Source organism: Mytilus trossulus, chromosome 13 (assembly GCF_036588685.1).
Source record: "Mytilus trossulus isolate FHL-02 chromosome 13, PNRI_Mtr1.1.1.hap1, whole genome shotgun sequence".
Taxonomy (NCBI): domain Eukaryota; kingdom Metazoa; phylum Mollusca; class Bivalvia; order Mytilida; family Mytilidae; genus Mytilus; species Mytilus trossulus.
The window spans coordinates 29,840,912-29,979,622 of NC_086385.1; the positions used below are offsets into that span (position 1 = coordinate 29,840,912).

At 32.1% G+C, this 138,711-nt stretch overlaps 3 protein-coding genes across 19 annotated transcripts; 2 read left to right on the plus strand and 1 right to left on the minus strand.

The window, feature by feature from the left end:
• The first annotated feature begins 4,076 nt into the window (after nt 1-4,076).
• Nucleotides 4,077-4,929, plus strand: LOC134694229 (craniofacial development protein 2-like). Its single transcript, XM_063555228.1, has 2 exons — nt 4,077-4,211; nt 4,411-4,929. The coding sequence occupies exons 1-2, from the start codon at nt 4,077-4,079 to the stop codon at nt 4,927-4,929; spliced, it is 654 nt and encodes a 217-aa protein (XP_063411298.1).
• Nucleotides 4,930-13,755: 8,826 nt separating this feature from the next.
• LOC134694860 (thioredoxin domain-containing protein 6-like) lies at nt 13,756-71,273 on the minus strand. 17 transcript variants are annotated; one of them, XM_063555941.1, is made up of 34 exons: nt 71,156-71,273; nt 67,002-67,116; nt 66,230-66,333; nt 63,702-63,773; nt 63,241-63,357; nt 61,780-61,855; nt 59,690-59,722; nt 58,744-58,806; nt 56,938-57,017; nt 56,078-56,170; nt 55,506-55,660; nt 53,282-53,356; nt 51,216-51,328; nt 50,565-50,709; nt 49,953-50,060; nt 49,057-49,202; nt 47,947-48,091; nt 46,568-46,675; nt 45,758-45,888; nt 40,169-40,204; nt 38,695-38,730; nt 37,637-37,708; nt 35,420-35,452; nt 34,633-34,659; nt 33,959-33,988; nt 24,474-24,515; nt 21,001-21,036; nt 20,482-20,616; nt 17,576-17,602; nt 16,768-16,809; nt 16,293-16,355; nt 15,457-15,495; nt 14,556-14,598; nt 13,756-13,950 (listed from the first exon to the last, which is right to left on the minus strand). In XM_063555941.1, exons 2-33 carry the CDS (start codon nt 67,093-67,095, stop codon nt 14,585-14,587), a joined length of 2,490 nt encoding a protein of 829 aa, XP_063412011.1. In that variant the 5' UTR covers nt 67,096-67,116; nt 71,156-71,273; the 3' UTR covers nt 13,756-13,950; nt 14,556-14,584. The 17 variants fall into 17 exon arrangements, with proteins under 17 accessions (XP_063412011.1, XP_063412012.1, XP_063412015.1 ...); XM_063555942.1 differs by lacking the exon at nt 66,230-66,333 and adding an exon at nt 65,390-65,493 and having other exon boundaries at nt 71,156-71,268; XM_063555945.1 differs by having other exon boundaries at nt 45,794-45,888; nt 71,156-71,268.
• A 9,900-nt stretch (nt 71,274-81,173) lies between these two features.
• LOC134695422 (vesicle-fusing ATPase 2-like) lies at nt 81,174-107,005 on the plus strand. Its single transcript, XM_063556672.1, has 21 exons — nt 81,174-81,287; nt 87,848-87,939; nt 88,744-88,843; nt 89,827-89,945; nt 90,668-90,813; nt 91,124-91,173; nt 91,567-91,655; nt 92,106-92,248; nt 93,988-94,054; nt 94,940-95,072; nt 95,622-95,696; nt 96,060-96,150; nt 97,234-97,308; nt 97,905-98,188; nt 98,889-99,045; nt 100,418-100,551; nt 101,767-101,833; nt 102,563-102,642; nt 103,411-103,607; nt 104,598-104,649; nt 105,250-107,005. Exons 1-21 carry the CDS (start codon nt 81,279-81,281, stop codon nt 105,316-105,318), a joined length of 2,229 nt encoding a protein of 742 aa, XP_063412742.1. The 5' UTR covers nt 81,174-81,278; the 3' UTR covers nt 105,319-107,005.
• Nucleotides 107,006-138,711: the final 31,706 nt, after the last annotated feature.

Genomic DNA, 138,711 nt, shown 5'->3' on the forward strand with positions numbered 1-138,711 from the left:
CTTCAGGTTAAAGTTTTTTGCCGAGGTAGTTTTTGATGAAGTTGAAGTCCAATCAACCTGAAAATTAGTATGCATGTTCTCCATGATATGATCTTTCTAATTTTAAGTTTTGATCCCAATTTCACGGTCCACTGAATATAGAAAATGATAGTGCAAAGTTCAGGTTAAAGTTTTTGGTCAAGGTAGTTTTTGATGAAGTTGAAGTCTCATCAACTTGAAACTTAGTACACATGTTCCTTATGATATGATTTTTCCAATTTTTATTCCCAATAAAACTTTAAATCCCAATTTCACGGTCCACTAAACATGGAAAATGATAGTGCAAGTGGGGCATCTGTGTACTATGGACACATTCTTGTTGAGAAATATTTTTTTTCAAATTTTATTACCAATCTAGTTGGTCATTTTAGGCCTAGCCATAATTTGAAAAAAAAGGGATGTTAAGTTATATATATTCTGATAGGTCCACTTAAAGTCATAAGAAACGAGTTACCGGTGAAAAATAATGTTCTTCCAATTCATAAACCAATGCATACAAACATCATAAACTTAGTCTTATGTGCACGAATTTATCATTTTTTTTTGTGTAAATTTCATATAATCATCATTTTTTTTCAATCGGTCAGTGTTGTGAAAATAAGGCAGGTAATTAAAGTTTGTGTTTTGATACCAAAGTTTTAATGGTTGTCACCTGTTTGTCAACAATCGACAAAAAATCAACAAAGAAGCACGGAAATTGAGCACGTGCTTAACATGTAAATTCAGATAATAGTTTATTTTAAGGACATCCATGTGTATTGTGATCACCCGATTTTTACGAGATGGGTCACACTGAGGTCAATTTGCATACAGAAAATATGTCGGGGGAATTGCTTCTTGGAAGGTGTATGGAAATATATTATGATCTATATGTCAGTCCCACAGATTTTATTTGACCATGACCTCAATTTCACGGTTCATTGCACATTGTTAAGTTTTTGTGTTTTGGTCTATTTTTCTTAACTATAAGTAATAGGTCAACTATATTTGTTGTATAAAAGCATTGTTTGCTCTACATGTCTGCCTGGCATGGTTCATCTGACCTTGACCTCATTTTCATGGTTTATTGGTCTTTGTTTAGCTATCTTGGTTAATGTTAAGTTTATGTGACAGTTGTATTACCAATGTTATTTAAACTGATCGGGCGGAGCTTACGTTTTTATTTGCATAAGGACAATCTATGTGAAGATGTGTGTGATAAGGATGATAACGGTTATAATTATTACTGATTTCTAATCACCTATCAGTGTCATCAAAAGAATTTACAAAACAATGACTGGACACTTCATTTTTGAGTTTATCCTTAAACCCCTAACTATAAATGGACTGGTTTATTATGAGCGAACCGGTTAAACTCCGCCCAGTCAAGTGAAATAAATTGAGTAATAATAAAGCTTTATACTTAGGACTATTAACAGAATATCAATGATTAGTAAAGAAGACGAGACATTTCAGCATGTGCACTCTTGTTGTGTTTTGGTCTGTTTTTCTCATACTTTATGCAATAGGTCTACTATATTTGTTGTATGGAACAGTTGTAAGGTGTACATGTCTAGCAGGCAGATGTCATCTGACCTTGACCTCATTTTCATGTTTCAGTGGTAATTTTTTTTTTTTTTTTTTTAAAGTTTTGGTCTTTTTATCTAATATTATATGCCAAAGGTCAACTATATTTGGTGAATGGAAATAAATTATGATCAATATGCCAGTCCCGCAGGTTTTATTTGACCATGACCTCAATTTCACAGTTCATTGCACAGTGTAAAATTTTTGTGTTTTGGTCTATTTTTCTTAAACTATAAGTAATAGGTCAACTATATTTGTTGTATGGAAGCATTGTTACATGTAGCTGTACATTTCTGCCTGGCATGGTTAATCTGACCTTGACCTCATTTTCAGGGTTCATTGGTCTTTGTTTAACTATCTTGGTTATTGTTAAGATTACGGTATGTGACAGTTGTAATAAAGCTTTATACTTGGGACTCAACATAATATCAATGATAAGTAAAGAAGGTGAGACATTTCAGTGTGTGCACTCTTGTTTTTACCATGCCTGTAGATGCATTTACTTATGGTTTTTGTCGAGCATTCAATCAACTCTTGTAAAAGAAAGCAAAACATAGCAATCCTACATTTCTTCTATAAATAGTGTGGACAAAGTTTTTTCAAATTTAACTATTCTGGATTTGTACCAAACTTGGACAGAAGCTTGTTTATGATCATCCGATTAGTATCAAGAATTTAATTTTGTAAAAAAAAATCCATTTTTTCCATATTTTATTTATTTATAAATGGACTTTATGATATGTTTAGCCTTGACCTCATTTTCATGGTTCAGTGACTATACTTGAAAAAAAATTGTTGTAATTTTAATTTCTCTCTTATTATTAGTTTTGGTGGTCAAGTCCATATCTTAGATACTATAAGCAAATCAAAGCAATAGATCTAGTATATTTGGTGTATGGAATGATTATAAGGTGTACATGTCTTGTTGGCAGGTGTCATCTGACCTGGACCTCATTTTCATGGGTCAGTGGTCAAAGTTAAGTTTTAGTGTTTTTCTTCAACAATAAGCAATAGGTCAACTATATTTATTGTATGGAAGAATTGCAAGCTGAACATGTGTGCTTGACATAGTTAATCTGACCTTGACCTTATTTTCATAGTTCATAGGTCAATGTTAAGTTTTCTTGGTTCAGTATGTTTCTTAGAAACTATAAGCAATAGTTCAACTATATTTAGTGTGTTGAATGATTGTAAGGTATACGGTGTACATGCATTTTGTGTTTGGTTTATGTGATAGTTGTAGTAAAGCTTTATATTTAGGACTATCAACATAATATCAATAAGTAGTAAAGAAGGTGAAACATTTCAGTGTGTGCAGTGTATACCAGGAAACATTACATTCACTCTGGTCCAAGTTTTCAAAATTTTAATAACTATCCTGGATTTGTTCCAAACATGGACAGAAGCTAGCTTGTTATACGATCAAAAGCTAGTATTTAGTCTAAGGAAATTTTGTTAATGTTTTCCCTGTTTATGGTATTTAACTTATAAATGAACTTTGTTTTTCTGCTAGTGCTTATCATACAGCCTTCAACAATGAGGAAACCCATACTGTTATAATTAGTTATCAAAGGTTCCAGGATTATAGTTTCGGCCAGATGTGGGTTTCGTCTACATAAGACTCATCAGTGACGCTCAAATCAAAATATTGATAAAGCCAAACAAATACAATGTTGAAAAGCATTGAGGATCCTAAATTCCAAAAAGTTGTGCCAAATACAGCTTATATAAAAGATCTTGACAATTCAATTAAAAACACTCAAGGCCTCATTTTTCACATGTATAAACCTGCTGCAAGTACTTCTAAATACTGTAAACCAACTTATTTTCACAATCGATTTATTTTCCCGAGGAGAAAAAAAAAACGCTAACATAAATTGTTGCAAATAAGTAAATCTTTGTAAACCTATATCAAGTAAATAAAAAAAATTGTGAATTTTTAAAGCCGCGAAATGGACTAGAATTGATAAAATGCGAAATACAGTATCTGCAAAAATAAGTTGGTTTACAGTATATATAAAAAAGATGTGGTATGATTGCCAAACAATACAAACTAGAAAACAAATGGCCTAATTTATGTTCAAAAAATGGAACGAAAAACAAAAATTTAACACATAATCAATGACAACCATGCCCTGGCTCTCATAAACCTTGCCCCAGCTATTGGTTAAATGCCCCACTGCCTTGTGGGTGACTTGGGAATAGTCGAAGGCTATGGAAGTTAATTCAAACAGAAAATCCGGGTAGATGGAACTCGTTAGCAACAGCAATCGTCTAAGGGATGGAAAACCCCTACAGAACAACCTGACCCTTCACGTAGAAGGTTTAGCTTAGGGCCAACACCCCTAACTTGTAAAATATATATCGTTACAGAAACGACTACAGAAGAAAACCCTCTTACTCGTCAACGGCTTGAGATAGAGGTAAACACAAAATCAAAACCACGAGGACAACATATGACGCGAAGGCAGATGAAGTTGTTCTCACCTAAGTATCCAACTAAAATTGGGACTTGGAATGTACGAACACTGTATCAAAGTGGAAAGAGCTTGCAGACAGCCAAAGAAATGGACAGATACAGTATTGAAATTTTAGGACTCCGTGAAGTAAGATGGAATACATCTGGCATGACAACGTTAAACACTGGTCATACCATCATCCACTCTGGTAACAAAAACGCCACTGACACTCATGACAAAGGTGTTGGATTTATGCTTACTAAAAAGTCAAAGCAGTCTCTCTTAGAATGGAATCCTGTGTCTTCTAGAATAATCATGCACTGCCAGGTTTGACACAAAATTTCAGAAAACAACCATAATCCAGGTTTACTCGCCAACAAATAATGCAGATGAAGAAGAGAAAGATGACTTTTACAACTCTCTGCAGACCACTGTAAATTCTGTGCCTAAACGAGACATCCTCATGCTACTAGGAGACCTCAATGCAAAAGTGGGTAAGGACAGGACAGGGAGAGAAAGAGAAATGGGACCAAATGGAATCGGTGAAATGAACGAGAACGGTGAAATATTTGCTGATTTTTGTGCTGTAAACAGTCTAGTAATATGTGGTACACTCTTCCCCCATAAAAACTGCCACAAAATTACTTGGGTTTCGCCGAATGAAGTGACAGAAAATCAGATAGACCATATTGCTATATCCCAAAGATGGAGGTCATCTCTACAAGATGTACGAAACAAGAGAGGAGCAGATATAGCATCAGATCACCACCTAATCATTGCAAAGATACAACTAAAACTACTTTCAACAAAAAAAGCAAAATCCAGGAGGAAGAAATTTAATGTTGATCTTTTCAAAGACCCTTAAGTTGTTCAAGACTCCCACATTCTGCTGCAAAACAAATTTGGTGTACTTGAAAATCTACATGATGAAGAAACTAGCATCAACACAGCATGGGAAATGACCAGAGATTCTATTGTTCAAGCATGTGAAGAACCTGTCGACTATCTCCAACAAAACCGCAAGCAATGGATGTCAGAAAATACCTGGAAAATTGTCAACGAAAGAAGACAAGTGAAAGAAAAAGTTCTAACTGCTATAACTAGACAGCAGAAAAAGCAGACACAAGAACAGTACAGCAATAAAGATAAAGAGGTGAAGAAAAGTTGCAAACAAGATAAAAGGAACTTTGTAGAACAACTAGCCAAAGAAGCAGAAGCCGCCTGTAGCAAGGGAGACACCAAAACCCTATACAATATTACAAAGCAATTAAGCGGTAAACCACCAACTTCAGATACACCTATCAAAGATAAAAACAACAATACCCTCACTAAACTGGAAGATCAACTTGAAAGGTGGAAAGAACATTTCGAGCAGGTTCTCAACAGATCCACCTGAATTACAAAATGGTCCAATATTAAACATCAAAACCAGCAAAATAACAAAAACTGAAATCAACAAAGCTATCAAAAGTCTAAAAAAAAATGGAAAAGCAGGCGGCATTGATAACATACCACCAGAAGCTATAAAAGTCTTGGATGATACATCTGTCCTTAGCCTGTTACCACTTCTAAATAAGATCTGGGAAGAAGAAGAAATACCAGATGATTGGAGTAAAGGACTTTTGGTAAAAATCCCTAAGAAAGGTAACAAGTCACTTTCCAAAAAACTGGAGAGGTATCATTTTATTGTCCATACCTAGTAAACTGCTCTGCAGCACCATCCTTAGCAGAATGAAAAATAGAATGGCAGACGACACTTTACCTAAATTTTGTAGATTTCCAGAGAGCTTTTGATAGCATTGACCATCGGTTTTATGGGACATTCTGGCACACTATGGAATCCGGCAAAATGATAAAACTGCTTTACGACCAATTTTCCTGTCAAGTTATACATGGTGGAACTATGACCGAATCATTCCCTGTTACAACTGGGGTACGTCAAGGTTGTATTCTCTCTCCTCTCCTTTTCCTAATAGTAGTTGACTGGGTTGGTAAATCAGCCTACAAAGATCCAAAAGGCATTGGATGGACCCTTAAACACGACTTGAAGATCTCGAATTTGCTGATGACATCTGTGCACTATCCCATCGCTTTCAAGATGCACAACATCAGACCAAAAGTCTTGAAACAGTAGCAAATCAAACAGGCCTATACATCAACGCACAGAAAACTAAATCAATGAGGCTAAATACAAACCAGCAAGATTGTCTTAAGATCGACGACTCTACTGTTGAAGATGTTCAACAATTCACCTATCTTGGAAGAATTGTCAGTACAATAGGAGGCACAGACGAAGACATATCGGCAAGAAAGAAAAAAGCACAACAGGTATTTTCCATGCTTAAACCTGTTTGGAGGAGTAATGCTTTAAGAACTAGCACTAAGTTAAGGATATTTACCACCAATGTCAAATCTGTACTCTTATACGGATCAGAAACCTGGAGAGAAACAGCTGCATCCATCAAATCTATCCAGACTTTTGTCAATAAATGTTTGAGAAACATCCTCAACATCAGATGGCCAAACAAATTATCCAACAATGAGCTATGGAGAAGAACCAAACAACAGCCAACAACCCAAACCATAAGAGCAAGAAAGTGGAAGTGGATCGGGCATACCCTAAGAAAGAAAGACACGCACATTACCAAGCAAGCCCTAGAATGGAACCCCCAAGGACATCGAAAAAGGGGAAGGCCAAAAAACACCTGGCGCAGGGGACTAACAACCGAGCTGAGTAAAATTGGGATGACCTGGAAAGAAACAAAACGAATAGCCATGGACAGGAAGAAATGGAGAGAAACTGTAGTCGCCCTATGTCCCCCTTGGGACGAAGTGGATTAAGTCAAGTAAGTCAATGACAACCACTGAATTACAGGCTCCTGGCTTGGGACAGCCATAATTCACTTGTTGCTATTTAAAACTTGAAAAAACTTGACCAATAAATCATGAAAAATGAAGCTAATATCTCGGATATAATGTTTATACAATATCTTTTAACCAAACACATAATCAAACCTATGAAATGTTTAAGGCATTGTCAGTTGAACATGAAAATTTCAAGATCATTGATGTCACATGTGAAGCAGGATCTGCCTACTGTTTCAGAGCTCCTGAGATTTCCCCCAGTTTTTGATGGTGTTTTGTGTTGCTAAGTCTTTAGTTTTCTATATTGTGTCTAGTGTACATTTTTTTGTCATTTTCTTTTATCCCCATGGCTTTATTAGTTAATTTTTTATCTATGATTATAGAAAAAGAAGATGTGGTATGATTACCAATTAGTCGACTCTTCACAAGAGACCAAAATAACACAGAAATAAATAACTGTATGTCACCGTAGTGACTACGGCCTTCAACAATGAGCAAAACCCATACTGCATAGTCAGCTATAAAAGACCCCAAAATGACAATGTAAAACAAGTCTAAACGAGAAAACTAACGATCTTAAATGTATTTACAAAAGTTTAATGAAAAATAAATATATAACACACAAACAAACGACAACCACTAAATTAAAAGACTCATGACTAGGGACAGGCACAACTAGCTGTTCCTCTGGTATCTTAAACATTCTTACAATCCTGGTACTTTTGATAACTTTTTATCCTCTTTTACAACTTGTTGTTTAGCAACATACTAAATATACATCTACATGTAGGTTTTTCTTTCTCATAAGTGGTTGAATTATGCCATAAAAATAGCTTTTATTGAGCTGTCACTTAACAATGAAAATGAGATAAAGAACAACTGATTTATACAACCTCGGGTCTGTGCGAGAGCGAGGGAGGATGAACAGCCCATAGGACAGGATCAGGAAACGACTATGGAACCGACAAGAACAATGAATCAGAACAACGGATGTAAATGTTTTTTTGTGGTAAAGTCTGCAAGAATTCTAGAGGTTTGATGATCCATCAAAGCAGAATGAAATATTTGCAACCCCATCAGAGAGATCTGGTCAGACGGAGGAGGAGACCATCCAGGAAGCAAACCATAGTGATGATAGCCTCCCTGTGACCCAGGGTGAGGATGAGCACGAGGAACAGCCTACAGAGGTAGAACAACTTGACGAGACAGAAGAGATAGAGAGGATAGAACCAACAGTCCATAGAGAAGACGGGATAGAAACAACAGTCCGTAGAGAAGACAGGATAGAACCAACAACCCGTAGAGAAGAGAATGAGCCACGCAAAGAGAAGATCAAATGGCCAACGAATGCAGACAAAGCAGCTTGGAGAGCTCTTGACGAAGATTTGGAAAACATCTTAGAGGCAACATTAGCAGGCAGTATAGACAGAAAGATAACAGCAATGATGTCCATTATTTACAGCGTAGGAAAGGACAGATTTGGAGTGGTACCACAAGGGAAACAACCAACAAAACAAGGCCATAGTAACCGGAGACAGAAGAAGATCAAGGAATTGAGAGGAGATTTGAGAAGGTTAAAGAAAGGGTACAACGTCGCCAATGAGAATGAAAGGTTACCATTACAGCAGTTAAGAAAGGAAACAAACTAGGGAGAAACTTAAGACACTTACAAGAGCAGAAACTCATAGAAGAGATAGAAAGAAAAAGGCAAAGGAGAGAGCAACATTTACAGCAAACCCATTTCAGTTTATGAAGCGATTATTTGGAGCGAGAGGATCTGGTAAACTGGAAAACTCGAGGGAAGAAGTGGAAGAACATCTCAGTCAGACCCACAGTGATGAGAGACGAGGAGAAGACCTGGAAGAATGTGAGAAATTGTTAACACCAGAGGAGCCAAAAGAACAGTTTGATGAGTCAGACCTGAAGTTCCAAGCAGTGCAGGTCGTAGTGAGAAAGGCAAGAGCAGGGTCAGGTCCCAGACTGATCAGAAGGTTGTGGAAGCTATTAAAAGTAATTTGGAGAAGGAGAAAAATGACAGAGTCATGGTACATGTACAAGGCAGAAGGATGTTTTATACCAAAAGAAGAGAACTCCAGGAAAGTTGAACAGTTTAGAACCATCTCCCTATTGAACATTGAGGGGAAGATATTTCTGGCAGTGTTAGCAAGGAGAACGACGAGGTACCTGCTTGGCAACGAATATATAGACATTGCATTCCAGAAAGGAGGCATGCCTGAAGTATCTGGTTGCATCGAACACACCAGCGTTATTACACTGATTTTAAGAGCAGCAAAGGAGAAGAAAAAAAACTTCGCAGTGTTTTGGCTAGATCTAGCTAATGCTTATGGGTCCATACCTCACAAACTAGTAGACCTGACATTGGAGAGGCATCATGTTCCACCAACTATCAGAACTATGCTGCGAGAGTATTTTGACAAGATTGAAATGAGGTTCACAGCTGGAGACTTCACCACAGCTTGGCAGATACTTGAAGTTGGAATAATAACGGGGTGTACAGTATCAGTAGTCCTGTTTGCAGCAGCAATGAAGTTAATTGTAAAATCCGTAGAAAAACCAAGTAGATGACCATAAGTGTCATCAGGGGTCAGGCAACCACCAGTAAGAGCTTTTATGGATGATATGACAGTGACAGCAAAAACAGTCATAGAGGGAAGATGGACTTTAGAGGAATTGGAAAGGATGATTAAGTGGGCCAGAATGAAGTTCAAACCAACTAAATCTAGAAGTTTGATAGTGTGGAAAGGCAAAGCGCAAGATGAGACATTTGAGTTAGCAGGTGAAAAGATACCAATAGTTGGAGAGAAACCAGTGAAATGACTAGGTAAAAAGTTTGATGCAACACTAGCAGATATGGTAAACATGGGTGAAGTTCAAGTGCAATTGGTAGAATGGCTGTCGGACGAAGATAGACAAAAGTGGGCTCCCAGGAAGATATAAGGCCTGGATATATCAACATGGGGTCTTACCAAGGATATTGTGGCCATTACTAGTTTATGAGTTCCCATTGTCCAAAGTGGAGGCCTTAGAGAGAAAGATCAGTGCATGCCTAAGAAGATGGTTGGGTGTGCCAAGGAGTTTAAGCAGCATTGAGTTGTACAGCACAGGAACAAAGCTACAAATACCAATGAAGGCATTGACAGAAGAGTATAAAGTTACAAAGACAAGACAGGTTATGACGTTTAGAGACAGCAAAGATGCTTAAGTGAGAGGAGCCAAAGTAAAGATCAGGACAGGAAGAATATGGAAAGCGGAGGAAGCAGTTAAGGAAGCTGAGACCAGACTAAAGCACAGTGTCAACGTTGGTGTAACAGCAGTTGGTAGACAGGGATTTGGTATGACGACAGAACCAAGGTTGGATACATCAAATGAGAAGGGACGGAGGGAACTGGTGCAACAGGAAATACGACAGATGGAAGAAGAGAGTAGGAATGTTAAGGCAGTAGGAATGAAACAGCAGGGTAGTTGGTTGAATTGGCAAGGAGCTAGAAGCAGGGCTTTGACCTGGAGCGAGATTTGGAGTATGGAGGGATACAGATTGAGTTTTATCCTAAGATCAGTGTATGATGTTTTACCAAGCCCATCAAACCTCTATACCTGGGGGTTGATAGAAGACCCAACATGCACCTTATGCAAAGAAAATCCAGCATCTCTACAGCATGTGTTGTCAGCATGTCCAGTCGCATTGAAAGATGGGAGATATACATGGAGACATGACAGTGTATTGAAAACTATAGCAGCGAAGTTGGATACCACCAGGAGAAAGAAGAGAAAGATGCAGAAGAACATCACATTTGTAAATTTTGTGAGGGCTGGAGAAAAGAAAGACAACCAGGCAAAAGGTTTAGGGATACTTGGAACAGCATCAGACTGGCAGATGACAGCAGACATACATCAACGCATGAGTTTCCCAGCAGAAATAGCAGTAACATCGGTAAGACCAGATATAGTCATTTGGTCACAGGGAACTAGGCAGGCGGTCTTGCTGGAACTGACAGTCCCATGGGAAGACAGAATAGAGGAAGCTTATGAAAGAAAGATGGCAAAATACCAGCAGCTAGTAGATGATTGCAAACAGCGGGGATGGAGGACGTGGTGTTTGGCAATAGAAGTCGGATGCAGGGGCTTTGCAGGACAGTCAATGTGGCGGGCACTTATGACCTTGGGAGTGGTAGGAGCAGAGAGGAAGAAACTGATTACAGAAGTGTGTAGAGAAGCAGAAGTGGCATCACAGTGGATTTGGAGGAAAAGAGACGAAGTGTGGAAAAGTGAAAAGTGATAGAACAATGAACAGTTATTGTGTAGATAATGGACAGATATAGATACTAGTATACAGAACAGCATTCAGTTACAAAAGAACAGCAATGACATCAGCTGAGACATCGGAGCCGTGTAGGCCATCCAGTTCCAGGTTCAGATTCACCTGAGCCGGCGCACCTCTGGAGGTTGTTGTGGAATAGCGCCGAAACAGCCAAGGAAGGAGGACCCCACCTGATGATGGAATTAGATCAGCATTCCTTTGATGTTTACAAGGTAAGATAGAAACCAAAACTCATAAAAAATATACAATGTAATAAGTTACAGACCTAATTCCTGAAATACAAAGCTTTCTACGATCAGTTTTAATAGGATGAGTTTATCTCTCGGTTTATCTATTTCTCACATGTTGTTTTTAAACCCTAAGTTGTAGTATAAATAACCTTGTCATAGATTTTGAAAAGAATAAATTGAATGAAGATTATGTGACAACTTTTAACGTATAATGTGTTCCCCCTAGCAGAAGCTCCACTGGAAATTTAGTTATAAACAATGTTGTAATTAGATATAGGAAGATGTGGTGTGAGTGCTAATGAGACAACTCTCCATCCAAATAACAATTTAAAAAGTAAACCATTATAGGTTAAAGTACGGCCTTCAATACGGAGCCTTGGTTCACACCGAACAACAAGCTATAAAGGGCCCCAAAATTACTAGTGTAAAACCATTCAAACGGGAAAACCAACGGTCTAATCTATATAAACAAAACGAGAAACACGTATATATTACATAAACAAACGACAACTACTGTATATCAGATTCCTGACTTCAGACAGCAGCGGCGGGATTAAACGTTTTAAGGAATAAAACCTGGTAATACCTATTCCTCTTGGAACAAATATTCTATACCATTTATTCCGTTTGGAACATATATTGTAATATAATATTTATTCATGCGGAAATAATATTCCAGAGTATTTTTTTCTTTAGGAAGGAATTTATATTCTGTGACAACACTACTAATTCAAGTGAGCCTGAAGGTTGGTACTTGTTGAAACATTTAAACTACCTGTCAAAAGTCTGGAACCTGTTACTTAGACCTACAATGGTTTACTTTTTACTTACTTTGACTTTGATAGATAGTCGTCTCATTGGCACTCATACAGCACCTTATATCTTCATACCAGTCAAGTAACAAAGATAAACTCTTTTTTTAAAAGGTCCTAAGTACCTAAAGATAGACTGATGCATATCCAGCAAAAACAACAAGGATGTGTCCCCAGAACACTTTTTCTGTGTGTAGTGAACCATGAAAATGGGGGAAAATCTCTAATTTGGCTTAAAAATTAGAAAGATTATATCATAAGGAATATGTTAATTTAATTTAATTTAAACATATTTATTTAGAGTGGATTGGGAAACAAGTTTTGCAACTTATATTAATCCCTTTCCACTTTGCGGATGCGAGTGCTGCCTTGTAGCGGCATTAGCCTACTCTTTTTCGAAATCTACAAGGGTGTCTTTAACGTGCAAGAGATATGGCTCTCTCTTAACACGGGTCGGCCATTTATCATCCCCTTCCGACGGACTATCATCGTTTCCTTAAGACGATACTCGCAAATGGTGTCAAGGGAATATGTGTACTAAGTTTCAAATTGATTGGACTTCAACTTCATCAAAAACTTTAACCTATAGTGGGACAGACGGACAAAGGAATGAAGGAACAGACCAGAAAACATAATGGCCATAAATGGGACAAAAGATGAAACAATATTAAAGGTTGCCAAAAATGCATTTATTACTCATAAAATATCACAATTAAATATGTAAAGTTAATAAAATCAACAAAAGTATATCAACATTCAATAATAAAATAAATAATTCTGTAATTCACAACAGTTCTAAAACAGCAGTATTACACCTTATTGGAAAAGAACCATTAATATTTTTGTTAAGAACCGGTAAGCATTTTCTGACAGCAGACAGTATGAAAGTGATGAATCATTACAATGTTACACTTGAAAGGTTTAATTGAAGCAAATTTGATAAACAATAATTTTCATCAGTCAAAAGCAGATTTTCAAAATTTTTTATTTTACTCCAAAATATTCAGAGGCAGACATAGAGTTGGCCAAAATTTTTGATAGGAATTCCAAAAATTGAGTTTTATCTATTAAGCTTTCGCTGGCTTTTCTAAATATAGAATTTGAGAAATAAAATGATTGTTTTCATTAATTACAAGAAAAAGGAAACCCTCTTGTCCCTAATATTAAGAGGATTTTTTTTTGGAAGCTTCAATGAACAAGTTAAACGATACATATTTAGTTTCCAATATATTGCTTAAGAAATAGCAGTATTCAGCAATCTTGTTTAATAGAATTAAACGAAATGTCATATATTAAATATTTCATCACAAACTGAAATATTTCTACATGTACCATATTTGCTCGAAGAAATGAAAGTACAGTTCTCAGAATATTTAAACTTTGTATCTGCTAATAAGTTAAAAAGTCAAGAATATGATTATTTTAAAATAACAAATCCAAAATCCAAAATAACAAATCCAAAATCATCAAAAGATTTTGCAATTAATGCCAATACGTGTGGAATGTCCGTGTAGATAACACCATCACAAAGTTTGTATTGAAAACAACAACAAAAACTATCAATGCTTTCCATCTAGTCCATTTATAAATAGGCACAGGGACAAAGGCAGTTATTATCACAGAAAGTCCTGTTCAGATCTCTGAAATAGAAAAATATTGTTAATACCAAACAATTACTGAAACATTTATTATTACTTTTTTGGAATTCATGCTCTTCAACTTTGTACTTGTTTAGCTTTTAAACTGTTGATATGAGGGTCACTGTCTTATATAGACGAAAGGTGTGTCTGGCGTATTAAATTATAATCCTGGTACCTTTGATTACTATTTTATTGCTGTTTTAAAGTAAAATGCATGGGAGTCACATTTTTAAGATAAAACCACCTTTAATATAAAAAAATTTCCCTTTACTTTTTTATTTTATTTTTAAAAAAAATATAATTTTGCAACTAATTTTAATGTCTCCAATCTTCCACCAAGTCTTAAGTTTCAAACAATCCTGAATTATTTTGATTTAAGCTCAAGATTATAAAACAACTCATATTAAATGCTCATTCAAGACAAACAAATCAATGTGCTTCAATTATACAACATCCAGTCTAGGTGAGTACAATGTAAGGATAATATACTCCCATAATCTTGGTAATAAATACTGCACATTTTACTGTATTTTCAGAAATAATGGCTAGCTTTTTCCTACTAACTTGATTTCTCAGTCCCTGAGTATAAATATTTGTTACCTTACCTTGGTTATTAAATCCATTCATGTTTTCATTAATCCCCACCTTCTGAAATAAAATAAGATATTTTATAAAAACTGGATTATAATTGTCAACATGGCTGATAAACATGAACAATTAAGTGCATACCATTTACTTTTATTTGGAGTAATAATTTCATTTTCATATTTATACAGATATTGATTTCAATTTTGTTGCATCTTTTTAATAGAAAGTTCTTGCATAATTAAATTTTAAAAACCTCCCTCAAACATTCCCTTTGAAAAAATAACACAAGAACCACATATTTCAACTGAGAGTATTTATCATAAGTATATTCATTAAGGTTTTAACAATTCCCAAGTATTTATACATCTCTGGCTTTTAAGGTGGTACCTAACACTACAGGGAGATAACTCTGTAAAATCTAAACGTTTTAATTACGTTGTGTTACAGGAATATTAAGCTTTTCGGTGATCAAAATCAATGTTTGTCAAACTGCTATATAACTAGTGTAACTTTTCTGATGAACTGGTTGGTTCAAATTAAATGATGTTTTTATATTTTTGTCAAAGGGTCAAAGTAAATAATTTATCAAAATTTTAGGAAAATTAAACTTGCCAAATTAATTTAAGTGAAGGTGCTGGATACCACCTTAAATATTTGGACTTGAACATTTCTAACGAAGGTATTTAAATCAATAAAATCATTTGGAGTTTCAAACAATTTAAGTAGACCATAGAATGCTGAGATAGTTCTCTAAAGAAATATTTATTATATTTCAATTCAGCAAAAGACAATAAGCGGTGGACGATCGAGACATTTTCATGCTTCAGTGATTCCCTATATAATCAACCAAATTTTCCACACAAAACAAATTCAAATATCTGAACTTGTTTTGAACAAATTTTCTAATCATTTACATACCCGGCTTTGTTTCTTCCTTTTTCTCTTCTTCTTTTGATTCTATGAGGAAGGGAAAAAAAAAATATGTTAAAAACAGAAGTTTCAGATCTTCGATGCATTAAAGTGATATGAAGGTGACTGGTGAAAAATAATGTATATCCAATTCTTCAACCAATGCATGTATATATCATAAAGTTAGTCCTCTATGCACAATTTTATTAGTTAACAAAGGTAATAATCTCAACCTCATTGTTCTGTTTTCCTCAATCAATAGTGCAATTAGCGTGATTATGAGATTGATTTGTCATTCTACAAGCGAACACTAGCATATTTCATTTAAGAGTTTTGTGCACATACTTGCAGCAACCAAAAGCCTTTTTAAGGCTACTGCAGAATTCTTGAAAAGAAATCTTTTGGTTGACAGTCCAAAAAATTCAGGGGAGAACATGGATATATACTTATTTTTAGGTTTGAATAGTAAACCTTTTTAGTGCAGAGTTCTTGAAATGAAACTTGTTTACTGGATATTTTGGTTGAGTCAAGAAATTTGTCATTTGGGGAGAACAGACATATACTTATTTTTAGTGTTTGGTCCCCTAAAAACCACTTTTAAAGGCAAGTGCAGGATGCTTGAAAAGAATTTTTATTTAATGGATCTTTTGATTGACAGTTCGAAAGTCTGTTGGTCTAAATAAATGATTTTTTTTAAAGTTCACTAGCTTCTGTCAGACATTTGAACTGTCATGGTTACAAAAATTGTAAAAAATTTAAAATCTTTATCAAATAATTTGGACTGACACTTCACAAGAACTCTGTTAGAGTGTCTCCACCCCCAAAAGTGCATCCCATAACCTCACCCTCAGTGGTTTGTGTGTCAGGTGCTTTTTCCTCTGATTGTGTTTCTTCTTTTTTCTCTTCACCTTCAAAATTGTACATAAACTTTATTAGCTTGCAGTGATGATAAAAATGGTTCTGAAGATTAAGTTTACTGAAACTAATTTAAAGCTATATGTCCTGACCAAACAAATAGGTTATTTGTAAGACAGGATTGCTTCTGATTTTTTTTAAAAAGAAAACTGAATTATGCTTTATTCCTCAGGTTTTGCTTCTTTTTTTTTTCTTTCTAAATCTGGCATTTTCAAATATAAAGATAATCCTACATTTACAAATGGACCTTAAAACAATGAAAACATATAAAAAAAATTAAACTAATTAAAAAAGATATACAATTCTATTTTTCGTAAGTTTAAAATATCTTCTAAAAAATAAATATTACAATAGTCAGATTTAGATATTCCAAAATTCAAGGTTTATAAAATTTGCAACCCTCACCCTGTGCAGTGCTTTCTTCTGTCTTTTGTTCTGTTTCTTCACCTATAGTGAAAGAAATTGTGACCAATGATATAATGATGAAATACAAACATTTATTATATACTTAGTAGTAAAAACAGATAAATGGTAGGTGTAATACAATCATTGGCAAGCTTGCTGTATCCGCCACCCGTGATGATATCGATATCAGCACAGTTGCAAAAGCTTTATCACACCTTTATTCAGTATGACGTCACGTCATCGACTGCAGTCACTCTTGCAAAGACTTTCCAAATCCCTAATCTGTATGACATCATTTTAAACCTCCTTATCTGTATGACGTCATGTTACATAAAAAACATCTACTTGAGGTATATGTATATGATAAAGTGTATATGTTATGGCTTTTTCAATATCACGGCTGCAATATTGAAAAAGCCATATGATATTCTCTATTTATAGAGAAAGTGTCATATACTTAACAGTTACAGTATCAAATATACTTGAGTTTGTATAAAGGGCATTGAAGTTATTCTTGCTTGCTTCAATAAATTGACCATAGGCAATCAACATTCAATTTTAAGAATAATTGATATACCCTCAAGTTTGTTATATAAGGAATGTCCATTGGGCTTAGGGTAAAATGGATAGAGCACAATTTTAAAGATAACTTTTGTAAATAATCTCTTTTTTTTTCACTCAATCAGATGCAATGAATCTATTATCCAGTTATATCCTAAATTTTGCAGTAAAACAATTTAAATACAATGAAGTCACCCTTTTTAAAAAGATTGGTGTAAAAGACAGAAAACTGTAAATAAATCCTTACTTGGTTTTTCTTCTGTTTTACTTTCTTCTGAAAAATTCAAAAAAATATAACTAATACCAAAAAAGAAAGTTAATAAAAACTTGATCAACCTTTATACTTTTTCATCGCTTATTGTCTGATAGTTGGCCAGTACAGACATTATCTGGAAAGTTGAAAGCTGTAGTGCATATTTAAATATGAACAATCTCATGCATAGCTTGAGATAGAAAAAATCCAACTTAAATAATAAGAAGAACTTTTTTCAGATTTCATTTATTTAAAGTTGAAACAGTATAAATAAAATTACAACTATCATGATCAAAAATTCAAATTTACTATCTAATTAGTATATTACACAAGACTTGTTCTAATTCACAGATTCAATAATTTAAATCTTACATCCACTTATGAAATGTTTTTCCCTCAAGATTCTTTTGTAGTAAGAAATCAGAATGCAAGTTAGTATATTTTATGTAATTCTAGAACCTGGTTCTATTTGTTAACTGTTGAAACCTCATAATAAAACATACGCTTTGTTGGGAGAAGTAAATTCAGGAATATTAGTAGAACCATAGTTATGATATTAGAGTAACCAAAACCAAAGCAGCCCTAGTTTTTATTGCACTCAAGTTAGTCAGTACATAATTTAAACCTTCAATTGGATAGAATCCTAGAAATTTTTACAGCCTATTGCATTAAAGTGTAGGTAAAGGTAATATCTTTGGTTAGCTTGCTTGATAGCTGAACCGTAAAGTCATTATTAGGTAAGGTAAGAGTACACTAGTCCAACAAACAACCAATCTATCTGTCTGTAGGACTATACTTTGAAAGGAGGGTAGTTTACCTTAACTTAAAAATGACTTCACGGTTCAGCTAGCAAGCAAGCTTAAACTAAAGATATTACCTTTACCTACACAGTCGATGCAATCAGCTGTAAAATTATATAATAAGAAGATGTGATACTATTGCTCAAAAGACAGTCATTCATTAGAGAACAAATGATGTGGATGTAAGCAATTAAATGTCACACTACAGCCTTTGACAATGAGCAAAATCTGTACCATTTTTGTAAGCTATTAAAGGTCCTGAGATGATTAAAATGTAGAACAAAAAATGATCAACCACCTGATTAATGATTAAACCATAAAATTTCAAAATAAAAACAAACCCAAATATGACAGACAGCTCAGCCAACATCAACCATTGAATGGTTCAAATCTTCAGAATGAAACGAACAAAATGGGCAGGGTGAACCCAATTTGTTAGAGACCTCAACCTTAACTTAAAACAAAATTCAGATTGGAATTTTGCTCAGTTTATATTTGATAATATGGATCCTTGTCCAGTAAAAAAAAATCAGAAGTTATTATTTTTCAGGCAGCTTAGGGGTTGTGGTCAGGAATCCAGCCATGACATTTTTTGTTTATAAACGATGACTCTTCTAAGTGACAATGGATGAGGGAGGGTAGGAGAGGTCCTGATCCTAAATTCCCAGGCTTAAAAACATGAAATCCCAAAATCCTTGGCTTTAAAACAAAAAATCCTGAGGTCCAGAAATTCAAAAACAAGAATTCCCAGATCCCAAAAGGATCAATCCCAAAATCCCACGCTTAAAAACATCTAATCCCTGAGTCCCGATAAAGGTCCTATCCCCCCTCATGGATTGGGAAAGATACATTTGTAATAATCTTATGCAACCAATTTTCTTCCTTCACTACAAAAAGTGTTCAAAATTGTGTGTTTTTTCACCTACACAGCAGCACATCTAACATTGACCTGTGTGGAGATTCAACCCTGTTGGTGAAATAACCAACACCTCAAATATTTAGAAAGCTGACACACCTCTCCAAATTTCATCGAGTGGTCTATAACCTGCAAAAATGTGAGAACTTTAAATGAAGAATTAAAAAAAAGAATCTTATGAAGGTTGAGGTCATTTAAAAAAAAAACACTTTGCCCCCTCCCCCTTTTTCTCTCCAGCAACTGCTTGCAGAAGGTTGAGGTTAGCATTAGTGACAGAAAATCATTGTTATAAGCAAATGGAATTATAAGGCTGAAAGGAAAATGTTAGCAAGGAAATGTCTGTCAAATAAATATAAGATTCAAGCTAGTGTAACTAAAATTCTAATATCATTCAACTGTTGTTAAAAATAATTAACAGAGCTCAATTACCAATTTAAAACAGAATGTCTTAAGCATTTATTGACAAAAGTAATAGCAGTCATTCTTTACTACCATCTCATAAAAATAATTTCAAAAAGTTTTCTTTATAAATATGTGTCATTGCTATTTATAATTTTATGTATTGTTGCTCTACTTTTAAGTAACATGAAGTTCATACAGTGAACTGTAAATTTCATATCAAATCTCTGCAATTGATATTAAAAACTTTTTTATTAATACTGTAAATTCAGAAATTATTGTGATGTTATATTATTGCAAAAAATGCAACAGGGTTAAATAAAATCGCAAAAATTTTGAACTCGCATTTTAAAATTTTTCTAAATGTTGCAAAAATAAAAATTGCAGTTTTGTCAAAAAAGACAAAATAGTAAAAATAAATGCACACAATAATTTCTGAATTTACAGCAATCAGAACTTCAGTTACACATTACAGATTGCTGGATAGATATTAAGCTGTAAAATAAATGCTTTAAATAAGGCAAGTTCAAGCTGATATTTTTTTTCATTAACACATGTATGTTAAATTCCAAAAGTTATTTTAAATCATCATAAGCTTGAACTTTTGCTAAATAAATATTACTATTGAAATAAACTATACTGTTCCTGATCATTCAATTAACTTCAGCTTAATTTTTATTCAGCTACAAAAGAATTTCTTACAGAAATAATTAGCAAGCAAGGTAACAGGATAAATGGATTATTTTCTGGTTAGGAAAACAAGTTATACAGGAGGTTTGACAAACCTTGCTGTTGTTCCTCAGGCTTAGCCTCAGTTTCTGACTGAGGCTGAGCCTCACTTTCAGAGGGCTTAGCCTCTGTTTCAGATGGCTTAGCCTCTGTTTCAGATGGCTTTGGTGAAGGGGCTTTTGTTTCTTCTTCTGTAAATCATATATCATATATTCAATCTTTCTTATTGTCCTTTACAATATTGATACTTTTATGCACAATTTCTCTATTTTATGTACTGTAGTTTCATGCCAATGCAAATCAGATTTATTTATAAAGAGAAATTAAACAAATGTTTAAAACTTATCTTAACAAAAACTGAAATACATTTGGGAGAGAAATATGTGATGATTGAAGTCTTTCAGCTCCAAATGTTCATAACTTTAATGCCAATGAAACTCCAGGCTTCCAACTTTTGGAGTTGTGCATCATAATGGAAAAAAACAGAGGGTTCCAAAATGTCTCAAAAAAAAACACAGTCTGGAAGGATCTTCAAAAGTGAAAATCAGATTGTAATTTAAATGTATTCTTCTTACCTGTTTTTTCTTCCTTCGGTGCTTCTTCTTGTTTTTCTGAAAAATGTTAGAAATTTCAAATTATTATATATAAATTGAAAGTTCTATGAATATTTGGTCCCATGAAATGAAGTTGATGAACATTATTTATATAAATTGTCAAATCCAATGAAATAATGTTATCATACTATTTTTTTCAACAGCAATTCAATTTCATATGCCATTCACTTTGTAATTGTTTAGTACAATGTTAAAAAAAATGATCACAGAAATTATATCTTAACTAGGAACTTCACTTTTAAATACATCAACAAAGCTGCATGCATGCAAAGAACAAGGTGCTGAAAAAGTATTAAAAATCATTTGGTTTACAACAAAGAGAAATAGCCATTGCTTCGATATCATGGCTGTATTCTCTTAAAGGTATTTTTTCAGGAATTAAATGGTAATTAATGTTAAAAAAGAAAACCTAAAATAACAAACTTTCTTCTCATTTTTGATAAAAGCTAGAAAGGAAAATGAAATAAAGCAATTATAGAATATTGGAAATCTTTACAAAGGCATTGGTCCTAAGCTGGAACTATACTGATATCTGAAAGCTGAAAACATGTTTGATTTTTTTTTCAGAAGAAAAAAATCCTGTAAAAACTAAATGAATTGTTAAAACTTTTTTTTAAATTATGATTATCATTCTATCCAAACAAATACTCCATATTTTCTTGCAACAGTTAAATTGCTATAAGAACTTGACCTTGAAGTACTTTAAGGTCACCATTTTCCTCTTTTAAAATATATACAACAAAGAAACCATTACCTGAAGCAAGCATATGATATTACAAAAAATATTTTACTATTAGGCTACATAACAATCAGAGCATGCATTATACATACACAAAAATATATTTTTATAACAAATAATACAATTTGGACTAATATATATTAGTATAAAGACCAACTTCAGTAGTTGAAACTCAATTCTTGTATTTACTTCACCCTACAAAAATTGGTCAGTTAAATTCCAATGGAATCCCATTCAAGTTCTCCATGGGAATCCATTAGAATCCCACTGGTTTCCATTTGAGCAATTTCATCTGGGTTTTCAGAAGATTACAGTGGAATCGCATTGATAATTTTTATAAATTTCACAGGGATATAGGGGGATTCTGGGCAATTTCGACCGAGAATTCAATGGAATCCAAATGAGATTTGGTTGGATTTTAATGCAACCTCTATGAAAACAGTTAGCTTTTCAGACATTTTGTATTAATTTCTGTTATAACATTTTTCTTACAATTTTTTTTCAATATTCAAAATGATTAAATTTTTACTATTTGTAGTCATTTTTAGTGTTCCAGCCATTGAAGTCTACAATACATAATTGAAAAAAAAACAGCATACCAAATAAACAAATTAATATCTTCCTATATATATATCTGTTCAAAGGTATTCAGATTGTTCAGTTAGACCCAATAGACCACTTTCGAGTTCATCCGTCACCGGCAAAAACTCATCAATTATACACGCCTTTATGACGTCATTTACCAGATAGAGGGGCTCGCCTGTATCCCTGCACTATTTACGTTCATCAAGCGTCTTAGTGATCGTCTTTGTGCAGGATAAACTAGAAATAATGGTTGCTCTGTAGGTACTTACTGACATTTCCCTAATGACAGCAGTGTTGATTGTCAATTTTGAGAATTCAATTTGCCGAATAATTCGTACAATATAGAATTATAGTTTTCCAACCACTCGCTCAACTAGGAAGGAAGTGACGACGCCCCTAAACGCAGAAATGACGATGATAAAGGCGCGTATAATTGACGAGTTTTTTCCGGTGACGGATGAACTCGAAAGTGGTCTATTGAAGAAAGAGAAACTTAACATCTGTAGTAAGAAATTAACTCCTTAGATGGAACTTAGGAAAAACTAACTTATAAAGATGATTTTGACTTGTTACTTGAACCTTTCTGTTTGACAAATCTATCATCATTAGCTGTCATATTTTTTGTAAATGACAAAAATTATACAAAAATTTGGTACCAATGGCATAGAGAAAACTTTCGGCCAAAAATCTAAGGCAAAATTCCAGATATATATACATTTGCTTAATTGCAAAAAGGTAGAAAAGTAGTACAACAGTATATTCTAGTCACATCAATATATATGGGAAACATGAAGATATGCAATAGGGAATCTAACCCCCACAGACAGCATATACAGGTTTTTAGCAGAGACACTCTATAAGTTATGTATACATGTTTCTATAAAATATAGGTGTATGCAGGTGTATTTATATTAAAGATAATTATTATAAACTATTGCTAAAAAGAACAAGGTCATTTAACTTAACATCTTCTTTAAGCACCATACATTCTACAACTTGGCTAGTTTAAATAAATATAATGATGGAGGTCATGGTCAACTAAAGGACAAGCAGTGCTGTTGTACCTTCTTTAATTGTTTCACCAGATTGCTTAGTTTCTTTTTGTTTATCTAAATCAGATTTCTGTTGTTCCAGAGATTTTGATTGTTCCCCTTCTTTTTGAGATTTTGATGATTTTGTTTGCTCTGTTTGGGATTTTGCTGATTTTTCCCGCTCTTTTTGAGACTCTGCAGACTGCTCATGTTTAGAAATTGATTTTTCAGTCTGATCTCCATTTTTGGCAGACTGTTCTTGGGCTTTCTGAGATTTCCCAGACTGTTCCCTTTCTTTCTGATTTTCAGAATCAGACAATGTTCCTTTTTGTTTACCTAACATAAATCAGTTTTTTTCTTGAATACATTTATATATCTTTCTGTAGTTATTTCTGTTAAAAATTCTACAGTAGTTAAACATTGGTAAATAAATGAAATGTGCATCCATGGGACAAAAATGATGCCATTGCTTGCATATAATGTTATAAAGGGACATAACTCAATAACAGTAAAATGCACACTACCCAAATTCTAACTTGATCTAAGTTTTGTGGCAATATTATCATTGTACATTTAGTTGAGGAAAATAAAGTGAACAGAATAGAAATAATTCCCCAATTTTTTCTGTTTGTATTAAAGGGGAATAACTCTAGAACAGTAAAAGTGACACCAACCAAATTTAAACTTGATCTGTGTTTGGCAAAGGCATAACAATCAAAATGACTGAGTGAAACTGAAATGATGTTGTCTGCCATGAAAATTTTAGGCTAACAGTTAACAAGATGCTTTAATTTTACATTTTGTAAATTTATAATAAAATTGAGAATGGAAATGGGGAATATGTCAAAGAGACAACAACCCCACCATAAAGCAGACAAAACATTCTCTTATATTAAAACACTTGTTACTAAAATTGAAAAGTTTGAGTAGACCTTCCTACAAACCATAGTTATTCTTTTATCATTAAACAAAGAAATATACACCAATTAATAAATAAGTATACAAATAGACAATATAGACTACTACAAGATAGACAGATTAAGGTTATACACTACTGAGATTGTGCATGCTTGGTTTACCTTCTTGTTGTTCCTCTTTAGATTGTTCTTCTTTGGATTCTTCTGTAATCAACAGTTTAAGCTATAATTTTCATTGCTTTACACAATTGACAAAGAGGTGTATATTTGTATATAAAAATGCTTATATGTTAAACAAATTTATAATCAGAATAGACATTGTGTGACCGTTCATATTTTAATTAACAAAAAATACAACCAAGTAAAACTAGATTTTGCAAAGTTACAGATGGTTTTCTCTGGAGGCCTGGGGTCCCCAAAATGTTTTACATTATCATTGTTGATATTAACAGTATTTCTTACACACAATGTAGGATCAAGAATATAAAAATTGGAACAAACCTAATCTTCAATCATCATTGTGTGAATCAGAAAAAAGAAATTTTCTTTTAAAACAAATAAGATACATACATTCTTTTTGTACATGCTTATTTGGTACAATAGATATGGAATGCAGAAATACATAATCTAGCAGAGAATAAAAAATAGGAGAATAAGTAAGAAAAAGTAGGAAATTCAGAACCATTCATAGAGCTGAATTTGTCTATAGATTTCATTTTTCAACTTTCTACAGATCCAACGATAAACCATCTTCGTGAAGAGAGAGCGGATCGTAACCCTTGGCTAGCAAAGATGACAATAAACTAACAAGTCTGAATTAAACAAGTTTATGTCTGCCCTATTTAACTGAAGTTGAAAAAAAGTTTAACGCAAAGCTTCAAAAATCTGAATTAGTCTATAATCTGCACTAAGTAACTTCATTGAAGTGGGACAAACAAAATATGTCTATCAATTTTTCCTATCCAATTAAAGTTTAAAAGGCTTTAACACAAACACTCAATAATTAAAATAATAAGATGTGGCACGATTGCCAATGAGACAACTGAAGTTAAAGTGACATGTATATCAAAACGCTATCAAATTTTAATCAGTTTCTAGTCTGCCCTTAATATAACTGAAGTTAAAGCTACATCAAAAAGCTATAAAAACCAGATTAGTTTCATTGAGTCTGCCCTTTCCAATAAAAAGATAATGACAAAAGCTAGGGAAAAAATGCATTTTAGTCTCCCTTTACAACTAAAGTTAAAGCTATAACAAAAAGCAACAGAAACTGAATTAGTCGATAGTCTCTCCTATAAAACTTAAGTTAAGGCTAACAGTAACAAAAAGCTTGAACCTGAATTAATCTATAGTCTGTCCTGTAAAACTGAAGTTAAGGCTAAAAAAAGCTTGAGCCTGAATAAGTTGATAGTTTGCCCTTTACAACTAAAGTTAAAGCTATAACATAAAGCTACAGAGACTGAATTAGTATACATGCATCTATGGTCCGATTTTGATAAAAACAAAAACAAAACAACTACATCAAGAACAAACATCTAAAAAGTCAACTGTCCTGCCAAATAAAAAAATTCTGTGGATTATATATTATTCATGAGGTACCATATTTTGTGGGTATAAGTATACCACATATTTTGTGGGTTAAGACACCAAAATTTTGTGGGTATAGGTCAACCACAGACTTTTAGGTTATAATTTCACCACAAATTGTGTGGGTATAGCTATATAGGTACACCACACATTTTATGGGTACAGGTAACCCACCACTTTTATGGGTACTTGTAACCCACCACTTTTGTGGGTATAGGTAATAATAAACCACAAATTTTGTGGGTATATGAAAACCACAAATTTAATTGTTTAATGAATTTTCTAAAGGTGTGTAAACAAAGTAATGCAAAACTTCAAATCAAATATCAAAGAAAATACAATTGTTTTTAAATCCAAAATAATTGGTACCCACGAAAAAATAAATGAATGAATCCACAGATTTGTTATATTGACTATATGATATAAAATATATTTTGTACCTGTAGAAGGCTGCTCGTCTGTTTTTTGTTCTGTAAAAATAATTCATTTGTAAGCATATATTGACAAAAACATGATATAAAATTGTATTCCAAGTTTTGTGTAGTCTTTTACTGAGTAAATGTGATGTGTCCTTTGCATTGGCATTATTTTCAAATCAAGAAAAGTGGTTTCTATTTAAATGTCTCTGTTAACACCTAAAGCATGAGAATGTTTTTATCTTTTACATTTTTAGTCATAATTGTCTATAAACTTTATCTGCATAAACCTGCAGGCCCATTTGATATAAGAATTTCTTTCAGCATGTCACATTTGTTGTTTACATTGAGACATCTTTATGATGTGATATTGGTGCACATTGAATTGCAATTGGTTTTATCATTCAAAATCATGCAACTGCTTAAAATTTTGATGGTTTATACTTCATTTATAAAATATGATGACAGTAAACTTATTTATAAATTATATTTCATCTTTAATTTTCATGTTCTTTCATAAAAAAATCAAGTTTTTGAGGTATAGGACACAAATTAATCTACAATCTACCAATAACATTTCCAGAAAAAGAATCATAACAAAAAGTACAAAAGGCATTAGTCTACAATTTGCCATTTACAAGATAAAAAGATAATAGGTTAATCTGTAAGATTAGTTTCCTGTATACAACAAAACCTATAACAAAAGATTATAAAATAAGAACAAAAAAGAATCTCCATGGGGTTTAGTCATAATAAAAAAAATAGGCAAAACATGCAGAAAAAAGAGCCAAAAATATTTTAGGAGAAAAACATGCTTAAAAAATAAAAATAGTCTTAAAGAAGAATAAAGAAAAAAAGGCTTAAAAAAATAAAGAATAGAGGTACTGGCTAAAAAAGAACAGAGGAAAATAGGCAACAAAAAGAAAAAAAACAGGAAAATAGGCAAAAAAAAAAGAAAGAAAACAGGAAAATAGGCAAAAATAAAAAAAACCCAGAAGAAACAGAATAAAAATAATAAAGAGCAGATAAAAAAAAGGGGGGAGAGGGGAAAGAGAAAAGAAAAAATAAGGCGAAAAAATAAAGAATAGGGAATAAATAAATGCTGAATTATAAAGAATAGAGAATAAAAGTCTTAAAGTGAAAGAAAAGAGAATAATGACCGTCAAGCATGCTGAAATATAAAGAATAATGGTCTAAAAATGAAAGAAAAAAGAAATAAAGGACCCCCACCCTCCCACATCCAGAGCCTTATAAAACAATAACAAAATTCTACAAAGAACAAATTAGTCAATCAAAGAGTGAATTTTCTGAACAAAGTAAGAATTCTAAAAATAAAAGCGTTAGTCTATTATATCCCTTCTACAACTAAAATTATAAGCTTAAAATAAGATATATTTTGTACCTGTAAAAGGCTGCTCTTCTGTTTTTTCTTCTGTAAAAAGCAATAATTTTGTAGATAAAAAAATTGTTATAAGAAATACTGTAACCTAAAAAAAATCCAGGAATAATTTCAGGAATACCATGCAGCTCTTAATTTTGATGTAACAGATTGAAATTCAGCTTAACCATATTTTTTTTTAAATTTCACATCTTAAAATCTTGCTTTTAAAACAAGAATGTGTCCACAGTACACTGATGCCCCACTGGCACTATCATTTTCTATGTTCAGTGGACCGTGACATTGGGGTAAAAATCTAATTTGTCATTTAAATTTAGAAAGATCATATCATAGGGAACATGTGTAATAAGTCTCAAGTTGATTGGACTTCAACTTCATTAAAAACTACCTCGACCAAAAACTTTAACCAAAAACTTTAACCTGAAACTAGCACTATCATTTTCTATGTTCACACAGAAGAATGAACGGACAGAGGCACAGACCAGAAAACATAATGCCCCTCTACTATCGTATGTGGGACATAAAAAGTGATAGGTACAATTACGTATTTTGTGTTTGAGGTACAATTACGTATTTTGTGTTTGCTTAAGGTAGATCACAAGTATATATTTTTTGAGACAGAATTTTTTTATAATTTGCCAAAATGAAGATTTTACTATGCTCTTTTCAAAAATTTAATAAAATTTATGGGTCACCGTGCTATTTTTCAAGCAATGAGTCGTTGAAAATTGCCAAAATTTGGTTAGTTTGTTCATGAAAAAACACATTAGTGTGCATAAAAAATTTTCTATGAGAAAGAATTTTGAAATAAATTGTGAGAAGAAAGTTTTCATAATATGTTTTAAGGAAATAAAAAGAAAGCATGGTGTCACCGAACTTGTTTTCTTGCTAAAAGTGAAAATAAAAAATTTCCCTATTAGTCCAGTATAAATTTTGTTCTAAAAGAGTTATCTCCCCTTAAATGGCTCATTTGAAAAAAAATATTTTTAAACCAAAAAAAATGATATTTATTAAATTTTTTTGAAACATACAATTAATTAACAAGTTTTCTTCAAATAGAAAATAACTGTCAAACTATTGAATTGCAAATCTGTCTCTAAATTTGCAGATTTAGGCAAATAACTAGACCGATTTTGTACTGTGATTGTACAATCCAAGATGGCGGTATACCATCAATCTACCTTAAATAAGTGGACATGCATAACAAAACAGTATCACAAAAGTGATTCTAATTTTACTTCAATAGTAATCACAAACGAAACATATTTATAATGTCTATATACCACAAAGATTAACAAACAAACAAAACAATAATATCAAAGTGATCATAGCAACTGAAAATTAATTGTTAATACATTTATTTTACATTTGTGATTTTCCTACTATGACAGAAATTAAAACTTACAGAAGTTTAGTGTTACTACAAATATATACAACTATGTTAAATTTCAGGATGTTAGCTACTCTTGTTTTTGACTTTTTGTAAGATATTCTGAATCTTCTAATGTTAAACAAAATCTTTAGATTTATTAATATTCTTTGGATACCAATTTTCTCTGATTTCATTGGTACAGGGAAACCATGAATTTAATGTTCCAACAAATTACAAATTATCTAAAGGAAGCCAATATATGAAATATATGCCAAAACAATGAAATTAAAATATCCACGAAAATTGGTCCCACGAAAATAAATGAATCCACAGTAAATACATAAAAATTGAACTGTTCAGTGTTTTAATTGACAGGCAAATAAGATAATAAAGTTATTAGTTTAGAAATAACAAATTTTAAAAACTTTGATAATTGTTTACAACACGACTAAATCAAATAAAATACATATTAGTATCCGTCATTTAACAAAATGACTAATACTCAAAATTCATATTAGTTTCCTATATTCAACAAAATAGGATACACTCATACACAAAAGCTTTACAAAAACATAATTATTTTTCATATACATAAGGAGATGATGATTGCCAATTAGACAGATACCTATCCATCAGAATTTAAATGTTAAGGATATAAGCAATTATAGGTTTAGTCTGCCATTTACACAGTTCTGAAGTTAACAAGCTATTGGGAACAGACCATTCATCTTTTCTACAAAGAAAGTTAAAGATCCCCCTTCCCGGAAAAACAATTTGTTTCTCAGTTGTTTTTTTTTTCTATATAAATATGTTTTTGAGTTTAATGTATTTTTTTTATTTATCTTTTCATTTCCAATGGATTTTTTCTGTTTATTTCTCTTCTAAAGTCTTTTTTCTTTCTTCAAGATTTTGAATCATTTGTTTTTAAGAGTTACCTCCCCTTAAAATGCCAATTTGAAAAATATTCAAAAACAACCAAAATTAATCTACACTTGTAAAAATATTAATATTTCTAAGTTATATTCTTATAAAGTGGTTCTTTTAGATGAAAATTCACATTAAATTCTGCATTCCTGCATCAAATTTTGCTAACTTGATAGAAAATATTGACCTTAGATTCTCTGTTTTTTACAATCCAAGATGGCGAAAGACACCCATACCACCTTAAGGGCATCCGATACAGTTTCAAGGGAATTAACTCTTGGCGCAACGTTAAGCGTTTGAAATCCCGCTAAACGTCACTTTTTGCGGGACGCAATGCGTGTAATGTTCCGTAATAAGAAACGTAATGTGGAATTTTTATGCTCCAATTTCTGTTTCTCCCGCATGCTAACTTCTACGCCATTAATATTTGTGCATTCGATTCTAACAGGATAACAGTCTAATAACATTATAAGAAATAAAAAAAATACTGTTTCTTTGAGCTCTTCTACAAAATATCGCATAGTGAGCAATCTCAAGACGACTGACCCTTTTGTTGTATGTCAATTATCATTTTTGTTATCATTCATTATCAATGATTGATATTTTATTACATCACAAGAAACCAATGATATTTTAAAACTAATACAGAAAATGTAGGTTAACGCCACTAACAACTTTTCTAAAAGAACAAAGTTTTTGAGGACTCTCAGGAAGATTAGTTCTAACTAATGGGATCGTCCTCTTGAAATAAAGATTATTTATTTATTTTATTTTATTTAAGTTCCTATTTCTTCCACGTTGCACGTATTTTATCTAACAAGAGGCAATAGCCAAGAATTAATATGTGTATACATCCGTAAAAAATTTGAAGGGACATATTATAGTATACAAATGCCCGCGTCCGTCTGTCCGTCATAAACATGGTACAGCATATTATCCAAAATCATAAGACGATGGGCGTATCATGAGTTCGTAGAGCAACTGTTTATTATTTATTTTTTTATATTTTTTATATTTTTTATAAATATATTAGAGAAATGACGAAATGACAGCAAATACAGTGCAATTTCCAATATAATCAATATTTCTGAATGGCATAACTCTTTTAAAGAATAGTTGATATGCAGTGATTTTCGAGCGTGTCCATACGATATCAGTTTTATAGAAAGTTAACAAGAATTGTACACTTGAAAAATTTAATTAACCAGAAGGACCGAAAGGACAGACAGAGGAATGGACGTGCGATATTTTATGTACGCGCTATATGGTGGAAAAAAATATATAGTTATTGACCAACGCTATGAGAGAAGGATTTTAATCGCAACTAATCCAATCGTATTTGCCAAATAAAAAAAATCAAAGTTGTAGTTTCATTGTTTGGACAAAAGCATTCTTTTGCAAATTGGAAACTTCTCCTTTATAAGATTTTGCTTTTGTTTTCTGACCACATTAAACAGAAGATGTGTTATAATTGCCAATGAGACAACTCTCAACAAGAGACAAACATGATACAGAAATTAATAACTATAGGTCACCGTACGGTCTTCAACAATGAGCAAATCCCATATCACATAGTCGGCTATAAAAGATCACGAAATGACAACGTAAAACAATTCAAACGAGAAAAGTAACGGCTTACTTTATGTGCTACAATTTTTGTACAAAAAAAAGTTCCTTTTGCAGGATAATGCTGAGTTCACACGTAATTCGAATTCGATTCTCATTAACTAATTCGAATAAGTTTAAGTTCGCATTCAAAATATTTTACGTACTAACGTAAATTCTAATTCGAATTGCAATGCGCATTAAATTTGATTTACTGTCCAAACGACGTTAACTTTTAATTCGTATCAACAAAACCTGATTTCTCAGTGAGTAAAACGTGAATAAAAGGATTTTAGGGAATATTTGTTAAGCTGGGGTCACACATTCACGATTTTTACTACCGTCCTCGAACGGGACCATTCCCGATTAAAATTTATCAAAAGTCTGATCAAGATCCTGTGGATGGAAATTCAAACTTAAATCAAAATTTGTAAAAAAAAATAATTTGATCACGACAACAATCAGATAGTGTTCAGGAAGCGACGATATTCAACCGTTTCTAAGCGAATTAGTCCCGATAATCCCGTTCTGAATCCGCTTCTAAACCGATTTGTATTTTTCGCCAGATAAAATTCGACCTTTAACGACCGAGTATGTCACGACTTCGTCCCGCCTCTACCGAACGTAATCCGACAGAGATCAGACAGTGACCAGACCGTGAACCGACGCTGACGGAAGATATCTGTTAGAAAACTGTCGGCATATTCGGGATGATCAGGTACTGTCGGAACGGAATTCTATCACGGTCCGCTCTATAGCATTGCAAACGGCTTTGTCTGGTCTCAGTCTTATTGTATTCTGTAATTATCGGGACTCTGACGTGGGTATCATTGATTAATTTCGTATTAATAACGGGACTGTTTCTGAACGGTTTCTGCAAAAAACGGTTCGCAATCGACAAGATCTGGATGCAATCTGGACTCAATCGACAGAAAAACAACTATGCAAAATTACTCCAAATCATTCCCGTTCCACAAGACACCGTCCAGAATACACAAGACATTGTTCGGAATTCGATCCGATACAGCAGAATCTGTCACGACATAGCCACGATTGTAATCCGACTAGACAAAATCGGCTGAGTTGTCCCGAATGTTACGCGACGCACCTAACTGTCGTGGTGCTTTGCCGAACTATTCGGACCCTTCACGACCCGTAAGAATTTGTTATGAACTAAAACGACTGTGTTCAGACAATGATAGGACATTCCAGATAATTGAGGATACTTATCCGACTTTTTCACTTTTTGTGTCGTATTGCTGTCTGATCTCAAACGGGAGCAATAATCGGCAATGTGTGAACCCCGCATTATGAAACTGCAGCCCACCAAACAAAACAAAAGAAATCTAGAGGTCAACATACGGTATGAAATAATATACGAGTGTGTACAGTAAATGTATCTGTATGTCAAGTTCTAAATTGCCGAGTCTTTAATTTTAAAAGCCGTAAAAATTATCAACAGTCTGTAATAACTGTTTTTGAGATCTTTCTCACTTAGACCACAAACGGAGAGAGGGATTTGTTATTCACATGATTTTATTTCCAGAAACAATATTACCAATTCATAGATAGTAATTTACACATGTTACAAGCAATATTTATACATCTGAAAAATGTCTCCGGTCATTTGCAGAGATAACGTCGAAATTGTCTGCCAGCGACGTCGTGCACTTTAGCGCTAACGTTGAGGTTACAAAGGGGGGACGCAATTTTTAGGATAAATCGCGTTTATCGTGGAATCAAGCACGGTGACCTATATTTTTTATTTGGGATTTGGAGAAAGCATGACAAAATACAATGTATGCAGAAAAATTATAAAAATGACATTTTCAGAAACAGTTTATTTCTATTTTTTTATGTTTAAAAAAATACCACTTTGAGCATATAGTCCGCAATGACAAGCAAGGCTTGAATAATTGTATAGTTATTCATGTAGTGATTTATTTTTTCCCTTTTTGTCACTTATCACAGCTTCAGATTGAACCCGATCTTAACTTAATTTACGACCAAAAATATCTGCTCCAAATTTTTTTAACATTGCCTAACTTTTTTACAAAATTGCACAAATCCCCAATTTTCAGCCTCAATTTCCTCGAAATCAAGCACGGTGACCTATGTTTTATTTTGTGTTTTATTTTATAACTAGCCAAGGCCTACAACATATTACAAATTTATAAAAATGACATTTAAACGAGAAACTGTATCGGATGCCCTTAATACATGATCCCCAAACAAAAGATGAATGATCAATGCCTAAACAACAATTGTAAAGTAAACCATTTGTAAATAATTAACCCAGTAAAACTTAAATTAAAAGCTAGATCTGGTTAGATATATTGTGTACCTGTAGAAGGCTGCTCATCTGTTTTTTCTTCTATAAAAATAACATGTATAGAAAATGAAAATCAAATATGACTGTTGAAGTTAAACACCATTTCATCTTCTGATTCCTACTCTGTCAAGGAGATCTATTCATTGAAATTAGCATGTTCACATACCCTTAGTAACTCTCAACCAAGCTTTAAAAAGGTTTGTCTCTGGTGAGGCTATTTATGTAGATAGTAAAACTGCTTTTCAGCAGCATATTTCAAGAATTCTGTTCATATACTGTGGATTCATTTATTTTCGTGGGTACCAATTTTCGTGGATTAGGGAAAACTTGCAAGTTCGTGGTTATTTAATTTCGTGGTTTTGATGCAGTCTACATACAAGCCTATAGTAAATTTATCATTCGTGGAACATTTAATTTCGTGGTTCACCTGTAACCACGAAATCCACTGTTCAACGAAATACGTATTTTCAATAGGTGTTGTATACAAAGATTGTCAAAACAACGAAATCAAATATCACAGAATATGCAACTTTTCAGCAATCCTGGAAAATTGATACCCACGAAAATAAATGAATCCACAGTACTAGGCCAATTACCAAAAATAATGACTCAGTAACTCAGTGCCTGTCTAAGGAAAAATGATATGTTTAATTTTTCTTTTTCAAGAAACTAAAAACTTAAGTTACCTTCTTTGGTTTCTTCTTTTGGTGTTTCTGTAAAAATAAAAAAAGGGAAAAAAAACTTCTATATACAGGTCTTATATAGCTATGCAAGTTGTTTAAACAGATTTTAATTTCATTTTAAGTACACCAAACAATTTAAAATATATAAGTATAGATTGATCGTTGTTGAAAGCCACTTTAAGCATTTCTAATGCAATATATACCAAATAACATTTGAACACACCTCCCCCCCCCCTTTCCACCCTCCACTAGCAGTCACCTCTTAAACTGAACTAATCAAAACTTGATACAAACATTGTTGATGCTGCCATTGACAGCAATAACATACAAAGAGTTTTGCTTTTTGACTGCTATATGGAACAAAAAGACTCTTGCAGGTTTTTTTTAAAGAGTCGCTGAGCCATGAAATGAGGTCATGGACAATGGACATATGACAGACAGATACATCTACAGTGTTCTCTTTATGGCCTTGTAGAATCTTGATAATAAGATGCTGTATTCTTTTAATGTATTGTGATCTGAATTTCCTTTCTTACAAATTATGTTATGGATGTGATGCTATAATTGTAAACAGCAAGATGGTATTTAAAATTGCCCTGTTTCCCAGGATGCTTTGAGGAAATGTCTGGGGAGAATACTGATCTGTTTACAAGTTATGAAGCATCCAGATCTTTTACCTACTGAAATATTTTACTTTGTACAAATAGTTGACGCTGGGTCCACCAGATTTTAATTTCTGGCATGAAGACCTAGTCAAAATGTTGAAGTTCAAGTGATATTTGATATTTACCTTCCCTCGTTTCTTCTTCTTTAGTTCTTTGTTCTATAAAATAAATAAAAAAAACATACATGTATGATAGTTAGTTGTCCCATAAACTTACAAAGTTTTATACTTGGATTATACAACAAACACTGATGTTCAATGTTGTCAACTTGCTGCTGAATAATCCACAACTCTTCAATACTTTTTTATTGGGGGTGGGGAAGGGGCATGAATTGAAGGGTTCTCCAAAATCATTATTTCACTCTACATTACATTTCTTCATTAGAAAATATCTCTACCAAGTCAGGAATATGACAGTTGTTATCCATTCGTTTGATGTGTTTGGACTTTTGATTTTGGTCTGTCCTTTTTGAATTTTACTCGGATTTCAGTATTTTCATGTTTTTACTTTTTTCTATACAATGCCTACATCTTAATCCTATCATCAGCAAGATATTTTACTTTGTTACTTCTTTAATACTTTTCCTAAATTTCTGCATTCAATTCCCAAGTGGGTAATGAACCATTTGTAAACCAAAAAAAAACCAAAAAAAAACCAAAAAACAAGAATGTTTCCAAAAGAAACAATGCCTTTTTTGCAGTACATGTATTACATTTCCATATCGGAAAGAACCCAAAATCTGGGTGACAATCCTAATTTGCATATATATTGTGGATATTAAGCAATGCATTTATCAACTTACATTGAACTATAATGGTTTACTTTTTTTTAAATTGTTATTTGGATGGAGAGTTGTCTCATTGGCACTAAGACCACATCTTCCTATATCTATTGTGTATTTAGCTTCAAGTTGGTATATATAATCAATACCACAAATCACCTTAAACCAAAACTTTAACCTGATAAGGTCCTAAGTTAGGAATATAGTGGAAATTATAAAGAACTTACCAAATGCATCATTTAAAGCATTGTTTCTAAATTGTAAGTTAATAGCTGTTTTTTAAAATCATATCTCTTAATGAAGATTAGAAATATTTAAAAAATCTTGAAATTTTTACTTTCAACATAAATGAAAGATGTCATTGAATTGCAACAATCACTTATTCATAACTAATTGTTTTTCATAAATTTTGCTTTCTTACTGACTTCAGTTAGCTTTTTTTGTTTTTTACTCTTTAAAAAAAATATTTTAGCATAGTTAATTATAATGTTTAAGGAAATATAAAAATAATAGTAGAATAATTAATCAGTTCAGCTAATTTTTAAGATCAAAATTTATTTTTATAAAGTGGCAGTACAATCTTTAACCTGGGGCTAAATACTGTAAATTTCATTCTTAATTAGACATATTAAGATAATTGAAATAAAAACAAGCTTTGTTTGTTATTGATTAGAAGACTTTGATCATCTAATTAGGAAAGGCAAGAATATCGTCAAGATTTGTTGACTTCTCCCCATAAAATTATATACAAAATATATTTATAGTGTAAAAGGGATACATGTATCTATTTCTAAAAAGAATTGCAATGCATTGCCATTGGTTCATTAATGTTAAAAGGATTTTTTATTCTTTTTTAATTCAATTTATATACAAAAAATGTACATGTATATCATAACATTTAAGAAATCAACTGATTATCTATTCTAAGCTTTTATTTCAACTCTGACTGAAAATGATGTTTTCAGGAAATATAACGCAAATAAACTTATCACTTTTAAAAATGTAGTGAAGAACTTAACGAAAGACAGACACATTTCTTATTTAAGACCTATTTTATTATTTCAAATCTATTTTATTATTTAATATTAAAGCTCTTGGCTTCAATTATTGACAAGCACATACATCCATTTGTTTTAAAAAGCTAGATATAAAGTAAATTTAGGTAGGGGGTCTGGTTGCTCATAATGCAGCTTGAGACAATATATAGCTTTACTCTCAAGTATTGTTGATGTATAATATTTTATTTGTACTTCAAAGTGATAACATGCATATTTTCCTCTGAAATAGGTTGTTTTTCATCAAACTATTTTACTAAAGTAATCGAAATGTAATCGAAAAGTAATCGATGATTACACCCAATTTTTTGCTGTAATCGATTAAATTACGATTACATGTAATCGAAAATGTCTTCGATTACAGATTACTGTCGATTACTTGAAAAAATGTAATCAATTACAATCGATTACGATTACAGATTATGATTACCCCATCTCTGGTCCTAACAGACATAAGTGCCATGGCGTGTGTATGACCTAACAGACTTTTACAAATCATGACTTACCGTTTAACTGTTGTTGTTTCACTTCCGGTGATGATTCCTCTGCATCCTTCGTTGAATCTGATACAGGTTTTTCTATAAATAGCAAATATAACCTTCAACAATATAAACATTGCGATAAAATTTTAAATTTTTGATAGATATTGGTATAACAGGGAACCAGTATTATTTTTTTTTTTTAAATAAATGTCAGGCATTGTTCAAAATTTACAGAGTTCATGTTTTATGATTTTTTTTGGAGACATTTGTAATAACTGTCGATTTTTAATAAAAAAAAATTTATACCAATTTTCAAGGATTGTGGATATTTATTTTTGAATGTTTGTAATTTCCTGTATTTTTCCAAAACATCTACTTTATCACAGGGAAGCTATTAAACCAAGAGTTCCAAATGGTGAAGTTGAAATCATCCTTTCGTAAATTTTACAGATGCCATCCTGATTAGGTTGACACAGTTTCACAGATGATATCTGATATGTTCCTTACGTAGTAACTACAATCCCCTTTCCTTTCATTAATGTGAACTACGGAATAAGACTATTAACCAATTTTGTTATATCATGAGCAACACGACGGGTGCCACATGTGGAGTAGGATCTGCTTACCCTTCCGGAGCACCTGAGATAACCCCTAGTGATGGATTTGTCATGTATACTATTGTTTGTCTGTTTGTCTTTTTCATTTTTAGCAATGGCGTTGTCAGTATGTTTTTGGATTTGTGAGTTTGTCTGTCCCTCTATTATATTAAATATTCAAGTTTTATTTTTCTTAACCTTGCCACAAGTTGTAGTTGCATTTTTGTCAAAATTTTATCATGCAAAGAAAAGACTGAACAAGTAACTAGCATCTACATTTTTTAGCAACTTTTACTAGAGGTTCAGTGAGTTAGTGACATACATGCTTTATCATTCAAAATGGTTTAGGAGAAGTATTGAGAGAAATAATGACAGATATTTAGCAGAAAAATCAAAGACCTTGAAAGCTCTGAGAATGAAAGGAAAGTGGGTATCATTTATAATAAGGTTTTGTATTTGATAAAGAATGTTTTCACTGAACACAACCTGCTGTTTTTGTTGTCGGAACTTCTGCTGCAAAACCTATAAATAATTTAAAAGGATTACATGGTTTTTTTTTCCTAAAACTTTTAATTTAGGATGTTTATATGTCTAATATCAGAGAAATCAGCTTTCAAAAATTGTCATATGGTCCTAGTGTTGGTAAATATCTTGCCCTGCAGGCGAAAATTGCATGTGATGTTGCAGTGAATCATATCACAATATTATTACATTTGTAGCTTAAAAGGTCTTTTATGTATTTATAATGCTTACACCAGAATACTTTTAGAAGTGTTAACACAAGGCAACAGATGTAATTTTGTTTGTTTCATGAGTTGACTGATGATGAAATGATTAAAACATAAATAAACCTGAAAAGCAAAAAAAAAGAGATTTCAATGCTTATATGAAGTAAAATACTGTGGATTCATTGTTATTCGTTGGATACCTATTTTCTTGGTTTTTGTGGGTACAGGTTAACAAATGTTTAACTAAGCACATATTTTCTATAGGATTTGTATGTCGCGATTGGAAAAACCATGAAATCAAATACCCACTAACTTCAATTTTTTCTCAATCCACGAAAAATGGATATCCACGAAAATTGATGAATCCACAGTAATAGAAACCAGAATGTATGCTGTGTCTTAATTAGCACATTTTGTGATTGAATTTATTTGAAAACAAGAAGATGTATGACAGACCAGAAAAGCGCACCAATGTTACAACTCATCACTGTCCAGCTGCTGACCAAATATACCTTATCCCTATTCCCGCTTAACCAGGGAATCTGTCCTGCTCAAACTTTTGACATCATACAACAATCACTTTACTATTGTGGCCTCATATATTGTCCATTATGACATCAAAATTTTACGGTAAATTGTGTAATGTCCAGTAATGGCAGACAAATAGTGATAAGTTGTAATATGAAGTCATCCTGTTACTCCTAAAGATGGAGTTATACAGAATGCAATACCTTTTGTATAATAAAAAATATATTAATTGTAAGTATTGATTTATTATTTGATGATTTGATGAAAATTTTAAAATTTCAAAACATCAAAGAATATATTGTATCTACAGTGATATTGTTTGTCTTAAATAAGTGGAGAATAAAGGCTTTTTCTTTTTCCCCTGGAGAAGAATCCCAATTTGAAAAAAAAATGGCTTAAAATTATTCCCAAAAAGACAATTATTTTCCAAAACAGTGCAGTCTAAGTAGTAATTGTGCATGAATACAAACTAAAAAAGCACTCATTTAAACAATTGTCTTGCATAAAATTACTATATGTGCACACTTGAGGGTCTATTTATGTATCATCACTGACAACATGTGGTCTTATTTTAAAGCAGGGTTTGACTCTTGGAAATGGGTCTGTAAATTGAACTTTCAGTCAAATTCATGGTTTATTCCAAATTTCCCACTTGAAAATGACGCATATTTTCCACCAAAAAAATGATCTATTTATAACCTCACCTTCTTGATCTTTTTCTGCTTCTTCGTCGATTGTTTCTGTAAAAATATCAATACAAAATTATTTTTTTGCTAAATCTTTTTTTTATCATGTAACTTTTTGTTATCATTTGAGTAACAGTACATAAGTATAGTATCTATATATGTCTTTATCACATGACTAAAGAACAGACAGCCAGACCAACATTCAACGAAAAATACTTTCCATTCTTTCATGTCAATTTGTAAAAACAAGGAGTTCAAGGTTTAAATATTTTTTTAAATATAAGAGAAAATGAAATACCAAAAACTGGCCACTAAGAAAGGTTAAAATTAATAAATAAAAATATTGTCTTCTCAATCTTAAACAAATTTAACATGCACAACTAAATAATCTGACTAGCAAACTGTTTTATTTTTCAACACATTAAATCTCATAGATTTTTTTCTATAAAAGGAAACTTGTTTAAATCCAACTTCTGCTCATTATTTCCCAGCATCCTTTGATCACAGCTTCGCAGATAATGAATCAAGTTCTATTTTGTACTAAAGAGCTTGCAAAAAAATGTACTTTCTAAAGATACTGTGCATTTCTAAGTTTACTACCAACTGTGCAGTGCATTGTATTGATTGGCTGTCTCAAAGTGTCATTTGTAGTGATGGGCTTTCTCAAAATGTTTTTTTTCTCACTTTGTCCACTTCTGAACTTATCAAACAGATTAATTTATCAATTTTTTTGATTTTTTTTTTTTTAAATCTTTACAAATTATCTATTTAATGTTCATTTCTAAACTTATCAAACCGGTTAGTCTTCAATTTTCTTGTATATTTTATTTTAATTTCTGATTACTTTTCTTTTAGAAATCATCCAAATTATCGATTTTGTAAGTAAAATGACAGTTTGAGAAACACTCCAAAGATAACATATAGACATGATAGAAGAAATACCATCAACCAAAATCTTAAGATATTTATACATTGTACATATAAAACTTGACAAGACAGTGAAAAAAGAATGGTTCAGTATAAAAATAATCTTTGTTCCATGTTCCACTTATGTATTATCTCAAAACTAGTTTCGTTTAGGTACCAATCCTAAGTATTTATGAGTTTTTAAACTATTTGAATTTTTAAAATAAGGAGTCATCATACATTGAAGTTCTTTTTCTTTTTCACCTTTTATCTGGAATATGATGTTGAAAAGAAAGATACTAGCAAAAAAAATATCAGTAACTTAAGACAAAAACTTTACATATGTCAACAAGATGAAAATCATTAGTCTACATCTTAATGGAGTTATTGCCCTTAAAAGATGATATTTTCCAATGATTTGCATTTTTAAGGATCATGATGAAAACTGTTTTAGATTTAGAAACTTTCACTTTTTGCTTATGGATAGATGCATGAGCTTTAAAACAATTTAATATGAATCAATATATGTATTAGTACACTCAGAGAAAAAAATCAGTATATTTCCATAGTATATTTTCAAGCATAGTTTTTGCTAAGATTCTTATAAAGCAATTCAAAAATAATATTTCTACAAAGATTTAAGGGCTTGGTTGCAAAAACTCATTATGTTATTAGAGATACTGAAGAAACAAAACTAAACGACAACCACAAACAAAACAAGTACACACACATATATTCATAATATATAAAATGAGAAATCAGTAGGCAATTTGTGTTTAAATAATTTTTTCCTATTATCATTATTTTCAAATGCAGGCGCTACCTAAAATATGCTTGAGAAGGACATTTTAAAAACTGTTTAGAAAATGTTGATAGAGTTTATTTTAATATATACCATTGTAATAAATTCAAATTTGGCCACAATTAACTTGAGTTTACACTTGTCTTCCAACTTGTTCCCTTTATTTAATCTGAGATATAAATAAGTGTGTTAATTTAATAGAAATTTGAACAACTAGATTCAATATAAATAATAGTTTGAATTTCCAAAACAAGAGAAGTACCACTTAAAACTTTGACCCAAAAGAAAGTCATTTCCCTTTAATGTTATGCCTACTGATTTTTCATGCTAACATTACTATAAAAGCACAGCTAAATCCAAGGTTATGCATGAATTACAAATGGCTGCTAGACATGTGACTCCATAAACACACCCACCAGACACTCCCACCAAACACTATCTTTGATTAATATCTGTTACTACCTTAAACCACAGCATATAATTAATATAATGACAAACGACATACAATTGTATAATAATGACGAAAATTATAATTGAAATTTAATATATAATCATTGACTTTAATTTAGTACCAATTAATATAAACAAACAAAATATGTATATATATGAAAAATTATTTAAAATTTAAAATTTAAGATTGGAATTTATTTTTGTAAGCTCATTTAAAAACTATTTTGACAAATATTTCATTAAATAATTAATTCATTATAAATTATTACGGGACAATTTCTGATTTGCTGACATTTAAGGTTTAAATCTTATCAAGCTTCAGAAAGTAAGATAAATTTATATAAATTCTGAATACATATTATATTAACATGCTATATTTGCATTTAGGCACTTGATCATTAAAATGAGAGTCAATGTCATCAATTTGGAATGAACTAACGCTTTAAGGTTTTACTCCCTTGTCAAGGGATTATTTTCTTGTTGATCCCTTATTCCTTCGGTCTGAAAACACAAACCATAGTTGGTTGAATGATTTTTTAAATCTATGATGAGCAAATTAAGGAAAATTGACAACATCAGTGATATTCCTACTTTTTAAACCATTCTAAACATTTCTTATCCTTAGAAGGAAATACCATGATTGACTGGGACTAGGTAGATACCTTTCCCAACCATGCAGTCAGACCAATATTGAGGAGGAATCTCCCTGTTTAATAGATTTTTTAAAAGATGTATAAATATTCAGCATTAGTCTGATTGGAATATAGACTTATTGAGATTCTGTTAAGTGGTAAATTTTAATAAGGGTTTTGCTTTTACTAGTTTTGAAAATATTCCCTCACATCAACTGCCTTGAAAGGAGACGTGAGCAATGAACAAGAAAACAGTGAATATAAAACCTTGCCAACTGTTTTGGAATTTAAAACTAAAATCTTGAAAATGAAAATTTGGTTTACTAGCATTTATAAAATAAGTCGAACGAAGTTTAAGGTTCTTTAGTTGGCATCTCACTTTATTCATGTTAACATGTTAATGTGGTATAAATATTTTTGTTGATCATATCTATATTAAATATAATGTGCTAATCCTTATATACTAGAATTCAATCTATAATTATGATTCAAACCTTAGTTTGTTTTCAACTCTTTTTTTTTTTAAATGTGCATTTATGTGTTTTTGTCTTTGGTCTTTTTCTAATTCCTTCTTATACCTTCTTTTTTGTTCATAGACCAATTTTGAGTTCACTAGTTAAAAATTTGCTCTTACTGTGATGAAAAAACTTAGCAATGCATGACAAAATGCATGAATGTGAAAGTTGTCTATAGCCACTGCCAATGCACCATTACCATGACAATATGAAACAATATCCATTACACAAGTCAGCTAAGCCATTCAGTACAGCCAATATGTGCTTAGGTGTTTTTCATACCTTATCTTTTTATGCTGAATGCAGCAATCAGGAACATTTAACAAAGAATTTGCAAGCTGTTTATGGACTTAATGGTATAAAATTGAAGCAAATTTCAAGCAACAAAGTTCCATTTTTCTATAAATTTTAAAGGTAATGGAAGCAAGACACAATCACCAAAAAGCAATTTCTGACATTAAATTAATATATCACTTAAAAAATTTGGTGATTTTAAACAATTTCCTCAAAATTGCAAGCCAAGGATGTGGGTTTTTAATACTTTTTTTATTTTTCTAATTTGTTGTATAAAATCAAATTTTGTATGTTTTCTGGTGTTAAGGTCATTTGATTACGGACTGTCCATTTTGAATGTTCCTCTGAGTTTGGTATTTTTTTTATTTTACTTTTTTCTACATTATTGTACTATTTTCGGAAATTCAGAACAGTTTCAACCTATCTTTTCAGGGTCAGCAATTTCCAGTAATATGTATAAAATTCAATGAACTACAATATATTTCTCTTATCACACAATGGACCCTTCACAGCACTCCTTGTTCATAATGCATAATCTCTAAAAACTTCAGAAATTCCATCGCTTTATTTGTAAATATTTAGGGAAGTCCTATGCTTTATGTATAAATACTTTTAAAAGTCACATGCTAAAATATCTATAAATATCTTTGTAAAACATGCCATGATAATAATATTGATCAAAAATGTTAGAGGCATGCAAGACCAGTATAAATAAAGTAAAATCACAATAAAGTTTCATTTGAAGAGTTAAATATCTTAATCAATTGGAAGGGAGATAACTCATTAGATTTCCCCATATAATTGGAAGGGAGATAACTCATTAAATTTTCCATATCTTTGAAAAGGGGATAAATCATCAGAGTCCCCACATTTTTGAAGGGAAGTAAGTAAATCATTAGATTTTCCCTATTTTAGGAAGGGAGATAACTCATTTGATTCCATATATGTTTTGGAAGGAGATAACTCATTATTTTAACCCATATCTTTAGAGGGAAAATACTCATTTGATTCCCCATCTCTTCCAAAGGGAGGTAATTCATTAGATTTCCCATATCACACTATATTTACAACATCTAAGCAAAAGTTAGAATTAAATTACATGCACAATACATGTGTAGCCTTAGATTTTAAAACACTAGAAACATTGAAAGGGAATATTTCACTCAAAAGGTAAATTCATTAAATTCAAAAGTAAAAATTGGGGCAATTCTGTAAAAAACATAGCTACCCTAAGCTATCATATTAGACAATACAGATATCCCCAGACTGTATTATTTAGTATTGTATTCCCCCTATTCAAATTAAACTTATATTATTCAAATTGAAGATACTTTCAATTTGACCACTTCATATACATGGATAAGCTTCTATTTCATTAATATTGCAGAATCCCACATGAATACATAAAAGTTAGATTTATACCAAAGCACAAGCTTAAAAATCTATATTCAAAGATAAAAAGTTAAAGATATATGAAGCATGCAAGATTGTATAGCAATGCAGTGAGAAATGCAAAAATTGTAAATATTATAAAAAATAAAATAAAATTGTTCATAGTTTCGCAAGCAGAATTCTTATCATACTTATTATTATATGTGTTTTGGTAATTTCAAACCTAGTTTTGACAATCTTATATAGAATAAACCTTTTTTCTGATTTTTTTATTACTGAATATGCTAGATATTTGGAAAATATCTTTTTTTTATTTTATCAGTATGCTAGAGTCTCTTTAAATTGAAAAATATCTTATTCATACTTTTTATCACTAATTTTTCTTTTAGTTTATTAAATCTTGTTTAGTTTATTAAATCTATCTGTTTTATCATTCTATTTTCACTAAAAAACATCAATTTCATTTTTATATGATCCTCATTACTTTGTAGATTTCACATTGGTTATTAAATTTGTCTTGCTCGTTAGAAAGCTTAATCTAAATCCAGAAAAAAATGTTTTGTAAAGGGAAGTTACTCATGCACATGTCTAACTACACTAATGTAAAACATGATACCTAGCGCTGTACCATCCGGATTGAACATCAAATCACCAAAAATAGCTTTAATGGTTTTCTTTGCATGTTCTGGATCTGAACTTCCATGGACGGCATTCTTTAATATACTTTCACCATATGTTGCTCGTATACTGAAATGATATTTTAAAAAATTACAAAAATAATTACTAATTGGTTATTTTTGTTTCTATTAAAAGGGCATTAGCTACGAAACATGGAACTAAAATAAAACATGTTATTTTGTTTGTTGTATCATAAAGGAAATTAAAATAGTCAAAAAATAATTCACTTTAAGGAGACAGTTTTTGTCAAATAAAGCTAAGAAACATTCACTTGGAAGTGAATAGTTTGACCTGAAGTGATAAAGGTATAGCTAATCACAAAAACACTTAAAATTCTTGGGTAAACTTTGTACAAACAAAATAAGCCAGCCAACCGATGTCTTAATCTACAGGCATTAGGAAATTAGCTCTAATGCATCACCAAAATGCTTGTATATTTTGAAGATGAAAGAACAAAGAGCTCATTAAACTTGTCCTCATCATGAACTGCCAAGTTTTTGATGGGGTTTGTGTTGCTCAGTCTTTAGTTTTTTATGTTGTGTCTTGTGTATTATTATTTGTCTGTTTATCTTTTTCTATTTTAGCCATGCCGTTGTGAGTTTGTTTTCGATCTGTAAGTAAGATTATCCCTTTGGTATCTTTTGCTGGTCCTTTACCTATCAGGGGAACTTCTTTGGCCTGTGTTGGACCATTTGGTCCAATCACAGACCTCATTAAAATCATCATCATTGGCTTGAACAAAACTTACCTATCGGGAGAAACTTCTTTGGCCTGTGTTGGATCAGTTGGTCCAATCATTGACCTCCAACCATCAACAGCAGCTTCTCTTGACAGCACCATCAAATATGTTGGACCACTATAAAACAATTTGAAAGTTTTGAAAACCAAAAAATTGGCATCTTCTAATCACACTTACTATTTTCTATCTTTGTCACACTAAGGTCATTTTAACTTTAGCTATCAAAATATCAATTTTCAAGTATATTATATAGACAATAATAGTGCATTGACTTGACATATCAACGATATAAGGATGAGGCTTAGAAACGGGGAAAGCGAGGCTATGCCTTCATTTTCCCCGTTTCGTGCCGAATCCTTATATCGTTGATATGTCAAGTCAATGCACTATTATTGTCTTTATAATACAATCTAAAAAGAACAATTTTCAATTGTTGTTTAATGTGTTAACTTTATTATTTGACTTAAATATGGGAAAACTCCCCCTTTTATAAAAAGGCCTCATATTATGCAGGCGGAGAAATATACAACACAATGAAATGGACATTTCCTGATGAAACCCTTAATCGATTGTGAAGGAATTGTTTGAGAAGGAACTAAAATATCAACAATAAGCATAAAACATAATGATTAAAGTTAATTTTTTTTCTTCTAAAAATTGTAAAAGAAATAAGTTTGAGCCGTTGTATATATTGGAAACAAGAACAGGTTGAAGAGGTTGCATGAATAATTAATTACAATTTCGGCAATTTCTATTTAAATATTCATGAGGAAAAGCGATATCAGGTCAGTGACTGTATATGACATAGAAATATACAGTCAACGCATTTTGACTGCTCCAATAGAACGAGTGCAGTATAAACCAAAATAAATTAGTTGATTGTTCATTCGAATGATTTCTTCTGATTTTTTGTCACCAATGGAACTTGCATCAATTTGTCAAAATTTTAAGACAATTTATACAAAAAAACAAAAAAACTCAAGAAGTTCCTGTATTCCTTGTCTAAGGTAAATAGAAAATAACAAATCTGTTTTAATTTTTACTAATCTGACATGTTGCTAATCCGATAATACATAATTTCCAATTATCCATAATTAAATTGATTTGATTTTTGGTGTTGTATTGCCACTTTTTAGCACCGCATTTAGGCTATTTCGTGGCAGCCAGTTTTTATTGGCAGAGGAAGCTGGAGTGCCCAGAGAAAACCACTGACCTTCGATAGGAAAACTGATTGGAGTCAAGTGCACCTGCATGAGTGGGGTTCGAACTCACAACCTCAGTGTTGACTGGCTAGTGATTACAGTAGTAACAGCTTAGATCACTTGGCCAACGAGACCCCTTCAATAATAAGGGTTCAAACATTTTTTTAATCAAGAGTGCGTACAAACCTTGTCATATGTTCTACAAGGTCATTATAATAATCTTTGTCTTTATGATCAGCATAAAATTCTTCTGCAATCTCTCTGGTCAATTTGGTCTCTTTCCTGGCTGCTATTTTAAATCCAGCCTCATGAATTCTGTCAATAATCTCATCTACAAATGAAAAGAAGAAATTTAAAGGATATTCGCTACGCTTGTTTTTGAATTTTTGAAAGATATTTTGAATCCTCTGGTTTTACCCATGGAGTGCCATTTAAAACATTTCGCCCACAAACCCTACTTTCCTTTTTATATTTTTATTACAAATAGTTTTTAAAAGGTCATATTTTAAAATCTTATAAAATCCTAGTAAATTTTTCATAGTTTTTGAAAGAAAAGGTGCCAATGTTAAATGTATGAACAATCTAAAGAGAATTATTTCCTGCCAAATTTTAAATGCATGGCATATATCTAGAAAACAAGCGCACAGAACCTTCATTTTTTCTGCTTTTTTGGTTCCTTTATTCATATACTTTCAATGTATGATTGTCTTTTAAAAACCTAAAAACTTTTGAAACAGACTAGCAAACATCCTTAAAAGTGCCCTTCTAAATATTTCTTTGATTACTTGCTAGCATTATATTAAGAACAGTGAATAGTTCTAGATTCATAGCAAGGTCATTATGCAACACTTATACGATATTCCTAGTCTAATAAACTGAGTACAGGGAAATAATTTGAGCTTTTGTCTCATCGAAGTATGCACCACATCTCCTTTAATTCACAGAATAAAAAGTTAAGAATAAACCTAAGGTATTTATACAGCAGCTATAAAATGGTGCAAAAAAATATTGCACAGTTGAGTCACAAACACTATTATAATGCATATTACATATTATGACATGCTTTCTAAAATGAGGGTAAAAACAGGGTACCCCACATGATGAATGGCAGTAGAGTATTTGTTGAAAATATGTTATTGTAAACATTTTAAAATGAGAACAAGATTTTTTTTACACATTTTAAAGGCTTTGTAGTCAATAGATTCTTGCTTATGATGGTGGTCATGTTTGTTGGCTTCCACCATTACTAAAAGTACAAAATGGTCTATATTATTTTTGACAGCCTCATTTCCATACCTTTCGTTCCTTCAGCATCTGGTTTTATAACAGCAACTGTTTGTTCCATTGGGAAGAAAAACTCTAATTCTTTTTTGGCAGTGTCTTCTGAATCTGAGCCGTGTAAAGAATTAATTGCATCATCCACAGCAAACTTTGCTCGTAAACTGGAAAAAAAATATTTCAGTTTATTCATTTTTTTTTAATTGCATTTATAACTTCACTAATACTGTTGATTAATCCTTATTCCTAGGTTCATAGATTCCAATATACAACAAATTATATTTTTTATAGGAATGTATGCAGATTTTAGTAAAACCATAAAATCAAATAGCCAGGAAAATGAAAGTTTTCCTTAATCCATGTTAATAATAAGATACCCACGAAAATAAATATATACTGCGGATTAGAAATGCACAATTTATAAGCAAAGTTTGGCATTTTTTGAGAATTCCTTATTATTTTATTTTACTTGATTCTCTGTCAAATCTTCTAATTTAGAAATGTACAAGGTCATATGTAACATCAGTTTGGATCCCCAACCATAATTTTCAAATTGGGATCATGAATGTATCATTATCTCCAGACTTTGATAGCATTTGTGCCTTCACAAATTTCTTTCAATTTTTGGAGATAATTTTTATTGCAGATTTTATTTTTTCTTTATGCAATTATGGTAGCCAATGACATTTTGCCAGTTGGGGGTCAACACCAATAATCCTTAACTGTAATCTTAAAATAATGTTGTTTTTTTTTAAAGACCAAGTGGGGTAGCAATTGGCCTTTTCACATGATTTACCCATATCTTTTGTTTTAGAAACAGCAATTATGTTGGTAGGGTCTTGTAGGAAAATCAGGCAGTAATCCATAAATTAATAACATGTTTCACTACAAACTGATATGTTTCTATTATTCACCTTTCTGGAGCCTCTTCTTTAGCTTTATCAACCTCCTTTGGACCTAACATACTTCTCCATCCCTCAATGGCATCTTCTCTGGCCAGACCAAGGGCCAACACTGGACCACTGAAATAAAATAAAGTCAATGCAATTAGTTCTTAATTTTCTTACAATTGAAAGTCAGATCTTTAGTCTCATGGTCCATTACTAAGTTTACCTTTTTTTTCAAATTGGTGATGTCATGATATTATATCTAAAACATTTAACTAAATAAAATTCTGCTGTGTAAGAAAAATTCTGATGTAGAGTATCTAGTATTTGAGAAATATGAATCAATGGTGTGTTAAATATAAGTCAGACTGACAAAAAAGTCCTTCAAGTTTTTCAGACCACAAATGCAATTTTTTTACATAAAGTTTCAAAATTGATACCCTACCTATTTTTAAAGCTTAAAAATAGCACATCCTAAAGTTTTTTTTACATTTTTCACTGTAAAAGTCAGTATATCCCTCCCATAGACACAATGTAAAAAATAAAGGTAAAATGAAAAAGAATTCCCTACCTACTGACCCTATTTTTTTCAAAGATGTAATAGGAAACACACATAGTATTTTTGTTTGCCTTAGTTACCTGGACATATTTGTAACAAGCTGGTCAAAGTATTCTTGGCCTTTATGTTCTTTGTAAAATTCTTCTGCCATTTCTCTCGTCAACTGCATTTCCTTTTGCATGGCAACTTTGAATCCAGATTCACGAATCTTAGAAATAATTTCGTCTGTAAAATAATGTAAGATATATTAATGTTCAAGAAGTACAAATAATTCATGTAATTTTTAAAAGTATCATCACATATAATAAAAGAAGAATGTGTATGCAGACATTAAAGACTTGCTTTTTAAAAGAAACTAGGACAGACAGTCAGGGATAACACTTAAGGCCCTCTTCGCCTTGCTACAGGGACATAAAAAACAAAATTAAGTATATACCAAAATAGTGTTAAGAGCATTTTCTGTATATTTTCTTATTTTTTCACTGAATTTGTTTTCATTTAAAAACTTGGGAATGGATATACATGCATGTTTAAACCATTGAAAAAACAACACCTACATTACAAGCTAAATGCTCAGTCATTCTTTAAAGTGTGTTTAGGTAGGTACAAAGCACAAAACAGTTTTATTTTTTGCCTTCACAGTAAATTTGCAGCACTTACAATCAACATTTTAATGCAATGAATTGTACAATGTGAAGCAATAATTCACTAGTTTCATTCAATTTAAATACCTTTATGGAGTCTGAAGGCCTCTGGTCTTACTAAAGCAAGAGTTCTCTGGAGTTTAGGTGCTTTACCGTCCACATGTGGTGCTACAAAGTCTGGGAAGAAAAAGGCAAGTTCTCTGAAAAATAAAAACAGCAGAATAACAACACTTATATCATAGTTGACAATATCTTCAGTCTCAATGGGTAAACATATGGCAGATTTTACAGTATTGTGTTCTGTCTCCTACTTTCATGTTGCTAACGTGACGGAGACAAAAATGAGTAACGTTAGCAACATTTGGACATGTCACATGAGCAACAACATCTTTAAAAGTTAAAATGTATGCACATAGTGATGTTTAATATATGCCTGGAGTAATAAAATTGTACAGTCTGGTTTAGAATTTCTAAATATACAGAATGTCATTTGCAGGTGTACTTTATATCAAATGAATACACAAGAAACCAAAAAAATAGTAACGTTAGCGACATTTGGACATGTCACATGAGCAACAACATCTTTAAAAGTTAAAATGTATGCAAACAGTGATGTTTAATATATGCCTGGAGTAATAAAATTGTACAATCTGGTTTAGAATTTCTAAATATACAGAATGTCATTTGCAGGTGTACTTTATATCAAATGAATACACAAGAAACCAATTCGTAATAGTAACATTAGCAACATCTACTATCATGATATTACGTTTTGTTGCGAATGTCTTTTTGATGGACGGAATACATTTCAGGTCCTCTTGTAACGATATTACATACAACTTGCCTTTTTTGCTTCCCCATCATGTGAAGGAACTGACTCCGAATCTATTTCTGCAAAGGGCGATATCGTAACTCCTATACAGGAGAGTTACAGATCTAAATATATGTTGCTCACGTGACACTGATTTGGACGGAAACCTAGAGCAGTAACGTTCGCAAAAAATAAAACAGCCAATGATATTGATTCCTCAAGTCCTTTGACCCCCTTACGTCATCCAAATTTAATATGATTGCTATTTTCAATTATTTATAAAACCCAGGATAAAAATAACTACAATTGGCTGTCTGAGAACCAACAAGAAAATTGCGATTGTGACATACCACAATGGACGGAAAAGACGTGACGTTAGCAACAATATTATTAAATTACCTTTTTTAGCCTTTACCAATAAAAATCTGCCTTAAAGTTATGAGTAAAACACAAAAGAAGACTTTTTATTAAAATATAAGTCCATGTTATTAGGCTCCACTTATAAATAATACTTCAAAATTCCACTCCAAATAAGCTGGATGTCAGTAAAGTAGGTCATGATGTCTATTCCATGTCCAATATTTTGAAATTGAAAACCCTCTAATTCCAACAAAAAACACAAACACAGAGTAATTTTTATTTTTATTTACTCAGAAAGACACATTTTATTCAATAACATAATGCATTACTCCATTACACAGTCTGTTTCACAGTTTCAGCAATTGCTTTTTTGATGGATACACAAAAACAATAATTCCTTCTTATTGTAAAATCTGCCATATACAATGGTTTCAATTATCAAAAATATATGTAGATGTTCAAATATATTAACCCGCCAGTCAAGATGGTTGAAAATATAGGCAGTTTTTCAAATATATTATTCAGTCAGTCAAGACTTGAAAATATAAACGGGCATTCATTATGACTTGGATGGAGAGTAGTATCATTGGCACTTATACCACAACTTCTTATTTCTATTAAAACATCTCACTTGACCAGTCCAGATTGGTGAAAATATTTGTAGGTATTCAAATATAGTACTCAACTAGTTAAAATATATGTAGTTTTAAAATATATTACTGGATCTCTAATTTCAAGGTCAATATCGTGAATTTGCAAATAGCCTGTTTGGAATAAACTACTTTAAATACAAATATTATTGCGAGATTTTCATTATTGCCAAAAATGCGACAGATATGTAAACACAATAATTGAAACTCACATTTTGAAATATTTTATATCAATTATACAGGATTTTTCTCAAAATCGTAAAAATTAAAATTGCATTTAAGTCTAGAATTAAAAAATCACAATAATAAATGCATGCAATAAATCATCATACCTCGTAGCCATATCTGCCGAGCTACTGCCGTGGAGTGCATTCATGAAGGTCTGCTGTCCATGTTTGGCTCTCAAACTACAAATAAAAATATAAATATTTACACATGCTACTCCTGCAATAATTCTTTAGCTAAAACAATTTTGTTTTCACTAACTTTATTTATTCTCTTCATCATGAATGGGACTTTAGGCTACCACAAGTTTTTTTTTTTTTTGTGCATTAACAATATTGATGTGTCGAATTGTCCATTGATAGCAGTGTTCCAGCTAGGATTTCAAAAGGGCAGGGTGCCAATCCTGAAAAAGGGCATTTAACGCGCTATATGATAATATGAAAAGGGCATATTTTAATAAAAGATATTAATCAAACATTGTGTTTATTCGTTGAATCACAGGTTATACAAGAACAACATCATTAGCCCATATAGAACTCTATCTTTCTACTATTTAGGCTGAAAAACTTGTCAAGCAGCTTGTCACACAAGTTTTTTGATCATTGCTTGGCACAGTTGAACTTTATATGCAGTATGTTTTAATTTGAAAGGTCACCTGTTTCATTCTGTTTCTATGGTCTGCCACATTTTACAAGTTTCACCTTTCAACCCCTGCTGTGCTTAATGGCAATACAGCACAAAACAGCTGTGCTCAGTAAATGCACAATTTTAGGATATATAGCAACAGTGAAAATTGTATCAAAAATAAAGAATACAGAAAAAGATAACCAAGGCACCCTACCAAAACTGCTACTAAGACCCTCTTTAACTTTTCCCATAACTCAAAATAAATACCTAAACATATATATTCTTAAGCAAGAAGTATGTAGACATATTTTAGAATATGTAAATGGGTTACTTAATGCTAGGAGAAAAATCAGATTGAGTTATCTTTCTTTATTCGGGTGTGCTCCTTCTTTGGAGGATTATAAACAGTACGTAAATATGATGTAAATAGGATCACAATATGGCGGCCGATTTTGTTATTTTCGTATCAAAAATGAAGGCAGTCAATGACAAATACGTCTGAATTTTCTATTTATTTCACGGAAAACAAGTAAAACAATGTCTTCAACGAGTTTATTATGGTTTTCAACTTTCTGTCATTACGTTTCCTCCATGAAACTACGGTAAACATTGCAAATTGTGCCCAAGTTGTTGTATGCACATTTCTTCAAAGATAATTGCCGACTGTCCGATTCTATTTGAATGAATTAATGTTGATGATCATTAATGATCCATCCGATAAACAGATTACCTATAACAACAGATTATGACACCAGTTGTAACCGTTGATTAGCTTGGGGTCATAAACAAAGTGATAAAACTTTTCCCCAGGTAAAATTTAGTAATTAGCGTATCATATCAATACGAACAAATTAATATACAATCGATCTTCAAAAAAGGCAGGGCCCCTGGAAACTGTAAAAAGGGCACAGGGCGCCACTCGGGAAAGGGCAGGCGCCACGCCCTCTGAAAACGGCCTAGCTGGAACACTGGGTAGTTTAAGGCTCAAATATAATCTCAGTGCAAAAAGTGTATCAAATAAATTCTCATGATTAATACTGTGGATTCATTATTATTTGCTGGATACTGTAGATTCATTAATAATGACTAATTTTCATTGATTCTGAGGGTACAGGGGCACAAATTAATTTGTACAAGGAATAACAATTTTTTTATCAATTGGCTTCTATGCAGACTTTGTTAATAGATATAGGAAGATGTGGTGTGAGTGCCAATGAGACAACTCTCCATCCAAATAACAATTTAAAAATTAAACCATTATAGGTTAAAGTACGGCCTTCAACACGGAGCCTTGGCTCACACCGAACAACAATCTATAAAGGGCCCCAAAATTACTAATGTAAAACCATTCAAACGGGAAAACCAACGGTCTCATCCATATAAACAAAACGAGAAACGAGAACACGTATATATTACATAAACAAACGACAACTACTGTACATCAGATTCCTGTTAAGACCACAAAAACAAATGACTGCAAAAATGCAAGTTTTTTCTTAATCCACAAAAATGTGTCCCCTCAAAAATAAGTGAATCCAAGGTACCAATTTTCATGATTTCACAAATTCAAATGTCCAATGGTTAACCAATGCAACAAAATCAAATTTCTACATAAATACAATTTTTCCTCAATCAAGGAAAATCAGTAATTCTACAATAACCTGCAGAATATACCAAGGTTTCACAGTAGAACTATCAACAAACCTTTCAGGTTTCTGTGTCTTTGCCTCTTCCACATCAGTTGGTCCAATCAGATCTCTGAATTCATCAATGATATTTTCCCCAGTCTTGCCTTTGGTCAAGGCAAGCACATGACTGGGACCACTGGTCATAAACTTGACTAAGTCTTCAAAGAAGTCCTGTAAATACATATGTTGATACCATGTAAAGCAATTCTTTGGACCAGGTAAAAGTTGTCATACTTTCTTTTTTTTAAATGCTCTTAAAATTTCCTTAAATTTTTTTCAAAGGATAGTATCATTTTTTGTAGTTTGAAAAATTGACAGATTCAATTTTTGTGTATTTTTATTCTAATAGACTTCAATATCAACATTTGTGGTAGGAAAAATTTAAATGGCCATGGATGCATAAATTGATGGTTAGGACAAATTTCCTAAAAAATAAAATGCAAATTTTTGAATTTTCTCTCATATGCAATTGACATATCATAAATGCCATTTCAAATAATTTTTAATTAGATAAAATATGTCCATACTTCAAAGGTTTTTTCTACTTTTATAACATTGAGAAACCATCAAATGAGGATTGGTACTTACCTGGTCTTGTAAGTGAGTGTAGAACTGTCTGACTTCATCCTCCGTTAACTTTCTCTCCTCGTGTTTCAAGACTTCAATGCCTGCGGCTTTTATCTATGTAAAAATTAAATCGTTATTTGTTGTAATACAAAACTATTTTTCACCATGATTGGGATCATTTATTACCAAATTCAAAAGATATTTCAACTTGAAACACCCTAGTACGGTAATTTCAAGCCCGGGTGCGGGAATTTCTCGCTACTTTGAAGACCTGTTGGTAACCTTCTGCTGTTGTTTTTTCTATGGTCTTTGACACATTCCCCATTTCCATTCTCAATTTTATTAAACATTTACCAGGAATCTATCTCTAATTGAATGATCAAGTCATCACCACAGCAACAAAATGTATCCTTTAATTTCATATGAAGTGATGTGATGACTGCACACATCTTTAAATAATGTAATTTCTTTGAGTATGTTTGTGTACATGGTAATGTTAGGACTGTACTCATCTGTTAACCATGTTATTTACTTTTGGTGCATGTGTACATGGCAAAGTGATGACTATACACATCCTTTAGTCATGTAACTTTCTTTGAGTGTGTATATGTACATGGTAATGTTAAGACTGTATTCATCTGTAAGTCATGTAATTTACTTTGAGTATGTATGTGCACATGGTACTGTTCAGACTGTACTAATTTGTAAGCCATAAAAATTTCTTTCATCTGTATGTCATGTAATACGTTTGTTGTGTGTATGTGCACATGGTAATGTTATGACTGCACCCATCTGTAAGTCATGTAATCATACTTTGGGTATGTATGTGTACATGGTAATGTTAAGACTATACCCATCTGTACATCTACATATTAACTTACATCTTCAAGTATCTGGTCAACCTTTCCAGCTTCCACAGCATCTGGTTTGATTAAGGCTACGGTGACCTCCTTTACACCTTCTGTAAAACAGGGATAGAGCATTAGAATACACATATCTTATTTGAACGAATTATTGCTAAATTTTCAAATATGAATCATGTTCTAATTTTATTTTTATTCAATTAATAGGGTTCAAATATGAATTGGAATGAACATAATTTCTACAGAAATGAATCAATCAAAATAAAAATAAGTTATAATACAATATAATACATGAGTAATCAAAAGCTTGAGATCAGCCAATTTGCCTATGGAAAAGGTTATGCTATAAATGAATAAATAAATTTAAAATTCACTCCTGAACTGCTGCACTCCCAGGAATATTAGAAGCAGCAAAATAGTTTAAGACTATGCTCAAAATTCTATGACACTAAATGAAAATGCATAAACAAAATGTTATCTAAGTGTTGGCATGCAAGTTATCCCTTTAGTACGTCACCATGCATTCAAAATTACAACCATAGTATTTTTATCATGTATGTTATTAATACATATACCCTTTAGTATTACTATCGTCATACATACATATAACATAAACACATTAACATGATTAGCATGTCATAATGCATGTAAAAACATAAGGTTACTGAACATCCCAACAACTATTTTTTCAACTATAAATTTAATCTTCCATATAATGTATACTTTCAAAGCTTAAATAGATAAGGCCTTTTCTGAAGATTATAATAGCAGCAGTTTAAATATTAAACTAATAATTATAATATTCCATGCATTTTACAGATAAAAATATTTTTTTACTAAATTTTTTAGTGATTGTTACTACATTAAATGTTAATAGCTAGTTACCATGATTAAAGCAGACAAAATAAACTACTTACTTATTTATAACAGTTTTTAAAAAATGGAATCAATTTTGTTCAAATCACTTTTTTAAATCAATCATTATCAATGTAAAAAATATCAACTGATATTCTTTTCAATTTCTTTAAAACAACTTTTTACAACATTTTACTCAAAATAAAAATAATTAAAGCCAAACAAGATATACTGACTACACAAGATGAACCCATAATAAGCACACATTTAAACAACTGAAAGACAACCATTAAATCATATTTGATGAGGTGGAATATGACCCTGTTAATTGAAATAAAAAAAAAATCTTCATAATTAATCATTAATTATTTAGTAATCTTAATTTTCATAAAATATACCGTATTTGGTCGTGTATAATACGCACTATTTCAAATTTGGAAAGTAATTGGAGAGGTGAAGCAAGTATTTATCGTTTTTTTCTGAGCATGAAAATAGAGAAGACCACATGCAAGAAAATTGATTAAGCATATGTCCTCAAGATGCATTTATCTTAAATCTTCAGTAACATGAGTAATTAACAATAACATGTACTACATCATGCATACAAGAAAAATAAACACCATGTCAAGCATTCAAATTTTCATAGAGTTTTCTCCCCTTGCCAAACATTCAAAACTTCAAAGAGTTTTCTCCTTTTTCTATAAAATAATTTTTCCTTAATCCCTGGATAAACCAAGTGCACTCATCTTGTAAAAATAATTGATTGTTTACTGATTTAATGAAAATATTTTAAAGTTGATCAAACTAACAAATAAATATACTACTTTTGGGGATATTAAAGTGTTCCAAAAAAACAAAAAAAATCAAATTAAATATATTCAAGTTAAGTTTTTTTTTAAATTTTTGACAGATGTTTTTTAAAATGACATGATGTTTATTTAAAGCACAGGGTGACTTGAAATGTACAACCTGATAAATCTAGAGTGTCACCATAATTAATGATTTCTCCCTTATATCTTAATCGATTCATTTCTGTAAAAATAAGAAGGAAAAGCTAATTGTATACACTGACTACAACTTAATATATAATTTAATTTATCATTTTAATTTTCATCTCTCAAGTTTTTTCTTTTATATTTTAATTCCTCACAAGCATTGTTCAGGTGTGTAAGCTGGAAAAATATTTTCGCATTGTGTATTTTTTCAGGTATAGCTAGTCCTTTGAAAAAAATAAACACATGCATACACATTTTTTAAAAACACTTGTTATGGAGGGAAAAATTTAAATCAGCAAGACAGATTGGTCTCAATTACCAAACTTTCATCCTTTAATTTACTGTAAAGTTACATAGCTCAGTAGATCTTGAAATTCAAAATTAACATGCAAGATTTAGAAAAGGACCAATCTGCCTGGCCTCATTAGTTTCACAATAACAGCATGTCTTTAATGGAAAAATTCAAAAGCTTTTGGCAAAAGTAGAAACCACTGTTTCTTTCGTTTTAGAATTTTCTTTTATTCAGTATTTTGAAAAATAACTGCTGTTATTTTGAAAGGGGTTTTTATCTTCTGCAAAGGGTTAACACACAACAATGTTATATCATTAAAAGTGTTAAAATAAAAATAAATTATAAAAATCATTCTGAAAAACTGCAACAAAATTGATTATCTTTAAACAGATTCTGCATATTTGACAAAAACACAAAACACATGACATTATTTGTAAATAAATCTGCATATTCATACACACAAATACACTGTGCTTAAAAATATCATTGAAAGTGTTTTATCTGATTAAAGATCTGATTAGCCTACATGTATGACTTTGTATGTTCTTTTAGCCATGATTCAAACAGTGATCTTTAATGAAATAATTTACTTTCAATTGTACTTTTAAAGTAAGTATTACAGTGATACCTTGACTTGGAACTCCTTTAGAAGGAGGACGTCCTGATTTTATGAAATAAGGAAAAAATGTTATAAAAGTACATTTACATCGATAAACGATTATTTTGTTTTTTAAAGAGCATTATTGTTTGTCTTTTAAAATTACAAGATCTGCAAAATTTTAAAGAAACCTAAGTTATCATAACAAAACTACAAAATTTTCAGTAAAAGAACCAATATATGTCTAGTTCTCTTGGACAGTATGAAAGTTTAAAAAATGACAATTCAACTTTAAAATGTACCTTATACAAGTATTTCATTTAGAAAAAGAAAATTAATCTGAATACTGTAGAGACTAGTAGCCTTGAATTGTGCACTAAAAATAACTTTCTAATAATTATGAAGACTAGGAGCCTTGACTTTCTTTTGCAATCTGAACTATGTTTTTGGGACACAAACTAACGTAACATTTTCAAAGAAGAAAGTGGCTTGTGGATCATTCATTATATCAAAGAATGTAACTTATACACCAAAACCAATAAAAAAAATGCTCTGAAAAAATAATGTTTTCCCACTGTAAAACAATGAAAACTTAGGACCATTAGAACAAATAGTTAAATACACCATGACAGGACAACAAGAACGATACTTTGATGATGATACTGGAATATTTTTTTACATGTAACACCATTCTTCAGTATCACCCTCCTTGTACCGTTAATGTTAAAAGGGTCATTATCAAAATACAAATAGTTTAAATTTGCTGTTGAAAAATAACTTCTAATTCTCTTACTGATATCAACATAATGATTAAGTTAAAATCAATAATGATAGAATTTGAACAAAAATTTCAGGGGTAATATTGGTTAGCTTATAAAACAATTAAATTCTTTTTAAGAAGCAGGAATTGCTAAAAATCAATTTAAATTTGACTGTCAAGATTTTTTTCTGCTGCATAAAATATAAAAAGCTTAATAGTTAATTCCTATATATGTTGATATAGGAATGTACAAGAAGCTGATTGTTATCAATATTTGCAGAGCATTATTTTCAACAAGATATTTAAACTAGGTGTAAATGGACTGTCAACATTGAAGGAAATAATGAACAGTACTATCAATGATTATGGCACAGGCACTTGTCTCAAAAGAAAAAATTCCTATATACCTTAATATAACACAAGGTACTTAACTAATTAAGTTTGAGACGAATGCAAAAAAACATCCAGTTGACTGACTTCTGAGGCCTGCTACTTATGACCCCGATAACAATGATAGTCGTGTCCTTTACCATTGTGTAGATAAATCAATTTAGATTTACGGCATATTAAGTTTAAGTAGGTTTGACAACCGAAATAAAAAAATAACGAGAATTTCGGGACTGTGTCATTTTTCAAAAAATTTAGTTAAGTACCTTGTGTTATATTAAGGTAAATAGGAATATTTTTTTTTGAGACAAGTGCCTGTGGATTATGGGACTAAAAAATGATAATTCAGGATCATACAAAAATATAAGGTCAATGTTAATAAAAAGGATTTAACACGCATTGGAAAATGGGATTCAATTTTCAATTAAAACATACGCTTTTCCTCTGAAAATAATTTAAGAAATTAAATAAAATATCTGATAGTTATATCGTTTTGTTAATACAATCTAAAGTTATGTTTAGTTCTTTTAAAAGAGTTATCAACAAATTTTTAAATTCATTATAAGTTACAACACTTAAAAATTATTTATGCTGTTGTTTAAATTTTCTACCTTTTCTACCTTTTCATTACATGAAAAAGCATTTCTCAATTTTTTTACGATTCAAAATGTTTAATACCAAATAAATTTAAAAAAAAAGTTCCATCCAAAGTTTTGGATGTCATAACATTGTAGGCAAAAAATAAAATAAGTTTTGATTATAGTGCCATGTTGAGACTTCTCTACACAGCCAACTATGCAAAATCTACACATTTAGAAGTATAAAGATGTAATAAGTACATCACAAAGAAAACTAAACAAGACAATTTATTTTAAGAAAATATCTAAAAACTCTGTAGAAAACGGAATAAACTATTATTTGATGTTGGAATATACATTCCAATAATAAAATAGTAATAAAATAAGACAAGTACCTTCTTCCTCTTCCTCTTCTTCCTTATCTGTTTCCTTTTCTTTAGCCTCTAATTGAGCAATGAATGGATCCTTGATCTGATACAAATAATAGAAAATTATTCAGGAAAAATATGAAGTTCAAAAGGACTGATAAAATATAAAAACATGTATGTATGCACCTTATAACAATGAAGCTTCATATTGTTTTTCAACAATATAAATCACAGCAATTTTTCAACAATATAAATCACAGCAATTTTTCAAGGTTTTTTCCTGCTTATAATATTGGCGAGAATATTTTTACTTCTATAGGACTTTATGGTGAACAACCTTAAAAATTTAAGGTTTGATGGTCACAAATACCTGTTTACTGGCTCCACTGGCATATTCCCATTAAACTGAATTTGTGACCATCAAATCACTAACTGACGCAGTAGGACCTTAAAATACCATACAGTTAGATCCCGTTCACACTAGGACATTTTTATCGATTTAATCTAGACCGGTTCACTTTAGATCGGTTTAAGGGCTAATGTGAACGCATTGAATCGATCTTCAATCGGTCTTAACTAAAACACCAAATGAGGTAGTTTAGTTTGAATCGATCTAAAGTAAACCGATCTTACTTTAGATGTGAACGCATAAATCGGTTTAAACTGGTACGATTGAATCGAAAATAACGTATGCGCATGTATAGCGGCAAAACTATCTCAGAGGTTCGTTGTTTAACCCATATGAAAACATGTTGTCTTTGCCGAAGCATAGATATGTGAAATCTGTGTCTTCTTTTCTTATGTTGATTTTTTTTTCTTTGCAGGAACCGCAGTATTTCCAGCGTCGTGTTGTAACTTCGTTGCTACAGTTATTTTTTTTCAAAATTAAAAGGAAACTGTAATAACACCAGTATCATTTTAACTTGTGATTCAAGAGAAACAATAACTTTATCCAAATTTTTTTCCCAAGTGTGTGTATCAGTGTATCAACACATGAATTTGATAAATCAGTTCTATTTATACACAGTGTTTACGGTTTTAAGGGCAAAAAGGTTAGACAGATTGCGTTTTTAATTGTAGTGTGAATGCAGTGGTTCAGATTAGACCGATAGAGATCGTTATGATTAAAGATAATGTGAACGCTAACTGGTTTTATTTAGATCCATTTAAATTAGATCGATAAAAAAAATGCTAGTGTGAACAGGGTCTTATAAACAAAATGAAATTTTAATGTTGGTCCCTTTTGCAGGGTTCTTATAACAACTCAATTTTCAAGCAAGCTTTGCATAGATTTTTTTCAACCCAAAATAGTATAATACAATTAATGTATTTTAATGATGACCTATAGTTGTTAATTTCTGTGCCATTTTAGTCTTTTGTGGATAGTTGTCTCATTGGCAATCATACCACATCTTCTTTTTTATATATTCATTTGCATAAGTTTGTTTTCTATCTGACACAGCTCGTCATCCTTTTTTTATTACCAACCTCTTTTCTCTCTGAACCACCATCTAAACATTTGTGTTCCTGCTTCAGTTGTTCTGTAATAGTTCTAAGAATCTTTGGTGAGTTAGCTCCCCTTACCACTGCTACCAGGCATCCTCCCTAAAACAATTATATACATTTGAACTTATTAGTTCCTTTTTTTTGCTGTACAGAATTGAACTTAATAACTGGACCCCAGAAGTAATACATGATAGTGATAGGTATCTTTATAAAAAATCATTGTAATGCAAAATTAAACAAATTGAGCCATTATATATTTGCAGAGCCAAATTCATAGCTGGAAATATGGTTCTTCTCATTCTTTATATTTTTTTTATATCCTTGATCTATGCCACACTTCACACATCAGCAATTAAATATAAATCATAAATGTTGATAATTATAATCTCTAACCAATAAAATATTGTTAAAATAATCTTTAACCAAGAATAAACTATACTTACAGCATAGAAAAGGAAGCAAGGTTCACAGTGCCCTCTATACTTGTCTAATGAATCAATCATGTCTGCTTTGGCCTACAATATTTTCAATTAAACAAATAAATTCTACTATAATAACCAAAATACTGTCTTTCTATATACCATCACTCATAATACAAAGTATTTTTCTCTGATTTATTTTTTGTGAAATTTTTCTTTATAAATGCAACAAATATATGATATTTTTAAAAACCATCAAATTCTATGCAACAGATTCAATCATGATTGAATAAAATCTTCTTTTAATATTAATATTAAACCCTTTATTACATTAATTCCTGGCCATTACATTATACATTAAACTCTTCTTTACATTGAAACTTAATATAACTAGCCTGAATTTTCACTACTTTCATTCTAAATATTTGTTATCAATTCTCATATTACATGTATTAAGGGAGAAATGTTAAATTGAGATATATGAGACAATTTAGCACAAGATTAAGTGTAAAAGGTAGAAAAACAGTGGACAGAATAATTTATTATCACATGCAATGTAGTTTTCTCGATTTAGTTGAATTAAAGCACATGCAATTTTCAAATTCAATTCAAGTTTTCAACTTTCATGCACTAATTTTCTGTACCTGCAAAACATAATCTAATAGTTAACCTTTTACTCCAAACATATAGCAACACTATATCATTGATGGATATTATTTGCCTGGAGTTTAGTTACAAAAGACCAACAACCAGAAAGTGAGATTGGAACAACAGTAACAAGTACAAAAGAATCAGAAAGATGCTCAATTTATCAAATTACTATTTAAGTAGAAAGATGATTTTCCAGAACTTAAATCAGAACTAAAGCTCCAGTTCTAAAACATTTCATGTCTTAAAAAATAGTCCTTTTGAATAAACAAAAAGGTATATGTATGACATCTGCAAGACATAACTTTTTTTAATAAGTCATTAAGAAATCTCATTGACATCTCTAAATGAATTTTTCTTGCTTTTATATTGCATCATTTTAAACTACAAAATAATGAATAGCAAAACTAGATTCTACTATAATATATATCTTCTAAGGCATGGTCTTGAATGAATGCTCAAGATCGAATAGAAATTAGGAATGCTGAGAAATAAAGAACAACAGGTTCATACTAGTATTTGATAGGACCTAACATTTTACAAACTTCACTTCAGCTGATGGATAGATTGAGTATCTCTTCAGAAGTTCAGTGTTAAGAACCATTCTTATATTCTTTAGCTCAGGAAAATTGGTTTTTTTTAAACATTCGTCAAAGACTTTTATTTTATCAAAATAAAATGTCTGGACTCCAAACATGGCTTTTTAGTGACTAAGTCTATAAAATGTGTCTAGAGTAGTCTGACATGAAAATTTACGATTGGTAGGGAAGCAGGAAACACAATTATATTGGTGTGCAGTCTTATCACCATGTTTAAATGTTCCTTTTTTGAATAACTTATAAATCCTATAGCTGAAGTGAAGCCAATAATTTGACCCTGCCCAGCCTTGCTAATCATAAAAAATAGTAAGATATTGAAAAAGGGAGATAACTCCACTGAAAGGGGAGATCACTAAAAGAAATAAGTACTACAAACTACACTAGTCAATCTAGATCTCAAACTATGATTATATATTGAAGACTAGACTACATTCTCTGACTGCAGATCAGTGTCATGTGACTTACAGTCGCAAACCTTAAAAGGTCATCTCCAAGTTCATTTTTTAATCGGCGGAGATTCGCTACCATACCCGAACATGGACCACACCATTCCTGATATACATCCACCACTACAGTTTATAACAAAACATATGTTATTGTGGTTAATATAAAACTTAATTCTTAAAACCAAACTGTTAAAAAAAGATTGTTTAATACTGTCAACTGAAAATCTGTCTTGCTTATATTCCACTCTAAAATGTTATTAAATTGCAAATTTTATAAACGTTAGTCAAATGAAACATAATCAGGTACATTTGTCTGTTAGCCTCTAATTTTAGTAGATGTTATGTTTAACATTTTTACATGAATATAGCAAGACATTTTTCCAAGTTTACAGCAATTAACATATCAAAAATAAAAAACAAAGACCATTTCAGATATTGCATCAAATAAGAAAAATTGATTGGTAATCAACTTCATAACCAAGTTGCAAGGGGAGGTAGTAATTACGAGAAAATTCCTCCAACAAAAAAAATGAAAATAAATCAAGAAATAATCTGGTTAAAATAACAGGTGTCTTTGCGAAAAGTATTGAGGAATATTTCAAATTTGAAAATCTCTGAAATGATCTCATGGCTGAAATAAAACATGTGACCATTAATCATGACATATGTAATTTCAACATTAAAACAGGAACTGTGAAATATATGTTGAGTTTAACATTCACCTAATTTTAAAGACCTCAGTCTTCAATTTAAGATTTTAGACAGTTCCAAAACAAAATATTCACAATTCCTGTTAAATATGCATTGTTACATGTCAAACAATAAACCAATCTCCAACACTCCTTTGACAATAACTTACAGTACAAAATTTCAGGAGGGGATCTCCCATTTCATTTTTTATTTTTTTAAAGTTGCTGACCATTCCAGTACAAGGTCCACACCATTCCTGATAAACATCTATCACTAAATGTCAAAACATATTCATTAAATACATGATACATTAATAACACATTCTCTAAAAACTGGCCCTCTTGACCACCAAAAATTATGTAGGTCCACCAAATTTAAGTGAAATGGTGGTTCTGATGTTCATTTCCAACATAAGTTTGTATGATGGTTTAATAGATTTTTTTAGGTTCCTGGTACATGAATCAGTGTATTTACATGTAGTCGCTCGAAATTACTATATTTAACAAATGTGTTCAACCACCAGATTTGTACTGTAGTTTTTATGGTCCTCATGATCACAACTCTCAAAAAAGATTATGGGAACAATAAATTTGTATTCCTTGGTTCAATCTCCAAGGGTTCCAAAACTTTTTGGAATAGAGCAAAGCAGATTTAGAGAATTTAACACAGCTTGAAATCAATTACCTCTAATAAAACAAATCTTTTAAAGTGAGGACAAGTTGGGTTTGATAATTGAATCTTTCTAATTTTGTCTTTTCTAATACTACTCAATAACTGAGAATAAAATTGAAAAAGGGGAAATAAATCTATCTAAATGTTATTGTTTTGGAAACTGTGAGTAAACCTTATAAAATGCTGATTTTTTGTGAAAGGGGGAATAATTCCTATGAAATGCTGATTTTTGCAAAAGGGGACATAACTCTTATATAAATGCTGATTACCATTTAATCCCTCTTTAGATAGTAAATCTTCCCATTCTTCTTGTGACTCTATCTGCATCTGCAGTTGAATCTCTGCCTTTCTTCTTCCTGCCATTTTGTCTTTTTTCTTATCAGCCTGAAAAATTTGATAAAAAAGTTAGTTGTTTTGAAAAATACAAATTGTATATTTAGATTAAATTTTATAACAGTGTTTCTGCAAAGTCATCCACAATTATAGGTGTGAAATTATACAAGTATCGTAACTATTCAACAGTAACTCTTTTTTCCTTTTGAAACACCTGAAATAAAAAGAACAATTAAAACATGCACATTTATACATCTCAGAATTGCCAGAGTCATCTCTAGACCTATGTTTTAACAATTGTTTTAGACCTTATGAGTAAATACACAAACCTTCAGTGAGTTTTAAAAACAAAATCCTTAAGAAGTTGCAATGCCATAGAAGCAAACTTTCTCATGAATTTTAGATTAAAATATAAAAACTGAACAAATAAAAAACAATTTAAAAATATGTGAAAGATGTTTGAAAATTATTTTTACTTTTAAAACAATTTTTTTAGACCTTATGAGTAAATACACAAACCTTCAGTGAGTTTTAAAAACAAAATCCTTAAGAAGTTGCAATGCCATAGAAGCAAACTTTCTCATGAATTTTAGATTAAAATATAAAAACTGAACAAATAAAAAACAATTTAAAAATATGTGAAAGATGTTTGAAAATTATTTTTACTAAAACAATTTTTTTTAACTTCTTTAAAGTTTTTTCTTTTAGTCACTTAAATTATTTTATGTTCTTTTAATAGTCATATTAAAATATTAAAGTATAAATATATTAAAATGTGGGAAGTACATGTATACTATTGTAATACAACAACAAAATATTTCAGATTCATAACTTTTTACTCAAGTCTTTGGATTCAGATGCCACAAAAAGGGAGAAGAACAATTCTAAAAAGTGAACTTTTATAGCCACTTACATTTGTAAGTATATATACAGCTACAAAGAAAATATTGTTATGTCAAATTAAGAATCCATTCTATTAAACTTCAACAAAATAACAACAATTATGGGACCACTTCTATAAAAAAGAATTTTAACCTTATATTCTGAAAACAATATTTTAATCAGCTGCTTCCCTCTTAATTCTAAACTTTTGCATACAAAAAGACCTAAATTATGCATAAAATTGATGAAAAACAGTGTAAAGTTGAAATTTTGTGAGGCTGCTTCATTATTGAAGTACAAAAGTTATACTTCAATTTCAATATGGCTATTCCTTAGTGACTTTGTACTACATGCATTAATATATTACAAGTTACAACAGAAAAATACAAGATATTTTAAAATATTGCACTGTGCTTACAGAAATGATATTGTGTTTTACATTTATTGTGCAAGGCACACATTTATATAAACAAAATAAAAATGTGACCGAAATCATGCATAATTTGTACACGTCATATTTTTTCATGCAATGTGCCAGACACAGCTAGGCTCACCACATTAGCATTGTCACTTGTGTCAGCAGACAATATCTCCTCGTTGCTTCCTACTTTTTGCCGCATTTTAAAAACTAGAAGAAATATCTGTTAGAATGAATTTTATGTTTTTTTTTAAAACAATGATGGCATTGGAACATTAAATTTTCTAATATATATTTATCTCATTATGCATTTTTCGAAATCTTTTAAATTTTATACATGTTATATGTTCAATTTTTGTGGGGTTTTTTTCTCAAAAAAATAATATTCAGATAAATTTTTATTGTGGTTTTATTATCTGAATTATGTCTATTGTCAATCAAGACAATATTGCCAAATATACAATGATAAAATGAAAATAATAACACTGGAAAGCATTCTTGCTTTATAAAACAAAAACGATAAGCAAGAAAGACAATAACAGAATCTACATCAATAATACTTTTCATATTGCAACCCTGTTTGTTTCCTGGTGACATCCAAAATAAAAAATAGTATCCTTATTTTTAAATACATTTGCATTTAATGCTCATTGTTCGGTTCATGGCTGTCTGTTTAGAAAGTGAATGAAGGCTTTCCATTAACTCTTAAGATGGAGAAAAGTAATGAAATGCTGTTCCTTATAAATATTTGTGTACTGCTTATTTCATACAGTGCAGGTACAAGATTAGAACCAAGTTTTTTTTTATCTGCAATTTGAAATCCCAAGACACACAGCCATGAATATCTTTTCTTTTCAATAAGAATACATTTTCTTCTAAAGTTATGTATGCTTATTCTTAGGTTCAATCAATTCAGCTGTTTTTTTATGAATTTAATAATAATGTATATATGCATAATGCAAACAGAATATTTATGGTTCCAATGAAAATGATTAAATTAACACCTCAAACTGCATAGCATTACACAAAATTGTACAAACATACATGTAGGCAAAATAAATTCACATGTGGTTAATAATTGTCATTTTATAATTCCTCAAACTTTACTGAAATATTGAATAAAGAGTTTTTCACCCTTAAAAAAATTGTTGTGATCAGAATAAGCAGCATCATGAACATAAGCCACATAAGTTTTTTGACAGGTCACCTAAAGACTAGCTAATTAAAATAGAAAAAACAAACAATGCTGTAAAATTCAATCATAAATCGTTAGTATTTACCATAGCTTTTTCTTTATATTAAAAAAATATAAACATATAAAATATAACAAATGTGTTATGGTCATGGTACTTTGACGGAAGTTGTACATGTATTTCGTTCACACACAGAAAGGATAAATTTTTAGAAAACTATAAAGTACTAAACTGATCCAATTCCCAGTTAAGAACATTTTTAAAGAAAACATTGTCCTTTTAAATGAGATGTAAGGCTGCCAAACACAAAGTGTCACAAGATTGCCTGGAGAAATATGACCACACAGTCTAACTCACATAAACTGGAAGAAGAAGCATCATAGTGCCTAGAGTGTAACTTTTTACATGTACACCCAAATAAACAGTTATAAATGGCAAGAAGAAACCACTAGCTAGCTTTCTTATGACAGGAAAACTGACAATCCTAGTCTATTAAGATAGCGATTGAATGCATCAACAATGTGCGGGATTAAAGCTAACAACCTTAAAATTGCCAGGCTAGTGATACAGTAGATGAACAGCTTAGACAGTTCAGTTCTCTTTAATTCTCCGACAACCTACATGTAGTCATGACTATACCACTTATATACACCTTACATGTACATGTATTTCTTACCACTACCTGACATCCCAAAGGTTCTCGTTAAATTTTGATGTCATAATAGAAAATATCTGGCGACACATGTATGGAAAAGTGATTGCTGCATTCGGTGTTAGTATGGAACCGGGATACCGCTGTGGCCAGTGTGGGTCAAGTAGCGCAAAATTTTCCAAAACATCAATAATATGGTATATATTATGGGGACAAAGTCCCCAATTACGGTAGAAAAATCAATGAAAAAAAATTTCCCGAATTTTTCATTGTACTAATGAACTCAAAATCGTTAACGTTTTTTTTCAGATCTAGTTCCTGTTCCGGTTTTCCCGCATTTGCGCAGAAATCTGTCTTGTTTGCATGAGACTTTGATTTTTTTTTTATATTTATCAGTCTAGTAAAACATAAGATTGGATCTCAATACAAATTCAATTTTAATAATTGTTTGATATGAAAAAAAACCGTTACGTTACCTGATGAAAGCGTTTCTTTTGTTTACATCGAATATGACGTCATAACTTAAAGAACGTCACAGCTAATTCCCTAACAACAGAACCAAAATCGGGAACGTTACGTACGGTATTTCGGTTTCTTTTATCAACATGATTGAATTAAGAAAATAATACATACAGACTTCGTCCCCATTCACAGGTTATGCCTGCCTCATATTACTCTACCTTGAGTCAAATTACTCATACACACCTTTTAAATAGAAGACAATCTCTCTATTATTTTAAATCTAAATTGTAATACACAACCAAGAGGTGTCGAATTTAACAAGGGATCATGCCATCATGGGATGCTTGTGTCAACTTGTAAGGAAAGCAACAGATCATTTTATTTCTTTGTATGCACTTTTCTTGACACCAAGTGTGTCCAAAACAAAACTGAACGTATAATTTGTCAAATTTTCTTGAAAAACACTTTTTAAAGAGTACAAACCTATTAGCAAAGGACTCTGTATTCAAACCTTACGGCACACAGCAAATTGTTTATCGTTGCTGGGAGAAAACTGTAAAACTACTTCCGGTGAAATTTCATTGGCTGACATAAGCTAGGGAGTTATCTACCCGTTACGCGCGGGAAAGAGAGATTGAATTTTAATAATTTTCGAGTTCAATCTTTTATTTCGATTCCTAGTGTTATATGCTATGACGTGGAGCATATCGTTGCAAAAGTACTCTCAGCGAACCCTATCAATTGATTTTAATGACTTAGATTGATTACGTTGGAACTGATTGAGTGCGCCGGTCATACGATTTCCCGTAATATCCCGATTTATGCTTCCTCTAGACAAGGATTTGTATAGTGATCTATAGTGATACAAATCCTTGCTCTAGAGTCTATATGTTGAACCTGCAAAATACATTATGACATGTGTCATATGTTGTAGTAGACTTAGATTGAACTATTAGAAATAAAATTTGCTCCACAACAAAAAATCAACCAAATATTAAAACAAATAAACTGACCATGCAGTGCATCATCAGTGACAATCATCTTAAACCCTATCCTTTTTATACAATACATATTACATGTATATGTGCATAATATAGCAAATTATATACATAATCAAAGATTTTAAACCCTCGACTACAGAGAAATATAAATAATTAGGTTTTTATCTCTCTCTAATTAATACTCTCAAGGATTTGAATAGTTAGATCTAGCTATACAAATCCTTCTTAAATTCTAATTCGTAAACTCAAACGAACATAAAATATTTATCAAATAACCACAAACTCTTACATGGGAGACGCCACTTGCAGAGACAAGCGCACATTTTATTATAAATATAATATGAGTATAATATTGTTGAAAGTTCATATAAATATATAGCTATTAAACAGCTGGTACTGGTTTCCCCATACTTGTGGTCCACAAATCTGAAAATAAATAATATGATTAATAATATTATTTATTTTGCAAAATGCTACTGTACACTTTGACTGCAATGGCACGAATGACTTTAAACCACCTGAGTTCACTCGTGCATGAACTCAATATCCCAATCGAACCGACCTTACTATAATTAACCAAACACGTGTTAACTATAAACAAACAACTTTACATGTTCGATTTTGTACAACTTTGATAAATACATATACTCTCTATCCAAAAAGAAATGATTTAGAGGATATGTGTTCGTGTCAATCCAAAACTTTTCCTATTTCTTAACTGAGACTACCGTAACACACGCTAGTCTCAGTTCTTAATAAGGGTGGTAAAGGATTATTATTTTCGTCATCGTTTTCGGTCTTTTATTTCACGTGTTTTCACTTTTAATCTAAGCTCTCGTTTTGTCATATTGTTTTGAGTGTGCGTGCTTCGTGTTTTCTCTTGAAAATTCATTTTTTCCGTGTTTCGTGTCGGTACTCCAATAATTTCTCGTGCTTGGTATTGTTCTAAATTTTTATTACTATGATATTTTTTAACAAATAGGATGCTACTACCGTAGCGGACGCCGTTATTACTAAAACGGAAGGACGTCATTTCCATTTAAAATTTACTCCAAATCAAATGAATGACTGCATGACTCTCCATGCAAAAACGACAGAGTATTAAATTCTGAGTACTTTTCTTTAAAGATATGATTTTTTTCTCATGAATCGTTATCCCGGAAATTTTATTTTCCGTGCATCGTTTTTGCGATTTTTATTTCATGTTTTTGCATGTAACATTTATGCCCCCCCCCCCCCCCCATACACACACACACACACACACATTTTTACCACCCTCCTCAAAGGGACATTAGCTGTCTAGTCAGTCGTGTTCACCGATTTGACTCAAATTCTTATATTTGATTTATAAAAATGTAAAACTTATTCAAAATTTAAAAGTCTAAAATGAACAATATAACGGAATCTGATGTACAGTAGTTGTCGTTTGTTCATGTAATTTATACGTGTTTCTCGTTTCTCGTTATTTTTTTTATTTTTTTATATATAGATGTTTTCCTGTTTAGATGGTTTTACACTAGTAATTTTGGGGCCCTTTATAGTTTGTTGTTCGGTGTGAACCAGTGCTCCGTGTTGAAGGCCGTACATTGAACTATAATGGTTTACTTTTTTTTGAAATTGTTATTTGGATGGAGAGTTGTCTCATTGGCACTCACACCACATCTTCCTATATCAATTTACCGGACATGAACTCGATAATATGTAGATTCATGTTAAGACGTAAATGTCGAGTTGTCCTACGATTGCCATATATTAAAGCGATATAAACATTACCACATTAATATAGATATCAGACTCGTGCATTTGAGGTTTTCTAGGTCTGTTTTATTTCATATTATAGATTAAACAAATATGTTAATCATCGATTTTAGCTGCATAAGATATTTTTGTGTTGATCGAACCAGTCAATTATTTTGATTACTGTTGTTTTACTTTTCAATGTTGACATTCTTTTCCTTTAAATAATTGAACTAGCACAATGCACGGGGTATCAATCTCTAGCTAAGGGGTTTTAAAAAATCACAAAAATACTGAACTCCGAGGAAAATTCAAAACGGAAAGTCGACCTGATTAAATGTCAAAATCAAATGATAAAACACATGAAACGAATGGACAACAGCTGTCATATTCCTGACTTGGTACATGCATTTTCAAATGTATAAAATGGTGGATTGAAGCTGGTTCTATATATAGCCGTAAACCTCTCACTTGTACGACAGCCGCATGAAGTTCCATTATATTGACAATGATGCGAGAACCAAATGTCACAAATTAAGGGTATAAAAACAACACACACCCCACCAATAACTAGGGGTGGTTTCAGGTTAAATTGAAGTTCACATGAATACGGATTCAATGAGGTTGAATTATTCACTTGCAAGTGAATACTTCATCATCAATGTTTCATAGCTTATTTTGACCAAATTGAATCATACTCGCTGCTAAAAGCGATATATTATTTCACCATTTCACTTTCATTAATGATTGAACAAAAAAAATCATATTTATATTTTTTATGTAGTTCGTAGCTTGTGCCCCTTTAATGAATATGTATAGTTCTGATAATTATCTCTCATCTTCATTGTTCATTATATATATCAGTTTATCTATTGGGTTTAGATTTTGTACATTTAGCCATGATTGCTATCGTATCTAAAAGAGGGCCGACGAAAGATACCTGAGGGACAGTCAAACTCATATTAGAAAATAAACTGACAACGCCATGGCTATAAAAGGAAAAGGCCAAAATACAAATTATGGTACACGAGACACAACATATAAAATTAAAGACTATACTAAGCAACACAAACCTCACCAAAACTGGGGGTGATCTCAGGTGCTCCAGAAAGCCTGTTCCAAATATAGGAACTTGTCGTGTTGCTAATGTTATTACAAAGCCGGTTGATAGTCTAATTCGGTAGATAACATTCGTAAAAAGGGAACGGGATTCGTGGTCACGACATAAGGAACTCGTATGATATCACCTGTGAAACAGATATTCAATAATGATCAACCAACTCGTGATGGCGTCCGTAAAATTTACGAAGGGGTGATTTCGATTCCACCATTTGGAACTCTTGCTTTAATAGCTTCCTTGTGAGCAGCAACCCTCTATCAAGACATTTTTTATAGGAAATACAAGCCCAGGAATATCGTATCAATCGGGAGATTTATACCCCGCGTATGTAGGCGCTGCTGGAATTAATGTTGCTACAAAGAAATGGAAAGTTCACAATTGGGAAGCTGATATCATTTCTGTTGTCGTAAAGTTTTGATTTCAACCGACCCTCAGTCTTATATAGATGTAAGTCAATATATGAGGCAGACTTAAGTGTATAATATGTTGTATCCTATATATCTAATTCGATGGGATAGATGCGTTTAACAGTCACCAAATTTTGAATAACTTTATAGTGAGAGAACATCATTTTTATAGCGGAAAGTAATTGCTAACTTCTTATCTTTCTTCCTTATAGTTTACTGTATGAAACCTCATAATAATAAAGGAACAAGTCGGAAAGAAGGGGGACAATTTATTCCTATGGGAATGCCGACCGAGTCTGTTGAAAAACACGTACGTCCACCGGCCAAACGTAACAAATATGTTATCAATCTAGAAATCAATCGTCTTGATAATGTCAGTTTCGGAGAATTTTGAATAGCGTTATAATACACAAAATTATCGACAGAAGAAAAAAGAAGAAAAAAGAAACTTGTTTTAAAACTAGAGCTGGTTCGTGACTCACAAAGTGATATCACCCCCTTTTTTGCACCTATATGCTTTGATAAGAGACATATAAATTGAGACCAAAAGCACCATAGAATGTGCAATTTGGCTTAATTGTGAAGAACACGATGTGAATATTTTATCGCGAATTTTGTAATTATATATATAGACGAGTCGAGTTGTATATACATTATGTACACAGCCATGTATCACCATCATTGATGGCGATCCGATCGATGGATACATCTGTTGTAGGGTTGTCACTGACTCAGACGTACTTATGAATATAATTATTTTCTGTGACTGTATCTTCCATAATTTGTAGGATCCTTTACTATAGATAATTTAGCTGATCTGTAACAATAACATCTTCATGCCTTATATATCATGTACTGTTGTACGCCGCTAGATTAAAAACTGACGTGGAAAGGTAACACATGCCCACCGAAGGTCTACTAAATTTCTACTTTTTCTACACTCGAAATTTCTACTTTTTCTAAAATCTAATTTTCTACTTTTTCGAAAGTCGAAATTTCAACTTCTTTTAAACTTAAAATTTCCTCAGTATTTATACGTTTGCGATTACCACATTCACAGTCATTTATATCAACGAGGCAAAGAGCCATTTACATCATATACTTCATAATATAAAAAAGAAGATGAGGTATGAATTGATTGCTAATAAGACAACTATCCATATAAGATTCATAAGCATATTTTAATAAACTAAACCATTTCAAAAAGGTTATTTTAGAAAGAAAATCTTGTTCTTGCCAAAGAATAAATAGAATATGTTTCACGTTCAAATACATATTTCAAGTCTTGACTTCAGATATGTATATCAAGTAACCCCGCTATTCCGACACACCTATATTACGACATACTTTTATTCAACAGTTTGATATATAGAGACAAGGGTCAATATTTGGGTTATAAAAATGCAAACTTCCAAAACTAGAAAACTGGGGCAGCTCATTGGTCGTTCTGAATATGTATGGCATTTTTTGCTACTTGATTTACCATTGTTTAAACAAGGCAAAGTCAGTGACTTGCTATTGGTATTCCAATCTGACGATCCTATTGACAGTGTCGTGGAAACTTAAACATGGAATATAGGGGGGGGGGGGATTCTGTCAACATGCATGCATGTTCTTTACGAATGGTTTATTAAATGCTTATCCATATCTCAATTTAAGAACAAAACCAGTTTCTGAATATGAATTGCCAAAATAAGTAAATGACGCTTTAATAATTTGCGTCCATGTCTACTCTACGGAAGCGTATTAGGGACATAGAAAAAATAAAATTGGCAGTGAACTTTTTTTTCAAAGTCGATATTTTGACATTTCAAATCACTAAAATTTTGACTACAACTTGAAATTTTGACTTTTCAAATCCCGAAATTTTGACTTTTCAAATCCCGAAATTTTGACTACAACTTGAAATTTTGACTTTCCAAAATCTTGAAATTTTTACTTTCTAGAATCTTGAAATTTCGACCTTTTAAAAACTCGAAATTTCAACTTATTATAAACTCAAATTTCAACTTATTTAAAACTCGAAATTTAAACCTATGTTTAAACTCGAAATTTCGACTTATTTAAAACTCGAAATTTCAACTTATTTTAAACTCAAAATTTCAACTTATTTAAAACTCGAAATTTCGACTAATTTTAAACTCAAAATTTCGACTTTTTGTAAACTCAAAATTTCGACTTTTTTTTCTTAAATCGTAATTTCGACTTTGATCTCAAAATTTCGACTGTTGAAATCTCGAAATTTTTTAGTATTCAAACACAGTTATTACAATTTTAGAAGGAGTAGATTATTTAAGCGTCATCCACACATTTTGGCAATTTATATTCAGAAACTGGTTTTGTTCTTAAATTAAGATATGGATTAGCATTTAATATTGAAGAAATCATTCGTAAAGAACATGCATGTTGACAGAGTCCCCCCCTATATTCCATGTTTTAGTTTCCACGACACTGTCATAGGATCATTAGGTCTGAGAACATTTAGCATCACAGTTTCAAAGGCCTGTTTGGTATACCAATAGCAAGTCACTGACTTTGCCTTGTTTAAACAATGGTAAATCAAGTAGCCAAAAATGCCATGCATATTCAGAACGAACAATGAGCTGCTCAGTTTTTTTTCTAGTTTTGGAAGTTTGTATTCTTATAACACAACTATTAACACTTGTTTTTATATATTAGACTGTTGAGTAAAAGAATGTCGTAATATAGGTGTGTCAGAATAGCGGGGTTGTCTTGGTACAAATATCTGAAGTCCATACTTGAAATATGTATTTGAACCTGAAACATATTTTGTTTATTCTTTGGCAAGAATAAGATTTTCTATCTAAAATAATCTCTTTAAAATGGTTTAGTTTATTAAAATATGCTTATGAAGTTTATGATGTAAATGGCTCTCCGCCTCGCTGATATAAATGACTGTGAATGTGGTAATCGCAAACGTATAAATACTGAGGAAAAGTCGAAATTTCGAGTTAAAAAGAAGTCGAAATTTTGAGTTTAAAAGAAGTCGAAATTTCGAGTTTTAAAAAAGTCGAAATTTCAAGATTTTAGAAAGTCAAAATTTCAAGATAAGAAAAGTTAAAATTTCGAGTTATAGTCGAAATTTTGAGATTTGAAATGTCAAAATTTCGACTTTGAAATAAAATTTCACTGCCTAATTTATTTTTTAAATGTCCCTAATACGCTTCCGTACTACTCCTTCTGAAATTGTAATACCTGTTTGAATACTAACATCAAAGTTTTAAAAGTACTTAGAAAAAGCAAAAAAATCGAGATTTCAACAGTCGAAATTTTAAGATCAAAGTCAATTTTTCGATTGAAAAAAAAAGTAGAAATTTTGAGTTTACAAAAAGGTCAAAATTTTTAGTGTAAAATAAATTGAAATTTCGAGTTTAAAATAAGTCGAAATTTCGAGTTTTCAAAAAGTCCAAATTTTAAGTTAAAAGTAAGTTGAAATTTCGAGTTTAAAATAAGTCGAAATTTCGAGTTTTAAAAAAGGAGAAATTTTGAGTTTAAAATAAGTTGAAATTTCGAGTTTGAAATAAGTCGAAATTTCGAGTTTAAAAATAGGTCGAAATTTCGAGTTTCAAAAAAGTCAAAATTTCAAGTTTAAGTCAAAATTTCGGGATTTGAAAAGTCAAAATTTCAACTTAAAGTCAAAATTTCTAGATTTGAAAAGTCAAAATTTCGGCTTTGAAAAAAAAATGTTCACTGCCAAATTTATTTTTTCTATGTCCCTAATGCGCTTCCGTACTTTTGCTCAAAACACAAAAGAGGTTTTAAAAATCATTATTTAAGGACAATTACTCCTATGAAAAGTGACAGTCTATATTAGCGTTATCAACAAATTTGCCTTGTATGTAGATCTTGTCTTGCTGATATTAATGTTTGATTTTTTAGGATTCTGTTTATCTATTTTATTCTTATCATATGAGGCAAAACCCCAAAAACGAAAATAATCATAAAAGGGCATATACTCCAATAAGAGTCGTCGAACGATTTCTTTATTGGTCGTCTTATTTGTAGACTTTTTTCTGTTTGATTATTCTTGCCTATTAAGTTTCTATCTATATCTTTTATAATTTATAAGACATAAGACAAAAAACACCATAAAATGGTAAAAATTGTCTGCAAAGGACAATAACTCTTGTATGGAATCTATTGACGATTGTAACCATGCAGTCTTAAATGTAGATCTTATCTTACTGAACTTTTCCCCTTTCAGTATTTATTCTAGTTTTCCAGATTTAGTGCAAAATTAGAAAAGAACACAGTGAAATTTGTCAACTTAGGGTAGTAACTCCTATAAGAAGTCAACTGACAGCTTTGACGTAAATGTACAACTGGGTAAGGGTCATCCCTCTGAATATGTTTGCTTTTTCCGATTTTCTCTATTTATAAAATTTCATAATAATATACATTCTTGCCTTTTATTCCATGTTATATAAGACATTTCGGCTATTCTGGTGGTCAAGTGGGGTCATCAGACTTTTTCAAACTAAATACTAGTACCCCAATGAAAATTGTGGAAAAGTTTGGTTTAATTTGGTCTAGTCGTTTCAGAGGAGATGATTTTTTCTAGTAAAAAATATATATGGATGTCGACTTCGGACGCCTAATGATGGGGAAAAGTCGATCACTTGGCTTTTTCAGCCAGTCCGTGAGCTGAAAACGTGGGCAGAGCACACTAGCTTATCATGGTTTGGATTGTGAGCAAGTTTTTTTCCATACGAATGCCGCAGGCTTTTAATGTAGGACTTGGAGTAGTGGCAAATCGCATTCTTGGTTGTGCTAAGATAATCCGTACAAATAATACATACAGTCCGAACATCAACCTATGGTAAGAACTCTTTTAAATACACAGCTGCTGTTTTATGGAATGATCTACATGTTGATTTTAGTCGAAAATTGCTAATTTTATAAAAAAAAAAAAGAAGATGTGGTATGATTGCCAATGAAACACTATCCACAAAAGACCAAAATGACACAAACATTAACAATTATAGGTCACCGTACGGCCTTCAACAATGAGCAAAGCCCAGACCGCATATAGTCAGCTACAAAAGGCCCCGATAAGACAATGTAAAACAATTCAAGCGAGAAAACTAACGGCCTTATTTATGTAAAAAAATGAACGAAAAACAGATCAAATTTATTCGTTCATTGTGTAATCATACGTTTTTTGATTGAGTTAAGTCTGCCAATTGATATTTTATCGTATGTTTTTCTATGTTGTGATGTTATGCTATTGTTTCAGAAAAAGGGAGAAGGTTTGGATCCATTAAAACGTTTAATCCCGCTGCAAATGTTTGCACCTGTCCTAAGTCAGGAATCTGATGTACAGTAGTTGCATGTCGTTTGTTTATGTAATATATACGTGTTTCTCGTTTCTCTTTTTGTTTATATAGATTAGACCGTTGGTTTTCCCGTTTGAATGGTTTTACACTAGTAATTTTGGGGCCCTTTATAGCTTGTTGTTCGGTGTGAGCCAAGGCTCCGTGTTGAAGGCCGTACTTTAACCTATAATGGTTTAATTTTTAAATTGTTATTTGGATGGAGAGTTGTCTCATTGGCACTCACACCACATCTTCCTATATCTATGTAACACATAAACAAACGACAACCACTGAATTACAGGCTCCTGACTTGGGACAGGCACATACATAAATAATGTGGCGGGGTTAAACATGTTAGTGGGATCACAACCCTCACCCTAACCTGGGACAGTGGTATAACAGTACAACATAAGAACGATCGATCGAACTATAAAAATTAGTTCAAAAATATTTTAAAGTCATGGAATGGCAATAAAATTAAGGAGTCGTGGATATCCAAAAAAAGTGGAATTTCAACGTCATGCATATGCGTTAACTTTAGCCGGAAAATGCCGTGCGACGCCTGATGTAAAAAGAGCATTTAAGGCGGCCCTCCCCCTTTTTCCAAATCCTGTATCGAATCCATCATTAACGTATAATATATTGAACTGCTTGAATCAAGCAAGATATACAATAATACCAAAATCCAAAAATAGTTAATATTTTGTTATTTTACACGAACAATAATTTGCTGAATAATTATGACAGCATGATGTTTACACTGTCATTTGTGTACACGTGGAAATCTAAAAATAGACATTTACGAATAAAAAAATATACGAACTTTATATGTAATTTAAACTTTTTCATAGTTTTGATAGTCAATGATATAACCTACCGAAATTAAAAGCAAGGAAACAAATTAAGATATATATCATAGTGGAAGACTAAGAAGACACAGCTAATAAACCAATAAAAGAACAATTACTGTTCAGTTTCGTTTCGTCTTATTTTACGGAATCCAACATGGCGCAGGTAGGAGGATGGAAATTAATTCACTTTTTAAAACTAATTTATGATTATTGATGCTTAGTAATACGTTTATAGACAATAAAAGATCTATGTAAATTATTAGGCTGGTGTTTTATTCGGTGTTTAGACTACAGTCTACACCGTCAAAGCCTATTTTTTGTTACTTTCAGTTTCAGTTTTAATTTTATATCTGAACTGTCTGAATTCTATGGGTGCCGATTTGACTTGTACACGAACTGTCTCACATCTGTCGGCTTCACAGTCCTTCACAATTTATAGTTATCCACCTTCTGTACTTTATGTTAATATTATTTAAACGTTTGTCATATTTGTCTTCTATATTTTCATTAGTCAATTTAGATGAAGTCTAGTCACTTCGGCACTACCACTAGTACGGCCACTGGGTTAAAAAGATAGAATTCAGGAGTGGATTTCACAAAAAAACTTACCAATAAGATTTATCTTAAGTCTGAATTGTTCATGACTTATGACCAATCTAGTCGTAAGTTTCTATGTGAAAGCGACTTTAGGATTTGAACTCTCTCACTGACCCGTATTCTGCGGGTCCGACCCGAGATTTTCACAATTCTGAGGGACCACCGGGATCTCCCGCCGGGTCATTGAAATAACCTGGGAATTCCGAAAATGACCCGATTTCACCCGCATTTCTCAGCCTTGAGATTGATTTCATAAGTTATATTCAATTGAAATATCGGCAAATTCATAATTCTTCCATGAACAGAAAGTTCATCTAGCTATGTAAACTGTCAAATTAAGTGACCCATTAAGTGCATGGCTTCACTTGACAGCTTTGGTGTCAAACACACTGTTAATTAACACCAATTACCCTGGCTTTAGGTCGTAAATAAATTGGTTTAAAAAAATATTTCAACCAAGCTTTACTTCCCCTTATTTGTCACCATTCAAAATTATTCCTTATATTTATGTTTTATGGGTAAAAAAGATTTAATAATCAAAATATAAAATTCAAATACATATTGAAAAATAACTTATCATTATTTTTATACCTTTATACAATTTTTAAAAAATAGTTGCAAACTATATTTAACATTTATACTTCCTTTGACTGTATTACTATATTTTATCATAGTCTAATTTCCTTGTAAAAATTGAGTTGGTTAGGTTAAAAGCTAAATAGCCAGTAGTGTCAATCCTTTTACACTTACATTTGAATAATTAATTGAAGTGTTTCATCATCTCAAAAAGCAAACAACATAAGACTGTGTTACTCAAATTTTTAAAAAAATCTTTAAAAGTGCAATAAAATAATAATTAATATAATTTAAAATGACTTATCCAAGTGAACATGCATTGATGTTTTGGTATCTTTGATTTACATTTTAAGAAAATATACCATTAATACTGAAATTCTGCTCGAAAAAGTTTGTACGCGTTATGACCTGAGATTTGATTCTTCAATGCAGGTCATGACCTGCATTTTCATCATCACAGGTTGACAGGTATGCTCTCTCAGTCTCTGACTTGGGATCTAAAGGCAGCAATCTAACCAATTTGGTCAAAGAAGATCTTCCCTAACTCATTAGGCTACTCTTCCCCCTTTCTTTTTTGGGTCTGCATACCATTCATCCAAGCACTGCTCACAGGTTCAATACTGTGAATCCCAAGACTTGTCTCCTGGCCAAATTAAACTGCCAGGCACTTATTTGTGCACTAGTTTGTTCCATTAGAAGATGCTCACAGCACCATTGTTGTGAAAAATCCATGGATAGTACCTGCGGGATTAGAACCCTCAATCTTGGGATCTGAAGGCAGTACTTTATCCAATTGAGCCAATGAAGATCTTCCCATACTTCCCTTACTCAACTAGTTAGGCTACCTGTATATTTCTAGGTCTACAACAACAGCGGGGATATCCTGCACCCTGATGCAGGCTTTAGCTGGCCTCTTAGACAAAATCAGTTCACCCAAAATGAATGTCACACTAACCTACAAAACTTAAAAATTTACACAAATAGACTATCAAAGGCCATATGTTTCTGACTTAAAAGCTGCAGAAATGTGGCGGGGTAACGTTAAACATTGTTAAACATTTTTTTGAGATTGCAACCCTCAAACATACATGACCTACATGTATGTACATACCCAAAAATGTGGCGGGATTAAAAATCGTTAAACATAGTTGTGAGATTGCAACCCTCAAACCTACAATGTATGTACATGTACAGTACATTTGTACATACATACATGCATGCACATACATCATGTACATGTCTGTCTTTAGTTATAATCAAGGCCTAATGAATTTTAAATGTGCGTATTGTTATGCGTTAAGTTTTCTACATTGGCTAGAGGTATACAGTATAGGGGGAGGGTTGAGATTTCATAAACATGTTTAACCCCGCTGCATTTTTGCGCCTGTCTCAAGCCAGGAGCCTCTGTCCATCTAACAGGTTGATTTCCTCAGTAATGAATATTTCATTTGGCTCAATCAGTTAAAGAGCTGCCTCAGATTTGAGGGTTTGAATTCCTCTGGTACACACCATATAGGTCATGTAGGTAGTGACACAATAATCCAAAAGAGGAGCCCTTGCATCCTATGCCCACAGGGCGTCTATATCAGCTTCTGATAACAATTTAGAAAATCTGACATTCATTGATTAAAAGTTAGTGTTGCATGACATCTAAAGGTTATTTTGAAAGAGACAATTTCTGCAGTAGGACCAAGGTATAAAGATTCCCCTGGCAGCAACTCCAAAAAACTCAATATGAATCCTAGAATCAACAGATTTTCTGTAAAATAGCTCACAGTACAATGTATATATACATGTATCACAATATAGATTTAGACATGAATTTCCTGTCAATGGTTAAAGAAAAATGGTAGGAATTGTCATCATGTTCATCCTGGATCCCTAGAATATTAAAACATAACTCCCACCCAAAAATTAAATCATTGATTCCTGAATTTTGATAGAACAGGGTTTACATGTCCTGAGCATGTCTAGAACAGGGCATGTTTTCCAATATTATCTGTAAAGATTTGATAGAAATTAAAGTGCAGTCTGCACAGTTAAACACAAAAGGATGGACATGATAGAAGAAGGTTCTCACACATGTACATCATCAGCTGATTTACAAAATTCTAAGATGCAGTTGTATTTCTATCACAATATCTAACATTTGTCCAAGTGCCTTGAAGCGGGAAAGACGTTTCAAACACAGGCATTTAATTCTGTTTAAAGGGGGTTTATCAAAAGAGATAATAGTAACCCCCTCCCAGAAACAAGTACCTGCGGTTTGAAAGAAGAATATTAGATTGAATATAAAGAAACAAACAGATTTTAACTGGAGACTGGATATATAAATTCTTTTGCACTGCATGAGGGTTTTCAAATTATTTTGATTTACAATCCTATGCAGAAAATCGTCAAGTGTAGTAAGGATGACTTCATGGGACTCATAAAAATGTAATGATGAAAATTGTTATTTAACAACCTTCAAAAAGCTTGTAAATATTAAATGGTTTAACTAGAATTGTACTAGAACATGTAGGTTAACACTGGAAATAGAAACCAGGTCTAACTACTCCAGCATTTAGCAAATGTTTAGCTTAAACTATATAAATTGAACCCATCATACAAACAAATGTACATGTAGAGTCGCCTACAAAAAACTCTTGTAATTCCCTGGCCAATTTTGTTTCCATCCTTTGCAATACAAAAATCTATATTGTTAGGCACAACTTGTTATTGATCAAGTAGTTTTTAATTTATATGAATTGATGACCTCCGATTAAATTCATGGTCAACTGGTAATCTTTAATTAATCATTTCTTCTGAGAACTCTATTTACTTGTTTATTCATGGGAAAAACCTTATCATTTATCTGTATTCTGTAGACAATTTATGTAAATGAAGGTACTTTGGTATCTGCAAGTCAAAACGATTCATTTTGCTTCAATTGTGAATTTTTTCAGCAGTCACTTTACTGTACATGCTGTAAGGGAGCAACTAATTCTCCATCAAATTTGGGGTCAGCACCTGTATATATATTTAGGAAAAAACCTTAGAATCCCCCTTTTGAAGTTAAATGGTTGTTCCGAAATTGGTATGAAAATGATAGGGAGGAAAGGGTACAATGTATGTCAAGTTATGCTCCGTTAAATTCAAAAGGGTCTGTATGGAGTTTTCAGATTAATAATAAAGGGGGAAATAAATAATTAAAATTAATGGGGTGGTCAAAGATAAAAAAAAATAGGGAATAACAATGAATAACAAGGAAAAAAATAGAAAGAAAGTAAGCAGAAAAATTTACTAAGAAGTTTAAGAAAACAGAGTTTAAACAAAACACTTCCCTTGAGGCCCCTTGTTCAGGGGAGGTCTGAGGGTGAAGCTAAGTATTATTTAGTCTGATATTTAAAGCCATTGAAATTTATAATTGTTTCAAAAATAGACCTGCAACTTTATAACTAAATACACCTGTACACCATATTACTAGTACATGTATAAACATTTATAACACTAAACAGTATATTAAATGTTTACTGGTATAAAAAAACATGTCTGCAGTAACTTGGACAAACAGTTATATACATTTCATCCTAAAGCTCAAATGTGGATATGGTAAAAATAAACAATAATAAACATTATATCCCAAAGCCTAAAAGAATCAATTGTTACACCAGCTTTGCATAGATTTTCTAGCTGTGTTTATTTTTATCGATAGAATGTCGGTGTATTAATTCAATCAAAATTTTTTCAATACCAGATATTACAATCAATTCTTAACTAAGCCTAAAAACCATCAAATCAGAGACTAACAGCAGGGAAAAGTTGGTAGTGTAAAAAAAATCAATACCATAACCATTCATTATCAAGATTACTACTTGGCTAATATTGACTGAAAGTGCATTGCTTGAAATTCTATATTTTGTCACGGAAATCCATAGACAGGACTCTCATCATAATTAGCTATAGTGGTCAATGGGATATTTATGTGTTTATATATTTATGCAAATTACCAGGTCAAAGGTTCTGGTTGCAATGACAAATGTCAGACTTCTGGGAGACTGTTAGAAAGGCGGTATTGACTTTTTCATTTTCTAAAGGGATAGAATCGTGTAATTATAGATTAATGATGGCCAAGGTAGGTTTTCAATAACAGCTATTTAAAAAAACACTAAACATTTTCTTTTTTAAATGAGAGTGATGAATAAATACATTAGAACGATTAGAATTTGGGAAATTTTATATAAGTTTAAAAAAGATTCTGATCATGTATCTATCATTAGGCCATTGTAAATCAGAAGTTTGGGGTTTTTTTTTTTCTAGGTTAAATCTATAAATTCGCTAAGAGTCTGAAATAGTTGGCTGTCTGCTGAATTTAAATTTTCATTTACGAATTCTTAGAACAAGCATGTAAATAACTTTCTGGATGACAGATGGTTTAAAATTTCATTGGAAATCTTGTATTGCTAATCATACTGACGATTTCCATTTTCTAATGGAAGCTTATAGATACAGGTTACTTGTTCAAAAGAATGTAAATCAAATACATCCTGTATTTTAATTAAACACAGTTTATGGGGAAGGAAGACACATTACCCTTAGAATAGTATAACAAATAATTTTCACATAAAGAATGTACAAACATGAACATTATCAGGGCTAAAAATCTAACCCTTTTTTTTCTTTATCATTAAACCTTACCTGGTTTCTATTCTTTTCTTTGGTGCTCTTTTGTGTATGACAAACAGACATGATAATGAAAAAAGGATATGATGAATTGGCCACAGATAATAATTTATTTTTTTGGATTTTCATTAATCCCAAGTACATGAAGTAAAACAAGAGCTTCTGATCTAACTAGTTCAAATATATAAAATGTATACATGCAAATTAAAACTCCATACTGTCAACAAATCTACACTTACCTTTCCAAATATGGCTATAATTACACCGTGGACGAAGTGTTCCTTTCTAAATATGACAAAAGATATAGCTTGGATGAAGTGTTCCTTTCTAAACATGGCAAAAGATATAGCTTGGATGAAGTGTTCCTTTCTAAATATGGCAAAAGATTAAGCTTGGAGGAAGTGTTCCTTTCTAAATATTGCAAAAGATAAAGCTTGGAGGAAGTGTTCCTTTCTAAATATTGCAAAAGATAAAGCTTGGAGGAAGTTTTTTTTTTCTAAATATTGCAAAAGATAAAGCTTGGAGGAAGTGTTCCTTTCTAAATATGGCAAAAGATATAGCTTGGACAAAGTGTTTCTTTCTAATTATGGCAAAAGATATATCTTGGACTAAGTGTTTCTTTCTAAATATGGCAAACGATATAGCTTGGATGAAGTGTTCCTTGCCAAATATTGCAATATATATAACTTGGACAAAGTGTTCCTTTCCAAATATGGTAATAGTTGTATCTTGAACAAAGTGTTCTTTCAAACAAAATTTCAGTACAGTAATTGAGGGACTTTAAATTGTAGAGTGTTGAGTTAAAAGCAAAAGCTACATTCATATTGCATGTATACTCAATTATTTTTTATCATGAGATGTTGTTCATTTGTTGTTTTGTTTTTTCAGAAATTGAAGGCAGTGAAATGTCCTACTGATGAACTGTCAGTAACAAACTTTGCCATTGTCAGTGATAAAGATTTTGATGACAAAAAAGTCAAGTAAGTCTTTGTAAAAATGTGTAAGATCTTAAACAAAAAAGAGAAACAAATGGGAAATTCTTGGAATAAATATGAAGAAATAGGTTGTTGTTTACCATGTTTACTATTGATGTTACCTACTTAAATTCAAAATAAGAACATTTTTATAAATGATGTCATTTTCGATAGATAATACATCTATGACATCAAGAACATTGAAATATTAAAAAAAACAAAAAAACACTTAAAGATAGTTCTTCCTTCAAATACTATATAGAAGCTTTATTTCTGGAAGAGTGAATAAAAACCAATCAGTTTCAATGAATCAGAATGTTTGTGTATTACAGTTCTGTAAAACTTTCATAGATGCATACATGTAGCATTGTATAGAAAAGATGCATTAGGATGGGTGTCATCTTGAATTCTTGAAAAAAAATACTACATTCTTTTTTTTGTTCCCCGAAAAAATTTATCAATTCTTGAGCCTGATAAGGGTAAATCTTGAATTCCTGCTAAAAGCCTAAAATTATGGTATAATCATGATGTCCCAAAAAAGGTCCTCCACCACTCAATGTAGGCTTTAGTGTGCATGTAGTATGGTACTTGAAAGAGATAATTTTGTAAGAAAAATAAACTTGCATTATTTTAAACAATTACTAATTTTGGGCAACAAATACTTGCTGAAGGCCACATGGTTGCCTATATTTGCCTACTATACATCCACTTCCTTTTAACTCTGGTGGATTGTTGTTCATTGGCAATCATACCACATCCTCTTATTTTTATATTAAAAGAAATTTTTAATTCTAACTTCTTTTATTTCAGACATGTTGAAGTATACACAGCCCCTCACCAGAAATATCTGTTTTCTATCAAGTCCTTCCCTAGAATGGCACAGGGAACCATTGGATTCAATTTGATGCAGGTTTGTTGAATAAGATACAATCTATGTCTTAAACAATATTTTAAATGAAAATAGCAGATATTTTATATACTATTTTGTGTTGGTTTAAACATCAAAATTATCAGTCACATACTAATATATTACTTTTGTGAGTAGAAAATAAGCTTGTGTGTAAATTGTCGCAAATATCATGACTATTGAAAAAAAAAATAATAATAATAATAAAAAAAATGAACTACTGTAAATTCAGAAATTATTGCGAGGTTTTTATTATTGCGAAAAATGCGACTGAGTTGTAAACGCAATAATTTAAACTCTCATTTTGAAATATTTTATATGAATTTAACAGGATTTTTCTCAAAATCGTAAAAATTAAAATCGCATTTAAGTCTAAAATGACAAAATCGTAATAATAAATGCACGCAATAATTTCTGAATTTACAGTATATGTATAGGCAAAAATATGTTTAATGTGCATAAATAAATTATGCATAATTCAGACTTCTCAGGCTGTGATTCATATGTTTGCTTGTTTGTTAAAATAGAAACATCAAACAAAGCAAGGATAAATATCCTTCTTAATAAACATTTTGAGCATTAACAATTATCATATGATTGCATCAAGTGTGAGTGTTGACCATGGGGTTTAAGGGGGTACCTAACACTACAGGGAGACAACTCTGTAAAATCAGCAGAACGTTTTAATGACGTTGTGTTGTTAAGGGAATATTAAGCTTCTCAATGATCAAAATAAGTTTTTGTCAAACTACTATATAACCAGTGTAATTTTTCTGATTAAACGGTTGGTTCAATTTTTTTGAAATTTTTATATTTTTGTCAAAGGGTCAAAGTAAATACTTTGTCAAAATTTTAAGAAAATTAAACGAGCCAAATTAATTTTAGTTAAGGTGTTGGGTACCACCTTAACTTAGGAATAGTACAGCTATGCATCATAAGTCAGATCAGATGCAATCTTACAATTACTCACAATACATTTTTTTCAGAGGAAATGGGCGAACTTATCCTTGAATCAGGAGTTAGACGTAAAACCAGAACTGGTCAGTAGTAAGTCAGAATCTGTCAATACAATCACATTAGAGGTGGATTTTCTACAGAAAAAACAGTAAGTTATGAATATTAAAGTTTTAAAAGGAGTTGAGTTCTTATTTATGGGATGTATATGTTTGTGTGTCATCAAAAATTAGTTATCAAAGATACCAGGCTTATAGTTTGATATGCAAGACAAACATTTTGTCTTCATAAAACTCACCAGTGACTTTCAGATCAAAGTAGTTAGAAAGCCAAACAAGTACAAAGTTGAAGAGCATTGCAAACCCAAATTCCAAAAAGTAAGTTATCTCCCTTAAGCAATCTTCTCAATAAACTTTCAAATCTACAGACCTGAAGCTGAAATTTACGAAAAATTTGAGTAAGAGTCTATAGGCTTGTAGAGATGATTTTTACAGGCCTGACAGCATTTTTACAAGCCTGTGCTGGTGAGCCTTTGATTGAGGTCAAAGACTACATAAGCTTCAGGCTTGAATTGCTAATTTACAGGCATAGTTCTTTAGATTTTGAAACATTGCATTGATTAAGATCCAACAGGTTACAAATTTTAAAATGACTATCAGGCTAAGAGATGTGCAGAAAAAGTCAATGAGACAGGAACCTAAATCTATTAATGAAAGAAAAAACACATTTTCTAGACTTCAAAGTTGTTTTTTTCTTTCTTCAGTTTTCAGTACCTTAGGTATAACTTGTTATATTATAGATAATAAAATATTTGACTTTCAGTAGCTGGCCTAGAATGTTATAAGACAATAAACCTATTGACTTTTATTTCAGTGCAAATGTTGACCCTTATGACTCAGACAAGATGGCTGCAGAGTTTACAATGGCTTTCAATGGGCAGGCCTTTTCCATTGAACAGATCATGGCATTCCAGTTTGGAGACAAAAAGCTGTTGGGAGTTTTTGTCAAGGAAATGGAAGGTATGCGTAGATAGTTACAATGATATCATAAGGTCTCTTAAAACAACCTTGATCTTGTATCTGAAATGTAGTTGTACATGTTGTATATTTTGTATGAATACTTTCCTTAGATTACAAAAAAATCTTTTTTCACATTCAGAAGTAAGGATTAGGGTTTGATACTACAATTAATATTTAGGTATAAGTAAAATACAAATTTGAATGTTTCAACGAAAGTACAAAATATATGGTATATTATCTATATATGAAAATAAATGAATGCACAAAATATAAAATACAGTTTTTAATGAAATGCATTTTATTTTTCCAGTTGTTGATTTTACCAATGTTCAACAGGGTGGACAGCCAACATCTAGACGTGTAAGTTTTTTAAGACAATGAGATGAGGTGTGATTGCAAATATGAACTTTTCACCAAACTACCAAATAACGAATGGACACAGCTCCATGCCATTATGTATATACAAACAGCATACAAACATGAGCAAAATTCATACTGTATTGTAACCTTCTAAAGGACACATGATAATAAGATGTAAACAATTAAAAAAAAAGAAGCAAATTAACAGGCTCATGCAGCATATAACGTTAAACAAAAAAAATTATTATAGGTGGCTACTAACAACAACAACCACTGGGTAAGAGACTTCTATTCAGGCTTTGAACAGACATATAAGGAATTCAGTGTGTCTTAACATGTAGGTGAACATACAACTGTTACCTTAACTAAAATTTTTGTATATTTTAATTTTAGGCTCCAAGAGGTTTGCTAACCCCAAACTCAACAGTCATTTTTGAGAAAGCTGAAAATTCAACTCTCAACTTGACTGGTAAATCTAAAAGGTTTGTCTTACTTATTATATACATACATTAGAACGCAAATGGATTATGTTTGCTCCACCTTCCCACCCTGGGAACCCCACTCAATTATAATATTATATTCCGTACAAGAAGTCAAACCATTACTTTTCTTACTTTTCCAATGTAAAATGTTATCTGGTCTTTTGATTAAACTCTTAAAGATTACCAATACTCAGAATGTTTCATACTTGTCAAATGTTATTACCGATTCATAAATTTGGGTACTGCAACCACCTTGTTTGTTCAACAAATGATTCCTTTAAACCTATTACATGTATCTCAGAAACAGCTGAATAGAATGACTTCATATTTGATGAGCAGTTTGATAGTGATGAGTTGTAATGCATAAGTATTTTTGGTATACACCTGCAACATCTTGTTTCGGATTAACATTTGTAAAATTGAATTCACACTATTTGTTGTATTTTACAGTAAACAGGCTTACACATCAATAATAAACCCAGACTGGGACTTCAACAAGATGGGTATTGGTGGTTTAGACTCTGAATTCTCAGCCATTTTCAGGAGAGCTTTTGCTTCCAGAGTGTTCCCACCTGAAGTTGTAGAACAAATAGGTTTGTATTGTTGATAGATAAATATACATACAATTGATATACACATAAACAGCAAAAGTTACAGATTATCATTGATCATCTCAGCGAGATTGATTTTCTTACTTTAGCCAATATGGTGTAAGTGAGAAAAGCAATCAAGGGTGGGAGGGATTGGTTGGGCCCCAATTTTGGTGGGGAAAATATAGCTGATTATATAGGGATTCACTGAAGCTTCATATGTTAACAACATCCAATGTAACATAAGTGTGCCGATTGAGCAATTTCTCATGTTTAAAAGATTTTATGAATGCATACATGTAAACAATGTAAGATAAAAGAATTTATACAGTTATAGAAGGTTTTTTCTAAAGGAGAACAAAGCTGTACATTTTTGTCGAGCCTTCGACTTTAGTCGAAAAAGCGAGACTAAGCGATCCTACATTCCGTCGGCGGCGGCGGCGTCCACAAATATTCACTCTGTGGTTAAAGTTTTTGAAATTTTAATAACTCTCTAAACTATACTGGATTTCTACCAAACTTGGACAGAAGCTTGTTTATGATCATTAGATAGTATAAAGAAGTCAATTTTGTAAAAATAAAATTCCATTTTTTCCGTATTTTACTTATAAATGGACTTAGAATCATATTCGAAACAGTGTGGTCCTGGCCATTGATTGACAACCTAAATTATCCCATTGACTGGGACAGATTAGATGAACGTTTGTCGGTAACAATCACTGCTCACTTTGTACTTGTTAAAGACACTGAATCTGTGGGGTCACCAAAGGTTCTCAACACCTAAATAAAGCAATTCGAAAAACTAATTCGGAATAATTCGATGTGTTGATTTATATCAATAATATAAATCAAAACCTAAAGGTTATTCCTGAATAATTTTTCGAATTATTTTATCATTAAAGGCGTTAAGAACCTTTGGTGACCCCACAGTTTAAATTCTATAATAAGTAAGAAGTGAGCAATAGTCCTTACCGAAAAACTTTCATCTAATCTGTCCCAGTCAATGGGATAATTTAGGTTGTCAATCAATGGCCAGGACCACACTGTTTCGAATATGATTCTAGTTTTTTCTGCGAGGAAACATTACATTCACTCTATGGTTCAAGTTTTTAGAATTTTAATAACTTTCTTAAATTATCCTTGGTTTGTACCAAATTTGGACAGAAGCTTGTTTATGATGAAAAGAAAGTTTCCAGAAGAAAATTTTGTTAAAAAATAAATTCATTTTTTCCCTAATTTACTTTTAAATGGACTTAGTTTTTTCTGCGCGGGAAACATTACATTCACTTTGTGGTTAAAGTTTTTAGAATTTTAATAACTTTCTTAAACTATCCTTTGTTTGTACCAAACATGGACAGAAGCTTGTTTATGATCAAAAGACAGTATCCAGAAGTAAATTTTGTAAAAAAGATAACTCCATTTTTTCTGTACTTTACTTTTGAATGGACTTCGATTTTCTTCCAGTTAACATTACATACAGTCTGCAGTTAAAGTTTTCAAAACATTTATTAGATTCATTAACTATCCTAGATTTTTACCAAACTTGGACAGAAGCTTCTTACAATCATAAGATAGTATCAAGAGGAATAATTTTATTGATTTTTTGCCTCATTTTTGTTGAGCCTGGGATACAGCAAAAGTAGGCGAGACACTGGGTTCCGCGGAACCCTTACAAATTTTTATTACAAATAGCTGGTTATTTAACAGGCCTTTTTTTATAGTGTACATCTTTTATGTTACAGGTATTAAGCATGTTAAAGGAATCCTACTGTTTGGACCTCCTGGTACTGGTAAAACTCTCATGGCTAGGTATGTATTTCTATCTGTTACATAATACGGAACTACTTATTGAATAATGTTTTATTTAGAGCACTCTTTTATATTTGGTGTAACACCTTCATGACAAAATAATTATGATTCACTTGAACCAAAACATTAAAATTATTGTTAAGGTAGAGAAAAGATACCAAATACCAAAGAGATATACAAACTCATACGTCAAAAACAAACTGACATTCTAATGCAATATATTTGTTTGGATAACATCACCAATTTTCATGTAATCAATTCACAATTGATGCTTTGAAAATGAATGTGCAAGAGCAGAAGACATATGTCAGATTTTAAATGTATAAATTGACGGTTTTTTCTGTCAGTTACATTAGAATGGAAATAACAGCTCCACAGCATCAATTGGTAATTTGATGGACAGAAATACATGTTTACTGGCTCTGCTAAACTTACTTCATCGACCATCAAATCACCAATTGATGTGGTCGGAGCGTAAAATACAATACAGTTATCTCCTAAATGGTATGGCAAGAAAGAAAACATCACAAAACACAACATAACATAGAGATTCAAAGAAAGAATCAGAAACTGAAACTCCACAAATTCCAGGGTTGATCTTAGTTGCTCCAGAAGTGTAATCTCATGAATGTACAAACCCAGAGATAAATCTAATTACATTGGTCACATTCCAGGTAAACATATCAGGATTGCGCAACAACAATTGGAACATACCAGTAGTCTTCTGTAAAACAGATATTCCATCTTGATCAACCAATTCGTGATGGTGTCCTTAAAGTTTTCAACATAAGCGTTTTTGCCAATGATTTAATTGAGACTTGTTACTGTATCCTTAAATTCATGTAATAACTGTGTTCTGTAATTTATTTGTATTTCCAATTTCAGACAAATAGGGAAAATGTTGAATGCTAGAGAACCCAAGATTATAAATGGGCCACAGATTTTAGACAAATATGTTGGAGAATCTGAAGCTAATGTTAGAAAACTGTTTGCTGATGCAGAAGAAGAGGAAAAAAGGGTGAGTATATATTTAAGTATTTAGCAATTAGGTTCTGTGGTAGAATTCATATTTGTATTTTTCAATTTTATTATATTGAAAAAGAGAAGATTGCATAGAATATAGTTAAAGTATATCATTTTGCTTTTTAAATGCAAAAAAACAAACCCAAAAAAAAACATATGAAAATCAAACTGAAGTACTAATGATTCCCTTTTTTTTTTATAAGTGTTAATTTTTTTTAGATTGAGGAAAACTTGCAGTTAAGTGGATATTAAATTTCAAGGTTAACTGGAATCTACATATACCAACACTTTCTTGCGTATAATTCAGAGTTTAGTATGACGTCCATTATCACTGTACTAGTATACATATTTTCTAAGGGGCCGGCTGAAGGACGCCTACAGCACAATCAACAAAGAACAATGAATTCACAGTGCATTGTTTTGCACTATACACCCAAACAAATCAAAATGAGAAGATTCACAATAGGGAATATTGTGAATTTGAAAATAAAAATACACAAATCGTTCTTATGTTAAAGTAAATATATGTTTATGTACATTTCAGTGTGGTTCCCATAGTGGTTTACATATAATTATATTTGATGAGATAGATGCCATCTGTAAAGCCAGAGGTTCAGTGGTAAGTGTTGAAATTTATTTCTTAATGACAAACACATGGGCTTCCAGAATTTAATAATAGTAGTAAAATTTATCATGAAATTGTTGAAGCTCAGTTTAATTCTATGGAGACTTTTTCAAATATTTTTTTATTCTTCAGGATATCAAATTTAGCTGTGCTAAATGTTAAATTTCACACATTATAACCATTTTCAAATATAAGCAACACCTATGAATTGGGCTCTATTTTTAAGTGTTCTGACAGCAACACCTATGAATTGGGCTCTATTTTTAAGTGTTCTGACAGCAACACCTATGAATTGGGCTCTATTTTTAAGTGTTCTGACAAATAACATACACTTATTCGTGTGTATTTGTATTTCAGGCAGGTAATACAGGTGTACATGATACAGTGGTCAATCAGCTCCTAGCAAAGATTGATGGTGTTGATCAACTCAATAATATCTTAGTTATAGGTTTGTATTCAATTCTGTTACTTTATTTTTTATGCCCCACCTACGATAGTAGAGGGGCATTATGTTTTCTGGTCTGTGCGTCCGTTTGTCTGTCCGTTCCTTCGTCTGTCTGTCCGTCCGTTCTTTGTCTGTCTGTCCGTCCGTTCTTTGTCTGTCCGTTCGTCCGTCTGTCCCGCTTCAGGTTAAAGTTTTTGGTCAAGGTAGTTTTTGATGAAGTTGAAGTCCAATCGACTTCAAACTTTGTACACATGTTCCCTATGATATGATCTTTCAAATTTTAATGCCAAATTAGAGTGTTTACCCCAATTTCACGGTCTACTGAACATGGAAAATGATAGTGCGAGTGGGGCATTCGTGTACTGAGGACACATTCTTGTTTTTCATTGGATTACAATATTTTCTCTCTTGATTATAAGTTCTTCACATTTTACAGTTGAGAACTGAAACCTTCAGTTTGCATTGATAATTTAAATACTGTTGATGTATAAATGTTCAAACTTTTGGACAACAAAAGAATAACTGAATATTGGTATAAGTTTTTTTTTTCTTATGCATGGGAGAGAAATTGGGATATCTTTCATGATTTCAAAATGGGCTTTTGTAACCCAGAACTGACAAAGAAACTCTAAATTTCTCACAAGTAATCTTCTAGCTTTGATAAATGTCAGAATTCATTCTTATTAAACCCAGTAATTAAAGACCGTTTACTTGAAAAAAATCCTTGCTATTGTCATTAAAATGTTCTTTGTATCAATAAACCTATTTTTGGAGACGTTTCGGCCAATGGCCTTCTTCAATTCTTTATTTTTGCTCTCAACTACATGGCTGACATTACATTTGTATTTTGTTTTTCAATCATTTAAAAGATGTTATAGATAATTAAAATGTTCATAGAGGTATTAAATGATTGAAATGATAAATGTTCAAATGTAAACATTGAACACATGAATTTTTTATTCTACATAATTGAAATTTATTAATATGTATTGTTAGATAAAACAAATATATGATTTGGATATGCTGATGCTCAGTGAAAGATAATCTACAAATTTCAAAATTTAACATTTTAACTTGTTATTTAAGGTATGACCAACAGAAAAGATATGATAGACGAAGCTCTGTTACGACCTGGAAGATTAGAAGTTCAAATGGAAATAGGTAAATATTCTTGTTGGTGTTATATTTTAAGTATAAAGTTTACATGGATATCAATTCAAAGTAGACATTTTTAACAGTTTTAAATTAATGATATTATTTCATAAAATGGAATATTTTATTCAAAGCAATTAGCCATAATGATTTAAGTTTAAAAAGAAAATAATATTTGTAATATTAAAAAAGCATTTTTAGTTCATTTTATAAACCAAATCAACAATTTCTGTTAACTTCATAAAAAATATCTGAAACTAGATACTAATATTTCTTTAAGGTGGTACCTAACACTACAGGGAGATAACTCTGTAAAATCAGCGTAACATTTTAATCATGTTCTATTGTTAAGGAAATACTTAGCTTCTCATTGATCAAAATAAGTGTTTGTCAAACTGCTATATATCCAATGAAAATTTCCGTGAAAGTGATTGGTTCAATTTTTTTTTTTTCAAAAGGGTCACAGGAAATATTTTGTCAAAATTTTATGAAAATTAAACAAACCAAATTAATTTTAGTCAAGGTGTTGGGTACCACCTTAAGATGATTCCATTGTGTTTTGACCTAAAATTTGAATAGATATTTGTTTATCTATCGTACTATAGGATTGCCAGATGAATATGGGAGAAATCAAATATTGAATATACACACCACTACAATGAGAGAAAATGGTAAAATGGCGCCAGATGTAGAAATTAAAGAATTAGCAACTATGACGAAGAATTTCAGTGGTGCTGAAATTGAAGGTCTGGTTAAAGCAGCCACTTCTACTGCAATGAACAGACTTATCAAAGCTTCTTCTAAAGTTGAAGTAGATCCTGAGGCCATGGAGAAAATTTTAGTGACGAGGAAAGATTTTATGCATGCACTTGAAAATGATGTTAAACCGGTAAGTTTTGATTTTTATGGCAATGTAATTATATTAAGGTGGTACCCAACACCTTGAATAAGATTAATTTGGCTTGTTTAATTTTCATAAAATTTTGACAAAATATTTATTTACTTTGACCCTTTGAAAAAGTTATAAAAATTTTAAAAAATTGAACCAATCACTTTCTCAGAAAAAAATGGTTGGATATATAGCAGGTTGACAAACACTCATTTTGATCATTGAGAAGCTTAATATTTCCTTAACAATACAACATGATTAAAACGTTTAGCTGATTTGACAGAGTTATCTCCCTGTGGTGTTAGGTACCACCTTAAGTGTGTTTCATTAAAATTTGAAATTTGGTTCAAACAAAAGCAGTTGAGTTACCAAAAAAAAGAAGTATTTTGCCTAACCTGTTAAAAGCCAAAAAGCAGCATCAATCGACAATGACATTTATGCTACTACAACATTGCAGATTTTAATCATGTCATTGAGGATTCATTTATTTTTGTGTATACCAATTTATGCCAATAGAGGAAAAAATATGGTCTTGTGAAAACTTACTTTCATGGTTTTGCCAAATTCTGCTTACAAATCTATTAAATTGTACTTCATTCAACTTTTATATCTCTGGTTTAGCTTTATCCACTTTAAAGACTATGTTCGTTAGAAGTATAAGTATATATTTCACCAAAGTATGAATTTAATTTTCTTGCAGGCTTTTGGAAGCAGTAAAGAAGAGTTCGAAAAATATATTATGAATGGTATAATAACATGGGGAAGTCCCGTCTCCAGATTGTTAGAGGATGGTGATCTATTAATATCACAGTGTAGAAGTAGTACCATGACACCATTGGTTACTGTACTGTTAGAAGGTAAATATAGTAACAAGGAAAATCCTTTCTATCTTTAGAAGGTAAATATAGTTACAGGGAAAATCCTCCTTTGATATGGTTGAAACCAGTTGTATTTATTGTATCTGGGTCAAAAATGCATTTCAAACAGGTTTAGCAAAATTTCAAATGAAGAAAACGAGAAGATATTAGGTTACATTAAAACAGCTGTTAATATTTTCTCCTTGATAAATCATATATTGTAATTAACACTCTCCAAATAAAGTGCATTGATTAAAAATTTCATGAGCATGCATTAGCTTAAGATTTCACTTGCACTCGCTAGATTTAGAGTTGTAAAAACAAAAAACAGCTTACAAATATTTGCTGCAAACATTTAACATTATTTGATTGTTTTAAAATATCTTCTGTATGTACCGACAATGAAACACATACAATCAGCACAAAGGTTTATGGAATTTTAAAAGAAAGTAATGCATGATATTTCTCTTTTTTATGCCCCACCTACGATAGTAGAGGGGCATTATGTTTTCTGGCTTGTGCCTCCGTTTGTCCGTCTGTGCGTCCGTTCGCTTCAGGTTAAAGTTTTTGGTAAAGGTAGTTTTTAAAGAATTTGAAGTCCAATCAACTTGAAACTTAGAACACATGTTCCCCATGATATGATCTTTCTAATTTTAATGCCAAATTATAGTTTTGACCCCAATTTTATGGTCCACTGAACATAGAAAATGATAGTGTGAAGTTCAGGTTAAAGTTTTTGGTCAAGGTAGTTTTGATGAAGTTAAAGTTCAATCAACTTGAAACTTAGTACACATGTTCCCCATGATATGATCTTTCTAATTTTAATGCCAAATTATAGTTTTGACCCCAATTTTATGGTCCACTGAACATAGAAAATGATAGTGTGAAGTTCATGTTAAAGTTTTTGGTCAAGGTAGTTTTTGATGAAGTTAAAGTCCAATCAACTTGAAACTTAGTACACATGTTTCCTATGATATGATCTTTCTAATTTTAATTCAAAATTAAAGTTTTGACCCCAATTTCACTGTCTACTGAACATAGAAAATGATAGTGCGAGTGGGGCATCCGTGTACTATGGACACATTCTTGTTTTTTGGTGGATTTGTTATATAGAGTTGCTTCCCTTTCATTTTAGTGAATGTGTAAAGTAGATTTGCTTCCCTTTCATCATCATGTATTTGGACAAACAAAACATATTGATATTGATTACAGTTTGTATGTATCGGTCCCCTCTTGAAGTGGTAGGACATCACTTGCTGCACAGACAGCTAAAAATTCAGATTTTAAATTTTATATGTAGAGTTACTTACCTTTATCTACCCAGTATTTTGACAAACAGGATGTAAATATTTACTATTATTTGTATTTCTAGGTCCACCCGGCAGTGGTAAAACATCGCTTGCAGCACAGATAGCCAAAAATTCAGATTTTCCATTTGTTAAAATCTGTTCTCCAGAAAATATGATTGGTTTTACAGAGCCTGCTAAATGTCATGGTATAAAAAAGGTTTGTATTGATTCTTATGAAAATTCGAAACTTTTTACATGCATTTATAACTAACATACATGCAAGATTAATTAGGGCCCCGCCGAAAAGGCAGGTCACCCTATAGTGATCAGTCTGTCCGTCCGTCCGTCCGTCCGTCTGTCCGTCCGTCTGTCCGTCCGTCTGTCCGTCCGTCCGTAACACTTTCGTGTCCGCTCCATATCTAGAGAACCATAATGATTTCATACTTTATACTTTACATGTATATTAACCACCACCAGAGGGTGTGTCATGATGTATGTACAACTTCCTAGGTCAAAGGTCAAGGTCAAAAACTTTGGTTTCAGTTGACAACCCTGTGTTCTTTGGTGAAGATCGTGTCCGCTCCATATCTAGATAACCGTTATGATTTTATACTTAATACTTAACATGATTATTAACCAACACCCAAGGGTGTGTCATGATGTATGTACAACTTCCTAGGTCAAAGGTCAAGGTCAAAACCTTTGGTTTCAGTTGACAACCCCGTGTCCTGTGGTGAAGATCGTGTCCGCTCCATATCTAGATAACCGTTATGATTTCAAATATTATACTTGACATCCATTTTAACCAACACCAGAGGGTGTGTCATGATGTATGTACCACTTCCTAGGTCAAAGGTCTGTCTGTCTGTTGGTCTGTCCAATAATGCTTCATATCAGATTATCCATACAACTTATTTACCCCACATTATTGACAGCGGGGCCCAAAGAGATGGCTCCCATCTCAATGAAATCTAGTTATTGCAATTTCAGGGAATGTATGCTGCATATTAATAATGGTATCAAAATTTAGAATGCAAATTTTTATTTTTGCAAAACTTATTCAGTCATATTTTTCACAATACAATAATAGAAAAATCACAAACATTTTGGGATTTGAAGTAAGTACAAGAAGAAATTATTGAAAAAACAAAGAAAAGCTGTTCGATGAAGAAGGAAAGAGGAGATTAGTTGAAGAAAAGGAGCAAAAAGAAAACCATCGAATAGTCTGTAAAAAAAAATTAAGTTATACTTTGCTGTTTAATATAAATTTATACATAACCCAAACCAGAAGTATGTAAAAAAAAAAAAAAAATATTTTAAGTCAAATAATTGTGTAATTGTGTTAATTTACTCTCCACGTTACTTAAAATTATGAATATCATAATGAATGCATACCACATAGTAAAACTAAATTTTAGTTCTTTTTATACAGCTGTTTGATGATGCATATAAATCACCGCTAAGTTGCATAATAATAGATGACATAGAGAGATTATTAGGTGAGTAAGATACTTTAACGACAGAAGAAAAAAAAAATTCGTAGAGAAGAAAACAAATTCTAAAATTAATACATTTCTTTCTTCATTAGAAACTTTTGAACAAACTCTGACCAAGTTTTTTTTCCCTTCTATATATGCATTTAAATATCATGAAAAGAGGTCTGATAACTAAAGAAATGATTTTAACTGTTTTGGTTGATGTTGTGCTAAATTACAGAATAAACATTATAGAATTAAAAATATATTATTAAAAGATAAATGATCTGTTCAAATATAACCAGATTCTAATGCCTCGTTCACACGGACATTTAATTCAAATTGAATTCGAATCGAATGCGAATCGAATTCGCTTATCGCGTTCACACACTCTTCTTTTTTAATTCGAATTGATTCGAATTAACTAATTAGAATTAGTCAATTCGCATTAGAAATACGTTTTTGTTAATACGAATTAAAAGCTAACGTCGTTTGGACAGTAAAGCGAATTTGACGCACATTGCAATTCGAATTAGAATTGACGTTAGGACGTAAAACGTTTCGAATGCGAATTAAACTAATTAGAATTAGTTAATGCGAATCGAATTCGATTACGTGTAAACTTAGCATTATATGAATTTCATACAACAATGTATAAGAAAATGTCTGTTTTGTCACTGTTTGATGCTAAGTTGCATTAACATTTATCCTTCTCTCTTTTTATAAATGCTTCCTTATTTTTTCTCCTTACAGATTATGTACCGATAGGACCAAGATTCTCTAATTTAGTTCTACAAGCTTTACTTGTTTTATTAAAGAAACCACCTCCTCAAGTAAGTACAGTATCTAGGCAACAAATAATTGGAATAAAAAAATAGCTCACCTATGAAGGGAGAATTTTTGGCAATGTAACAACAATCCAAAAAATGTTTTGTGAAGTTCTGATATACAGGGCAGCCATCAACTGATGCAAAATATGGCCATTACAGCTGATAGCATAGAGTGTGTAGGTAAAGGATAATCTTTAGTTAGCTTGCTTGTAAGCTGAACCGTGAAGTCATTACTAGGTGAGGTAAACTATCCTCCTTTAAGAGTAGACTAGTCTGATAGAAAATCAATCTATCTGTCTGTAAGACTAGGCTACTTTGGAAAGAGGGTAGTGTACCTTACCAAAAAATGACGTAGCAGTTCAGCTAATAAGCAAGGTAACCAAAGATATTATTTTTACCTACAAACTTTATGCAATCGGCTGTAAAGAACACTAAATATTCATGCCTAAGAATGACTGCTTGATATATATTTTTCATTATCTATAGTCAAATAACCATTTAACTTTAACATGCAATTTAAATTCCAATTTTTTGAAAGTCTTTAAAGAATAAAACTTTTAAAAGTTTCTACTCTTTGAATTTTGATAAATTTAACAAATAGAAGTTGAGTTACTTCACTTGAACCTTATATCATGTGTTACATAAAATCAGTACAAATTTCATATTAATAACCCTATAATAATAGTAAGGAATTATTTTCCCTTAAACAATTACGTTCAATAATGTCTATTGGATCCTTCCACTTGCTTATCTTAATTTTGTTTATTTCAGGGTAAAAAGCTGTTGGTTCTTGGTACAACAAGTAGAAAAGATGTTTTGGAAGAAATGGAAATGTCTAACGTATTCAGTGCTCGACTACATGTATCTAACGTATCAACTAGTGAACATTTAATGACAATCTTAGAAAATGTTGATGCTTTCAATGAGAAAGAATTACAAATTATACAGAAGAAAACAGGCGGAAAAAGGTATGCAAATCAGTTATTTTATGCCCCGGTCGTGGTGATCGGTCGCATTAATTGTTACCCTTGTCTGTTCCTAGATTTGTCACAAAATTTAGTTTATGTTCTCTTTCTATAGTTTGTCTCAACCAAATGTTATGAAACTTCTACAAAATGCAGATAACCACAAAACACAGTCCTAGTTTACAAGGGTAGCATCACTCCTGGATTTCTCTAGTTAGGTCCCTTTAAATGTAAGATGCAAGCAGATGCATCGTGTGTTTCCCATGGATACATTCTCCATATATTTGTATTTTACGTATCAGAGAGAAACTCCTGCACTTTATGTATTAAATTCATATCAAATAAAATTGCATAACCAATATCTATGTCAATTATAAAAACTGTATCTATATATCATAAACCTGTAAAATCAATAAAATAACATGACTGCAAATATTATGCAATTCAGTCATAGGATATTTTAACTCTTTTGAATAATACATTGCACTCATTGTGGAACAATATCTTGTCCTTTTATGAAGTATAAGAAGCCTTCAAATATTATGCAATTTAGTCATATGATATTTTAACTCTTTTGAATAATAAATTGCACTCATTGTGGAACAATGTCTAGTCCTTTTATGAAGTATAAGATGCCTTCAAATATTATGCAATTTAGTTATGCGATATTTTAACTCTTTTGAATAATACATTGCGCTCATTGTGGAACAATATCTAGTCCTTTTATGAAGTATAAGATGCCTTCAAATATTATGCAATTTAGTGAAACGATATTTTAACTCTTTTGAATAATACATTGCACTCATTGTAGTACAATATCTTGTCCTTTTATGAAGTATAAGATGCCTTCAAATATTATACAATTTAGTCAAACGATATTTTAACTCTTTTGAATAATACATTGCTGTTTTTGTGGTACAATATATTTTTATGACGTAAAACAATTGTTGATCAATACACACCTGTAATATATTGACTTCTATTTTTTTTCAGGTTGTGGATAGGTATAAAGAAATTATTAATTCTCATAGAGATGGCCAGACAGGTAAATATATTAGAGTTATCTCCTCTTTGTTCACTTTTAAATTTGAGAGTTATCTGCTCTTTGTCCACATTTAATTACGAAAAGAAAATTTGAATCATTATACATTTTAAGTTAAATATAGAAATAGGTTGCTGAGCTGAAACGTGTGCTAAATAAGTTTATGTATTCAGTTCAAAGAATCAAGGCATTGTTAACTTTTAAAGTTTACTGCGAAGAACTTTGAAAATTATTAAAAAATCATAAACTGAAGGAATAAGAGTAAGAAATGTTGAAATAAGTGGTTATACTGTGGATTCACTTATTTTTGTGGATACCTAATTTCGTGGATTAAGGAAAACTTACATTTTCAAGGATATTTAAATTCATGGTTTTACCGCAGTTTGCATACAAGCCTATAGGAAATTTGTAAATCGTTGAAATTTGATTTCGTGGTTAACCTTTACCAACAAAATCCAACGAATAATAATGAATCCACAGTATGACATTGTTGGGTGTTTTCTTGGCAGTGGCATCAATATGCATTTCAAAAAATATTATGTTGAAAATAACGGAATAATATTAAATGACAAAGATTGATCTAAAAATCATTTTATTTTTCAGAATGAAGAATCACAAAGAATTCCCAAGTTTTTATGTTTGTTAGAAGAAGAAGCAGGATTAGAAATGTAGACTTAATAAAAACATTCCTTATTGTTACATGTTAGTGAAATTTATGACTTTTGAATTTTCATATCAGTTTTAGACTATTGATATTACTTGATTTATTTCACTTGACTGGGCGGAGTTTTACCAGTTTGCTCATAATAAACCAGTCCATCTATAGATAGATGTTTTAGGATAAACTCATCAATGAAGTGTCCAGTAATTCTTTTGTAAATTCCTTTTATGACACTGATAGGTGATTAGTAATTAGTAATAATTATAACGGCAATCATCCTTATCACACACAACTTCAAATAGACTGTCCTTATGCAAATTAAACTGTAAGCTACGCCCGGTCAGTTGAAATAACATTGGTAATACTCATCAGGATTTTTCACCACGTGTAAAATAAACATGGTTTCATATTTCAAAGGGAGATAATACATTTTTTAGAATGTAAAAATGGTAAATATTTATTTTGTTCAAAAATGTTTCAGAACCTTTTCATTGATTTGTCACCAATGATTCATGGAACTGAATCATGTGTTTTTCACAATAGGAACTCTCTTGTTTGTAGACATATTTACAAACCAATTTTACTACACTCATTACTAGACAAACTGCATTACTGCTGATATAGTAGAAATTTTTGTCTTGTAATTATCTAAAAAGGAATAAAATGACATTAAAGTGGAAATTTTGCTGTCAGTAAAAAATTAATTTCTGATTGTCTCCCTTTTATAGAATTTACTGTTATAAGTAGAATGCCTGTATGCTTAGTTCTTTTCTATTTGTATGTTTTTTTAAAGCATTTATATATAATAACAATCAAATAATAGTTTGCTTGATAAACATTCAAAAATCATATGCTCTGTCTCAATTTAAATGTTTAACACTTTTTTCTAATTGCATATTATGTTAATTAATAATCGGGACCAACTTAACTGTTTAGCAACCTTAATAATATAAAAGGGATACATCTTGGTTTGAAATGAACATTGCATTCTGTCTAGACATTGTATATTTGAAATTCCATTGAAATGGTGAAAATATTATTGTAAAGCCAGTTGAAAAAGAAAAGAGAGTTAGCCTCACTCTATTTATTTATTTTATAAAATACCCAAGACATATGTTTATCACACAGAAATATTTTTACTGCAATAAAATGTAGGATTAATTACCTTCAACTGTCAAATTCAAGGGAATAATTTATTTTAACCTATTTTTGTATTCAATCATACCATGATTTGGTGGTATTACAACTGGAAAGGTTGGGAAAGAGATTCACCAGTACTGACAAAAAGTTTTAAGTTTAAACCCTGGAAAAATCTGTTCCAATCCAGTTCCTTTAAGAAACAAAATTGACTGTCTTTAGAATTTCATCTTGATGTTATAAAGAACCATAAAATCTGGTTAATGATGATAAAGATATAAAGTTAGTCGGATATTTTAAAGAGTTTTTCACAGTATTATTGAATGTACAGGAAATTTTCATTAAACATCAATAGATACATTTTTTTTCTTTGCTTAAAATATAATGATGTCTTTTGATTAATTGTGTGAAATTTAAAACAAGCAGAAATAAAAGATTGAGAAATCAGACATATTTGAAGAAGTTGCACTTGTTTAATTCATGTTGGAAGATGGTTTGTTTGAAATAATAATTTATTGATTTCTTTTATAATAGTCATGTGCAATAAAATTTATAACCAAACATTTTGTCAAGTCACTGCCTTTAGAAAATTCAGTGCTGATATAATTATAAAAAAGGATGTTATTTTTATGCCCCACTATGCCCCACCTATGATAGAAGAGGGGCATTATGTTTTCTGGTCTATGAGTCCATTCATCCATCGGTTCGTTTGTTTGTTTGTCCATTCGTCTGTCCAGCTTCAGGTTAAAAAAAATTGGTCAAGGTAGTTTTTGATGAAGTTGAAGTCAAATCAACTTGAAACTTAGTACACGATGATATGATCTTTCTAATTTTACTGCCAAATTTAAGTTTTGACCCCAATTTCACAGTCCACTGAACATGGTATATGATAGTGCAAAGTTCTAGTTATAGTGTTTGGTCAACGTAGTTTTGAAGAAGTTAAGTCCAATCAACTTGAAACTTGGTACACATGTTCCGTATGGTATGATCTTTTATAATTTTTATGACAAATTAAATTTCACAGTCCACTGAACACGGACATTGACAGGGCAATTGGGACATCCGTGTACTATGAGCACATTCTTGTTTCAAAAGAGCAATTATATTTGGAACATATTTGAATAAACTCATCGAAGATACCCGGATAAAAACTTTGTACTTTATGTTTCATGTTAAAAAAAGAATATCATAAGTGATGCTCAATTCCTAAGGTTAAAATGGTCAAATACAATACAAAGATGAAGAGCATTGAGGTCTAAAATTCTGAAAGGTTAACTAGAGGTTCTTTGGATTTATTGTGCTTATAGAGATACAGGCATTCATAGAAAATCTCTGTGGTGACAGTTTCTGAAAAGATACATCACTCTATGACGGTTTCAGGCAAAAATATATCTTTCTGGTGATAGTTGAAGACAAGAATTAAGCTCTTTGTTGACAGTTTCAGACAGTTCATCTTTCTGTTGATAGTTTCATGCAAGGCTCATCCTTCTGTTGACAGTTTCATTCGAGGTTCATCTTTCTGTTTCCAGTTTCACAGAGTTCATCTTTCTGTTGATAGTTTTATGCAAGGTTCATTTTTCTGTTGACAGTTTCATGCAAGGTTCATCTTTCTGTTTCCAGTTTCAGAGAGTTCATCTTTCTGTTGATAGTTTCATGCAAGGTTCATCTTTCTGTTGAACGTTTCATGCGAGGTTCATCTTTCTGTTTCCAGTTTCAGAGAGTTCATCTTTCTGTTGATAGTTTCATGCAAGGTTCATCTTTCTGTTGAACGTTTCATGCGAGGTTCATCTTTCTGTCTCCAGTTTCAGAGAGTTCATCTTTCTGTTGATAGTTTCATGCAAGGTTCATCTTTCTGTTGACAGTTTCATGCGAGGTTCATCTTTCTGTTTCCAGTTTCAGAGAGTTCATCTTTCTGTTGATAGTTTCATGCAAGGTTCATCTTTCTGTTGAAAGTTTCATGCAAGGTTCATCTCTGGTGACAGTATCATGCAAGGTTCGTCTCTGGGGACAGTTTCATGAAAGGTTCATCTTTCTGTTGAAAGTTTTATGCAAGGTTCATCTTTCTGTTGACAGTTTCATGCAAGGTTCATCTCTGGTGACAGTTTCATGAGTTTCATGTAACTTTCATCTCTGGTGACAGTTTCATGCAAGGTTCATCTCTGGTGACAATTTCATGCAAGGTTCATCTTTCTGTTGATAGTTTCATGGAAGGTTCATCTCTGGTGACAGTTTCATGCAAGGTTCATATCTGGTGACAGTTTCATGCAAGGTTCATCTATCTGTTGACAGTTTCGTGCAAGGTTAATCTCTGGTGACAGTTTCATGCAAGGTTCATCTCTGGTGACAGTTTCATGCAAGGTTCATCTTTTTGTTGATAGTTTCATGCAAGGTTCTTCTTTCTGTTGACAGTTTCATGCGAGGTTCATCTTTTTGTTGACATTTTCAGACAGTTCATCTTTCTGTTAATAGTTTCATGCAAGGTTCATCTTTCTGTTGACAGTTTCATGCGAGGTTTATCTTTCTGTTGACAGTTTCAGACAGTCCATCTTTCTGTTGACAGTTTCATGCAAGGTTCATCTCTGGTGACAGTTTCATGCAATGTTCATCTCTGGTGACAGTTTCATGCAAGGTTCATCTTTCTGTTGATAGTTTCATGCAAGGTTCATCTTTCTGTTGACAGTTTCATGCAAGGTTCATCTTTCTGTTGACAGTTTCAGAGAGTTCATCTTTCTGTTAATAGTTTCATGCAAGGTTCATCTTTCTGTTGACAGTTTCATGCGAGGTTTATCTTTCTATTGACAGTTTCAGACAGTCCATCTTTCTGTTGACAGTTTCATGCTAGGTTCATCTCTGGTGACAGTTTCATGCAAGGTTCATCTCTGGTGACAGTTTCATGCAAGGTTCATCTTTCTGTTGATAGTTTCATGCAAGGTTCATCTTTCTGTTGATAGTTTCATGCAAGGTTCTTCTTTCTGTTGACAGTTTCATGCGAGGTTCATCTTTTTGTTGACAGTTTCAGACAGTTCATCTTTCTGTTAATAGTTTCATGCAAGGTTCATCTTTCTGTTGACAGTTTCATGCGAGGTTTATCTTTCTGTTGACAGTTTCATGCAAGGTTCATCTCTGGTGACAGTTTCATGCTAGGCTCATCTTTCTGTTGACAGTTTCATGCAAGGTTCATCTTTCTGTTGACTGTTTCAGACAGCTGAGTTCATCTTACTGTTGATAGTTTCATGCAAGGTTCATCTCTGGTGACAGTTTCATGCAAGGTTCATCTCTGGTGACAGTTTCATGCAAGGTTCATCTCTGGTGACAGTTTCATGCTAGGTTCATCTTTCTGTTGACAGTTTCATGCAAGGTTAATCTCTGGTGACAGTTTCATGCAAGGTTCATCTCTGGTGACAGTTTCATGCAAGGTTCATCTTTTTGTTGATAGTTTCATGCAAGGTTCCTCTTTCTGTTAATAGTTTCATGCAAGGTTTATCTTTCTTCTGACAGATTCATGCGAGGTTTATCTTTCTGTTGACAGTTTCAGACAGTTCATCTTTCTGTTGACAGTTTCATGCGAGGTTCATCTTTCTGTTTCCAGTTTCAGAGAGTTCATCTTTCTGTTGATAGTTTCATGCAAGGTTCATCTCTGGTGACAGTTTCATGCAAGGTTCATCTCTGGTGACAGTTTCATGCAAGGTTCATCTTTCTGTTGATAGTTTTATGCAAGGTTCATCTTTCTGCTGACTGTTTCAGACAGTTGAGTTCATCTTTCTGTTGATAGTTTCATGCAAGGTTCATCTCTGGTGACAGTTTCATGCAAGGCTCATCTCTGGTGACAGTTTCATGATAGGTTCATCTTTCTGTTGACAGTTTCATGCAAGGTTAATCTCTGGTGACAGTTTCATGCAAGGTTCATCTCTGGTGACAGTTTCATGCAAGGTTCATCTTTCTGTTGATAGTTTCATGCAAGGTTCATCTTTCTGTTGACAGTTTCATGCAAGGTTCATCTTTCTGTTGACAGTTTCAGAGAGTTCATCTTTCTGTTAATAGTTTCATGCAAGGTTCATCTTTCTGTTGACAGTTTCATGCGAGGTTTATCTTTCTATTGACAGTTTCAGACAGTCCATCTTTCTGTTGACAGTTTCATGCTAGGTTCATCTCTGGTGACAGTTTCATGCAAGGTTCATCTCTGGTGACAGTTTCATGCAAGGTTCATCTTTCTGTTGATAGTTTCATGCAAGGTTCATCTTTCTGTTGATAGTTTCATGCAAGGTTCTTCTTTCTGTTGACAGTTTCATGCGAGGTTCATCTTTTTGTTGACAGTTTCAGACAGTTCATCTTTCTGTTAATAGTTTCATGCAAGGTTCATCTTTCTGTTGACAGTTTCATGCGAGGTTTATCTTTCTGTTGACAGTTTCATGCAAGGTTCATCTCTGGTGACAGTTTCATGCTAGGCTCATCTTTCTGTTGACAGTTTCATGCAAGGTTCATCTTTCTGTTGACTGTTTCAGACAGCTGAGTTCATCTTACTGTTGATAGTTTCATGCAAGGTTCATCTCTGGTGACAGTTTCATGCAAGGTTCATCTCTGGTGACAGTTTCATGCAAGGTTCATCTCTGGTGACAGTTTCATGCTAGGTTCATCTTTCTGTTGACAGTTTCATGCAAGGTTAATCTCTGGTGACAGTTTCATGCAAGGTTCATCTCTGGTGACAGTTTCATGCAAGGTTCATCTTTTTGTTGATAGTTTCATGCAAGGTTCCTCTTTCTGTTAATAGTTTCATGCAAGGTTTATCTTTCTTCTGACAGATTCATGCGAGGTTTATCTTTCTGTTGACAGTTTCAGACAGTTCATCTTTCTGTTGACAGTTTCATGCGAGGTTCATCTTTCTGTTTCCAGTTTCAGAGAGTTCATCTTTCTGTTGATAGTTTCATGCAAGGTTCATCTCTGGTGACAGTTTCATGCAAGGTTCATCTCTGGTGACAGTTTCATGCAAGGTTCATCTTTCTGTTGATAGTTTTATGCAAGGTTCATCTTTCTGCTGACTGTTTCAGACAGTTGAGTTCATCTTTCTGTTGATAGTTTCATGCAAGGTTCATCTCTGGTGACAGTTTCATGCAAGGCTCATCTCTGGTGACAGTTTCATGATAGGTTCATCTTTCTGTTGACAGTTTCATGCAAGGTTAATCTCTGGTGACAGTTTCATGCAAGGTTCATCTCTGGTGACAGTTTCATGCAAGGTTCATCTTTTTGTTGATAGTTTCATGCAAGGTTCATCTTTCTGTTGATAGTTTCATGCAAGGTTCTTCTTTCTGTTGACAGTTTTATGCGAGGTTCATCTTTTTGGTGACAGTTTCAGACAGTTCATCTTTCTGTTAATAGTTTCATGCAAGGTTCCTCTTTCTGTTGACAGTTTCATGCGAGGTTCATCTTTTTTTGTTGACAGTTTCAGACAGTTCATCTCCCTTTTAATAGTTTCATGCAAGGTTCATCTTTCTGTTGACAGTTTCATGCGAGGTTTATCTTTCTGTTGACAGTTTCAGACAGTCCATCTTTCTGTTGATAGTTTCATGCAAGGTTCATCTTTCTGTTGTCAGTTTCATGCGAGGTTCATCTTTCTGTTGACAGTTTCAGAGAGTTCATCTTTCTGTTGATAGTTTCATGCAAGGTTCATCTCTGGTGACAGTTTCATGCTAGGTTCATCTTTCTGTTGACAGTTTCATGCAAGGTTAATCTCTAGTGACAGTTTCATGCAAGGTTCATATCTGGTGACAGTTTCATGCGAGGTTCATCTTTTTGTTGACAGTTTCAGACAGTTCATCTTTCTGTTAATAGTTTCAGACAGTCCATCCTTCTGTTGACAGTTTCATGCAAGGTTCATCTATGGTGACAGTTTCGTGAGTTTCATGCAAGGTTCATCTCTGGTGACAGTTTCATGCAAGGTTTATCTTTCTGTTGATAGTTTCATGTAAGGTTCATCTTTCTGTTGACTGTTTCAGACAATTGAGTTCATCTTTCTGTTGATAGTTTCATGCAAGGTTTATCTCTGGTGACAGTTTCATGCAAGGTTCATCTCTGATGACAGATTCATGCAAGGTTCATCTTTCTGTTGACAGCTTCATTTAAGGTTAATCTCTGGTGACAGTTTCATGCAAGGTTCATCTCTGGTGACAGTTTCATGCAAGGTTCATCTTTTTGTTGATAGTTTCATGCAAGGTTCCTCTTTCTGTTGACAGTTTCGTGCGAGGTTCATCTTTTTTTTGTTGACAGTTTCAGACAGTTCATCTCCCTTTTAATAGTTTCATGCAAGGTTCATCTTTCTGTTGACAGTTTCATGCAAGGTTCATCTTTCTGTTGACAGTTTCATGCGAGGTTTATCTTTCTGTTGACAGTTTCAGACAGTCCATCTTTCTGTTGATAGTTTCATGCAAGGTTCATCTTTCTGTTGAAAGTTTCATGCAAGGTTCATCTCTGGTGACAGTTTCATGCAAGGTTCATCTCTGGCGACAGATTCATGCAAGTTTCATCTCTGATGACAGTTTCATGCAAGGTTCATCTCTGGTGACAGTTTCCTGCAAGGTTCATCTCTGTTGACAGTTTCATGCAAGGTTCATCTTTTCGTTGACAGTTTCCTGCAAGGTTCATCTTTCTGTTGATAGTTTCATGCAAGGTTGATCTTTTTGTGGACAGTTTCATGCAAGATTCATCTTTCTGTTGACATTTTCTTGCAAGGTATATTTTAGTGTTAAAAGTTTCGGGCAAATGTTCATTTCTTTGTTGACAGTTTCAGACAAATTTTATCTGTTGAAATTTTAATGGAAGATTAATTTCTGTGTTGACAGTTTAATAAACGGTTAATCTCTGTTGACATTTTAAGGCAAAGCATATCTCTGTGTTGACAATTTCATGCAAATTTCAACTGTGTTGACAGTTTCAGACAAGGTACATTTCTGTGTTGACAGTCTTTGGCAATCTACAACACTTTGTTGACAGTTTCAGACATCTATCTGGCGACAGTTTTATGAAAAATTTATCTTTGTGTTGACAGTTTCATATAAGATACAATAGTATTGATAAATTCAAGCAAGTTTCGTCTATGAGCAAACAGTTTCAGACAAGGTACATTTTCGCTTTGACAGTGTTAGACAAGGTTCATCTCTACATTGAAAGTTATAATTTCTGTTTTGACAGTTTCAAGCTTGGGTTTCCTATGTTGACAGTTTCCTGCAAGGTTCATCTCTGTTGACAGTTTCCTGCAAGGTTCATCTTTCTGTTGATAGTTTCATGCAAGGTCCATCTCTGTTGACAGTTTCTGGAAAGGTACATTTCGGTGTAAAAGTTTCGGGCATGGGTACATTTCTTTGTTGACAGTTTCAAACATAATGTACATGTAAGGTTCATCTTTGTGTTGACAATTTCATAAAAGGTTCTTCTCTGGTGACAGTTTCAGGCAAAGTACATTTAGTATTGATAGTGTTTGGCAAGGTTCATTTCTGTTGACAGTTTCTAGTAAGATACATCTGTTGATGACACTTTCGGGCAAAATATATCTTTTGTGATGACAGTTTCAGACAATTAACATATCTTTGTTGACAGTTTCAGACACATTTTATCTGTTGAAAGTTTCACGGAAGGTGGATCTCTGTGTTTAAAGTTTTATGAACGGTTTATCTCTTTTGACAGTTTCAGGCAAATCATATCTCTGTGTTGACAATTTCATGCATTAGTCAAATCTGTTGACAGTTTCAGACAAGGAACATTTCTTTGTCGACAGTCTCTGGCAAGATACCATAGTTTTTGTTGACAGTTTCAGACATCTATCTGGCGACAGTTTTATGAAAAATGTGTTGACAGTTTCATATAAGATAGATATACTGTGGATTCATTTATTTTCGTGGGTACCAATTTTCGTGGATTAAGAAAAACTTGCATATTCGTGGATATTTAATTTCGTGGTTTTGCTGAAGTCTGCATACAAACATATAGAAAAATTATCATTCGTTGAATATTTAATTTCTTGGTTTGACTGTGCCCACGAAATCCACGAAAATTGATATCCAACGAATAATAATGAATCCACAGTAGTATTGATGATTTAAGCAAGTTTCGTCTATAAGTTAACAGTTTCAGCCAAAGTAAATCTTTGCATTGACAGTGTTAGACAAAGTACATCTTCGCATTGACAGTTTCAGACAAGGTTCATCTCTGCATTTAAAGTTTCATATCATTTCTGTCTTGACAGTTTCAAGCTTGTGTTATCTCTGTTGACAGTTATAAACAAGATACATCTTTGTATGGCCAGTTTCAACCAATTGACATCTATTTGTTTACAGTTTCAGCCAATGATATCTCAAGTGTAAACCATTTCAGGCAATGCTCCTCTTGTGCGTTGACTGTTTCATACAAATTAAGTTAGATATGTAGACATTTTCAAGTAAGATTCATCTTTGTTAAGGCAGTTAAAAGAAAGGTTCATCTCTTTGTTGACAGCTTCAGGTAATGTTTTATTTCTGTGTTGACATTTTCAGGCAAGGTTCATCTCTGTTGACAGTGACATAAAATGTATGTCATTGTGTTGACAGTTCAGGCTAGGAATATATCAGTGTTGACAAATTAAGGCAAGATTCATCTTTGTGTTGACAGTTTCAGGCAATGTTTATTTTTGTGTTGGCAGTTTCAGGTAAAGTAAATGTCTATTAACAGTTACTAGAACATGCAATGTATGTCTCTGTGTTGACAGTATCTCTGTGTTTGACAGGTTCGGGCAATGTTCATCTTTGTGTTGACAGTATCTCTGTGTTTGACAGGTTCGGGCAAGGTTCATTTCTGTTTTGACAGTTTCAGGTAAAGCACATTTCTATTGTCAGTTTCTAAAACATCTAATGCATTTATGTGTTGACAGTTTCAGGTAATGTTCATCTCTGTGTTGACAGTTTCAGGCAATGTTCATATCTGTGTTGACAGTTTCAGGCAAGGTTCATCTCTGTGTTGACAGTTTCAGGCAATGTTCATATCTGTGTTGACAGTTTCAGGCAAGGTTCATCTCTGTGCTGACAGTTTCAGGTAATGTTCATCTCTGTGTTGACAGTTTCAGGCAATGTTCATCTCTGTGTTGACAGTTTTAAGCAAGGTTCATTTCTGTGTTGACAGTTTCCGGCAAAGTTTATTTATGTGTTGTCAGTTTCAGGCAATGTTCATCTCTGTGTTGACAGTTTCAGGCAATGTTCATCTCTGTGTTGACAGTTTCAGGTAATATTCATCTCTGTGTTGACAGTTTCAGGCGGCAAAGATCATCTCTGTGTTGACAGTTTCAGGCAATGTTCATCTCTGTGTTGACAGTTTAAAGCAAAGTTCATCTCTGTGTTGACAGTTTTAGGCAATGTTCATTTCTGTGTTGACAGTTTCAGGCAATGTTCATCTCTGTGTTGTCCGTTACAAATAATGTTCATCTGACAGTTTCAGGCAATATCACCTCTGTGTTGACAGTTTCCGGCAATGTTTATTTCTGGTTTGACAGTAATGTTGTATGGCAAATTTTATCTCTGTGTTTGACAGTTTCAGGCAAGGTTCATCTCCGTGTAGACAGTTTTAGGCAATGTTCATCTCTGTGTCGACAGTTTGCGGCAATGTTCATCTATGTGTCGACAGTTTCCGGCAATGTTTATCTCTGTTGACAATTAGATACAACGTTTCTTTATTGACAAATTTCAGGCTTTATATATGTGTTGGCAGTTTTAGGTAAGGTATATCATGTGCTGGCTCAATTAAGTCGGGACGAAAATTTATAGGGACATTTTATAACCTTTAATTAAATCCAAGCCATCACAAAATGAAAATAAAAACAACACCAAAATACAATTATACAGCTTAAAACAACCAAACAGCACGAACCTTTCTGGAATTGGGAATAACTGATATGATCTTAACTGGTTTGCCGTCTTTTTTTTTACTGGCACTTTTGTATGTTACTATTTTCCGAAGACAACGAAAGCATGCATTAAAACTTATGAACATATTTAGAAATATAACAAATGTTTTCTTTATACTTTTTCTCAGGCAAACACATATCCTAAAATGTTAAATATGTTTGATTTTATCAATTATGAAAGGGAGAAAGTTGAGTTAAATATTCGAATTTTAATTTTATTATTTTTTGGCACTGATAATGCTGAAGCATCTTATTCAAGTATAAACTGGTTTCATCATGGTGCAAATACTCCCGCGAAGGTGAACTATAAACCCAATTCATTTTATAAAATATACAAGAGTCAGAAAACTTTCTTGAATGAAGTTAAAAAATAAATGGTTTCAAATGTAATATGAAAATCCCAAAGTTAGTCTTGAGTAAAGTAAATTTGCTTCGCGTTGTGTTTTTAAAAGTAGCTAACTATTGCACCAAAAGGGTGACTAATTTTAAAGAACTGCACCGAAGTGGTGGCTAACTTTGTGCTTAAGTAAGATTATTTCCACCAGGAGATGTTTAAGTGGAATGATACATTACGAGCGTAATTTCTTCAGCAGGGATTTGGATATTGTAGAGACAGTTAACTCAAGAGAGTTAAAGATGGACGAGTTGAACAATCAGATACCCAAAAGAGAAATTGGAGGCCTGTGCACATTTTTGCTAGGTCGGTTTATCTACTCTTATATTGTCATGAAATAGGATAACTTTAACAAAGAAGGTACTGATAAAAAGTTGAATAAATGAATATTCACAAAACATTATTAAAACGTCAAAAGTTAATACTAAAACAGTAAAATTAACAATCTTTACTTCTATCTTTATATGTTGAAATCAAATTTAACTTAAAATAAACATTTTTTAAATACTAAATGATAAATCTGTCTAAATTAAAGGGGAATTAACGTAGGCACATCTATTACAGTTTTGAACATCAAGGATTAATCCTTGTTTTCATAATTGTTTTAAAATTATAATCCTGGAACTAACATATGTAGTTAAAATATAGTATGTATCTCTGATTTTGCCGGCCATGATAATGGGATTTTTATTTTCTCAGTACCCCAGTAGCCTATTAAAATATATAAAATCGGATGAGAAGAGTATATGAAACATATATTATCTATCAACCAATCATATCATTGGTACAAAGTGTAATCAAATTAAATAATTAAAAAAGGTGATCTTAAGTTAAAACAATTATAACTAACCAAAAGTTTAAACCAGTATATGAAATTAAGTCTTGAGTCATTCGTCTCAACTTGGCCTATTTCGTACCCTCATCTAACAGTTAAAATAGAAGGAGAGTAGCGGATTCTACCGAGGATTGAATGAGTCTTGGGTATCTTATTATATGACAGGTATTGATGTATAGTGAAACCTGGCTAAACCGAATCCTGCATAAACCGAAAACCTGTCTAAACCAAACCTACAACTTCGTAAGCACCGTCATATCAAATTATGTGTGTTGTGAACCTGATAAAACCGATTATCGGCCCAAACCGAACAAAATCATAAGTCCCGAAGAGGTTCAGTTTAAACAGGTTTCACTGTACTTCCAATCATAGTGACTGCTTTAGTTGGATTGGTGCCACACATACATTATTATATCAGTTCACAGAAGAGAAAGCTGAAATTTGAAAACTGCTTCCAAAATAAGAACTGTGTTTGAAAGAACACAGTTGTAAATAATGATCAAGGAAAGTAGGCGATAATAATAAAAAATTTGAAAAGACAATCATTTCCAAATGAAAGCTCTTCGTATGTGTCTATGCTTATTCCATCAGCAGAAGAAAAAAAGGAGGGTCAATGGCAAGTCTTTCCAGAAATATGAGGAGAATATCTGTATCACAAACCAAATCATTAAGATCAATCGCATGCGATGCAGATTTGGGAAGATTATGACCCGTTCAACTAATTCTGAAGATATGCAGCGGAGTCTGAACCGTGCCCTCTAAACTAACAAATGTTTCAAATCTTCAGGAAAATAACAGCTAATATAAATAAAATGTTTGACAGATGTTATCTCCTTGTTATGGTAATGTTGTATCAAATTCTAATTAATTTTACAAGTTACATAAACATGATGTTTTATATAGACAAAACTATTATCTTAATTTGGATAAACAAGACATTTTAAAATGTAAATATTTGTGCAAAACATCGCTTTACTTGAACATGATAGGTAAATTCGATGAGGCCTATATTTGGGTATGGTGATAGCTTTACTATTTTCTTTTTGTTTATTTCACAGATAAATTGAGCTCTCGGCTTTAGTTTAAATACATTTCTCATACCAAGAGTAAACTGATCTTTTTTTAAATTTTTTTCCAACAATTTATGCTAGTTACCAATTTGTGTTCGCTCAATGATTGAGTTTTTTTTAATAGTACGTGGTTTTTTTTATTAGGGAAAGAATAAAAACAAACTATTTCTTAAAATAAGATACATTTTTCAATTTCAAATTTACTTATTTTTAAATCAAAATTGAAAGGATTTTCTTTTACACTTACCTTAAGAAGCACTTTTTTTTAAAAGAAAATGTAGAATTAAAAAAAAAAAAAAAAAAATCAACGTTCGGATTTGAACATTAAATTGACGTTTCATTTTAATATCCTCCAACGTAGTTTGAGACAGTTAAGATATAGCTAGAACTGTATGAGCGGAGCCTTATATCTTTACGTGGTCTGTTCATAGACATAGTTTTAGACTCTATTTATTAATGTCCCGAAACTATCTTTGAGATTCGAGGTATACTTCCCCTTTTGATACCCCAAATAAATTAGTTAAAGAGTTTTGTCCTCAAAGGTTACAATTTATATTTATAAACAAAGTGATTATTAGTTCCTCCAAATTGTTAAGTAGTGAGCACTCTAGTCTAGTGTTGTTTGTCAAGTAAATATTGGGGCTTTAATAATCAAACTTAACACTTCCGTTCACATACGAAGTGACGCGTATTACGGGTGCATGGAATGTGTTATAGTGAATCTTTGCCGATAGTTAACTCAGTCCGTTACACATTAAGAGAACGATCATTTAACTTGATTGATTGATTGTTGGTTGCTTAACGTCCAATTTGCCACTGGATGTTAAGCAACCAACAATCAAACAATCAAGTTAAATGATCGTTCTCTTTATGTATAACGGACTGAGTTAACTTATAGTGTTAAATTTTGAAACAAAAAAATAATTCGAGTGATATAAAGCGTCGAAAAAGAAAGAAAAAAATGATTTACTCAAACAAAAACAGTATCCCCTTTGAAGTTAAAATAGCTGTTCCCTAATTCGCTAGAAAGAATCGAATGCTTCCCTTTTCTTATTGTAGTGGGGTGTAAAAGCATTGACCGATTCACATTTGATATTAGCGTGCGATTAACATCAGGATAGTTTGGAATAAAACAGTTCCTTTTCTCCAAATATGTGTGAGTGACAGTTATTCTATTGAGCTCTACTTGAAATTAAAATTTTGAAATTATCAAAGAGTGCATTTCAATCTAGTATTTAAATTTTTAATCATATAATGTAAGCGTTTAATCCCTAACAAATCTGGGAAAAACACATTAGTCATATGCATATAACAGGAATATGCGCATCTGTAAAATGTGCACCAAAACAAAATTAGTTAATTTGGTTGCAGGATTAAACTATTTTTTTTAAGAGGCTTAAACGAGAAAAACCAATTCAGTTAAAGTAATACAATAACATAAATGTTTTAGTGGGTCCAAGGACACAGTTATCGTCCTTTGGTTTTCGTTGTCTATAGTCCCTAGTGTAAACAGTGCATAACTTGCATGTTTTATTTGATACACTTTCCCAATTTATTTCTTGATATCAAATTCATGAAACATTAAGTGTGGGGGGGGGGGGGGGGGGATGTAATTACATGTCAAAAATATTTGGGTGCTGAATCTTTATGTTAAGTAGTGATTTGGTCCAGTTCAAAAAGGTCAAATTTTATCACGTCTGAAGCTGTCAAACTGAATTTTACACCCCCTTTACACAGAATTGTCAATATTTTGAGTTAAAGCTTGTAGAAGTTTCTATAAATTTGATATTATTCGTCTCACTGGTAGTACACTACACTGTAAAAATCTTTTTAAAAAAGAGCAGATGCGATTTTTTAAATTTGAATGTATTGTCTAAAAGAAAATGCACTATGGAATAACTGTTCTCGGGCCAGTGTATTGTACAAGAGAACGAACATGATACAATGCGCTAAGATACCAAAAAGTATAACAAACGAACAGCTTAGTGTCACTCGTTTGTTTTAAGTAATATGGCGAATTAAAGGTTTCCACTCTTCATGCAAATTATGTTTACTTTTACATCTCATTTGAACTCCAAAAAGTGCTTCGGTCAACACTTACGCGTCCATTTTCAACTACAAAATACTTACCATAGACGACATATTGACAATATCTCTAATACCAGGAGCGGATCCAGCCATTTTAAAAAGGGGGTTCCTAAACCCAGGACAAAGGGGGGGGGGGGGGTTCCAATTACATGTCCCCATTCAAATACATTGATCGTCCAAAAAAGGGGGGTTCCTTAAAACAATATGCCAATTTTCTTTTTTTCTATTCGAAGATTCATTTTATAAATGCTGCAATTAGCTTTCATTTCTTTGTCAAACCCAGTTCTCATCAAATACATATTTCAACAATGTGAGCTCAAACGAGCTGTAAAAATAGTGTTATGATTTGTACGAATTTTGCACTTGAATACTTAATGGAATTTACTTTAATGCTTAAAAGAATAGTAGAGAATGTAGATCTATAATTAAACAATAGACACGATAGATCTATAACATATGGTTATCACATAAAATGACTTTGCTTAATAAAAGAACAGTTACTTATCATCCTATTGTTAATGTATAACACAATTTTACCGATTTTTTTCTGTACGTTTTAACATACAAAATCTAACTGCACTTTATCATTACAGAAAATGGAACAATATAGCACCCTATTACTTCAAAGTTCAAAAATGTTAATTCAGAGATAATTGCGTGCATTTATTATTGCGATTTTGTCATTTTAGACAAACATTTTTTTTTTTGCGATATTGAGAAAAATTCTGCTTAAATCACACTAAGCTAAAGCAGTAAAAACTATTAGTCATCTATTAAGCTTAAGCAATTTAACTAAATATTCATACATTAGCTTAAATCACAAAAAAATGTGAGTTTTTCATGAGTTATTGTGATTATAACCCTGTCGCATTTTTCGTAATAGTTTATGAATTTACACATTGAAATTTTGAAGTAACAGGGTGAGTTATACCAGGCCGCAATTAGGAACGCATATTTTTCTTTTGAGACAATAAAATGTCTTTATTAACCATGCGAAACAAAAGACTGGAAAATATCAAATGTATTTCAATTATGTTAATAAGGAAGTTCACATTTCCTGATTAAGGGCATATACCATACAGTTTTGATCCCGTATTTACAGTTTGATGAAAATGTTCATATAGGAGGACATTTAAAGGAGGACAACTCTATAAAAACTCTATTGATGCTTCCAAAAAGCTCTCACGTGAAACATAGATATGACAATTTATGTTTCTACAAAGCTTATTATAATTTCAAGAAAATGGTTTTAATGCGTAACAGTGATGATCAAGACGGTTGCAAAATGTGGATCAGGATCTGCTTCCGGAGCACTTGAGACCACTCCCCCACACCCCGTTCCCTTTCTTTAATGGTTTATGTGTTGTGTTGTGTTCTTGATCTTTTCGTCAATTTTCGCTTTTTCCATGGCATTATAAGTTTGTTTTTGACTTATTGATTTTGAATTTCGCCTCTCTCTTATCCTAGATCTTCTCAGTTTGCAAAGTTATGCGAAAAGTTTCCGATGTGGATGTCTTGATTTGCTTTCATTTTCAAAGATCTGAGACAAAAGTTGAAATTTTAAAAGACGGTTAAATACATTGAAACTTTTTTAACCACAGACACAAAAACAGTCAAACCGCTATTTAATCTTGTCAACATTTATTAACTTAAAGGAGTTACAAAATTTGTCAGGTGTGAATCCAAGTACCGTCAAATACCTGACATGATGCATACGATCTAAACAGTGAAGAGACGGATTAATCAATGTTGTACAATTTTATGCACCATTTGATTGATTGATTGTTGTGTGTTTAATGTCCAGTTGTAAAAATTTCAAGCATACATTTTTAAGACCCGATATATTAACAATACACCAAATAGATATATATCTCCTGCCAATTGGTCGAGCAAGATGATGCGCGGGAATTTCGACTCAGTCAGTGGAAAATGAGGGAATTCAAGATTGTGCATGTATACTGGCAATGTAACCCGGGTAACAAAAATGGAGCCTTTAGATAGGTGTCGCAGTGGTTTTTAGGGGTTTTGCTAGCACCCATGGTAACAATTTACATGAAAACACAACACCCTACTTAGACTATTTATTCTGACCCGTAGTCAACCAGTCCTTGTTCTTTCTACTGGATGCCGCATGCTTTGCAGAGACAAAGCAAGTACCAATTGTAATGTCTGCTTTGCATAACCTTGAAATCAAACCAACGATTCTCATCCTAGCTGTAACTATAAATGAATGTACAAAGTCACATATAGTTGTAATAGTCTGAGATCCTAGACGACTTTAGGTGTTCAGTTAATGCGTATTTTTTTGTTCTTCATGCTATCGACGGTCTTGTTTTATTTTTCTCCCAATTTTGCTACCTCTTATTGACTTGACAAAACATTTAAAAAAAAATACATGTTGTAAGTACATGTATATATACCAAAATTAAGTATTCAAAGATTTCTTAAAATAGACAGTTCAAATCCTAAGGGGTTCATCGACCGTAGATGTCAGACGAGAACTTGATGTGAAACACCACACATTATAGTCATATTATTAATTTTCACAACTTATAATATTTATTTTGATGTTTGTCTGCTATTTACATATCCGTCCGGTAACCGAACAGACTATTACAAACATTAAGCCACATAATACATACCGCTAACCGTGTTTTCTAGAACTTATCCAAAAAAGTTTTTCGTGGGAAGGGCAATTCTCGGTCGGCAGGTGAAAAGGTTATGTTCTACTTATAATTCTAGTATAACTTAACTGTTATAAATCTATCAATGTAAATTTAAGTTGACCAATAATGAAATTGACTCGCCGTGACAGATTGTTGTTCGCTTCAAGTCCAGTGGCAACTATCTCAGTCATGTAAAACTTAAAACAGTTCAATAAATAAGTAGGTGTTTTCAATTAGTAAGGCCAAGATGGGATGGGACAGATCCTTACCTGGCTACTACCCTCCCAAAGTCGATTTTGAAATACATGTATTTTTTTAACGTGTGAGAGAGCGGGAAGCTTTCATCCAAATATGCTGAAAACGTTTTGGGAGAAAATTATAAACGCCGGTTCTGTTTTTAAATAACGTGGCATGTTTAACAGTATGATGACATGGCAGTTATTCTATTGACCCGATAGTTAAAAACAGTGTGTACGTTCGAACAACTCCACAACTTTTTTTTTTAATAATATAGAGATCATGTTTGACATTCTTGTCACTAAAGTTTATTACACTTAATTTTTTGCTTTTCATTTGTGACATGCGTGTAGTGCCCTAGCTCTGCATCTTAATTCTAAAGCAATATTTGCTGACACTTCCGTAGGAAATGAGTTTATTTTCTGTTTTCTTACAAAAAGAATGTAATCATTAAAAGAAAAAAAATATAAAAAAAATGACAAAAGATGAAATATGCGTCTATTACATAATTGATGCTTTTCTGGCTCAGTAGAAAGTGACGTTTTAACATGGTAAAAGTTGTAAAATGTATACATGTAACCTTAACGATTTTCCAATACACTGCGTTCGTATGTGATATGTCAAGTTCAGGAATTTCCTTTCGTTCTATTCGCGTGAATAGCAGAAATTCACGAAGTATATCGAAAAGAATTCGAGGGCAATATATGATTGATGATTTTTAAGATAACATCATCAATTTTCAAGTCGCCTTCGATGGTGTTTTTTTTTTTTGTCTTAGTCTTCCAATTGAAAAAATAAAATCACCTCCCGTTTGATACAATATTATTTTCAACAAAATTACAATCAAACAGGTTTTTTAAAGGGTAGTATAGATAATGATACCAGGTAAAATTAAAACAAAACCACTACAACCCGAATTAAGAAAAGAAACCCGTCCAGGGCCACAAATGGGCACAGCGAAATAATCCCACAGTCTGGAGGCGGGTTTAAGATGGTCTCAATACAATACAATACAATAATGCGCCTGAATGGCTTGTGTCTAAACAACGCCAGCCCAAGGCAGCAGTTGCCCTCTTTATAAGAAGATTAAAGGTTCATCTGTCCAATGTTCGTGTTAATATACCGTATTTTGTCTTTTTTTTTTAAATCCGAATATCGCTTTGAACAAATACAAAAATCGTACATGTGCGTTTTACTTTGAACTTCTCTCGACTTTCCCAATCCTATTTGCGTATGTTTGAATTATTCTTATCAGTTCTGACAGTGACGGACAAAGAGTGACAGGGGCATATCATTCATCTTTTATTGAGGACAGAGTTACCCCCCCCCCCCTCTCTAAGAGAATTCTTGTGCCTGTATATAACTTCAGTCGAAAAATGTAGCAGGCTAGTCGATGATTTAAAATTAAAAGCTTTCTTTGAACCGACAGAATTGGGACTGGTAAACCTTTTACCTATTCAAGATTTGTAATAAACTATTTAGGGAAAATTGGAGAAAATATGACTAAAACATTTATTTAACATGATTTCTTTAAATTGTTTGACATACTGACACAAATTCAAACAACATGTATATATTAACTAGTTTATGACAGAGCTCAATTTCAGACATACATAAATCAAATGAACCGTGCAATATCTTTATCATTTACATTATGAATGAACTCAAAAAAGTTAAAAGTACATATTTTTGTATTAGGGGGTATCCAAGAATATTTTCATATCATAAACATTTCTAATCCTTGCATTTTGTCACTTTCATACTATGCAAAGATTTTATTCCGGTGCAGCTCATATTTTTCCGACAGATATCTTAATAGCCATTTACTAAAAAAACAGTCCAAATAATTATGACGTCTTGGAAGGCTATTTCATTTTTTTTTGTGACGCCTTCGTACGACAGCGTCGCATAAATAAAATAGCCTTCCAAGACGTCAAAATTATTTGTATTAACCAAGCCTGAATTAATAATATCTGAATTCATGCTATATTGTTTAAAAGAGAGACGAAAGATACCAAAGACATTCAAACTCATAGGTCGAAAATAAGCTGACAATGCCATGACTGAAAAAGAAAAAGACAAACAGTCAACAAAAACACAGCATAGAATAATAAAAAAAATAAGCAACAAAAGCTCCACTAAAACTGGGATATCGTCTTTTTATTTAAATTTTAGGTCTACCCTTTTAAGATGTAGTTCATTTAAAGAACGAGCTTTCGTCTACCTTTTCGTGTTATTACGCCCAATCTCATCTGAGACCTTAAGTTGAAAGTATGCTTATACTGTACCATTCTTTTTATACATAACAAGACTAATATTTGGATTGGAGGGATGCAGTTAATATCTATAATATCATTGAATTTGTTATTTCTATATTTTCAAACGTTCAAGACAACTCGAGTCTGGGTTGTTGTCTTTGATCGCTAGTCACGGTTATACCAAATTCTAGACTTTATAGTCATACGAAACTTAGTCATATGTGCACATTTTTACCATATATTACAGCCCATAACAAAAAATCTACAAACTAACTTCTGCTACATAACTCTTGTGGGTTTTGGTGCAGTAGTTTAACGATCGGGCTTTGATTTACAATCGTTTTATGTTTTAAGGTAAACACCTGTTTAATAAGAAAGTTGTAAATTCGATGATGGAGCGATGTTTATTTGTTTCCTTTTTTTCTTATTTTCCACACGTTTGCGGTCATAATCACTTCCTTAAAATCATACTCTTACTTTTCATATCTTTTTCTTTGTTTTGAGGTCTTTTTATACGAAATCAGTCATTCTTTCCTTACTTGGGGTCCTCACTCTTTGATACTTTTTTTGCCTCCATTTGCACATTGCGATTGCCGAACTTCGAACAAGATTGATCATGTTTATCTTCGTGTACATACGGAAAACTGTCGGAGATTTTGGTAACATAATGGTTTTATATAAACAAAAGTTCATGTACATGTGTAATAACAATTAGTCTCTCGGTTACTTTTTATATATAAAATTTTAAGCATGATATGACGTTAATTAAGGAGTAACAATTCGAGATTTTGATAGAAAATATAGCGTCCGCTTGAAGAACAATTTCCTCTCAGAGACTGTTTCCTTTTTCTCTAAAATGTTGCCTATGTCCATGGTTCCGTCCCCTATGGTCTATGTCACATAGCTTTGCATATAATTTGTAAAATAAAATACTTAATTTTTGAAAAAGAAAAATTGAAATCTTTTACTAGAATTTGGTATCATTCTTGCTTAATTTGAACTGCTAACTCATCTAAATTATTTCGATATGGACCCTTCGAAAATTTACAATAAATTGAGGAGTACAAAAAAATCGGTTATCAAGGAATCAGGTTTGACAAAAAGCTAGCTATAACATTCTATTACACGTCAACTTAATGATACGACGATGTATGTTAACTCATTGAGAATTATTTAACAGCATATATATAGTCGCATTCATAGTCAAACTTCGTTTTTGAACTCTAATTTTGAGTGACCTCAATACAAGGACAATGGCATAACCTCGAGCTCTTTACACTTACCAAATATACATAAAACATTAAAACATGATTGGAAGTCAAATTCAATTTTCGGAAAAAGTTTCTTGAAGGAGGTTTATACATTTATTTATTACGTCTTTTTTTGTTTTTATTACTTTTATCCTGGACGTTTCCCATGTTGTGTTGTGTAGTTTCAATTTCGATGTCAACTAATAACATTTTATTAAAACTAATATTACATTAATTATTATGTTTGTGCCAATATCGCCTTGGCACGTTAAAATTTCAACACAAAACGTTGATTGGATCATGATTTATGATGTCCAGTCACAATCATGTTCCGCATGTTATACAGACCATTAGGGATGTAACATCTATGTTCTTTCGGACCAGACCTCGTGTTTTACGACAATATTGTCAGGTCTGTCACATGGCATTTTGGTTTACGGTATGTTCTTTGGTTTACGACTTCGATCTCTAACATTTTAAATGACAGTTACAAGAAAAAATCTTAATATAACTTTTCATGCTAAACTGCTTCGTTATATATTTTGTGAATAAATAAACTAAATATATTACGATGATATTAAAAGTTAAGATATTTCGAATAAACGATTGTTTTTAAATAATAGATAATTATTATTATAGCGAAAGAAAAAGTTTATATTTCATCAAGGACGTATAACTAACATATAATATACGTCCTTGATTTCATTGAAAAAAAAAAAAATTGTTACCGAAAAATTAAAATTAAAATTTTTCAAACAAATTGTTGATAAACATAATTTTAGAAAGAGAAGACAAAAATATTAAGGACATGAACTACATATTTAAGATCTACAAGTTATCCACGGAGAATTTTACTAAAACAAACTTGTTTCGAATTCCAAGAAGTAAGGTGCAAGGTTGTCACGTTGTCCCTTGCATATTTAAAACTAAAAACTCCCAACGTAAAAAAACCCAACCAAACAGCATTTATAATTACAAATGAAGGGAAACTTTATTCTATTTATGCATTTATCCAAGATGTCTTTCAAGAAGATGTTTATGTGTTTAAAAACAGTTTTGGATCAGACTGTCGCTCAAATTTAATTTTACCAAAAGAGTCATATTTAAATCCGCGTATGTATATCAAATACGTTTGTTACATCGGTTGGACCTCAACTGACCTATTTTAAGTTAACTGCAGTGACTTACATCCATTCCATTAACTAATATGTAGCTAACAAAATTTCCAAAAGATTGCAGAATTTTAGTATTTTAACATTTTTTATAGAACATCTCTAAGATAGGAAAAAGATACAAAAGTGTGATAAAAATTTGTAAGTCGTAGAAAAACAAATAACACATTACAAAACAGTAGTCAGTTACAATACAGAACACTAAAATATGATAGAATTGGCAACCCAATAAGCATGTCTATCTCGATATGCAAAGGGAAATATACAACAAAATAAAACACTACTCTACATTGATAAATTATAAAAAGTACAGCAACAAGTATTACATGAATATTATTTATGGACAATTACATTATCGGTTTAATGACAGAATACACCTGTTTTGTACTGAGCTGACAAATTTTGAAGACTTTTTGTAATATTCAGCAGGTCTATAGGGAGACATATTCGAACTGTAAGCATTATTCTCACCCCTATGCCAAAAAGTCTTCTGCTCATTAGTAAAAATATACCGATTTTGACCCTACTTGGAATCAAACCCACCTTCATACTACTATTGAAAAAAATCGAGTAGGTAATTTACACAGAAACAAACGGCAACCACTGAATTATAGGCTCCTGACTAGGGACAGGCACAGGCTAAAACATACAGAATGCGGTGGGGTTAAACATGCTAGCGGGATTCCAACCATCCCCTAACCTGGGACAGTGCTGTAACAGTACACCCTAAGAACGGACTATAAACATTAGTTTAAAAAATGCCTTAACTCTTCAGATGGATACAAATACAAATAATACAGAGTGGACGTGGCCTGGTATTTGTATACCCAACAACAAAAAAGACACTATGTACAGGTCTGAGAGTACTCGCAGTTACTGACAGCTAGTTCAAAGCCACTAACAACTAATACAAAAAATCTAAGCATTTTAGACATTTATCAATCAGTACACATCCAACATCCGATGGATTTAGTATAAAGACGTCAGAAAAAGTCATAGAAAAATATGACCTTGTGCAATGCCAATATACAGGTATCGACAGATTGTAGATCCATGAATGTGTATATATAATTTAGTTTGCTTAATAAAGTCAGTTTTTTTTAATACACGTTTAGCATTCATGTGAAACAATTATAAATATCATTGTAACTTAAAGGGTTAGCATTGTTATTGAAAATAATTTGACACAAACGTGACAGTAATTTTTTTGGGAGTAATGTCTCTTAATAAGCACAATGATTGTCCAATTTGAACACAAACAAAGTCATATGTATACATACAGTACACTCTCAAATTTATATTCAGATATGTAACACGCCCTTATAACTCTTGAAACAGGTACCCAAAAAATGTAAGTATAAACACTCAAACATGAATAATTTCGTAAAAACATTTAAAAGATAACACATTTTACCTTTGTAAAATATTTAAAAAATGGTCAACACGACATCAAATGATAGGATTATCAAATTAAACACTTAATCTTCAAAGGTATTAACTTACTTAGACTTAGAAATATGAAAATTATCGAATGTTAAGTTTTGTTGATCGCATTCCTGATCTGAGTACATTATCAATTACATATTTTTTATTCGTGTAATATAATAACCTGTATACATATACGAATAAACGAAGCAGACATATTCTCTTCAACAACGAAAGGCGACAGGAAAGGTTGTCATCCCGAATACCCGAGAAAAAAAATATCCCGAAACACGAAATATACATAATGATCCCGAGTCACAGTAAACGTATATCTCGCAATTCCGAAAAACATTTTGGGATCTTATCCTGAATTTCCTCAACAAAAGAAGCCCAATCCCGACGTACAAAAAAATGTCCTTCAGCAAACAAGGCACCTAGATTAGTGTTTAATGCCAATTTCGGCACTATTAGTTGTATCTTGGGAGTCTTTTCTTATCGGAGGAAGACGGGAGTGTCCCGTTGCGAACCACAGACATTCGACAGGAAAACTGGCAATCGTAGTCACGTGAGAGGTTTAAACTTACAACTTCAATGCCAGCAAAGCCCTGTCGTTATCCACTTGTTAACTTTAGGAAACGATTATACCTAAATGTCTCTATTTTTATGTGCGATCGTTATATAAATACGTCACATATTCAAGTCACATACGTAATATTGCAGGCCGTAACTTAGTTTATAAACTAAATTTTGATTATCATTTTTTTTTTACTTTTCACATGTCTGTATATTTATTTCAGAACGTATATCAATTTCAGAACCTTGCTTGGAACGTAAATTCAAGATACTTTTGAGATTTATGTGTGCTTAACTGGAAAATATTGCAGGCATAACTAGAACAACACGTTGATTGTTTAAGTCTTTTTTTTGATAATATCATTTTGGCGTGGCTGGGTATTTATACATCCCGCCATTGTGTTATTATGTTATATTTATTTTGGTATTCCTTTCTTTCAGTATTGCTTATTTGCATTGTCTAAATGCCATTGTTTTTCTTTGTTGACAAAATTGTTTGTTTGTTTGTTGTACTCCAATGTTTGACATTTTTATGTTTTAAGTCCGTTTGTTTTGCACAGAAACTCATGTCAATATAATTTTATGCGACTGCCAAAGCTCATACAAGTGAGAGGTTTAGCTAGATATATAACCAGGGTTAAGTCTCCATGTTGTAGAGGAGAAATGTCTGTTCCAAGTAAGGAATATGACAGTAGTTTTGCATTCGTTTGATTTCACTGTTATATGTTAAGGGACTTTCCGTGTTGAATTTTCCTTTGACTTCGTTTTTTGTTTGTTTGTTATTTTAATTCAACACACATAGTCAGACATTTAAAAGAGAGGCACAAGATAGGGCATGCTCATTCAAGGCAGTCAACAAGAAGAAATGTCACGCGGGTTGGGTTTTGCTCATTGTTGTTGATTTAACGGTGACCTGTAGTTGCTTTCTTTGTCAGCATTTGGTATCAATGGGGCGTACGTTTGGTTGTTCGGGATGTATACATACGCAGTCACTTCCTGTCAGAATGGGACGTTAAATATGACGGTTCGAGTAGAGACAGTGCCACGCTATTTGTGTGTTAAAGACAGTTACAAAAACACTTTGTGTATGTGGCATATTGCATAGTAAAATTTCCGTCCAAATCCGACATAGGCTGTGCGGTATGGGCTTTGCTCATTGTTGAAGGTCGTACGATGACCTACAGTTGTTAATTTCTATGTCATTTGGTCTCTTGTGTAGAGTTGTCTCAATGGCAATCACACCACATCTTCTTTTTTTTTTTTATATATATATATACAAGTTTTCTAGTTGAAGACAAATTTCAAACCATTTATCCATTTCATTTTTCTTTTCAGAACCTCCAAATAGTAGTAATTGTAATTAGCTTCTCGATCGTCCTAATAATGCATGAAATAATTGCCATTGGACGGTAGGCAAACAATAATCTACCAATCAATCAAAAACTGAAGAAGAGCGTTGGTTTTGAAAATTTTACTAGTCGGTCCGGAAAAGTAAAAATGAAAGACTTGTTTGAAGGACACACACAGTTATCGATAGCACGCGACAAGTGTGTTCGAGTGGTTAAACAGCTATCTACAAGCCACTTTAAACATAAGTACAATGTAGTTATCACTTGGAGTGGCTATAAGATGGATTGGACATATCAACACTATCGATTTACAGGATTATTAAGTAAACTACTTGGATTTTCAACAGTATTGAATTTAAATAAACCTAAGTATAAAAATGTCTTAAATGAGGTGAATTTTAAAAGGTCGAATATACGGATTTCTGTTGACATAGACTTATATAAATTGGCCACCCTTTTGACTCCGATATGCAGATACTTTAAAAAAGACAAACCAAATAACTTAACATTTCATTGCAATATAATCATTCTTAGCTCATACACATTATTAACTTTGAAATTTTTATATCATGAATTAAAAAATAAAACTTCAACATAAATACCAAGATGTACCAAAACAAAGGTTTTAGTTTGATGCTGAACAAATTGCATGTACTGTTAGTATATGAATTTGAAACTGTGTAAGAGATTGAGAAGCAGAGGTGACGAGGTAGGTGTGCTATTGGAGCAGCAAGAACCACTCTTTCAAATCATGCTTATTTATTTACGGCTTTGAACATGTGATTTTTGTAGTGTTTCGATATACTTTTTTCGCTTGATATTTAGAAGTAAACATTTCTTTTACAAAAAAAGAGCAAATAAAAATCGAAGCAGAAAATGTTGTAAAGGGTTTTTCGGTGAACAACACTTAGTAATATCAGTGTGCTAAAAGATTTATCCTTACAACTCGAAAAGTTGCTTTTTTACCACCGTGTAAAATGATCTGAGAGTAATCTTGAACTCAAATACCATTGTAGAACGAACAGATGAGACGTCCATTATCACGCTCTTTAAACATATTTTATTTTGGACAAAAACAACATATACCTATCATCCTCATCATGGTACTTCATATAGAAATAGATATATTTAATAAATATCTGATGCATTTACATTCAACTATGGTTCAAATCGCATGTTGAAAAATACATCTGATAAATATGATAATATCAGCAAATTTATCATTTATTTCATCTAAATATCTCGTCCTAATCATATGTATAATCAAGCTTAAAATAGCTACACATATTCAAGCAGCCGCGACATTTTCTGCATATCCTATTCTCAAAACTTTATCAAAGTGAATTATTTGATAGTGTTTTCTCCTGCAGCTAGTGTAAAGTCAAGACGAGCTACACGTAAAATCAATATGATATGTGAGAGCTGTTAATCGATATAAAAGAAATATGATATGAGTTGCCCATTAGACATCTCTCAATCCAAGTCACAATTTGTAAAAGGAAACAATTATAATTCAAAGTAAGGTCTTCAAAACAGAGCCTGGACTCAAACCGAACAGAAAGCTATGAAACTTTAAAGCTGTAGAAACTGGATGAAGGGTATACAGTTAGATTGCTAATCGAAAAGGTGTGATGAATAGGGGACAGCAAGTTGTTGCACTGGCACTCTGACTGCATGAACAGAGAGTAGGATTTCAGCATCCCATTTGAACCAGGCGTGGCTGTGTATCTATACATCCCGTACAGCCAACCAGAAGAATTCTTTTTCATACGTTATGATACCGGAAGGGGGAATCTATGAACTACCACGTAGATATATACCCTACTCATTAGTTGGAGTTTTGACGAAGATGATTTATAATTAGTAAAACCCTGGATTTTGAACGAATATACTGACACAAAATTTTCCATACACATTTTGACCTTTTTTAATTAAGAAAATAGTTTCCGTTTAAAAGGCAAACTAAAAAAGAAATAGTCTTTGAATGATATAATGTAACCATCAGCAGAAATATTTTACGAGACAAATTTTTGATTTAATAAATATTTTGGTTTAAAATGCAATTTTTGTAGTGCAACTTGCTTAAGGGAAATATGTGACAAAAAGAATGCCAAATAAAATGAATAGAACCTAAAAACTCCCATCTAATCGATCGATGCCCTTCAATTGTGCAATTAACATTTGCCCCTATATGTTTATTACATGATGGATAACTCGAAAAAATGTAGAAATGTGATAATAATTTCCTAAAAAAATCATATAGGTGACATAAACTAAGCTAACATGTTCATTTTAACACGATCTTTTAATCAGTGCAGAATTGTATCATTTTCCCTAATCTAGTAACCTGTCTTTTTCAACTATTCAGGGGGTCCGGGATTTTAGAATGGGGGCATAATGCCATATACCATTTTGGACGATGCAATGCTAAATAAATCGAAGAAACTCCGACTTTCTTGGAACTATAATATATCATATAGACATATATTGTCTCAAACTCCGAAACAGCGGTTACGTCCTCTTTACTACGCTACGTTGACTATAGTTGAGCGAAGCAACGTCACCACTGTTTCGGAGTTTGATATTGTCTAATCATAAGACTTAAATACAGACGTTCTCAATCGGATAACATTTGGTTACACAGGGCAAAAAACCCACAGGGTATTTTGCACGAGGAATGTGTTGTCAAGCTATATTCAACCTCTTATGGGCTCTCAAATGTAGTGTTTTTTACTTCCTAAATTTTTCTTTGAAGCAATCTTTTTTTCCACAAATAACAGAAGAAATATCAAAATTGGCGCATGCATGCTCAGTCAACGTTCTTCCCGACAACTCGACCGAAGGCCAACACGCACAACTTAAACATACACATTTCAAGTAGTCATTAAGCCGCGCGAGCTTTTTTAGTAGTGAATTCTCATAATAACGTTCTCATATGCTTAATCTGACGAACCATGACATACACTAAAGCTAACATGTTCATTTTAACACGATCTTTTAATAAGCGCAGAAATGTATCATTTTCGTGTATCTAGTATCTTGTCTTTTTCAACTATTCAGGGGGTCCGGGATTTTAGAATGGGGGCATAATTCAATATACCATTTTGGACGATTCAATGCTAAATAGATTGAAGAAATTCCGACTTTCCTAGCTGGAACTATAATATAATCATGTAGAAATATATTGTCTAATCATAAGACTTTAATACAGACGTTCTCGATCGGATAAAATATGGTTACATAACAGGAGAAAATATCAAAATTCGCGCATGCTCAGTCAACGTTCTGCCCGACAACTCGGCCAAAGGCCAACACGCACAACTTAAAACATCCTCACTTATTATTACAAATTGAATCACTTTATCAAACTTGCACCACCTAAGCTAAAAAGAAATATAACAAGTTCGAAGAATTATGTTTAATTTTAAGATTATCATTTCTTCTTTTCTTAGTAAATTTCTCCTTTCTCGGATGTTTTAAACACACAGGCGCTTGGGTCTATGATACCGATTTTTTTTTTTTTTTTTTTATTAAAATATTAAAATTTCCTATATTTATAATGCATATCTATCACTTCTGTTTCTTAGTATGGATAGTAAAATTGGGTATTTCCTCTGGGCCGTTTGAATTACTCGAAACTAGGTGAGACAGTCACAAAAGTGATAGATATGCATTATAAATATAGAAAGTTGAATATTTTAATAATAATAAAAAGAAAAAAAAATCTGTATCATAGACCCAAGCGCCTGTGGTTTTAAACTATTAAAGTATTAGAGAATTTTTATGTATCAGTGCATACGAACAGTTTGAGAAACCCAAACCAAAGCTGTGTATCACCATACACATTTCAAGTAGTCATTCAGCCGCGCGAGCTTTTTTAGTAGTGAATTCTTATAATAAAGTTCTCATATGCTTAAACTGACGAACCAGGAAACGAACTCTGAACCACGAAACTACTTCCAGATTACGAGTGACCTTGGAAAATGTTCTTCTACTGTATCACTAGTCTGTCAACACTGAGGTTCTGAGTTTGAACCCTGCACTTTGTAGGTGTGTCGTACTCAAATCTTAATTGAATAGGACTCTATGTTTTCCTGTCAAAGGGCTATGGTTTTCCTCTGGAAACTGAGGCTTTTTCTACCAATAAAAAGTTTATCCCATGATAAAGCCATCAGTGCTGATAGCGTCATTACACTGAGACTAACTATCAAACAATAATTATTTAGTTCAAGAAAAGAAACGCTCAGTTTTATTGAAATAAGATATTACTACCAAAACCACTCTTTATACTTTAGTTCATAAGTTATCTTTATATTTAACGATTTTTACATCCAAAATTACTCATGTATGACTAAGACATTGGTTAATTAACAATGTTTAATTAAGATGCATTGAAGATGACAACAATGTACCAAAATATATCTGTGGTTTTGTTATGTTCGTTTTAAGACCTACTTTATCACAAATTCTAATCTTACAACAATGTGTAAATTCCGTACTGTGAGGCATATTCCCAGCAGGATTCCGATGGTACTGTACCCAGGATGATAATCAAAGAGCAAGAATTGTTGTAAGTATTTCTTATTAATTCGCCGTACTAGGTTTTTTTTTTGAGGATTTCATTGGTTCGGAACCGAAAACGAAAATGACGTCATGTCATTGGTTGAATTAACGTGGTTTGGGACGTTCTTGCCTTCTCAAAACGTATTGGTGTACGTGTTTAAAATATAACCCAAAATGCGTTAGATTCTAAAAGCGGCGAATGAACGTGTGTGACATAATCAGATGATATGACATTTGATATTAAGGAGATATCTTTTGAGTTATAAAAGTACTAAATACCCTCTCGTATCGTCCACTTGTTATTTTATTATATTTAATCGCAGATAAAAAGATAACAAATTAAGATACATTCTGCCACGAACAATAAATAATTTGTTGTCAATCTCACGGGTCGTAAATTAACAACGTTACAAATTACAAGTGTCGTGTACCATTAGGCCACCAGTTACATCTAAATTAACATATTACAAGTACCTTAGATTTATATGTATAAGCTTAACTATTTCATTTAATCAAAAACCTTGACTATTTTCCTGTATCAGCCAGTGTATAAATATACTGTTATCACTGTGTATTGATAAATAAGACTATTTACCGGATATATATTTTTTTTATCTCATAAGCAACACGACTGGTGCCACATGTAGAGCAGGATCTGCTTATCCTTCCGGAGCACCTGAGATCACCTCTAGTTTTTGATGGGTTCGTGTTGTTTCTTCTTTAGTTTCCCATGTTGTGTGGCTGTGTCATGTGTACTATTGTTTGTCTGTTTGTCCTATTCGTTTTTAGCCATGGAGTTGTCAGTTTATTTTCGATTTATGAATTTGACTGTCCCTCTGGTATCTTTTGTCCCTCTTTTGAAACAGAACAGTAAAGCCCATTGTAAAAAGATGCACATTTTTGGTTGTGTGGGATGCATGAATGCGTAGAGTCGGACTTCTGACATGTAGTTAGAGTGTTAAGATCTCTGCATGTTTCAAATGCCTTACACACCTATTGACCAGTCCGTAAGTTGATTCGAGGGAATACCCATCCCTTTAATCAAGTTGTCACATTTTGCAAAAACCAACGGTTGCACTTATAAACGGCATTCGACAAATTCGGCTTATAGTATGACGAATTTCATCCGCGGGTTAGCGTTTGGTTTCAAGTAAATATGATTGTTTGGCTTAACTTGGTATATATGATGCGTCATGCATGTATTTTAACTTGGTATACACGATGCGTCATGAATGTATTTTAACTTGGAATATATGATGCGTCATGAATGTTTGGCTGAACTTGGTATATATGATGCGTCATGAATGTTTGGCTTAACTTGGTATATATGATGCGTCGTGAATTTTTGGGTTAATTTGGTATGTATGACAATGCGTCATGAATGGTTGTGTTAATTTGGTTTAAATGAGTAATGCGTCATGAATGTTTGGCTAAACTTTGTTTATATGAGTAATGCGTCATGAATGTTTGGCTAAACTTGGTTTATGTGATTAATGCGTCAGGAATATTTGGCTAAACTTGGTTTATATGAGTAATGCGACATGAATGTCTGGCTAAACTTGGTTTATATGAGTAATGCGTTATGAATGTCTGGCTAAACTTGGTTTATATGAGTAATGCGTTATGAATGTTTGGCTAAACTTTGTTTATATGAGTAATGCGTCATGAATGTTTGGCTAAACTTGGTTTATGTGAGTAATGCGTTATGAATGTTTGGCTAAACTTGGTTTATATGAGTAATGCGTTATGAATGTTTGGCTAAACTTGGTTTATATGAGTAATGCGTCAGGAATGTTTGTCTAAACTTGGTTTATATGAGTAATGCGTCATGAATGTTTGGCTTAACTTGGTTTATATGAGTAATGCGTTATGAATGTTTGGCTAAACTTGGTTTATATGAGTAATGCGTCAGGAATGTTTGTCTAAACTTGGTTTATATGAGTAATGCGTTATGAATGTTTGTCTAAACTTGGTTTATATGAGTAATGCGTTATGAATGTTTGGCTAAACTTGGTTTATATGAGTAATGCGTCAGGAATGTTTGTCTAAACTTGGTTTATATGAGTAATGCGTCATGAATGTTTGGCTTAACTTGGTTTCTATGATGATGCGTTATAAAAGTTTGACTTGACTTGATGGTGTTTTTTGTTGTAGATTTCAAATGCCTTTTTTAATTTCTATATTTTTCTAAAATTGGTTGCGGTAAGCATTTTTAAACTGCTGTGTATATATTGTATTCCATTCATAATTTGAAGCAGACAAATGTACAGATAGGTTTACATTAGAGGAACTTATGGACCGAACGTGAAGAATAAAGGGCTGAAAATATAAGAAATAGAACAGAAAAAGAAAGAAAGAATAATTCTGTGCGAAAATTATATAAAAATAGAGAATGATGGATTTTTTTTTAAATAATGGAGAAGTGTGACTTATAAAATTATAAATAGAATAGAGTACTCACATTTAGA

What these genes read in the sequence shown, in the direction of transcription:
- LOC134694229 (XM_063555228.1), top strand. Translation starts at nt 4,077, where the DNA reads ATGAAGTTGTTCTCACCTAAGTATCCAACTAAAATTGGGACTTGGAAT. An exon ending in AAATTTTAGGACTCCGTGAA is followed by an intron (nt 4,212 to 4,410) that starts GTAAGATGGAAT and finishes ACAAAATTTCAG; the next exon opens with AAAACAACCATAATCCAGGT.
- LOC134694860 (XM_063555941.1), bottom strand. Translation starts at nt 67,095, where the DNA reads ATGGCAGGAAGAAGAAAGGCAGAGATTCAACTGCAGATGCAGATAGAG. An exon ending in GCCTGAGGAACAACAGCAAG is followed by an intron (nt 17,603 to 20,481) that starts GTTTGTCAAACC and finishes TGAATTTTTCAG; the next exon opens with AAGAAAGTAAAACAGAAGAA. An exon ending in AGAAGAAAGCACTGCACAGG is followed by an intron (nt 16,356 to 16,767) that starts GTGAGGGTTGCA and finishes ACAATTTTGAAG; the next exon opens with GTGAAGAGAAAAAAGAAGAA.
- LOC134695422 (XM_063556672.1), top strand. An exon ending in TTTGATGACAAAAAAGTCAA is followed by an intron (nt 87,940 to 88,743) that starts GTAAGTCTTTGT and finishes CTTTTATTTCAG; the next exon opens with ACATGTTGAAGTATACACAG. An exon ending in GGTTACTGTACTGTTAGAAG is followed by an intron (nt 99,046 to 100,417) that starts GTAAATATAGTA and finishes TTGTATTTCTAG; the next exon opens with GTCCACCCGGCAGTGGTAAA.